The sequence below is a fragment of the Numida meleagris genome, chromosome Z, assembly GCF_002078875.1.
Source record: "Numida meleagris isolate 19003 breed g44 Domestic line chromosome Z, NumMel1.0, whole genome shotgun sequence".
Taxonomy (NCBI): Eukaryota; Metazoa; Chordata; class Aves; order Galliformes; family Numididae; genus Numida; species Numida meleagris.
Window position 1 is genome coordinate 28036712 of NC_034438.1, and position 144179 is coordinate 28180890.

A 144179-nucleotide genomic window follows, 5' to 3' on the forward strand; every position below is an offset into this window, starting at 1 on the left:
GTGATTAATCCAGAAGAAGTACGATTCTAAAAGTTGTATCTATTCTTCAGGATATATTTCATGGTATTTATTTCCTAATATGAGGATTAGAAAGGGATTAAATAAACAGGATGCTGCTATACTCCTAAGAATTAATATCATTTACTAATTTAGAACACTTGCTATCAGAGCAGCAGGTCAAAACATGTTCAGAGAAGAGTCTATAGCAAAGATAATACTTGTAGCAGATGTGCTGACTGGCATCCGTCTGATGGTAGGGAATCTGATGGTAAAGCATTTTGAAGTTGCATGTTTAGAAAACTAAAGTAAAAATATCTTGATATTTTGCTTCCATATATACGTATATATATTTTCCAAGACATACTAATTTTTTTTATGTTCTAAAACATACAGACAGATTTCAGCTGGAATTTGGTATTTGTATGAGAACAAAAAATGTTTATTATCAGCAAAAGTGTTAGGAGAGAATGGACCTTAGCTGTGGGAAGAGGCCATGTACTTTGAAGGGAACTAGGTAATACGCGTGCGGCTTGACTTTTTTTGGGACACCACAGTTCAAAGAAATCCTGCAACAAGAAGCACAGAGAGAGTGATTCGTTAAGCTTCCGTAAATTTAAGATACTTGTAGCTTTACCTTTCCAACTCATGTGCTGGCTTTGGAATGCTGTAGACATGTACTGTAAATTCTCTTCTATCTTTTCCACACCCTTCCCTCAAGAGCTCAGCCTCACTCACTACATCCAACAGCGTACCTGAGGCTCAGACAATCTTCCCTTCTCACTAGATGCTTCTGATCTCTCTTTAATCTGTGAAGAAAACATTTCAACAATTTTGGAAACAAGACTGAAGAATAGACATTGGCTGAAAAATGACCTACAGGAAAAAAAGGTTTTTTTCAGATGAATTCATTACTTTATTAATGAAATTTTATTTCATTATTTTATTCCTCATCGCCAGAAGAGCTTTGATGCCAACATTTGTACTAGTAACTCACTCAGATCTCTTTATCAAGTTCAAAAATCTTCAGTGGTGCTCTGCTGCCAGTAAACCTCTTCATTTCCTAAACTGCACGCTTGTTGCAAAGAGGCTCATTTTGCGTGAAACCTCCAGCATGACAGCATCCTGAGACATGGCCAGGCTGCAAAGGACTGAAGTGCAAGCAAGCAGCTTTGCCCACGTGTCTCCAGGTGGCAGACCCAGGAGATGACACTCACCCTGGCACTATCTTTGGGTTTGCCTGTTCACAGAACCATAGAAAAACCCGCGTGGGAGGGGACACCCAAGGACCGGGTCCAGCTGCTGGCTCCACACAGAACACCCAAAATTCAAACCCTCCGTCTGATGGCATTGTCCAAACATCCCCTAAACTCCGGCACTTCGGTGCCGTGACCACTACCCTGGGAAGCCTACTTCACACCCATCGCCCTCCGGTGAAGAACCTTTCTCCAGTCTCCATACGACCATCCCTTCACACACCCGGCGCGCTTCGCTGCCCTCCTCTCCGTGCCACCATTACATGCGTAGGCGCCATTCGCCACGCATCGGAGGCAGGGGGCCCGCACACTACCGCGCATGCGTACAACGCATTCCCCGCCCCTCCGCGCGCCTTCGTAGGGGAACCTTTACACGGCGTCCCTCGAGTTGTGAGGGCGGAGCCTCCTTCGCCTCTGACGTTATTTCCGTGCGGCCGCATGGCTGCGGCCAATGGGCGCCTCCCCGGCCGGCCCTTTCCCCTCCCCCTTCCTCCGCCGCGGGGCCGCTGTTGCGCTCGGGGCCTTGGCGGTGGGACCGGAGCGGGGGCGGGGAGATGGCGGCGGAGGCCCGAGCGGCGGCCACCACAGCGACACCCAGTGCGGGCGGACGAGGCACCCGCTGGAGGGAGGAGCCGCCGCGACTGCCGCCGGCCCGCGCTCAGCAGTGACCGCTCGCCTCTCTCAGGCCGCGGCCCGCCGGACGCACGCCCCTCCTCCCGCTCTCCGCCTCCGCCGCGGCGCCGATCCCGTTCCCACCGCCTCCGCGCGGCAGCGGCTGCGGCTCGGGCTCGGCCGGGAGCCCTCGGCTGCCCTTCTCCTGGGCGGCGGTGGTGATTATGCGCGGGCGGCCCCGGGCCCTGCGGTGCTCCGAGCCCGTGGTCCCGAGGCCGCCGCGCGGGCGGGGAGCGCTCCCTGCCTAGGCCCAGCGAGCGGGCGGCCGGAAAGCCGCAGCCATGTACTTCCTCAGCGGCTGGCCGAAGCGGCTTCTGTGCCCGCTGGAGCGCCTGGAGCCGCCTCTGCACATCCAGACGGACCCCCGGAGGGCCTTCTTCGCAGTGCTGTCCCCATCGCAGCTCAGCATCTGGTACTGCAGGGTGAGTGTCCCGGCTGCGTCTGGCCCCGCCGCGTGCGATCCGTCTTTCTCCAGCGGGGCCGTGGCGCTCGGGATCGGAGTTCTGAGTTACTTGTGAGTCGCTCCCGTGGGCCGGTGCTGTGCAGCCTGGGTGTTTGCTGCTGGCTGAACAGTGTCAGGAAAACGCGAGATCCATCTGCACAGACTGCACCACGTATTCCCCAAGATGAGACTCGGAACCAACTTTGTTTTCTTCCTTTTTTTTTTTTTTTTTTTTTTTTTTACTTTGGCTGTAGCTGGCTTAACATAGTGACTGCTCATGGCAGTGTTATTGCAAACGTGCTTCCTGTCTTTTGTGTTCGTATGTTCCATGTTTTATATAAAAGAGCATATAAACAGTAAACAAAAAACAACGAAGCACATATTTTTTTATGAAGCAAAACTGCCTGTGACATCTAATTATGTAATCCAGAAGTTCACAAACTTTGTTTGATGATAGTTTAACTGTTTGGTGACCCTGAGAACAAGAATTACAACGGCTTTTGGTTGGAAGTTGCTGCTTTAGCAGTGTCGTTTGAAACAGCGTGTAATTGGTATTAAATGCTTTGCTCTAAGTTAGCTTTGATAAGATTGGTAGCAAAAAATGCTGCATGTCAGTTTGATTTGATGCAGCATTACAAAGCAGCTGTAATATTGACTTTAAATTTTAATGCTGGATTTTTAAAATACTGCCTTAGTAAGATCTCTGCTTGTCTATAAATATCTCTGATTCCAGATAATTTTCAGAGTTGATCTCAGATTACAGAGAAAAGTTAAAATCCAATTTTGGAAAGTTGGTATAGAGCAGTATCAAATGACAGTCATAGCGTTAAGTTTTAAGTTATGCTGAGATTTCATCACTTGTCTCTGTGTTATGCTCTGCCTGTCTATTAATTAGTTCCTGGGTGGGGTGCTGATGCCATATTTTAACTTTCATGTGTGTTGCATCAGGGACTATCAACCCAGTACCTATGCTTTGTGAACATTGTCATGTGCCCTGCCACCCCTTTGATTTGTGGCATGTAGTGTAGATGAAGTACACAGTTTGCTAGCTGTTGCTGGTTGTTAAATCTCTAGCTGTAGTTGTCAACAAAACATAATTGGTGGCCGTTTCTGGAGAAACAGGTAAATGAGGGCAGGCTTGTAGAATGCTTCACAAGATGTGCTGTATTGCCAGAAGGCAGTTTGTTTTACAGTCTGTTCGCAGGGGCTGCGTTCATTGCCTGACAAGTTTGGGCTTGTATTGAAACACTGAACAGTGTGTAGCTGACAGAAGGAAAGAGGGGTAGAGGAATTCACTTGTTGCAGGCAAGGTTGAGCAAACTTAAAGGTCATGAAAAATTTCTCAGTGCATTCGGGTTCAGTATGTAATGGTTTATTTTGACACAGATTTTGCCAGACTTGATCAGTAATTGATTTTAGACTACAGAAAACATTACAATCTCACCACCTGCATGGATGTCCAGTTGTTAGCAAAATTCTGTAAGACAGATTTATGTTGAGCATTTTTATGAGACTACATTGCATTTTTAAGCATATTTATTGCTGGTGGGTTTTTTTGTTTGTTTTTTTTTTTTAAGGGTGAAGTCGTAAGTTAAGCTGTTATGAAATAAACTAAAAGTTTTGGCATTCTAGAAAATGATATCATTAGGCAGAAGTGTCTCCTTTAGAACAAAGCTACTTTTTTGGTGAGGTTGAACTAATTCAGTTTTGTGAAGTGGAAAAGCCTTCAGGCTAATGTCCTTATTAAGACTTAATACCGTCTTATATATATATGAATGGCTTTGTGTGAGAATGAGGTGATGAGGCTGGTGAAAATGTTCTGAGGTTTTCAAGAACAAGGGGTGCTTCTAAATACTTCCAGGCTTGTGAACTAAGATTGAGTGTTGTGTGTTTTTCAAGCGAAGCGGTAGTGTTAGAGCTCCTTTTTATCTACTGTGTATTAGGACCTAACACTAGGGAAAATCTGTCTGAAAGTGTGGATTGGTTTTGGGGTTGGAAACCATATAGATTTTGTAAGGCTAGAAATTGGGTTAAATGACATGGGTAAAAACAGATGGAATTCTCTTGGTGTCTTTTGAGTAAAAAATTCCCAGACTATTTAACTTGTTGTATTGCAGAGTGAGTTTAGATTGTAGACACAAAGACCACTAATCAGTGATGAACTTATTTCATTACATGCTGAGCACACTCCCCCCATATATGTATATTTGTTTATAAACTGTATGAGTGTGCTACTGTACTTATTTGTATGTTATAAAACATACACAAAATAGAAACAAAAGAATGAAAAGATTAAATAAACTTTCCTTTTAATTTTACTTTATTTATTAATGGTATAAAAATGCTTTCTTCTTGTTGCCCAGTTGATTCTCCTGCACGTGCCCTAGTTTGGAGACAGCTAATCTAAGCATTTTTCTTGAATATTTCATATGAAATATATGGCCACAGAACATTCACTGATATTGAAAGCCAGTGAACCTGTTTTCACTGACAGCATTGGAAGCCTTTTTTAAAATTCTGCTAATGTTGGGTACTTGGATGTTTGAAATGTGAAACTTCAGTTCTTGAAAGAAACTTTCTGAAATACTAATAAGAGGTAATTTATTAACCTGGGAACTGAAAGTGTGCTTTCATGAGGCAGCTGTGCATTTTAAAGGGTTGTCATCTTCTTTGAGTAGATTTGTATTTTTGTGGCTACTGTTGGCTTTTCTGGGGCAGTTCAGCTTGCTGAATAAATGGAAACTTGCTTTTCCCTGCACGTGGAGGGATGACAGTAGCATTGTTCTTAGCTCGTTTAGAGTGTTACTACTTTGAGAGCAGTGACTTTTTGCTTTAGATCAGCTTGGTTATCTCAGGAAATAAGAAGTTGAGGCAGTTTAGGGAATTCAGTTATTCTCTAGATATTGAGGGAAGAAGATGTATGCAGCTGTAGGATATGTGACAAAGGCAAGGATTTTTCCGCTGCAGATGTTGAAGAGTAAAACAAGAATAGAGTCTGATGACGTAATTGCACATATAAATATAGTCTGGTGTTTCCTTTCTTTGATCTTAACAGACTGATGGCAATGACAGGAATAAGTACCAGCCTTAAATATTTAATGAAAACCCTTGCACATTGTCATACTGTTTGGTATGACTCTGCCTGTCATTACCAGTCCTGCAAGCTCTCTGGAGTCTATTCATTTTGAGGAAAATATCCTAATTACCTAGATGTTTACCAACTTATGATTTATATCTACCCTTGTTTTTAAGCTTTTCTTTTTGTGATATTCTGATGCTCAATGAGTTCACTGAACTATAATTTCATGGGATACTATGCATGTCAGAATCCTAGATTGCTGAATAATCTGTCTTTATTCTAAATGCCAACTTTCTTAATATTCTTCTAAGACACTCTTCATGTGCTTTTCAGTTTCTAACTGGTTCTGTGTTAGAACTGAGCTTGATACATGCTTTAAGCAAATTGGATGCAACAGGGAACTTGGGCATCACCTCGTAGAGAGGTGATCTCTGTAACTTGGAATTTTGGCACACTATAAAAAGTTATTTGTGACACCAGTGCTTATAGCATATGTGAAAAGTTTTTTTTTAAGTGCCATTGTTACTGTAATCTTTTTTTTATTATTATTACAAGTGACTATTAAAATAATAATTTAAAAAAAACCTAATTATTTTCTCTGTGCTTCCAGGATTAAGCTTTTGGAGTCATGTATTTATCTCAGAACTCTAAGGAGGATAACTTGCTGAGTACAGTAGTATGTCCCTTTTTCCTTGATAGGATTAGATACAATCTATCTAGCATTTTTATATGAAATTTAGTTGGAATATGGACATCGGACATGTTGATAATGACATATGTGGTTACACATTGTGAACAATATGACACAAATGGCATCCGTGCAAACTGGATGTCTTGCTTCTTCTGTTGTGGTTTGTGGTTTTTTGGTTTGTTTTGTTTTTTTCATGTTTTTTCTAGTAATTTGTTTTCTGGGATTCTGACTTCTCACAGATACCTATCAGGGACCAGTTATGAAAAGGCCATTTTTTTTTGCACTTTTGTGAGAGTGACAGCTGTTCTTTTGCTTCCATTATAAGGTTATTTATGACTTACGTAAAAAAAAAAAAAAGATAGAGAAATACCTGTGGGACTGATGAATTTGTCATATGGAATGTAAAGTTCTCATGTTAATATTAGAGGATAAACCAAAAATGCATACTATTAATATCAAATAGATGACCCTTAAAAACATTGCAAAATTACTTACCTGAAGAGAATAACATCTTAGTTGTGAGCTCTGACTTTCCAAGCTGTTGCATGTTTAGTTGCTTGTCAGTGTAAGATCAGATATTAGAGGTTCTGTGAATTTGCTCTTTGTCACGGAGTCCTAATGGTCCATTTAATTCAAATTTAAGCACTTGATAATTCATGGGACTGAGAAATAGCAAAGAATACAGCCTTCCTGGCAATGTTTTTGAGCAGTGGGCTGATTGAAAACTTTAGCCTGGGAGAGGCGGTGACTGCCATCAGCGAGGCAGTTCTGCAGCACTTTGGTTTTTGTTCTTCCACAGTAGACTCTGTGAAGCACAGTACTGGGAGTTGTTCATGTTGTGTTTCTTGGATGGATATGCTGCTGATTTTAAACCTTCCGCTGCTTTTTTTTAAACTGAGCTAAGAATGATATTGTTACAATTAACATTACTTTCAGAAATCCTCCTACCACCACATTATATCTGTTTTACTTACAAAATAGCTTTTCATGGTCTATCTTCACATCCCTTTTTCCCCCTCCATTTAAGCACTTATTACTTAATAAACCTCCAAAGATTCAGCCTTCAAAGTGGAGTTCAAGCCATCTGTCAACATACAGCGCACAGTGTCGCCAGCCTTTCATTCTGTTTCTTTCATTCTGCCACTTAAAATTTAAGCTCATCGGAATAGTAAGTTTGATTTTTGTCTTGTCCCTACATCCTAATACAACATTGAAAAACTTGTCTTTTGAGACAAAACAAACATTTGTGTTACTGAAAGAAATTGCCTCCTAATTCTGAATTAGATAAAATTTATATGTCTAAAGCAGTAAGTTGTTAGAGGAGGAGAATGTAAGAGTTTTGACAATCAACTATGGCCAGAGAGCAAAAAAGATGTGGATCAAAGCTGAACTTGTTGGCTGTGTGTAAAATAGCAAAACAACCAGAACTCTGCAAAGCTTTTAGGCATTTGGGCAGAAGTGATTACATTCTGTGCAACTTCATTGCTATTTTAAAGAGTTTTTTTTAAGTTATTGCCATAGGAAAGTGTTCAGATATAAACTGTTTGACAGTGAGGTTGTTATCCTTTCTTAGGATATGGTGTTACTACTGACATTTAACACAGCTATCATACCTCCTTCATTTTTCTGTGTAAAAATCATGAGTCTGCTGGTGCCTCACAGGAACATCTACAATCCTTTTTTTTGGGTGACTGTAAGTGACAGTATTCCTGTTTTCTTCTTTCTCTTTTTACTCCTGGGTTCAAGCCAGTTCATAGTCAGAGAGCAACTGAAAATGAAGGAACATTAACAGGTTTCAGTATTTCAGTCTACGCATGCAGTTTGGTTTTTAATTCTCAAACTTAGTCCAGTAGTTTTGTGTTGTATTTGCTGGCCTGTTTAACGTGCTGAATGTGATTTACACGTGGTTTGCCACTAACCCTCAGCAGTCAAACCACAGAATCCAAACTAAGGAAAACTTATGTTTTCATTATATTATATTCTGTCAAACAATGACTGTACCTCTCTCCAGTTGGCTAATGTATCATTTTATTCTGAGGCCTTTGAATGCCTCAGTAGAATCAGGCAGTTGCTCCTGTGAGAGCTACTGTTCAAATCTGTACTACTTGTGCTATTTAAAGATGGCTAGTTCAGAGCAGTGCTAGCATCTTGGTTTGGGATTTAGGAGTCTGTTCAGTGTGCATTCACATCACATGGTGGAATGCCTGTGTTTGGAGAAGTGAACCAATAGTTTCTCATGTCTAGCTTGCTGAGAGAATTTTATGTGAGGCTTGTATATCTTGATAGATCTCTTCATTAAAAACTACTTCATATGATCCAGTGTTAGGAGATTGTTTACTCTGCTCCTGGTTATTGCATAAAGAAAGAAAGTTGGAAAGGTGGTATACTCTCTATCAGGTAGGGGTATATATATAAAACTATTGATTTCAAATGACTTTCAGTGAGTGTTTGTTGTGGTGTAGTTTTCTTTTTTTCTTTATCTTGATAAAGACTCCCATCTTTCTCAGTTAAAAGACCAAGGGAGTTCTTACTAAACAATGTTACAACTACTAATACTGAAACCAAAGACAATTTTAAAGCAGGTGGTTGAATTGGATGTCTTTTCCTGTGAAACTGGCTGGCTACAGTAAGGATTTTATAGGTAGTGCAGTTCCTCTATTTCAGTACTGGTCATCCAAAATGTTTGGGGTTTTTTTAAATTAACTTTTTTTTTTCTTAAATGTTAGAAAGTATCCGTTGAGAAGCATAAGAATTTCTGAGTATGAGACCTGTGGAAAGGTTTCTTGTGAGAAGAGAAGCAAAGTAACTGAGTGCTGGATAAAAAAGGAAGGAGATGCGGTATATTTAACAGTGGGAACAAAAAGTTGTACTATATTTCTTATTACAGGAACACTAGAGAATTAATCTTTGGTGGATGATACTACTGTGGGTTTTTTTTATGGTTGTCCTCCCTTTTCCCCTTTTTATCTATTTTGGTATCCTTTGAGCATCCTCCCCCACTGTTCTATTCATAAGCAAGTGTTGGTTTCTGTATTCTGTTTTTGCCTGACCTGATATTCTTTACTGAGAGGCAAAACATACCTTATCAAAATGCTAGACTTTCTTTGCAGTGGATTGAGAAATGGCTTCTCATCAATTCTGGGAAGCTTTTGCTAGCTTTCAGTTGCAACTTGAGTGAAAATATGATTACTAGTTTCACAGGAGATCTTCAGTTCTTCCTTTCTTAAGAACTGAAGGTGTTTATTTTGTAGATAATTCTTTTTGAACAATTGTTTTTATTTGCTAGGTTACTTCCTATGTTTCTCCAATCACAAGTTTCTCCAAAAGCTGTGATTCTGCCATTAGAAGTTTAGTGAAGGTAGATTTTAAGCATTGAAAAGAGGCAGAATCATTGTCTTGATTTATATTTTGTATCTTGTGCTTAAATGGATTTCTTTATGATTTTTAATAGTTGCATGCTAAAGTGTCGAGAAGGAAAAAAACATGGAGTTTTCATGAAGCTGATGTAGGGAATTGGTTATCCCAATAGAAACAAATGCAAAGATTTAGGGAAAATTATGTACAATTGAGTCTGAATACCTGCTGTTTCTATACAGACTATGAGTTAGTTATCTAAAACTAATTAGAGAAAGGAATTACATTAACTAGGCCCTTCTGTTTTTTTTTTTTTAAATATTTATTGAATGATTTGTTCTACTTGGGGCAAGTACTTAAAATTAGGCTGATAGACTTCTTTTTATACAGTGTACTTCTGTGCTGTTATACCTCTTAGGTCATTTTTTTGGTAATAAATGACTTCAGATATAAAGTGGCTGTGTCTATTTTGATTGCACATGCAGAGCAAGCTGCCTTCTAGGTGTGTGAAGCTTGCAGCTGTTCTCACTTTAGTGAGGAGCCTGTAAACCTATGGAGTGAAAGTTCTAATGTTAGGGCTTTTCAAAACTCGTAGTTTTCAGTTTCTGAATGTGGAAATAAATAGCACTGGTGAAATATTTATGGTTTAACCACTGGTTAGGTAGACTTCCTGATTTATTGAATTAGAAATGAATCTGCTTGCTAATAGGAAACTGCTTAAACTCAAAAAGATGAAAAGAACATGTGCTCTTAATGGTAACTCCTTTAGTCTTCATCCGTAAAAACAAAATGTAAATCAATCTAGAAATCAGTTTTGTATGCATTTTACAATTGCTGTGTACGTGGAATATTCTTCCAGATTCTGAGGTATAGTAACAGCTTTCTCACAAATAAACCTTACAAGAACATAACAGTATAAATATGGCCATTATGGTTTGTGAAAGTAGCAGTATAGAAAGAAAATTGTGCATTAATGAGTTTCTAGCACTTTTTTTTTTGCCCGCTGCTAAAATTCTTGACGCATGGGAGTGCTTTAAGAGCAGTGTTAGAATCATCAGAGCAGATGACCACAGTTGTACACAAGGCACTTCTTTTCCCTTTGTATCAAAGACATTTAACTTGCTTTTAAACCAAATGATGAAAGACTATGTAGTTCCCAAGAACAATAAAGAAAATTCCATTATGACTAAATCTATTTACTGTTAGTTTATTTGATCTACTAGTAGCTGAAAAAAAAGAAAAGCCATCTGAACTGAAAAAACTGGTGTAAATAGTTCTTAAGGTTAATATTAGTTTGCTTGTTTTACTTTCCAGTATAAATTCTTAACTTTATTTTTGGAAAATCATTCTATGTAGATGTGACATCTAATTTATAGAACTGTTCACAGATTGCAGAGTCATACTATAAATATGCCAAGGCTGACTGTCTATGTGGTATTAATTAAACTCTTTGTTTAAATGCATACTAATTTCATACTAATTTGTTTGTAGCTCTGCTTTTTTTTTTTTTGGAACTGAAGCAACTGGTTTCAAATGTGGTGGTAGTAAATACTCACCTAATTATGGGGTATTGTGATTTCTGAGTAGCATTAATCATTTTACATTTTTTCTGCTAGTTCTGCCATTTGAGCAAGTAGACTAGAAATAGTCTAAGTTGACATCACCTCTGACTGTTGTGACTGATTATCTTTCCCATCTAGCAGCTGGGGTATTCTTTTTTTTGGTGTAGAGTTTGCTGCTACAAGTCTAAAGAAAAAATCAACATTTAATATGGTTAGAGAATGCATCTATTGTATCGATGAGGGGAAACTTCCTCTAGAAAAAGCTTGGTTTGTTTAATGTAGCTGAAGACTAAGGAAGCATGGTTGTGCTCAAACCGACTTACATTCACATATATCTCTGCCTTCCTTCCCAGTGGGGGACGGTAGCAAACAAGGGAATACCAGTCTAAGCTGAAAGCTATTATTGGTTCAAGAATGAGAAAAGTGAAAACATATCTTAAATATATTCAGGGAGGAAGACTGTTTCTAAGCCTAGGAGCAAGAAGAGGCAGTCTTTCTTCAGGATTTTATGTCAGCTCTAAACTGTTTTCAAGAAAGGGAATGAAGACTTTGTGCCTTTTGTAGCTTTGTCTGAGCTTCAAGACACAGGAAGTCTCCTCGGTCCCCAGGAATAAAGGTACAAATGAGCACTTCCCTTCACATGCAAAATCAGTTCAACAAACTGTAGAGGCAGTTTGCTTAATTTCTGGTGACCTTTCCTTGAAGAGATGTAAAAAAGATTTTCTGGTTATCATCTGTTTAATACAGTGGTCCATCTGTTTAGCAAAAACAATGTGAATAGATTGTACCAACTCTTTTACGTAGAATTTTTCATCCTGACAAATTTGACACTCCTTTTCATTGTAGAAGCCTATTAGAAGTGTTTTTTTTTTCTTTTCTCATTTTAAGCTTCAGTTACCCTTTGTCTAACTTGAAACTAATTCTGTGCTCTGAAATAACTCTTTCTTTTTGGCCAAAGAAATATTTTGTTTGTTTTCATCTGAAATACGGGAAGAAAAGTCTCTAACTCCAGTGCGGTGTTAGAAGGTGGCATTCCTTTATTCCACATGATATGTACCAGACGACTTGACAAACAGGCACATTCTCTCAGAGTTCAGATTCTAGATTTAAACAGTTAAGACATACATCTGCACTACATTGGCATACATATTCATTCTTTTCCAAGAACTCCTTCCTATATGCTGATGTCCCTCCGGGTATGCGCGGTTGCATTTAGGATGGTTGGATGCCCACTTTATCCCCAGTTTTCCACCATCAGCTTAATCACTTAGACTTTTGCCTGACCTTTAGCTGTTTTTCCCCAATTTGGCAAATTTCCATTCTTCGATATGCCATCATGAGCAACTTCTAAAACAACATATGTGGAAATCTGAGAAAAACGTCCTTGTACCTGGAGAAATGGAAAGATAAGTACTCTATTATGACTCCAGTGCTTCTTGTAAAGAGGAATTAGAAGAAAACAAGGCTATTCACACACCAAGCGAAGTTGAAATGGAAAGTTTTAGGATTAGCGCTCATTGATTCCTTTTGCTAAACTAATATATTGGTCCTTGAACTAATATACTGATCCCTATTGCTAAACAAACCAGCCTGTATCATTGCCTTTTATTTGAAAGTGAGATGAAGAGTGGCAATGTGGCAGGAGTTCAATGTAAATTCTTTTTAAAAGCACCATTGTATTGTGCTGTCAAATACTCATTTTTTTTAACTTTCCTTTTTTGAGAGAAACATGTTAAGGAAAGATAATTGTTTACATTCCCGTTTCTTCTAGACAAACTGTGTAATTATTATTGTGTTCTTTTTTTTCCCCTTCAGCCCAGTGTGTTAATGGTGAGCTACAAGGAATTATCAAAAGCAGCTTCTCAGTTTGGATCTTACAAGCAAGCAGAGTGGCGGCCTGATGGTACCATGATAGCTGTTTCAGTAAGTAGAGTTTTCATCTTTTTATTGTGGTTAAATTATTATGAGAAGAGTTTTCTATTACCAGTTTCCTTGTAGAAATCTGGAGTCTGTATATATATTTAATTAATATTTATCTTACGTGAATATATAATGGTACCAAGAGATAATAGAAATTTTCTTTAGTAATCTTAGTGCTTTTTTTTCTCTGAAGAATGAATTGTAGTTCTTTATTAAAATGTTTAGATGTGTTTGCTAGAGGTTGTGCAGCATCTCAGTATTTTTATGATCTGATCACAAAGAATAAAGATGTGAATGAAGAAAATAACTTAAGAGTTAGGCACCATAAGCGTGTTTGGCTTGATGAATAGATTGTATGGATTTTTCAGAAAGGTGAGTCTTAAATGGATGAAAATTTGGATGAAGAGTTGAACTCGTGGTGCATGTGGGAAAAATGTATTTAGTCATGCTTCATAACTAGTGCTGTGCTCACAGCAGTTCAGTGGAGTATTTCAGCTCCAATATTTAGAAATAAATTGGAGGCATAAGACACAGCAAAAGTAAAAGTAGAGGTTTCAGAAGTCAGAATACAGTAACTCTTGCAACTTTTGGCCAGGTCTTATGTTACGAACTGGTCGTAAGTTAGGTGTGTATCTTTTTGTAGCTTTTTAAGTCACGATTGTTGAATTTTCTTGTGAGAGAGTGCAAAAGGTTGAAATCATTAAAATTATCATCAAATATTGGGAATGTGGAATTGGGAAATTGTGTGGTAATTACTGTCTTGTTTGGTAGATTGACTTCATTGCCAAATATAAACCATCCTTTCTACTTAAAATGGTGTCTATAGAATCTTGCAGATTTTAAACCAATCTGGCATTCTGTCATAGTGGAAAACACTAGATGGTTGATGAAATTGTTCCTGCCTCTACTAAACTTCTGAAGATCCCATTTTTGTATGTAGTACTGGGGCATTCTTTTCTTGATAGTGAGCTTACAACGTGTAAATCATTTGAAAGGATCAATTGAAATCAATGCAGTAATATATTACTGCTAGTATTTCTGTTTGTATCAGATGATATTTTCAGGTTGTAAATGATCGTAGTTATCTACAATAACAAAAAGGAGACTTCTGTAAAATTTACCATGAGTAAACTAATAATTCTTCAATTTTGTAACGGAGAATATAATCACAAGTGAACTACTCAAGCATGTTACAATTACATCTTCATACAGGAATTCAGAAGAGATATAGACTGTTATATTGAATTAATTCATATATTTTTTCTGTGATGTTGGGATCCGTTTCCTCAGGAGACCTTATAGTTCAACTAACACTAAGGCTATTTTTGGTTTTTTTTCCATTCAGTTACTATACTTTCAAGTTATTTTTTTGCGTTAAATGCATAGCATTCTATTTTTGTGGTTAATATCAGATTGTATATGCCCATGTCTTAAATTCTCATATTGCAAACTTAGGTTTCACAAAGTAAAATGTAAAATGGTCAAACAGGGAAGGGGAAGTCAATTTGTAGCCTCTGCTGTGACGTAATTGTTGTTTGTACTGAAGGCAAACTTTGATCCAGCATGTAAGGCTGATAGCTTTAATGGTTGGCAGTTAAACGAGCTTAAGCAGTTCTCACACTGTTGCTGTTCTCTAGAAATTCTAAGATTTTTACTACTATTTCTTCTGGTGTTAAACTGTTGGTACATTTCTAAACTAATATCTTGCTTTGGACTATCATATTCACCATCACTGTTCATGTATTGTTCATTTTTAGTAGAGTTTGATCATGCTCTTTTTGTTTCCATGATATTTTGTGGGTTTTTTCTCATATTACTGTATTAATAATTTTTTTCTAGTGTTACTGAGTTTAGATTAGTATGTATGACATGATAACTGATTCTGCCAAATAAATAAATTTGGATCAAGACTTTAATGCAGAGACAGATACTGGCATTTTAGACCTAGTTTGGGCCATCCTCTGATACAAGCTGTTTTTCAGGGTCTATTCCCAGAACAAAAGCAGAACTTTATGAAACACCACAGCATGTGAGAAAACATGTAGTGAAATCACTTGTAAGGCACTGAATGTTTATGCTTTGACTGTCAGGGGTGAGAATGATTAAGGAAGAGATGATAATGATGAAATTTCACTAAATTTCGTTGCAGCATAGTTATTTATAAAGCAATGTAGAAAACTGTCGAATCAATTTGCAACAAGTATCTGGTTGAATCTTCTGCATTCAGCCAGCTATTCATGGAGTTTGAGGTTCTGTCTAGAAATGAACCTGTAACAATAGTAACTTGTGTTTTGAATGGGATTCATCTAGGTCCTTTGTATAGTATCAGTATAAAGATTACTTCACAGTATTGTTTTACTTTTCCTTCCAGTATAAGGTAACTTAGAGGTTAAATATTTAATGATGTAATGGAAAGAACTTGTAAAGATATTAGAAATGAGCATCTTCGGGTTTTTTTTCCTATATAATGATTGAACATATTAGTGCTCATGGAAAATCTTCCAGTTATTTTCGAGCTGTCTCAATAGCATCTTTTTGGTTTGGATAGTTTTTTGAGGGAAGATATTTGCTTTGAATGCAAGAATTGTGCTTTTAATACATATTGGACTTCCTTGAATCTGAAACACAAATTCATTTCAGGAAATACGATTTTTCTGTGAACTGATGAATGAAGCTAACAAGCGTTACTTTTTCCTTTGTTAACAGAAAAGGAAACCAACCTTGCAAAGCAACTTGAAACCATTCATTTCAGTGCTGCTTATCTTTAGTAATAATGCTTTAGGTACATACCCAGCCTACACTGAAATGTTTGTGTGAAAACACTGTAACTGAAGTACATTTGCCAATTTGCCTGAGGGATAAATTTTTGCTTTGAACAAATCATACTTCTTAATTTTGAACAATAAACTTTGCTGATCATTTGCCCATCTTGCACTTTTACAAGCACTGGATCAGCTTCTACTCATGATTGCAACATCTGATTACTAAATTATTTATATTTTTCTTTGAATAGTTTTGTAGTTCTCCAGAATAACAAATATAACTGGGTATTGGATTATAGTAGAATGTTTTTCAGACACTGAAAGATTTAAAAATATATTGTTGTATCTAAAGATGGATGAATGAAGATTTTTCAAAACCTACCTGGACGACTGACACTGAAAGGCAGTGCCTGGCTTCTATGGTGTCTGTATGTGTTGAAGCATCTGGAGGTCTTGCTTTGAAGGCCTGCAACATTTTACTGGATGCTTTCTGCATTAATTTCTGCATTCTCTATGAAAGCACAACTAACTCTCTCCTATTCAAAACTTAAGATCCTGTTGTTAGAGGTTCATTTCTCCTGCTGGGAATTAGGTGACTAAGTTCCACATATCTGTCTATTTTCATGTACTTAGATCTATATGAATCAGACAAATCTCTGTGGGATGCATACATCAACAGCATATTTTCATGTTATCTCTCAAATGAATGATATATATTCAGTGGATTTTGGGAGGTAGTATGGAATTTATGTAGAATGAATTTTGAAGCACTATTTTTTAGTATGTCTGAAACTTGATAGTGTGTATGTGCGCTCCCGCTGTATATGATATGTAGAAATGACAAGAATCTGTATAGGTTTTACTCATGCATCTAGATGGCCAGATATGCATTTTATCAGTATTTCTCTTTCAGACTGCAAATGGATACATCTTATTTTTTGAAATCCCTTCAGCAAGAGACAGGTATCTTTATGAGCCAATGTATCCCAAGTAAGTATTGTAAACCTTCTTTGCATCCTCACGGTGTGGGAAAATGTGACCAGACAAGTCCTAGGCAGATTATATGATCAAACACATTTTTTTCTTGTCTGTGTTTTAAACCTTGATGAGTATATAGACTATCTTTCTTTGGAGTTAGAGTCAGTTCAGAGGAGAAGCTGATCTAATTGGCCTACTGTATAGCGGCAGGATTACTGGCAATTCATGAACTCTCAAAATTCTGAATAGCAGAGTTAATATTATCTAATTTTGTAATTGATGTAAGGCAGCCTTTTGGATTCCTGATCTTTCGCAAACTATAATAGTTACTTAATAGTAGTTCAGTTAAATATATCATGTTTCTTAGGAATTATTAGGATTACATTTTTTATAAATTCGTCTCTTCCCTCCAACTTTACCATAATTGAGATATTTTTGAAACAAATGGGAAAGGAATTTCCTATATCTTGTACACAATATTAACTGTTTTTAGTAAGAATGTATAAATACTTTAGTTGTTATGTGTTATGTTGTCATTATCATCTTGTTTCCCTTGTGAACTGTACAAAAAATTTCCTTTGTTAAATTGTAAAGTGACTGTACGTTGGATGAATTTGTGGTTAACTTCATAGACTTCTAATGTGATTTGGTATGATTTGAAAATATTTAGGAGAGATTAAAACCTTAATGGCGTATTTGTGTTTTTGCATGTTTACGTAGGCAGACTCTTTAGTTGTTGATTGAATCCAATTTGTTCACAGGAATAATAAAATACTATTGATTTATCATTGGGTAGAAATGACTTTATAGGGGGAAGAGGGGGGTGTCTTCTTATTCACATAATTAATTAAAGTTGATGAGTAGGTGTCATGGGTTGAGGGCTTTTTGTCTGTGACAGGGGGCTAGGCCCTCCGCACCTCTGCCCCTTCTCCTGTGGGAAGCTGTTGGACAAGTGAGAAGGATGAATTGCCTGACTGAGATAAGGAGTAAACTATTTTACTAAAAATGGTAAAGGAACTTGATACAATACAATATAAAAGGAATCAAGAGAAATAAATCACACAAACGGGAAAGAGAATATCAGCAGGCCAAGGCCGGGTGCTTCCCACAGCCTCTGCCTAGGGGACAGCCTCTCAGTGGCAGGACATGACAAAGCCCCTGTGTCTGCAAATGGAAACCTCTGAGGAGTATTGGATGAAGATTATGTCACATAAGAGAAAAACATAGGACGTAACTGTTAAATCATGGACATTTAAAACTTTAGTGTTTATGAAGGCTTGTTTTGTGTTTTTTAAACAAATCTCATTTGCAAGTATTTATTGGAAGAAATGACTTGGCAGCTAGTAGAAAATTTCAAATGGAATTAATTTTCACTTCATTGGGTGGATAATTGTGGATGTTACACTATTATAATGCATCATCTTCTTCTGAAATAACCCTTGAAGCTGTGGAATTAAATGGAATTTACTGTTGCAACTTATTTGTCAGTTTTCCAGAAACTTAAAACTAATATGGACAAGTTATATTACAATGTTTGCCTTCTCTGAAACCTGAGTAGATCAAATTTACAAACTGACTTTTCACATCTGACTTACTGTCATCATAAAAAAAGGAGAGGGGGAAAAAAAGTAGAGAAGCCTAACCTGCTAAAAAATCTGTTGAAATAAATAAAGAATTAGTATGTCTACAGCTACACATAATACAGAGTAGATGATAAGTGATGGTATACTCTTCTTCTATTGGGCATATATTTTTAACTGGTAAAATCTGAAACTGTATGGAAATATGTATAAAGTATGCAGTAAGAGTGAAAGAAATTTTGGAACTTTTGATGTGCCATGTTAATAAGGCATTTGAAAATAGCTATCAAGCTATATCAGACTAACCTTCTTATAAAAAATACTGGAAAGTGACTTGTCAACCTAGAAGTGCACGTTTTATGAGAAAGTATTTGTTAGCTGAGTTGTCTGTTGAATGCGGAGGACTTTAGGGTATATTTGTCAAGCCAGAAAAATAATATAATGTGGTTGTTTTTTTTTTTGTGGATGGAAAAGAAAAGGTGCTTGTCCCAACTTTGTTTTTGTTGGGTTGCTCACAATCTCTTAAGGCTAGTGCATGGACTTAATTAAGAAGATCTCACTGAACTTAATGGGATTGCTAGTCTGTCTATATTTAGCTCTCAATTTGAAAACCTACTTAAAATTACTACAGTTCTGGTTATATTAGATCAAAAGACAGGCACCCAGTAGTGTTTGTGTGTAAATCATGTCTGCTGGGATTAACTACAGATTGTTCTATAAGCTTTTATGATGAGTTGAACTTATTTTCCTATGCAGGCGCAATACATTGTCAGTAGGTAGTTTCACTAGTTATGCCTTATAGTTTCTCTTGTGTTGATCAGATATTAAAGAAATAAAAAAGACATATGTATAACTCCCAAAGCAAACCCAAGCCAAAATGAACCAGCAGACAAACTAAACAAAAACTAAAAACTGAAACTAACTTTTTGGGGGGATGTTTTCATTTTCCAAAGATGAAACTGTTTCACTAAAATACTTGTAAATTGTTCAGTCCTGCAGAAATAAAATACCAAATGTGTTCTGTGAACTATGAAGCAATTAAAAAATCACTGTAAGTACTCGTGTATTTCTTGCATTGTGCCTGAAAGGGATCATCTTACTGTTTTCTCCTGCTGTAGCAGTGTGTTCCTGGCTCCATTCTGTATGCTGGCAGTAGTGATTATGGAGCTGTGCCTTAAGGCAAGCTAGGTTGCTGACCCGAAGGGAAAACTAAACCTACCTCTTTTCTTTCTTTACCTCCTTGCGCACCCTCCCCTAGATTCTAGCAGCTTAGCTTGCAGGCCCTCCTACAACTTAACGAAAGGGCTGGTTTTAGGAAGTGGTGACCTTGAGGTAGCCCTGAATGTAAGGAACTGGTTGTTAGAGCTTTCTATTAATTAGAAGGATTGTAAAGTTCAGGAACATGGAGTGACTGGCTGGTGATACTTGTGTGGTGATCCTCTTCAGTTCACTATAAAGCAGTTGCTTGTGATATTTTAAGACTCATGCAAACATTAATTCTGACTTGCCCAATTCTGACTTGTCATAGAATCATAGAATTAGCTAGGTTGGAAAAGACCTACAAGATCATCCACTCCAACCACCTACCTACCACCAATAGCCCCACTAAACCATGTCTCTCAACGCTGTATCTAAATGTTTCTTGAACACCTCTGGGGCGGTGACTCAACCACCTCCCTAGGCAGCCCATTCCAGCGCCTGACCACTCTTTCAGAAAAGTAGTACTTCCTAATGTCCAGCGCAAATCTCCCCTGGCGCAACTTGAGGCCATTCCCCCTCGTCCTGTCACTAGTTACAAGAGAGAAGAGGCTGACCCCCCATTCACTACAACCTCCTTTCAGGTAGTTATAGAGAGCGATGAGGTCTCCCCTGAGCCTCCTCTTCTCCAGACTGAACAATCCCAGCTCCCTCAGCCGCTCCTCATAAGGCCTGTGCTCCAGACCCCTCACCAGCTTTGTCGCTCTCCTCTGAACACGCTCCAAGGCCTCAATGTCTTTCCTGCAGTGAGGGGCCCAAAACGACACAGTACTTGAGGTGCAGCCTCAGCAGGGCTGAGTACAGAGGGACAATGACTTCCCTACTCCTACTGGCAACACTATTTCTGATACAAGCCAGGATGCCATTGGCCTTCTTGGCCACCTGGGCACACTTCTGGCTCATGCTCAGCCAAACATCGACCAATACCCCCAGGTCCGTTTGCTCTACACAGTCTTCCAGCCACTCTGCCCTAAGCCTGTAGCGTTGCCTGGGGTTGTTGTGGCCAAAGTGCAGGACCCAGCACTTGGTCTTGTTGAATCACTTCATCCCATTGGCTTCAGCCCGGAGATCCAGCCTGTCCAGATCTCTCTGTAGGGCCTCTCTACTCCCAGGCAGATCGACACTTCCTGCCAGCTTGGTGTCATCTTCAAGATGTATGTAGTTATTATGTAGTTACTTATCTATGTTATCTGTGAGTGGAAGTGTAGCAAGTTTTGCAGAATGTTAGGAAGATTGAGGGCTGTCCTTGTATTTGAGTAGGGTGGGACAGTGTCTCATCGGCTGCTGGAAACAAAAATGAAAGGAAAGCAGGTCAACTGTGGGACTACACACTCTGCATATCTGAGGTAAAGTTTTTTTCCCCTCTACCATTCTTCTCTTTGGCCACCTGCATGGCATACCAGAAAGTTAACAGGTTTTGTAGAGTATGATCAGTTTTGTTTTGCTTCCAGCTAACAGACACTTTTGCTCCTGAAATGGTCTTTAAAGTCTGGACTTGGTCTTATTCTTAACATTTGAAATAAGGATCTGCTTAGTGCTCATGATCTGACCAAATCTACTTACTGTAAGTAGAATGAGGCCAGTCCTTCACTATCATTTCTTTAGTAACCAGTTCTGACTGAGTCATAAATGGTAAGCATCTTGATAAAAAAGATTAAATAAAAGGACAAGTCTCTTAATACAGTTTCAGCTTGGAAAGAATTCTTAAGCACTGCAGGTAAACATAATGTGGTGACGGTGTGCTGAGAGTACAGACCAGAAACTTACTCAGCTACACTTGAATCCTGGTGCAAGACTTTCTAGTTTAATGAGTAATTGAACATGTGATTATATTTCCTCCCATAAAGATGAAAAAAATAATAAATATTGTGTTGAAGTTCTCCTGTCACCTTAGCTCTCATTTAAATACAATGTGCATGTTTTACTGTCAGTAAATAAAAAATGTCAGAGTCACATAATAAGATACTTTCTTGGCTTTAGGGTTTCTTTTACATTCCTCTGCTTTAGGCAATTGGTAGATGCAATGAAGTTACAGCTGTATAAGGCAGTACTATTTTTGAAACAAATACTTGTTTCAAAACTTTGTTTCAAACCATCATTTAAAGAAACGGACCAACGAAGTTGCTGAAAATAAAACCATCTGTTCTTTCATCTTATATATGAAGTTTTTCCTACTTATGATAGAGCAAGATGATCCTCAAGTGCTTACCTATATTTGAACTGTTAGTAGAACTATTAGAAAAAAAAAGAAGAAAAAGAAAAACAAAAAACCCCAAACAAACAAACAAAAAACCCAGCTGTATAGGAATATGTGGGAAGTGAAGGAAACATTTTAGCCGTTTATACTTTAATACACATTTCAATTTATTGTTTTAAATTCTAGTCTTGTGTTACTTTTTGAGGCTTATTTGGTTTCAAATGTACTGAAGTAGGTATTGTAACGGATTAGACATTTTTCACCTTTACGCACATTTTATATACAAGCTAAAATCAGTTTCAAGTGATAAAATTAATGCTTGCAGTATAATAGCAGCATTCTATTGTGAATTCTGAATATTTTTCCAAAGGAGAAAGGAAGGTTTTTGTATTTTATCTGGAGTCCCTTGATAGCGCTGTTTGTTGTTTTTGTTTGTTATTTTTTGTTTTACTGTTGGTGTGTCTAACTCTAATATTTTAAGAATGTTATGAGATGAAGTTTTTCTGATGAAGAAGTATTTCCAGCTCTGCTGATACTTTGCTGGAGCTTGCTAGTCTGTGGAATAAATGCTTAGTCCTGCTTAATCCATTTGACTAAAAACACATTAAATTAAAAAGAAAAAAGAAAAAGGTAAAGTAGACTACCTCAGGCTATTTTACTTTTCCAGCTCTTAAAAACCTCTCTCCAATTCATAGCATACTTGGAAGAGAATCAGTGTTGGCCATTAGCCCACATTCTGTGATACTTCCCAGAAGTGAACACAAGTACAAAGTCCTGATTTAACTAGTTCAGTCTAATTTTACCACCATATTACTAAAATTAATACAAACAAAATAATGAAATAGTGAAAATAATAGAATGGTAAAATATGATTAATCTCTACATGTGATACACTTAAAATTAGTAGTGCACTTAAGTAAATAGTGTCACATGAGTGACAGTATTTTTTGAGGAATTTACAAAGGAATTTGTACAGATATTGTACAGATTGTTTCACAGGGATGACATGGAATGCCATCACAGTGGAGACTTTACTGAACTGTTAATTATTTCAGTTCAGAATTTCAGCAGAAATAGTAAGACTTGTAACTGAAAAGGCACTGTGTGGTGATTTAATGCTGAGGCTATTTTTGTCTCATATTTCTTCATTTCCTCAAGTGGAGCCTGCATGGGAGTTAAGGGCCATAGATATAGAATCAGGCCTGAATTACATGTTCTAACCAACATGAGCACATTAACAAGCTAATTTTTATATTCCAGTTCATATTACTGGATTAATGCTTGTATATCTGGTTAGAGTATTTGTGTCCTACTCTTTTCGGCATTTTTCAAAACTTTTCCTTCAGCAAGACTGTTTATAGGTGCCATAGATTACTTCATCAGTGGGGATTTTTTTTACCTGATTCAGTGCAGTTAAGATTAGTGTGCAGAAACATTTTGAACTTTAAACTCTGCAGGGGTTACTGATGAGGTATACAGTTAATGAACTTACTAAATAGTTGTTCTTGGGAATTAAGGTTGCACTAAATTTTACGTGTGTGGTTTTTCCTTGTTAAAACAACAAAGTTGTTTTTGGTATTGATTGGACAATGTGTATTTAAGACTAGATTAGTTGTAAAGTTTTATTAAACTTTGTGGCATTTGCTAGCCCAGGAGCAATTAAGAAATCTTTGAAACTGAAATAACTTGTTACACCATTTCACTTTTAAAATTAATAGTTGATTAGTATGTTGGGTAGTTGTCATTTATAGAATTATAGAATGGCTTGGATTGGAAGGGACCTCAAGGATCATCGAGTTCCAACCTCCCTGCCACAGGCAGTGTTGCCAGCCACTAGATCAGCTACTAAGATCAGATTGCCCACGGCCCCATCCAACCTGGCCTTAAACACCTCCAGGGACAGGGCATCCACAGGCTCTCTGGGCAACTTGTTCCAGCGCCTCACCACTCTCTCAGTGAATAATTTCCCCCTGACATCTAATCTAAATCTCCCTTCCTTTAGTTTAAATCCAGTCCCCCTTGTCCTATCGCTGTCTACCCATGTAAAATGTTTCCGTCGTGTTTGTAAACTTTCTTTAAATATTGGAAGGCTGCAGTGAGGTCTCCCCGCAGCCTTCTCTTTTCCAGTTTGAACAAGCCTGGTTCCTTCAGTCTGTCTTCATGGTAGAGATGCTCCAGCCCTTGGATCTTCTTCATGGCCTTCCTTTGGACCCACTCAAGCAGCTCCAGTTCTTTCTTATGCTGAGGGCCTCATGCCTGGAGGCAATATGCCAGATGTGGCCGTACAAGGGCAAGATAGAGTGGAACTATCACTTCCCTTGCTGTGCTGGCCACCCCTCTTCTAATGGAACCCTAGATACCATTGGCTTTCCGGGCTGCAGGCGCACACTGCTGGCTCATGTTAAATTTTTCATCAGCCAGAACCCCCCTAAGTCCTTCTCCACAAGGCTGCTCTCAAGGAGTTCTTCTCCCAGCTTGTGTATATATCTGGGATTACCTCGACACAAGTGCAAAACCTTGCACTTTGCTATGTTGAACCTCCTTAGATCCACGAGGGCTCACCTTTTGAGTTTGTCAGAGTTCTTCTGCATGGCATCTCTTCCTTCTGTTGCATCAGCTGCACTACGGTACTTCTCAAACCACAAAAACTTGTTACTCACTTTGGTAGAAAGGGCTGTATGGAGAATTACTTTTTAGATCCTTCCTCATTCTTCATAGTTATTTCCGTATGCTCTCTTTAAAGCTTTGATTGTCTGGCTTTTTCTGACTGTATGCATATAGATGTGGGTTAAGCCAGACATATTTCATCTGCTGATGTCTGGCTGCAGTATCTGGTGGAGATAAAGCTGTTAGAGGTCAGAAGATTAGTGTTACATGGAAATCAAAGCTCATAGTGCAACTTGTTCTGCTTATTTCAGAACTGATCATAAAAGCATGGTAGACAGTGGCTTGTTATTGAAGAGTCACATTTAAAGGTGATGATGGTGATATTAATTCATCTGCAAACGTTGTTTACTCTAGTTTTTTCAGGACTGCTTATTGCTTTTAATAGCTGAAACATCAGGTTTTTTTTTTTAAATGTACTCCTGAAGGAACCATTTTAGCAGGGACTATTAAGAAGTTCATAGTCCCAAATATGTATAAAAAAATACTTCGTGTGTTTCAGTTATTTGTTCTAAGTATATTTCCTAATGAACCAGTCTAGAGTTTTGGATGTTTTTCACTAGTGTCTCCACTGCTTCCCAAGCAGCTTTGAGTTGTGGGAACTGATGACACTGGTGGGTTGGTTGGTTTTGTTGTTTGTTTTGTTTTGCTTTTTAGTACCTTCTTCCATTTTGTCAGTGTTGGATTTTGTTTTTTCAACATAGTTTTCCTAACAGAATCAAAGTATTACTTTGCACAAGAGCCAGTTCTTCACGCTGCAAGGTCAAATAAATACAACACAGTGTAACTTCATGATAAGAATTTTAGCAGTTCGCTTACTTATATGCTTCTCTTTAATTTGGGGAAAGTCAGATTAGAAATCTACATCAGGAGGTTAATGTGAGAAAAGCTTAGTGAGTAAGTTTTGGAAAAGGGGAAATTATATTTACCATATTTCTATACCCTTATTTTAAAAGTGATTCGTGAGATTTAGTTATTTAGATCTTCAACATCTTATGGAGGCTTTGTTAAACCATATAATGCTAGTTTTCTGTGAATAAGCATCTAGAGTATAATGTAAAATATGGAACAGGGAATGAATGTGGTGATAAGAAAAAATGCATCTTGATCTTCAAGATCTGAAACATCACAAAAAGACTTGTATTCTCCCTTTAAAAAACAAATCACATAGCACTCTTGCACATTCTGTCACTGCATTTGGCAGCAACAGCTATCAGTACAAGCTGGGGAATCTAAGGATAGGGTGCAGCTCTGCTGAAAAGGACTTCGGAGTACTGGTGGATGTCAAGCTGGACATGAGCCAGCAATGCGCTCTCCCAGCCCAGAAAGCCGACCATATCCAGAGCTGCATATAAAGAAGTATGGCCAGCAGGTCAAGGAGGGTGATTCTGCCCCTCTGCACTGATGAGACCTGACCTGGAGTACTGCATCTGGATGTGGAGCCCTCAGTAAAGGAGAGATGTGGACCTGTTGGAGCGCGTCCAGAAGGCGGCCACAAAAATTATCCAAAGGATAGAACACCTTCCCTGTGAGGGCAGGCTGAAAGAGCTGGGACTGTTCAACCTGGAGAAGAAGAGGCTCTGGAGAGACCTGATAGTGGTCTTTTGATGTCTAAAGGGACTCTGTAAGAAAGAAGGGGACAGACTCTTTAGCAAGATCTGTTATGATAGGATAAGGGGAAATGATTTCAAACTGAAGGGAGGAAAATTTAGGTTGGATATAAGGAAGAAGTTTTTTGCAGTAAGATTGGTAAGGCTCTAGAACATGCTAGACAGAGAGGTGGTGGATGTCCCATCCCTGCAGGCATTCAAGGTCAGGCAGTCCAGGGCTTTGTGCAGCTTGATTTAGCTGTAGGTGTTTTTGCTCATTGCAGGGGAGTTGGTCTAGATGACATTTAAGGGTCCCTTCCAACTAAAATGATTCTATATCTGGGTTTTTCTTGGATCACGGATGAAGTGGGAGATTTTTCTCAATTCTAAGTGCTAAGAGACTTATTCAGAAGTTTAGTTATGTTAACAGATGCGGCCAGTATCTTTAAAATAAATGAATTAAGGTCTAGAGAAACATGTTTTGATACTTCAGCTACATACAGGAATTAAGACTGAACTGTGAAAGACGGACTAAAGATTTTCTACTGCTTCACTTGCAGTTCACTTAGTTTTTCACTTACTGTTTCTTCCTTGTTTCAAACACAGGTTCATTAACTTCATGAAGGTGGTTTTGGTTGTTTCCCTACTGAAGTAGAAACAGAAGTGAAATGCTTTTTTTTTTTTTTTTTTTTTTTTTACGTGTAACTATTTGGTTACTGGAATGTGTCCATTCCTCTCAGTTCTTACACAACAGAGAGTTACTTAAAATTTGGATACAACAGTAGCAGATGCTGATGTGGCAACCAGACCAAACATTCTTTCCTGCTTCAGTCAGCAAAGCAAATTCTTTGTTTAAAGGTCAGAGTGGCTTAACTAGTAAGGCTGACTCATGCAGATGTGGATTGCGTGAACAGAGTGTACTGTGTTCTCCATGCACCCATGGTAAGAGTTTACTTTGAACTGATGAATTTGATGTAATCATAGGTAATAATAAAATACTGAAATTTTTGAGTTTCAATCAGGATGATAGTGACTCACTGGAGAAAGATGTATTCTACAGTTTGAAACAAATGTGCTGACATGACCTCATAAAACTGAAATCTGAAATACTCTTACAAACTATTTTTATCAGATGCATTTAAAGAAAAAGAACCTTGCCCTTTTGAAATATTATCTTCCCACAAGAAACATCTTTTCTGCTGTGGTGTTCCCATTCTGGCTTGTATTTTGTCCTCCACAAAATCACTATTTATACTTGGTTATGTACCTGTCAGTTAGAGTTACATGGCGTGTTACAATAACACTTGCATGTTACGCAAACTTTTTCTATCAATTTTTTTGTTTGATTAGAAGATTGAGTTGTGCCACTGATTCTTAATGAGCTATGGTTCTGTCATGTTGCCTGAGTGCAGTCTGTCTGAATGTGTCCACATGGACTGAAAGGCATATATTCAAACAGCTGGTGATTTCTAGTAGTTTTCTGTCCCCTTCTCCAATCCCCAGGATCATACATTGCAGGTAGTGACAGAGATTTGAAGGAACTAAGCTTTTATATTTTTTTTTTATCTTTGAAATACCTGATTCTGGAAGGTGTGAGGATAAATCAGGTGGAACTTCCAAGAAGTGCATAGTGATTAAAGAAAGACCCACAACAATAATGTTATTAACTAGTCAAATTCTTTGTCAGTCCATCTGTGTGCATTAAATTAACTAACCTTACAGAATTATTATTTTTTTCTGTAATTCTTCAGGGCCCCCATAATGTTATTCTTAGAACATGTTAGTATTTCAGTCTGTAAACTTTACCTTGTCAAAGGTTGCTTTTCTCTTACCTCAGCTAGCATACATCTTTAGCTTTGCTTAAGAATAGGTGTAGTATATGTCAAAGAACAGTTTATCTGAATTCAATGTTTTGCTATAAAATGGTAATGAAATTAAAACCAACTGAGATAAAAAAAGTCAGGAAGGAAGTTAAGGTGTTACTGTGATATTGAACTTCTCAAAAACTGCAGCTGCTTTGTCTTCTGCCATGTCTCATGTAGTTGCATTGGCTGCCCTGATGTAGGGTAAAGTATTTTCTTAGCTAAAACCCAAGATGACATAGATTTGTTTCCAACTAATGATGTTAGACTAAACTCTAACTTGTCTACAATGCCTTTGAAATGCATAATTGAGGTTATTTACCTGTGTAATCCTCATTTCGGCACAGGATGATGTCATGTCACTATACTTACATTAAGTCAAGTTTCTTGTTTTTTGATTAACCGAACGTATAGCACATTGAATAAACTAGACAAATAAGGATGTTATATTTAGTTTGAGAATAAATTGTGAAATTTAAAATGAAGAAAGTATACTTTAGAAGCTTTCACTGTCTAGAAGCTGATAAAGTTTAATGGTCTGTTTTAAGGAAGTTCTCAGTCATCTTTTTCCCTTTTATTGGTAGGTCAAAGGTTTATTGATAATTTACTGTAGGAGAATAGTCAGATGAATTACTATAATAAGTGTCTGCCTGTTAAATTGTGAGGAATTAATGATGGAAACATTGATCTGGTAAAAGGAGGGTGAAGAAACCTGAGTATTTACAGTCTATAAACCTGCAATGCTTTTTGACAAAGAATGAATTCACAATTGTAACATTCATTGTCTGCTCATTGTCTTAGTTTGCTTACATACTCCTTGCAGACATATAGGATGATACTACCGATTACAATTTTTGCTCTAAAAGTACGTTCTGCAAGGGTTGTTCTTAAAGTAATACTCCCTATTTTATTATGTTGGTGTCCAAGGTAGTTGTTAGTAGCATGGCAGTAGAGATTGAACCTTCCCAACAGTATTCTGTTACATGTTGTTGCTGTGTGACAGATGGCAGCAGAGGGGCAGTCTGTCAAAATGGTGTCGGACATGGAAATGCAGATGGAGCAAAGGTGTGTCATTGAATTCCTCCTCGTGGAAAAAATGGCACCTGCTGACATTCACTGACACTTGCTTAATGTTTCTGGAGACCAAACAGTCAATGTGAGCACAGTGAGGAGGTAGATGGTGCGTTTCAGCAGTGGCAATAGTGACAGTGGGATGCCTATATTAGTGCGAATTTTTAAAAGTGTGACAGTGCAGGCTCTTGTGCATCACAGGCATTATTGCATAGCAAATGGTGGTGACTCTGTTGAAAACTAGTGCTTGCTAGCTGAGAATTTTCTCTGTCAAATAGTGTTATTGTGCTCTTTGTATCTGTTGTAGTTTCCATGGAAATAAATAGGAGGCATTACTTTCAGAGCAACCTATTTATATATTGTGTTGCTTGTAGACAGGTAGTAGGTGAATGTCTGATATACAGAAGAAAAAATCGGTAAGAATTGTAAAAATAACTCTTACCTCTTTTGACTGGCATCTTGTTTCAATGTTTGGGTTTCTTTCTGTTTTAGAGGAAGCCCACATGTAAAGGGAACCCCACATTATAAAGAAGAACAGTGTGCTCCTTCTTTAAATGTTGAAATGAAGAAAGTGTTGGACCTGCAAGCTTCTATCACAAGGTATGTTCATTAATTGCATTAGAACTTCTATCTTTATAGCAGTTACTTGTTGAAAAGATAAGAGCAAAATGGATAGAAAGCTTTAGAAAGCTTGAGAAGGTGAAAAAGTAAATTGTTGTTTAGGAACTCTTTCTTTCTGTGCTTGCCAATACTGATACTTCGACACTATGTAAAAAAACGTACATGATACATTTATATTCAATACTACATTACTATAAAATGTGTTTGTAAATGGGCTCAAAGTATGGATTAGATATTTCATGGAGACATAGGTACACTAGAGCAGAACTGTAGGCAGAATTTCAGCATTTCCTCCAGTTGTCTGCAGACATTTCATCTGAAAGATGTTGTTTACCTCAAATTTTTGTGGTTTGTCTTTCTCTGTAGATAGACGTAACATAAGTTGGTGAAACTGCATAGCATTGGGATGGGATGGAAAAACAACAAAATGCAAATTGAAAATAGACTTCAGAGGAGGAAATGGATATTGAAATATGTGTAGTTATTGTTGGAAAAAGCTTTCCTAGGAAGCTTCAGGTTGTTATTTACATGCGTAGAGATTAACAATAGTTTTCAGAATTTCAGTGGTTGGGAATTTAGTTTTGGGAATTACTTAGGAGAAGTCCAATATCTGCTGGATTAATGATCTTAATGAGAGCACAGGAAGCATTGTGGATTGTTTACGGCCTTGGTGATGCTGGTAATTTTCTGCTACGGATGAATAATTGTCTGCAGCATTTTACGTTTATTCAAAATTAGTATGAGTGTTATCTACATCTACAGTTGTTCATGTAGCATTTAAACAATTACTCTGATGATACAGACCTGTTAATAATTTCTGATTCCTGGAATATTACAAAGAGATACTATATTTTATAAGCTTGGTATCCTACAGTCTAAAAGGCTTATGCAATTCAATTATAACTTAATTGATATAATTTCCCAACTTACGTATGCAAAAGGCAGTAATGTGATGTTTGTTACGCTATTTGATAATTCTGTGACGTTGATTTGAGTTACAGATTTTAAAGAAAATTACAAATACGTTTGTTAGTTTGCAGTCCACGTTAGAGGATCTACTTGTTGCTACTGCTGATGGATTTCTCCATCTTGTTCACTGGGATGGTATGACCAATGGAAGAAAGGCCATCAACCTGTGCACAGTTCCTTTTTCTGTGGACTTGCAGTCTTCTAGAGGTATATATATGTATTGTGTGGTCTTTTTGGTGATTATTGAAGAGATATTGTCTAATATAAAATACTGCCAGATTTGAAGCAGAGATGAGAAAAATTTGCCTTTTTTAAATGAGGACAAAACAGCCTGTTTAAATTAGCTTTTGCTGTGCAGTAGTAAATAACTGAAATGTTGTTGGTTTGCATTATCACCATGTTGACATATTTTTAAATCAGTGATATTTTCTCAGCAGGTTCATTTTTGGGATTTGAAGATGTTTACATCAGAGATATGGAGTACTGTGCCACACTTGATGGTTTTGCAGTTGTTTTTAATGACGGCAGAGTTGGTTTCATTACACCGATGTCAAGTAGATTCACTGCTGAGGTATATTCCGTTTAGTATTTATAGCACATATTCTACAATAGATATCCTTTCCCTGGTCTCCACCTCCCAGTTAGCTTTCTATTCTAACTTCTGTTCAGCTACAAAGAAATAATTAAAAAGAAAAAAAGAAAAAAGGCTTAAGAGTTAACATAAGAGCAGTACTGTATTTCAAATGCATATTTGAACTAGGTGTTTTAGGGGCAGTACCTGTCTGTGAGAGAAGGTAATTAGTAGCAGGTAGAAATTCTATTTTTGTTTGTCTGTTTCAGAATGTCATCATAGTTCTGAGGTCTTACTACTGTCTGTGACAGACAGCTTGTTTACTAGTTATAAGTGTAGTGATGCAAAGAGGTTTCTCCTGTGGCAAAATATTGTAGCTATTTCTAGCTTTCAGCTGTAATCAAGTCTAACTCTTCTCATAGTGACAAGCATATTTCTGAATTTGTTTGCTGGAAGCTATTCTAAGCTAAGCACTTTCTTACTGTAGCTCAGCCTACAAACCTTACTACATTTCATTGTTCAGTCTCATCTGATCAGCAGATGGACTAGATGATCTCAGAAGGTCCCTTCCAGCTGAGCTATTTTATTCTATTTTAATTACAAAAAGTCCAGAAGAATTTATTTACTTGGGCCCAGACTCCTTCACAGTCTTACAATACTTACAATTTCAGCTGTTGCAGATGAGAATTTTATCCTCCTGTTTTGTATTTTGCTTCCATCCTTGGTTTTTATGTAGTAGCTGGGATATCAAGTAGCAAATCACCTATGTGGTGTGCATAGGTAGCACATGAGTAGAAAGTGGCTATTAAGAAAGGAAGCACCATTTAACTCAAAATTTTATGACTTCCTTTCTTTACAGCAGCTCCACGGTGTTTGGGCACAAGATGTGGTTGATGGAACTTGCGTGGCAGTGAATAACAAATACAGACTAATGGCGTTTGGATGTGCCAAGTAAGTTTTGTAAGAGTGGGTCAGTGGAGAAAAATTATATATTTCCTTGTGTAATACAAGTACTTATTTATTCTTACCAACTTGTGTTGCAGAAGTTTAAGGATGAAAATGGTTGGTCTTCCTAGTATATTATATTGTGTCAAGAAATCAGGAGAGAAGGCCTGCTTGAACTGAAATTGCAGTTGATGCTTTTTTACAGCTTTGGGGAGAAGGAAAGTGTCTAGACTACTAGCAAGGACTGGAAATGTGCTACTGTCCCAGTTAATTTCAAAGCAGGATTATAAAGTCAATTTTAAGCAGTTAATTGTAATAATACTGAATGGAAGTAGCATTTTGTAGCGAACTGACAGATCTGTTTTGATTGGGAAAAATGTTGCCTGGGACAAAATATGGGAATATGGGAATATTTAGAAATAAAACTTAAAAAAAAAAAAAGTAGATGTTTTTATTTACTGCTCTTTCAAGTTCCTTCTATATAACAGTGTTTTAGATGGTGTAGCTTTAAAAAATATATATTGGTTTTTTTTCAGAGTATTTCATAAGACTGCATGTGTGGAGATAGGATCAGGAAAGCCAAGGCACAGGTAGAGCTAAACTTGGCTAGGAATGTAAAAATAACAAGAAGGGGTTCTACAGGTAGATAGGCAAGAGAAGACAAGTCAAGGAGAGTGTTCCCCCTCTGATAAATGAGGTTGGAGAAGTGGCTTCCTCAGACATGGAAAAAGCTGAGGTGCTCAATAAGTTCTTTGCCTCAGTCTTCACTAGTGGTCAGGCTCCCCGTGTCTGCCAGGACCCTGAACCTCGAGGTGTGGGTGAGAGGAGCGGATTTTGCCCCACTGTAACAGTGGAACAAGTTCGAGACCTCCTCATGAAACTGAATGTGTGGAAGTCCATGGGGCCGGATGACATCCATCCTAGGGTTCTGAGAGAGATGGCTGATGTGGTTGCCAAGCCGCTCTCCATCATATTTGAAAAATCATGGCCGTCCAGTGAAGTCCCCGGTGACTGGAGAAAAGGAAACATTACTCCCATTTTTAAGAAAGGGAGAAAGGATGACCCGGAGAACTACAGGCCGGTGAGCCTCACCTCTGTGCCTGGGAAGATCATGGAGCAGATCCTCCTAGAAGACATGTTAAGGCACATACATGACAAGGAGGTGATCCGAGACATCACCAAGGGCAGATCTTGCCTGACCAATCTGGTGGCCTTCTACGATGAAGTGACGGCATCGGTGGATGGGAGGAAGGTGATGGATGTCATCTACCTGGACTTCTCCAAAGCCTTTGACAGGGTCCCTCATCACATCCTTCTCTCTAAATTGGAGAGGTATGGATTTGAAGAATGGACTGTTCTGTGGGTTAAGAACTGGTTGGCTGGTCGCAGCCAAAGGGTTGTGATAAATGGTTCTATGTCAAAGTGCAGGCCGGTCACAAGTGGTGCCCCCCAAGGCTCAGTCCTGGGACTGGTGCTCTTCAATGTCTTTATCAATGACATAGACGATGGAATCAAGTGCACCCTCAGCAAGTCTGCAGATGACACCAAGCTGAGCGGTGCAGTCGATACACTGGAAGGAAGGGAAGCCATCCAGAGGGACCTGGACGGGCTGGACAAGTGGGCCCATGAGAACCTAATGAGGTTCAGCAAGGCCAAGTGCAGGGTGCTGCACTTGGGCCAGGGCAATCCCAGAAATTTATACAACGTGGGGGAAGAAGTACTTGAAAGCAGCCCTGCGGAGAGGGACTTGGGGGTCCTGGTGGATGAGAAGCTGGACATGAGCCGGCAGTGTGCGCTGGCAGCCCAGAAGGCCAACTATGTTCTAGGCTGTATTAAAAGAGGAGTGGTCAGCAGGGAGAGGGAGGTGGTGGTTCCCCTCTACTTGGCTCTTGTGAGGCCCCATCTGGAGTACTGTGTTCAGGCCTGGGGCCCCCAGCACAAGAAGGATATGGAGCTCTTGGAAAGAGTTCAGAGGAGGGCCACCAAGATGATCAGAGGGCTGGAGCACCTCTCCTATGAAGAAATGTTGAGGGAACTGGGCTTGTTTAGTTTGGAGAAGAGAAGGCTCTGGGGAGACCTCATTGTGGCCTTCCAATACTTGAAGGGAGCGTACAAACAGGAGGGGGATAGATTGTTTATGAGGGTAGGTAGCGATAGGACAAGGGGGAATGGTTTTAAACTGAGACAGGGGAGATTTAGGTTAGATATTAGAAGGAAGTTTTTCACTCAGAGGGTGGTGATGCACTGGAACAGGTTGCCCAGAGAGGTTGTGGACACCCTGTCCCTGGAGGAGTTCAAGGCCAGACTGGACGTGGCTCTGGGCAGCCTGGTCTAGTGGTTGGCGACCCTGCACTTAGCAAGGGGGTTGAGACTCGATGATCTTTGAGGTCCTTTTCAACCCAGGCCATTCTATGATTCTATGATTCTATGACTGTGATCATATAGGTCTTCAAATGTCTTATGAAGTAGTATTATTCTAGTAGTAATAACACAGTGTATTTGCCTTTGAAGAACAGTTACTGTAATACATAGATCTTAGTTTGCACTGCTATGCTCCTGATGAAACCCTAGCACCTAGTAAAAATGGAATTTACTCATACAGCTTGTAATGCAGTTGGAAGCCATAGAAATGTGTGGATTATATCTACATGTATGTTTACAGAGAATTAAGAAGTCTTGGTGTGTTAATTATTGTGATACTTTTTTTTTCCTGGTCCTCCATTGCCTTCTTAAAGCACTTTACAAAATATGTTTATAAGCTAAATATACATACAAGTGTAACTTGACATGGTATGTCTGTTCTACATACTGTGCAACAGGTTTGTAAAGATGTTGTTCTGTTGTATCTGGATGAGTTGAGTTAGTGAGAAAACAGTTTTGTATGAAAATTAAGGTATAGCACCTTTCATTAGCATCTTGAAATTGATGAGAAATTCAAATGGATTGTAGTCTAAAGTGTTTGTAATCTCTTCCAGTGGCTCTGTGCAGGTTTACACAATAGATACCACCACTGGAGCCATGCAGTTTTCTCATAAGTTGGAGCTAACACCGAAACAATATCCTGGTGAGCCGATTTTATTGCTAGAATTTTCCAGCTGTTTTTTGGGTACTGAAAAAAAACATATTTTTATCTACTTAAAAACTGTTATTTTCTGTTATCATGGATGGCATTTGTTAGATAGTCTTGTACATGTGTACTGAATTACTCTTGTGCATTTGCTCTTTTTGCTCCTTGCTTTTAATTGACTTTTGGTTGTTTCATATGTGAGTTTTTTTATTTGGAATGAATCTATAGCTTAAAGATCATGCTGCTGTCATGTTGTGCCTGTTGAAGTGTTGCAGGTCTCAGTAGTTCCAATGTGTCATCTCTATATCACTTTTCCATTACTTACTAAGAAAATGAGAGATTATTGTCAAAACTGATAACGAATGTAATAAAAGAGGCAAGAGTTAACTCGAAACAACTGACATGCAGAGTCCTAAGATTACAGAAAATATTTTTTTGAGTAATCCAGCAATCCCCTGCCAGAACTGCAGTGAACAAAAACCCAGTGGAATTTTAAGTGTAGGGTAGGGGGAAGTATTGCAGGCTTATAAGTGAGGAACATAAAAAGGGTTGAGTTGTGTCTTGAACTGAAAATGTGTATGCCTGTAAATTTCAACCAAAAAAGAATAAAAAATAGGTAAATAAGAATTTTACAGTCATGTGATGTGCCAGAGGAAGAAGTTGCAAGAGTTTTTTAGTTTGTTTTTTATTCATGTGGATGAATGCAATGAAGTGCTACGGGAAAATCAATTACTTGTTTCTCTACGTTTTGGTTTCTACTGTTGAGATGAGAGCAGTTGGAGAACATGACATTTTTTCACATGGTATTTTACTGTCTGTTTTTAAACAGATATTTGGAATAAAACGGGGCCTGTTAAGCTAATCAGATGGTCACCTGATAGCTGTGTTGTTATGGTGACCTGGGAATGTGGAGGCTTGTCCTTATGGAGTGTTTTTGGTGCTCAGCTTATTTGTACTTTAGGAGGCGATTTTGCGTGAGTATCTTTCTCTCATTAAATTTTAAAATATTACATTAGAACGCTTTATTTGTCTAATAAAGATAATTGGAAACTAATGCATTATCTTAGTTTTTGATCTTTTTCTTTTATAATTCCTTTGAATGTTACTTAGGAGTTTTGTAGTGGTGTTTTTGCCCATAAAAGCTAATTGCCTTAAAAGTAGGCTTTAGCAGACAAGTATTGCTAAAATTCCCTTGGTGCCAGTATATAATTAGTGGAGATTTGCTAACACTCCAGAAATCACAATTTAGTTTACTATAGACACTTAACAGTCACTTTCCCTTTTAGGCTTTATAGTTGAAGATGAGTGTAAATAGACAATCATGTGACAATACAAAGATAAGGTAATTTCTTATTTTGATTAAGTAATCCCAAACGCAAACTTTTTGTTGTTTTTAAGGTATCAGTCTGATGGTACCAAAAAGGATCCTCTAAAGATCAGTTCTATGGTAAGTATGAATGTAAAAATGCTGTAACACGGGGATGGCTGTTAACTTTTTAAAATGATTTGTGGTAAAACAGCTTTCCAAAAAGTAAACTGGCTTTCTTTAGCATTATTACACTTAATGAGTAAGATGTATATACCATTCTTCCTAAGTGTTCTTCCTGAAGTGTGTATTCAAAGCCTTATTTTTAATGTTGTTTGTAAAAATGAAAGCTTTTGTTGTTTTTCTTCCTTTTTTTAAATTATTATTATTTACATCTAGACCTGGGGTTCAGAAGGGTATCATCTGTGGGTGATTTATGGGAATTCTTCTCAAAACATCAAGTCTGAAAGAGATGCAAAAAATGAAGCTCACCAAAGTGGTATTCTGCAGTTTCATTTCATCAAGAGTGCACTCACTGTTAACCCTTGTATGGTAAGGATTTTTGTTTGTTGAGTTCTTCTTTGTTAAATCGATCATCTTACCATAAAGTCTTTACAATGATTCTTTGAAAATATTGCTATGAAACAATGTAACATAAAACCTACCAGTGTAAAGTGATGTGAAGATTGAAAACTGCCGTAAGGACTGTTTTTTACGCTGTTCAATTTGTTAATACAGGATCAAATGTTTTTCCTTTTTTTTTCTGTACACTGAGCTGAAGGTTAATTTTATTTTATTTTAATATAGAGTAACCAGGAACAAGTCCTTCTGCAAGGAGAAGATCGTTTGTATTTGAACTGTGGGGATGCAACACAGGCTCAGAATCCCAGAAATACTTCAGCATACTCTGAACATAAGCCTACCAGGGAAAGAGTTCCATTTTCAGATGGCAGTTTAGATTCTCAGGGTTTAAGCACTTTACTAGGACACCGGCATTGGCATGTCGTACAGGTACTTCTTACTGGCTGCCCATGTGTTCTATGCTTGCTCAAATTTGCAGCTAATCTCATCACTCTCTGCCATGCCTCTTTTCTCTAGTTTGAAATTCTTGCCATTTTAATTTCTCTTGGTTTTCCCTCAGTACAGCTTCTTAACAAATGATAAAGGAATATTGACCATCTCAACTTTGTGGTTATGAATTTGCAGTCTAATCAATGAGAAAATCAGAATGTCTTTTTGATCATAGGAAAAAGTAGTTTTAATTCTTTTTCTGTGCTTTGAGTGGGAGAATAAGTGTGACATGCAAGAAATCCTTAAGGGATTAGTTCTGTTCTTTACACATTTATGCAGATTCCTTTAAGCATATGCAGCTGATGAATACAGCCTTATGATGCTGGCTGTATTTCAAGTAGTCTTAAATGGCGTCTGTCTGTGTAATTCAAAACTCACAATACAGAGCTTGGAAGGAAGAAATGACTTCACAGGGGTAGTAATGGCAAAGATTCTTTTTTCTCTGTCATAGTGGAAAAATTAAATAACTTCTAATCTGACATTCATTTATCATCTTCCACACTGGAATTTGAGATCTTTTAAAAAATTTTATTTGGAAAAATATGTACCAGTATTTTATTTTTCATGTAGAGCAATAATTGCTATTATTAAGCAGCATGTGACACTAAGAATGTATGTAGGACTCTGAATATGGTTGAATTTTCACTTTGGCTGGCCAGATAGCACGCCTACACTCTGAAACTGAGGTGGGATGGCAAAGTCCTCATTCTGTGTGGGAAGAAAACTAGGACTAGAGCTGGGAATTTTTGTGGAGAGCAACATACCTCTGAGAACCAGCAGTTAGTTCATAATGAAGGCACTTACCTGCCTTGTATTAGACCAAAGGCTGGAGTTTGATCCTAGATCATCTCTTCATCATCTCTTGTGACATGAGGAATCCAGGATTAAGATGTAATTTGACACATCCCAGGGAAGTGGTCTCATAACAAGGCTCTTGAACATGCTGGTTTTCATTTCTGGTTGGATTAGAAATTTAATCTCAACACTGGAAGTCTTTCCTGACTGCTGCATTTATCAAAATTTGTACATTCCTATGAAAGATTCTCATGAAGGAGAAGTGCCTAAGGGGGGGGAGAAGTAGGTTATTAATCTATAATGTTGTAATGTATGTTCTAAATACACTTCTATATTTCTTGTAGTCACAATCTCGCATTTATGATTTGGTAGTGTTGTTGGGAAAAAAGTAATTGTAGTTAAAAAAAGGAATCTCAATATAATGATGTTATAATTAATCACTGCTTTATTGATGCTTGGTATAGTAATTTTTCTTAGTTTGTTTTGATGGTTTTTTTTTCTTTTAGATTCATAGTACTTATCTAGAAAGCAACTGGCCGATAAGGGTGAGTGATTTTTAAGAATGTGTTCTTGCTTCTTTAGAAGTATTGGGTTCTTATAACCATTTTTTCTGATTGGATGAGTTCTGAAAAATGAAACCATTGTTTTAAATTACAGAAAGAAGAATGTGTTGGGTGTTAAACATAGAAAACATAATGATACTTCACAAACTTTGTGACACTTCATTGCTTCATAGTGATGTACCTGAGTTTGTTTTGTTTTCTTTTGACCAGTTTTCAGCTATTGACAAGCTTGGACAGAATGTAGCTGTTGTTGGCAAGTTTGGTTTTGCACATTATTCCTTACTCACCAAAAAATGGAAGCTGTTTGGAAACATTACCCAGGTGAGAGGTTATATAATTTTATTTGGGAATACTTAGGAGGCTGTATTTGTTGGAATGTGATTCTCAGAGACAATTGAAAGTATCTTTTTAAGATTATCAGTCTGTAGACACACTAATTTTTCATATCTTTTTTAAGAAATGCCTGAAACATCTTGTGGTTCTGGTGTAATGGTTCATGCCTGATTATTAACCATTTCAAATATGACTACGTTTGGTCAGACACTGCCGTATGTCTTACGTGAGAGTTTGTGTGCAACCTTGCTTTGGATGTTAAGCTAATAAATTCTGTCCAGAAGAAAGCTAATTTGAGAGAGTTTGAGGATGCCAGTAGACTAGGGAAATGTAAAGCTGTGTTTTGTAGGATGATAATTTGTCCCTCATGTACAGGTCTTCAGTACTTTCATTATTTTCAAACAACAAAAAGTTTGCTTTTATAGACTGTGTTTCCACTATCAGTAATGTTTGTGTAGATCGTGCCTGGCTTTGAGATTACCTGCAGAATGTACGTATATGTATGTGCACGTGTATTTTGTGTATGTATGTAGGTCGCTCCAAAACTAATGTCTCCTTTTTATTTCCATACAAACTACAACAGATACAAAGAACCAGAAACACTATTTGGTGTAGCAGATTCTCAGCTACAAAACACTATTTTTCAACATAGTCTCCACCATTAACTATGCTTTTTTGTCAGCAATGAGCAAGAGCCTGCATACTGTGCTCATAAAAATATGCACCAGCAGAGGTGACCCACTGTCGTTACTGCGGGAACACAGCACACACCACCTCACTGTGCTCACATCCACTGGTTGGTCTCCAGAAATGTTCAGCAAGTGTCAGCGAATGTCAGTGGGTGCCATTTTTTCTACATTTGCTCCATCTTCACTTCCATGTTAGACGCCATTTTGTCAGACTGTCCCTGTACTGCCATCTGTTGCACAGCAACCAAATATAATGACGAATTGGTGGAAAAGTTCAACCTCTACTGCCATCCCACCAGCATCAGCCTCTGATGTCATGGGCCAACATAATAAAATAGGAGACATTACTTTCAGAGTTGCCCTCATATAGGTATATATGCATCTGTCATTTGCTTGCCTTTTTTTTTCCTTTTCAGGAGCAAAATATGATGGTAACAGGTGGCTTGGCTTGGTGGAATGACTTCATTGTTCTTGCATGTTATAATTTAAATGATCACCAGGAAGAGGTGAGGTGTTTTTCTTCAAAGTTAATAAATCTTGCTTAGTATATTAGATCTGTTCCAAAGCAGAAGTATAAATGTGAAAAACTTAATAGGTAGGTGACTTTTGGTCACTTTCAAAAATTCTGAATTAATATGTAAGTAATGCATGGAAGTTAATTGGTATTAAAAACTATTTTCTACTGACTACTATGAACTATACATTGTTCTGAAAACTTATTGACTTTTTTAGTGTTAGCACAAAGCCTGTTTTAAGATTTCAATTTACAGTTTTCAGAGAGACTTTAATGTTTTAAATTAAGAGAGCAGAAAAGCTTCATTTAATTCTTTTTTTCTAAACTAATGAATGAAATTCCTTCCTTAGATTTGTTCAGTGCTTCAGATTTGGTCATATTGTTCTTTAACCAGCTTAGATGCAATAGCATAATGTAAAATGAATATAATTGAATGCTGAAGTACTATCAGTTTGTTAGTAAGCAGTACCTGTACTTAAACTACTGGTTTTCCTTGTAGCTGAGAATCTACCTGCGAACATCTAATCTTGACAATGCATTTGCGCACATCACCAAAGTGCAAGCAAACACGTTACTACTGAGTGTGTTCCGGGACATTGTAATATTGTTCAGAGCAGATTGTTCCATTTGCCTTTACAGTATTGAGAGAAGGCACGAAGGGTGAGTGTTAGTATTTAAATGCTTTTTGCTATAACGTACTTGTAAATCTGTTCTCAATCTGTGTAAATCCTTACAGCAAAATAAAGTTGTTTGAGAACTTGTTGAGTCAGGTTTTTAAACGTAGTGATAGAGGGATAAGTATTATCTGTGTACACAAGTGATAATTTGTGAGTTTTGTCACTTGGCTATATTGAAATACACATATTAGATGTGGAGTTAATGACTGAGGTACATATGTTCCAAGCTACATCTGTACAAATGTGGGGCATATTCTACCTGATAATAACTTGAAAATTGAATGTAAACAGAAGAGGAAGGTACTGAATGACACCCACTTACCTGAGTATTTTCAATACAAACTGTTTCTAACATTAGAAGTAGGAATTTGTGGGGGTAGGGGTGGAGCAGCAAAGAAGGAAAAAAGTTTGGTTTGTGGTGTGGTTGTGGGAAGCTGTTCTGGTGCAAAAGAAGCAGCAATGAAGACAGATATTTTCAGAGAATAAGCTGCTGACCCTGGAGAAGAAAGAGATTCCCATATAGATTTTGAGTATCTGAGTAGGTGATTTTTTCTTCCATATTGTATATTTGATTTCAGTAAGAAGGGAGCTTTTTTAGCAGAAGGTAAGCTGTTGATCCTCTTCAGAGGAAAATATTTTCAATGTAGTTTTTCCACAAAAACCAAATTGGTTTAGGTCAAATCACCTGGTGGGTAACTGGAGTCTTATTCTAAAGTAACTGATGATATCTTCCATCTACTCACACAGTTCTCTGTTACCCAAAATGATCAAGATACAGTAGCTTTGCTTAGTAAGCTTGTTTTATAACATTGTGTAGTGCAAATAGATGAGCCTATGAGATTCATGATTAAAGGGGGCAGGAAAGGAGGGGCATAATTGTTTGCTGAGGTTAAATTGCTTATTTTCATTAGGTTTACTTCAAGATACTAACTTTATGTTAAATACTGCAAAACAATTGCTAAATAGTCATCTTTTATTTCAGTCTTAACCCTACTGCCAGTGTCCAAGTTCTTCAGGAAGTGTCCATGTCTCGATACATACCCCATCCTTTCCTTGTAGTGTCTGTTACATTGACATCTGTGAGGACAGAGACTGGCATCAGCTTGAAGATGCCTCAGCAGGTACAAGGAATTTGTTGCATGGATTTGCTAGCTTAGGTCTCAAAAGTTACCTCACTGATAAACAAATGATAAATCAGTTCTGTATAGTAAAATTACTTGTGTATTTTTTCTAGTGCTTATTATGTAGACTTTGAGAACTGGAAGGGAAAAAAGTAAACTCTTACTACTTTTTCATATCTTTACTTGTCATGTTGTAAAGTTGGGGGCTGAATTTTGGAGGAAAAATTAAACTTAGCCATAATATGTTTCTCTGTTATATTAAATGCTGAAAACCAGAGCTGATAAACAATGGCTAAGGTGAATCTGTGTCTTAGCTGTAGGAAATAATTATGGTCACTGAAAAGCACAGTGTAAAGAAAAACTGGATTTTTGTCATCTGTGATGTAAATAAATAAATAAAGTTTAATTATTTGATTAGCCAGAGTATAAAGTCCTATTGTCTTAGGGCAGTTACCTTAAGATAGTTGCAAGGTTGGGCTGGCTGTGAGGTAGGCTCTAGATATGTGAAAATTTGTCTTTTTCTTCACTTACCAAAGCCACTGACAGGCACTGAAATACTGCCATAGATGTAAAATCTAAAGGTTTTGTTTACTTCATCTTATTCTAATTCAGTGTCACATAATGCAGAACACACAACCTGATACTTCCATGTGTTTTTCAAGAGCATAAGAGGCAGCATGCTTGTCATTTCCTAGTCTGTTTTGCTGTGAGCCTGTGTCCTTACATGTGAAATACCTGACCTCTAGCGTTTCTTAATTTTGAGAAAAAGGTGTTGATACTTTTTAGAGCACTGCTACTATTTTAAATGTAACTTTAGACTGAACATATTCCTTTTCTTTCTAAGAGCTTATAATCTTCAAACTGTCAATCTTGCAACTGCATGCTTTCCTAGTAGACAGATGTTACAGATCCTTGTTTATTCTGGTGTGTCCATGTTACAAAATGATGTTCCACTTTTATACTTACCTCTTGTCTAGTAAGTCCTAAAAACACATAATAGCTCTCGTAGTCAAATGATCAGATTTAAACAACCCAGACTGCCAAACAGAAGCTGTTAAGCCAGTAGTTACAGAACACTATCTACTTATATAAATATTAATCATTGGTAGCGATTGAAAGAAAAACGTTAATGTTAGTGCTGAATGTAATATTATACTGCCCTTCAAACAAAGCAGTAAACCTGATGTAACATGTCAGACTTTTCAGTGTTGTCACTTGTTAGTGACCTTAATTCTTCATGCTTCAAATTTCTTAAAATAATGATGGCTTGCCTGTGTTCTTGGGCTTAGCTGAAAAAAGACCCTCTTATTTTTAGGCAATAACAAACACATGGAATGAATCCAGCAAACAAAACATCCAGTATTTACTCTTTTGCACAAGAACTCTATAAATGAGTTTATTTGTAGGTACTCGGCTCTATTTGAGTTTTCTGATTCCTTCTGCACTGAGATGGACTTTATCAACTCTGAATGGATCAAGTGAATTCATTTGGGCTGAAAGGGAAGTTAAACAGATAAACAACAAATAAGACAGTTCTTTGAAAGTGTGTGCCCAGAGGCATGCCTAAAGGCTAAAATAGGGGAAATAAAAATACAATAAATTAAAACATTCCTTCAAATTGTCTTTATTCCCTTCGGAATGATAAGTTAACATCATATATATATGTATACATATACAATTCTCTGGAGAATTGTAAAGAATTTCTTTCACATGTGTATATGGAAGTTCCCCCGTTCTAGTTTTTGCCTATTGCCCCTTGTTCTATTGCTGCACACCACTGAAAAGAGCCTAGCCCCATATATCGTTATGAATGAGGTATCAAAAACTCTTATAAATACAGTCTTGTGCCTAATGATTGCGAAGAAGCCAACATCTGTATGTGTATATATAAAAAGAATGCACGTATTTGCAATTTTTGTATGGAACATTATTTAAATCAGAGCATTATGCAATTCAGATAAAGATTTATGTAAATGCATCTCCCATCATGTAGGTTCAGGTCAGTTGTGGAGGTGTGTGATCAAAGTGCTGAGTTTACCAGCAGCTGGTGGTTGGTTTTACATAGTTACAGCTATGTAACTAATGTCTTGCAAGTTTACAGGGCATTTTATCTTGTAACTTGTCAGCTCTTGTAAAATAGCTAAGGAAGGCCATGTGTGGAGTTCAGACATGCCCTGTTTATGCCTGTTACTTCAAGCAGGTGAAAGTCCTCCGGGCTGGTTGGATAGGTTTGTTGTTCCTTTTTTTTTTTTTTTTTTTTTTGCCAGATAAGCAAAAGCTGAGGACTCTGTACTGCTCCCCTTTCTGGGCAGAACTTGTCTTAGAGAGTAACTAAAAATGTAGCATCTTATAATTATGGGTAACAGTTGTGAGCTCTTCTTGCAGAGGCAGTGCAGTTAATTTATTGTTTTTATTCTGGGATTATGCTGTGGTTGTGTATGCAAAAATCTTGTGGCTTTTTTTTTTAATGTAATTTCCATAACACTGATTTATCCTCAGGCTTGTGAAGCTGAAAGTATTATGCTAAACTTAGCAGGACAACTCATTATGTTGCAAAGGGATCGATCTGGCCCTCAGATACGCGATAAGGATAGTAACCCTAATCAAAGGAAGCACGTGAGTAAATTTGTATGAAATGTTGTGATGGCTTCGAAGATGACAGTGACTGGAGAAGTTTTGGATGAGAGTGTTTCAGGACTTGAAAAAAATAATAAAGGATAAAGGGCAGATATTTATGAAAGGCAGTGTATACTTTTACAGAATGAATTATTTTCTGGAAATAAGTTACTGCTTTCCTAATTTTTTTCTAAGAATTTGTGAAAGTTGCTTCTTAATTGTGTAAATGTCTAACCAAAACATTTACTACTTGTAATGCAATGAAAGATACAAGTTTTAACATAAAAGGCCTCTGGAAAATGTGGTATGCTTTAATAACAGAAGGTCTCCAATTTATCTAAAACTGTTGTATATATTTTGGAATGTTACCTTTTTTACAGAATATATTTACAAAGTTCCTAAAAGCTGAACCTTCAAGTTCTAGTTTTCTCTGTGGTGATGGAAAACCTTTTCACTGTGTGAAACAAAGACTTCAGGAAAGTTAAATCTGAAAAATTTAATGAAGGATTGTTTGCAGTTCAGTCAAACATAAGTAAATTCTGTCTTCATAGTGATTTTATCGTTTGGAAATTAGGGCTAACCAAAGAAGTACAGAGCAGGTTTTTGTTTTCCTCCCTTATTCTCATCCTTCTGGCTTCCTGATTAATATGAGATTGTTGGAGAAATGAACAAGATGTCTTCTGAGTTGATATAAGCGGTGTTTTCCCAGGTGCTTTGCAGAGAGATAAATTCGTGGCTGAAAGAAGAGCTCCTCTGAAGGTTTAAAAACAAGGAATAGTGAGTTCGATAAATGGTTTTTTTGTTGATTTTTCTTTTTCTTTTTTTAGCTGCCTTTTTGTGCTCCAGTTGTACTAGCCCAGTCTGTTGAAAATGTATGGACTACTTGCAGGATCAACAAACACAAACGCCACTTATTGGAAGCTCTTTGGCTCAGCTGTGGTGGGGCAGGTATGAAAGTCTGGCTTCCCCTCTTTCCCAGAGATCATCGAAAACCGCATTCCTTTCTGTCAAGACGGATCATGCTGCCTTTCCACATCAACATATACCCACTGGCTGTTTTGTTTGAAGATGCCTTGGTTCTTGGTGCTGTTAATGACACTGTGCTCTATGACTGTTTATACACTCAAACCAGTGCTAGAGAACACTTGGAGGTTCTCTTTCCTTTCTCTATTGTTGAGAGAACCTCTCAGATCTACCTCCATCACATTTTACGCCAGCTCTTGGTTAGGAACCTTGGTGAACAAGCCTTGCTTTTGGCTCACTCCTGTGCCACATTACCATACTTTCCTCATGTACTAGAACTGATGCTTCATGAAGTGCTGGAAGAAGAAGCTACCTCGCGGGAACCCATTCCCGACCCTCTGCTTCCCACTGTGGCAAAATTCATTACAGAGTTCCCCCTCTTCCTGCAGACAGTTGTTCATTGTGCTAGGAAGACAGAGTATGCCCTGTGGAATTATCTTTTTGCTGCTGTTGGAAACCCAAAGGACTTATTTGAAGAGTGCTTAATGGCCCAGGACTTGGACACAGCTGCCTCTTATCTTATTATCCTACAGGTAATGGTATGCTGTATATTGCAGCTATATTATGTAAAAAAAAAATCATTCATACCAAAGCTACTTATGATAAAAAAATTTTAAGTTCAGTGATAATGCCCTTTTGGGAAGGGAAGAATATCAGGCAATGTGAGTAGTTAGCTTACTGTTACAAAAAGAAGAATCTTTCTTTTAATCTGTTATTTTTGAATGTGACATGATAAGGTTTGACTTAATAATACCTTTCTTTCTCACAAATGATTTAATTATTCTTCATTATTTGCAGAATATGGAAGTTCCAGCAGTTAGTAGACAACATGCTACTCTCTTATTTAACACTGCCTTAGAGCAGGGAAAGTGGGATCTTTGTCGTCATATGATCAGATTTCTTAAAGCCATTGGTTCTGGAGAGACAGAGACACCTCCAGCTACACCAACAACTCAGGTTTGTGGTGAAAATAGTAAATACTGTGCATCAAACTCTCTATGATCTATCTTGCTGTTATACAGCATGTTTACTCAATTGGTTGTAAGTTTGGGTTTTCTTGGTTTTAGGAACCTAGTTCAAGTAGTGGCTTTGAGTTCTTCAGACATCGCAGCATTAGTTTATCCCAGTCAGCAGAGAATCTCCATAGCAAATTTAATCTGACAAAAACACTGAGTATGCCTTCTGGGTCATCAGGAAAAAGGTAATGTCTTGTCCTTCCGTGCTTTTTTAGGTGACATACTAGCTCTCTTCCCAGTTTAAGCTATAGTATTGTATGCTAGAGGTTAATTTATCATTATCTCCCTCCGTAGCCTTCTGCATTTGTCATTTCTAGACTCTTGTAATGCTTGTGCCTCACTTGCGTTCTCAGATGAAGATGCATTCACACATGTAAATATACATGTGTCTATATATGTGTACTTACATGGAAACAAACTTAAATGGATATTGCTGACTACCAGAAAACTGAATCAACTGGATGCACTTTGAGTAATTTAAATAGCTAGTGAGACCTTGTGTCTCCTATTTGAAAGATCTGTTTTTCTAAAACATACTACGAACCACTCACAGTACTGCAGTGTCATAAAATGCATTGCACAGTGATACTGTGCATATCTGAATCTAGCAGTGTGTTGCTGACCCACAGAGAATTTTATACCTTTGGGTGGATCCCTCTCAAGCTGCTGTACACAGAATTCATATTGACCAGTGTTAATGTTCAGAAGAAACAGAGAGATAGGATTCATTATTATCTTGGATTTGTTTTTTCCTGTATAAGACTTTCAAAACAATCTTAGTACCAACTGAAATCCTTTTACTTAGTAATTTTCCGTACATGACACCATCTGAAGAGTTTCAAAAGGGGGTGCCTTTCAAGATGTGTAGAGATGGAATCAGGAAAGCCACGGCACTGATGAAACTGAGCTTGGCAATTGGGGTGAAAAAGTACAAGAAGGGATTCTACAGGTACAGTGATCAGAAGAGAACGACCAAGGAGGCTGTAACCCCTTTGATAAATGAGAAGGCAGAACACACAAAAACAAACATGGAAAAGCCTGAGGTCCTCCACAAGTCTAGTCTCAGACTTCACCAGCAGTCACACTTCTCACATCTCTCACATCCCTGAACCTCTAGGTGGGGGTCAGAGGAGCAAAATCCCCCACTGTAGGAGCAAAGCGAGTCAGAGACCACCTCATGAAACTGAACATGTACAACTCTATTGGGGCTGGATGACTTGCATCCCAGGGTCCTAAAGCAGCTGACGGATGTAGTTGCAAAGCTGCACTCCATCCTATATGAAAAGTCATGACTGACAGGTGAAATCCTTGGTGACTGAAAAAAGGGAAACATAACTCCCATTTTTAAGAAAGCAAGACCTGGGGAACGACAGGCCAGTGACCCTCATGTCTGTGCCTTGGAAGATAATAAGAGTGGATCCTCTTAGAAGACGTATTAGGGCACATGAGGGATGATCGGGTGATCTGAGACAGCCAGCACAGCTTCACCAAGGGCAGATCGTGCCTGACCAATCAGTCAGCCTTCTGTGATGGAGTGATGGCATCAATAGACAAAGGAAGAGCACCTGAGGTCATCTACCTGGACTTGTGCAAGGCTTTTGACATAGTCCCACATCACATCCTTATCTCTACATTGGAGAGAGGTGGTGTTGAAGGGTGAGCTTTTTGATGGATAAGGATTTGGTTGGATGGTTGCAGTGAGTGAGTTGTGTTAAATGGCTTTCTGTCCAGGTAGAGGCCAGTCATGAGTGGTGTCCCCCAGAGATCCATCTTGGGACTGGTGCTCTTCAACATCTTTATCAATGACATGGATAGTGTGATTGAGTGTGCCTTCAGCAAGTTTGTGGGTGACACTAAGCTGAGTGGAGAAGCTGATACGAGAGAAGGAAGGAATGCCATCCAGAGGGACCTGGACAAGCTTGAAAAATGAACTTAATGAGATTCAACAAGGCCTAGTGCAAGGTGTTGCTCTTGGGTTAGTACAGTCCCAGACATGTATACAGACTGGGAGAACTCCTTGAGAGCTGCCCTGTGGAGAATGACAGACTTGGGGGATTGGGTCCTTGTGGATTAAGTGCTTGACATAAGCAAGCAGTGTGCTCTTACAGGTCAGAAAACCAACCCTGTCCGTGGCTCTTTCAAAAGAAGGGTTGACAGCAGGGCAGGGGAGGTGCATATCTGGATCTAGCAGTGTGTTGCTGAGCCACACACTCTTCGATTTCCCCGTGAGGCCTCACTTGGAGTACTGCATCCAGGCCTGGGGCCCCTAACACAAGAAAGGCATGGAACTGTTGGCGCACGTCCAGATCGTCTGGAAGGGGCTGGAGCCACCTCTCCTATGAGGAAAGGCTGAGGGATCTGGGCCTCATTGTGGCCTTCAAGTACTTAAAGAGGGCTTAAAAAGAGGAGGGAGACCAAATTTTCACATAGATAGTAGGACAAGGGAGAATGGCTTTAAACTAAAAGACAGGAAATTTAGATTAGATGTTAGAAGGAAATTCTTTTTCTGGAGAGTGGTGAGGCACTGGTACAAGCTGCCCGGAGAAGCTGTGGATGCCTCATCCCTGAAGGTAATCAGGGCCAGGCTGGATAGGGCTCTGGGCAGCCTGAGCTGGTAGCTCTGGCAGCCCTGCCCGTGGCAGGAGGTGAAACTGGATGATCTGTAAGTTCCCTTCCAACCTAAGGTGTTCCATGATTCTATTACTAATGCTTGACTTTTCTCTAAAATTGTTTCTCAGAATTCACTTTGCAATGTCATCTGCTTTTTATCTTCATTCATTTATTTATTTATTGCCTTGCTCATGGTTTGATATTCTGTGGATGCTACTGCTGTAATTTCTTCCCATAATTTCATTTTACCTATTGCGGCAATGGGATCTTTTGGAGAATATAAGGCAGGAAGGAATGGTAGAAACTGTTTTTCTTGATATATAGAAAACTACTCCACTTGTACTGTGGCAGTGGCCAACAGTCCACAAACAACTCAGTTCAGCGCTTCATGTGACTGTTGCCTGGTTTGTCCATAGGTGGAGTAAAGACAGTGACTGTGCTGAGAATATGTACATCGACATGATGCTCTGGCGACATGCTCGGCGCCTGCTAGAAGAAATCAAGCTGAAAGACCTTGGTTGTTTTGCTGCACAGTTGGGCTTTGAGCTCATTGGCTGGCTGTGCAAGGAGCGAGCCAGAGCTGCCCGCGTGGAAGACTTCGTTTTTGCTTTGAAAAAACTACACAAGGATTTCCTCTGGCCATTTCCAGTCATGCCAGCTTCATCTATTAATTCACCATTCAAGAATGGAAAGTACAAGACAGGTGCTGTAACATATGGGTTGACTTGGATTAGGTTTCTCTTCCGCAGTCCTACTTCCATTAGCCTGAATATCTCCTTTTTTCAGTTCAGCCAAGCAAACAGGCTGAGGCTTATCACCTGCATAGCCTTCTCACACAGGGTGTATTTTCTGAGGGGATTTTGTTTAGCATAGACCTCATCTCTTCTGTAGTCTGATTTACGCTACTGTTGCTTCTGAGGTTTCTTACTTTCTTGGGTGCACTGGAATGGATATCACTTGTGCAGATAGTAAGCTGGACTGAGATACTGTTTGTTATGTGTAACTGCTACATAAGATTATAAAAAGCAACATTTTTATATAGATTTAGATGAGAATTTAGTTCTTTTATATTTAAAAAACAACGTTCCTCATCTTTAAAATTGTCTGTGCTGTAGAGGACTAGAAGCTTGAAAGCTTGCTGTAAACCTCCTTTGTGTTATTACTCTCTCAGTATGCTGATTTACCTTCTTACAGCAGAGTTGATACTAGCTGCCAAGTATTTCTCTTCCTGGTACCAGCAGCACCATTGTTTAGTTCTGTTGTTGCTAATACTATATGAGCTGATGGTTCCTTTATGCCAGTGCTGATATAAAAAGCTGATCAGAAATTCTTGAAATACCTGTATTTACCATATTCCTTTGATTTTGTTGAGCTCAACAAATTGAATATTGACTTACTTGCAAGTTACAGCTTCCTGAAGTACCTGGAGAGAACTTCACAAATTTTCTTTTTGATCGTTACATGACTTTTTGTTTTTTTTCAGCCATGGGAGAGCAGCTGCTAAAATCTCAGTCAGCAGATACCTTTGTAAATATGGAAATGGATACAGGGGTTTCAAACACACCTCGGAGTCGCAGCTGGCTTGGCACTATTGGCACCTCTCAGAGAGAGATTGAAACAGCTTCATCCCATGGACCACACATGCAAGATGCGTTCCTTTCTCCTTTGCTAAGTAAAGGTTAGTCACACTTCCTTCTGTTTGCTCACTGGAAAAATGCACCTGGAAGTAATGCATCTACATTATAGTATTTGCATGTGATTGTTGTATTGTTGCTTCTCACAGCTGGTGAAATAATGTTGGGCAGTGGGAGAGAGGAGGAAGAGGACTTAGTGAAAAGTTAAGAAAATTAGTCTCATATAGATTCTTTTTTTTTTTCATGACTTCTAGAAAAGTAAAGTAAAAGTTGCGTAACTCTCTCAAAAAAGCAGAATTTAAATGAGAAGAAAAAGATTATTTTTTCATTGCACCATCTTGTACTGCTGTCTGCTACTGATATGAATGAAGACCTTTGAGTTCAGTGGACTTCGATAAGCATTTTGAAGCACTTTGTTTTAAACTGAAATTAAATCAATAATATTTAAATATTGTCAGGTGAATTTGAGTAATAATTTCATAAATAACTAATACAGCGGTGTGCAATTAGTCAATAATTGAGCAATCTCTATAGGAAATAATTCAGTAATTCTGAGTCTTATAAGAGTAAGTAATTGGTTTTTTTGTTTCTGAATATTTTTGATAGGTGATGAGTGCAGCATTGGTTCGGCAACAGACCTGACTGAAACAAGTTCTATGGTGGATGGTGACTGGACCATGGTGGATGAAAACTTCTCCAGTCCAAGTCTAACACAGTCAGAGCTTGAACATCTTTCTCTAGAACTGGCTAGTAAAGGGCCACACAAGTCACAAGTTCAGCTGAGGTAAGTTACATACTCATTGCATTTGAAACTAGAAATGAATAGTACGCAGAGTTACAAGAAACACTGTCTACAGACTCGCATACCAGGATTTTGTCTTTGGAGGGTTAAAAAGTTCAACAAGACCAAGTGCTGAATCCTGCACTTTGGCTGCAACAACCCCAGGCAATGGTACAGGCTTGAGGCAGAGTGGCTGGAAGACTGTGTGGAAGAAATGGATGTGGGAGTGCGGATCAGTGCTTGGTGAAATATGAGCCAGCAGTGTGCCCAGGTAACCAAGATGACCAGCGGCATCCTGGCTTGTATCAGAAACAGCCAGCAGGAGCAGGGAGATGATCATCTCCCTGTACTCAACTCTGGTGAGACTGCAGCTCAAGTACTTGGGTTCCTCACTCAGGAAAGACACTGAGGCCCTGGAGTGTGTCCAGAGAAGGGCCATGAAGCTGGTAAGGGGTCTGGAGCACAAGTCTTATGAGGAGCACCTGAGGAAACAGGTTGTTCCGTCTGGAGAAAAGGAGGCTCAGGGGAGACCTTATCACTCTCTACAACTACCTGAAAGGAGGTTGTGGTGAGCTGGGGGTTGGCCTCTTCTCCCACGTAACTGGTGATGGGGCCAGAGGGAATGGCCTCAAGCTGCACAAGGTGAAGTTCAGGTTGGCTCTTAGGAAAAATTTCCTCTCTGAAAGAGTCACTATCCCTGGAGGTGTTTAAGAAACATTTAGATGTTGTACTAAGGGACATGGTTTAGTGGGGAAATGCTCATGGTAGGTGGATGGTTGGACTAAATGATCTTGGAGGTCTTTTCCAACCTTGGTGATTCTATGAAAAATAATTCAGTAGGATGTTTTTCTCCATATAGGTACTTGCTACATATCTTCATGGAAGCAGGATGTTTAGATTGGTGTATTATCATAGGTCTTATCCTCAGAGAATCTTCAGTAATTAACCAGGTTTTCAGTGTAATGCAGTCCTCTGACATTGATGGAGAAATCTGTCAGAATATCAAGACTGGCCTATATGCTGTTGACAAATGGGCATCTACAGATTGGTAAGTGTTATTTTCCATCTTGATTTCCATTCGATTTGTGGATACTTAGTTACTCAATAGGTTGCCTAAAAAAATAAGTTGGAGTCATCTTAGCCTTAGATAAACAATTACTTAAAAACACTTTTACACAAAATTTATGGGTAGTCACTTGATAGAGTTGGGGTCAACCTTTTTCCTGTTTAAAACAAAATAACTCAGGTTCTTTACAGGAAGGATGCTAGAAGATAATCTTTTATACTAAACATTTCCCAACAAATGCTTCTTATTAGGTGTTTGACAGAAGTAGTATTATTAACTCACTAAAGGTTTTCCATACCATTATTTTTCTAGCCCTGGGTACAAGCCATTTCTAAATGTCATCAAACCACAGATCCAGAAGCTAAGTGAAATAGCAGAAGAGCAAGTACAGCCTGAAGCTTTTCAGCCAGTGAATCCCTCTAAGGTTACAGAACAAGCAAACATCAGAGCTGAGGAGAGCAGGACTTCGTCCAGCCATGGCACTAATCCTCAGAATGATGCTGCCAGCAGCAGTGCTAGCAGACATGAAGAGGACAAGTCTAAGACTGAGGATGAGGATTCATTTCAAGAGGGCAGTTATGACTGCATTGTGTCTTAAGTAGAGAATGAACTACTTCCCAAACATCAGGTGTGAGAGGAAGCAAACCAGCTCTAGACATGCTTCTGTGTTTTGGAGTAGGACTTCTTTTTTATATTTTAATCTTTCAAAGCTAAATTGGGGATAATATAACTAAGAAGCAGTTTCATCTAGTAACTTCAGAAGGTAGATTTTTTTTTTTTTAATGCAATCTTCAGACTGGAGCTTTTGGTTTTGATACTTAATAGTGCTGAGAGACAGTGAACACACACATAGACAGGTTCCACTAATGTTCATCAGGCCCTCTACATCACAAACATATTCTGGAGAAGCTACTATACTGTTTTTTGCTTGAGTTTAAAAAGTAAAGAAGAGGCTAAATCTGAAAGTATTCTCCTTCCCACCTTGCCTGCCTAAGAAATGTCTGATCAATGCAAATTGGTTTGATATCAATATTTTGTATGAAAGGAGTGTAAAATATATTGTATGTTTTTGTGAATACTCTTGTACAAATATTCAAGGTTGTACCATATTTGAAGGTACCCATATGTATTGTGCATGTTTCTAGATTCCTAGTAAAGTTAAAGCAGAGTTGCACTTCTTTCTGGATGAAGCATACTTTACTGACTTAGCAGAGACAGAAGGTGGCTTTTTTTTGTTGTTTTATTGCCACTTACAGATCTTTTACTTGGGTTTAAGGGATTGCTGAAGGTTATTTATTTTATTGTAAATTCTTTTCTGAAAAATGGATTTTTTAAATGTAAATATTCATCATATACTCTAGCTATGAAAAATTAGTTTAAAAGCTCATACTTAAACATTTTTCAAACATTTTATAATATGCATACTTGTAACTAAGACTTATTTAACTTTCATACAAGGTTATGAAAAGCTGGCTGCAGAAGTCTGTTGCTTTGAGGTACTTATTTTTTCTAGCTGCTGTCCGTATGTAATAACTACCTGTAACAGTATTAATTTAGATATTAGCTTCTTTGTACTGTGCAATCTGAACAAAAATGCAACATTGCTCATTTTATACAAAATAAACTAGTTTATTTTTTATAACATCACTTGATTACTGACATGGACCAAACAAGTCATCATAGGGTAGTTGCAGCATCTGTTGCTTTCATAGTGTAGTTACTAAATGCACATCCATTTAAACCCTGAAAATTAACAACCTTCACAATTAAGTTGAAATACATTGTGGTTTTATTGACTTTCCTTTGCAGATAAGATCAAGTGCTTTAAAATGTAAAATTTTAAATGGTTGCTTTACAGTGGCTTTCCTAAGCCAATACAACCAGTACAAGTGCAATAACAGTATTACCTGGAAAGCTGGAGGTTTAGTGAATGGAGCTTGAATCTCCACCTAAGAGTTGAAACTAATATCGAAGTTACAGCAAAGAACTCCAGTTCAAGAGTCCCAGCATTAAGTTTAGTCTGCATTATAGCTACTGGTTATAGATAATGTCCATCATACTTCCTTCCAAATAAGGACCTACGAGCCTGTTGTGATCTGACATCAGAATTCATTGTTCTAAGGGGATATTTAGAAAGCTTTTTTTTAATGGAAAACCTATTTAATCTATAAGTTTTCATGTTAAAACAAATAAAAACTGTGCTTCAAGTTAATATTTTTCTGTGATTCTGTGGTAATGCTGTAGGCCAAGCCCAACCTGATCATCTTCCTGCTGTTCAGGTTTGGATCTGTACAAGTGGACAAACATTAATTGATATACTACGATTCTTGATATTAAATATCTTACTACTGTGCTACTGTTGTTTAGCAGTTAAATCTTTTTAGTTGTGAAATTTTAGAAGTTTGTACTTCTCTAGTAGTAATTATCTCTATGCAAATCATGTGCTAATTTTGTATTTCAATTTCACTACTGTTATACTGTAATTAAAAGACAAATGCATTTAAATTTAACTGAAGTTACTCCTGTGGAAAATCACGCTTCATGCTAATGGTAGTGATCCTTACTAGATTTCCAGCATGTTGTCCTGGAGAAAGTACACTCTTCACAAAAAATGCCTGATGAAAATTGCGGTAATGTGCTGCATCATATCTATACTGAAGAATCATTTTACAGAATAATATCAGGTTTCTAAGTTAAACACTGCTTTGTTAGTGCATCTTTCAAGTAAACCTATTGTTCTGAAAAGAGATGTATTGTATTTTGCAAGACTGTTATAGCAGAGGGGGTTGCAGGAGTGGCTTCTGTGAGTGGGAACAAGGTGCTCCCCCCCTTGTCAAACAGCTACTTCCAGCTAGCTCCAACCCACCCCCCCCCCCCCGGGCAAAGCTGAGCCCATGGCTGATACTGATAGCATCTGTGATAAGATCTCAGAAAGGCTAAAAGCACTGTGCAGCAGCTGTGAGAGATAAAGGAATGAGGAAAAATGGGAGAAACCCAAAATCAGTGCAGAAGGAGGGCAGGAGGTGCTCCAGGCATGGAGCAGAAGTTCCTCGCAGCCCAGGAGTTGCCCATGGTGGAGCAGGTTCTGTGCAGCCCAGTGATGACCGTTTCAGAGCCAGTATCCATGCTGCAGCCTGTGCCAGAGCTGGATAGGCTCTGCTGCTTAATGCTGGATGTGGAGAGCCCATGCTGGGTACAAGCTCCCAAAAGGAGCTCTAGGCTAGGACATGGCAGGTGTGGTGGGGTAGATCACATACTGTGGAGCAGTCTTTTCCTGGAGGACTATCCTGTGAGGAGGAGGACTGCACTGAAGCAGTTTGTGAAGGCCCAAACCCTGTGGGAGGGACCCCACACTGAAAAAAAGGAGAAAACCATGATGAGGAAGGAGCAGCAGAGACTGCCCCAGCCCTGTGTGCACTGCCAGGAGGGAAGGAAGTAGAAAACTTGGGAATGTGCAAGTTGAGCCTGGGAAGAAAGGGGGGGGTGGAAGAATGGTGGTTTTAGTTCTATCCCTTTCTCAGCAACCTACTTTAATTTAAAACTGGCCATAAATTAAATCTGGTTTCCCTAGGTCAAGTCTGTTTCTTGCCTGTGATGGTAGATGATCTCCTTGTCTTCATCACAATCTTGGAGCTATTTCATCATATATTCTCTCCCTGTCCTGTTTGAGGAGAGGGAGTGCAAGCAGGTTGGCAGCCAGACAAGGTTATCCACCACCTGAGGTTCAGTCATATGCAAATGAGAGCTATTACCTCAACCTAAACGGGAGAAAACAGCCGTTTTAGCAGGTTGAGTCTCACCTCGTTTATCCAGGTTACACAGCCATGCCAGCACATGGGCTGCATGCAGCCTGGCCCAGCCCCTCCTGCAGCCACCCCCTGCCCCGCGCTGTAAAGGCGGTGGCTCTGCCCTGCCGAGCGGCCGCACGCCCATTGCTCACAACCGCCAAACATCAGCGTGCGATCGCACCACGTGAGCTGGAACTGGGACGGCGGGGGCCGTTCCCACATTCCCTGCAAATTTTCAAGTGGAATGTATGGAGTTGCAATCAGATATTCAACTCAAAAATTTCGTCGTGGCTCTTTGCCAATCTTCTATAAGCTCTCTCTTACTGGAGGAAAGTATCCCTCGTTTCACAATCACGCCTTGCTTGTTTCGTTGCTTTTTGGCAGTACGTACATGGGTGAACAACTGTTTTCAAGGGTGGAGCACAGGAAGAATAAAATTTCATCAAAAATCTCTGAGGAACACCTCGAGAACTCACTCAGAACTGTAACCACTGCCACTGAACCAGACTGATGCATTTGTTTCATGAAAACAAGGCAATGTATCCCACTAGTTTTTTTTATTTTGTTAAAAATAAAAATTAAATGTTGTTGCTAATACACATTAACTATATTATTATGTATTTTGCAAGGGCTGCTCCAAAAGTAATGCCTCCTGTTTTTTTCTTTTGGCCCACAATGTCAAAGGCAGAGGGTGGTGGTACAGCAGTAGGGGTTGAATTTTCCCACCAATGCTCCGATACGTATTGTTGCCATGTGACTGATGGCAGCAGAGGGGCACTCTGACAAAATGACGTCTGATACCGAAGTGTGGATGAAGCAAAGGTGGGTCGCTGAATTCTGCCATATGGAGAAAATAGCCCCCACTGGCATTCACTCATGCTTGCTGAATGTTTCTGGAGACCAACCAGTGGACATGAGCCCAGTGAGGAGGTGGGCGTGCATTTCAGCAGTGGCAACAGTAACGGGGTCCCCTCTGCTGGTTCAGATTTTGATGAGTGCAGCCTGTGAAGTCTTCATTGCTAGGGAAAATGCATAGCTAATGGTGGTGACTGTTGAAAAATAGTGTTTTGCAGCTGAAAATTGCTCTATCAAGCAGTGTTATTGTGCTCTTTGTTGTAGTTTCTGTGGAAATAAATAGTAGGCATTACTTGCAGAGTAACCTGCAAGTACTCTGCAAGTATGTGGCCCCAGACAGTTCCACTCAGTGGCTCAGGCAAGCCAGCAGCTGTACAAAAAAAGGCTTATGCTTCCTCATAATAAACTGAGGAAAAAAAAGTTGTCTACAGCTATAATGGGATTACTGAAGACAAATGAGAATAGTACACTCGTAAGAACCAGCTCTACGAAGGAAAAGCCCTAAGAAGAAAAAGTGCACAGATACTCTTAACCATCTCATAACTGTTTCCTCCATCCTGCAGCTCAGAGTTAAGACTTCTGGAGCACTCTAGTGCTTAATAAGATGAATTCTAGCTAATAGTGGCAAAAATAATCCCAATGCTTGAACGCTCACTAGGGGAAAAGGGCCACATATGGACCTTCTGCCACTGTGATACTGTGTTTGTATACTATTACCTACACTTTCAGAAGTGAGGTTAAACTGCAGAAAACTCTGAAGATGGCTTGTTTAAACAGGGAATGGCTGCCATTTCCTTTCTCTCATTTATGCCTTGCAGACTGGTCTTGATCACCTGAAGGGGTGGTTGGGCACATAACAAGAATGTAATGCATCAGTGTGAAAAGGCAATCTGAGAATAGGAAGGAAGAACTAAGGTTTTTCTTTACATCAAACAAAGGTATAAAAAGGTGCAAAGCAATGAAACACTTCAAGAAAGGAAACAACAACTTAGCCCCAGCATCACTGAAGCAAACAGATCTGTAGTCAAAGCTAGGCAGCAAACAAAACGGGAAGGCAAAAGTAAAAAGTTCAAGCTACTTTTTAGTCTTCCAGTGTGCACCTACATACCTTCAGCAAACTTTTCTATTTCCAAGCAGCTTTCTCATGCTGTGTAGATCAACTCTTGAAAGATACAACCTGGCATCTTGCTGAATTCCCTATAAACGATTGGAAGTTAGTAAGCCCAAGGAATTTCCCTCTCGGGGAACACTGAGGTTTTATAAAAGCAACAGAAAACTGAAGCCAGATAAAAACTTAGAAAAAAAGTAACTACTGATGCCTTTTTAATGATTCAAATTTCTCTAATAATGACCAAAGGCAGTTTTCTAAGACAGATGCTTAAACTCATGTGTTTGTTTGTGTCTACTGACATTGAAGCTTATTTGTTCCAGAGTTTCAGACCACATTGATAGAATGAGTCCTTTACTGACTAAATACAATAACATTCATGACTAGGTCTTCTGAAGCTGATTTGCTTGAAGAAGTGATGTTCAATACTGTGCTTGAAACATAGATAATAATGACTAGATCTCCATTCGCTGGTCCATAATTCCTGTTCAAATACCAGCTGTATCCCTGACATATTGTCAAGCTGCACCTGTAGCAGCAGAACCATGAAGTGGTGTGGCACAACAAAACCTCTTCTGCAGTGACTGTAAAAGCCTGACTAATTTCTAAGACTAATTTCTCCTCCAAAAATGGATGAATTTTCATAGAAGCATAGAGTGGCTTCAGTTGGAAGAGACCCCAAAGATCATCAAGTTCTAACCCTCTGCCATGGGCAGGGTTGCCTACCTCTAGATCAAGCACTAGAACAGATTGCCCACAGCCCCATCCAACCTGGCTTCAAACACCTCCAGGGATGGGGCATCCACAGCTTCTCTGGGCCAGCCTGTTCCAGCACCTCACCAACCCCTCAGTGAAAGAGTTCCCCTTGACTTCTCATTATGAGAAACACTCAGAATCAAAGATTTCTATTCAAGCAAGATCGTGAGAGCAGCAGTTTATTCACTATTGCAATAATGGGTACACATCCCCCACTAACAAGGGAGAATTTGCGCAACAAGTCAGTGAAATCCATTCATGCCCTGGGTCTGACACAGCTAATATCTCTCCTGGCACTCATTGGTTGAGGGTCTCAGGCTCACAATCTTCCTGACGCTGTTGTTACCATACATTTTCATATAAAGTCTGCTACCAATCTATTGTTTTGGGGTATGTTTTGTACTCTTCCATGGAGATAGGAGGACAATGTTTCCAAAAGTTAGCACATTCGTTCTGTCCTGTGCTAGGCTCTCCCCACCTTACCTTGTGCCTGTGCCAACTCTACCCAGGGCAGAACACCCCAATCTCAACTTGACTTTGTTCAGCAGCTTTCTTTGTGAAAGGCAACTTACCCTATACTACATACAGAAGCACTGGAAATTTCCACTGCAAAAACACAATCTACCTCTCACATCACCTAAACGTCCCTTCCTTTAGTTTAAAACCATTCCCCTTTGTCCTATCACTATCTACCTTATAGAAAGGTCATTTCCCTCTATATAATCTCCCTTCAAGTACTGTAAGGCTGCAATGAGGACTCCCCAGAGCCTGCTCCTCTCCAAGCTGAACAAGCCCAATTCCTTCAGTCTTTCTTCATAGGAGAGGTGCTCCAGCCCTCTGATCATCTTCATGGCCCTCCCCTGGACCCACTCAAACAACTCCAATTCTTTGTTGTGCTGAGGGCCCCAGGCTGGGATGTAGTACTCCAGATGTAACCTCACAAGGGCAGAGTAAAGGGGGGCAATCTCCTCCCTCTCCCTGCTGGCTACCCCTCTTCTGGTGCAGCCCAGGGTACTGCTGGCCTTCCAGGATGCAGGTGCACACTGCTGGCCCATGCTAAGTTTTTCATCCACTAGGATCCCGAAGTCCTGCTCTACAGGGCTGCTCTCAAGTTCTTCTTCTCCTGGTTTGTACACATACCTGTGATTGCCCTGACCGAAGCACAACACCTTGCACTTGGTCTTGTTGAATCTCACTAGATTTACATGGGCCCACTTTTCGAGCTTGTCCAGGTCCCACTGGATGGCTTCCCTTTCTTCTGTTGTATGAACTGCACTACTCACCACCTCCTGGTGTCATCAACAAACGTACTGAGGGTGTACTTGATCCGATCATCTATGTCACTGATGAAGAGCACCAGTCCCAAGATGGACTCCTGCAGGACACCACTCATGACTGGCCTCCTCCTGGACTGGGAGACATTCACCACAACCCTCTGGCTGGGGGTTCCAATTCTTTATCCACAGAATAGTCCACCCTTTGAATCCATCTCTCTCCAACTTAAGAGATAAAGATTTGGTGTGGGAACACAAAGGCCTTGCACAAATTCAGGCAGATGACATCAGGTGCCCATCCTTTGTCTATTGATGCCATCACTCCATCATAGAAGGCCACCAGATTGGTCAGGCACGATCTGCCCTTGGTGAAGCCATGCTGGCTGTTTCAGATCACCTGATCATCTCTCATGTGCCCTAATAATGTTTTCTAGCCTCCGCTCCATGATTTTCCCAGGTACAGACATGAGGTTCACTCATCTGTAGTCCTCCAGGCTTGTAGCAGACTCCAACCACCAGATGCCCTTCATAGGTCTGGTCCCTTATTTTCATTCACAAGCTCTCAACCTGACTGTGGCTGTTTCTCAGAGGCAGCTCTTTGCACTCGAGCTCCTCTGTAACACTGGGCAACTTCCCTGCCCCCTTTCCCTGCCTATATCTTCTGAAAAGCTTGTAGCCCTCAATCATTGTGCTCCAGCCATATGAATCATCCCACCAAGTCTCTGCATTCACAATTAGGTTCTAGTCTAATTGTGCCGTGGCTTCCAGTTCCTCCTGCTTATCACCCAGGTAGCATCCATCGGTGTAGAGGCACTTCAGTCGGGATATCAGCAATGTTACCCTCCTCTGAGGAGCCCTCTTGAGATCCTTTATGACAATTTAGAGGTTTTCCCCACTGTTTCCTAAAATGATGGCATTCCCTGGCCCTTCTTAGTGACACAGAACTCCATCCCCTTCCGCCCTCAATCCTAGCTTAAGCTCTGGTAATCAATCCAGCCAGCTTGCTTCCCAGAACACTCTTGCCCCACCTGCTCAGTTGCATTCCATCTGATCCCCACATGCCCAACATCTCCAAGGCCTTCCAAGATCATAGAACACAAAGCCTTGATCAAGACACCATCCACGCAGCCCATCATTCACCTGACCCATTCCTCTCCTTTTCAGGTCACAGCCACCAACTGGGAGAACAGAGGAGAACACTACTTGTGCCCTGAGCTCTCTAATATCCTTCTAAGGGATGTTAAGTCCCTTTTAACGTTCTGCAGTTTCTTTGTCACAGCCTTCTGAGACCCAACTTGAATGAGTAGGAGTGGATAGTAGTCATCCTGCTCTATCAGATAGAGTAGCCTCTTCTTGGCACCCATGGCAGACAGAAAACCTCTCTGCAGAGATTACCTGGGCGACAAGTGGGGGCCTCAGTGCCTCTCAGCAATGAGTCCCCAGTTACTCAGACTCTATGCCTCTTTGGTGGCACTGGTTCTGATGCAGTTCTTCAGTTGCTTAATATGCTTGTTGTTTCCCAAGTTTTGACTACTATCCACACCCTCTCCTTCTTCCAGCCCCCGAGCCTCGTGTCATGAACTGAGAACATTCTGTGTTCAAAATACAAGTCACACTTATGCAATTTTACATTCATTAATCATATTTTTGTGACAGAATTTAAGGCTATTGATTTCCCAGTGTTTTCCATGCTGCCTATCAGGTTTGAAGTTATATCATCCTGCCAGCTTCTTCCAAACCATTACTGAGCATCAAATCACACTCAGCGCCCAAGGAAAAACAGTACTGAACAACATTACCACGCATGCAAATTCTTCAGTAGCTCTGTCCCATATGCTACAATTAGGTCTGTATAGACTTGTTAGATCTTGTCTACTTGATTAGTGTTTTCCAGCAGGCCTACAATCCAACCTAAATTGAACAGACATTAAAGACAGGTTTTGCTAATACAGAACAACTCCACCTAGTTCAACACTCTGTTCTTTCATGTACGGTGTCTGAAACTCTTCTGTTCATTGCACTTATCCCAACGTTTTTCCTCCAAATGCATACCTTTTCTAGACATGCAATGTAAAGGTACAGTGACATACTCTAGTGCTGCATTAGTCTGCATAATCACAGCACACAAAGCGGAATCACAACACATAAAGGCCTCCTGTGAAAACACCTGCCTGAAGTGATAAATCACTTATTTTCCCTATAGATATATACCAGAATGATGTATGTTAATAAATAATAGATTCTTAAGCCCATCACAATTTAGGGAAGAACTCTAGCACAAAGGCAAAGAAAAGAAGCTTTTAAGAAGTGCAAGTAAAATGAATTTCCAAACAACTAGCTGCTCCCATTAAGAACAAAGACCTTTCTATTCTTAGGCCCTGATGGCCTTAAAATTACCAGCTACTTTGTGTTTATTTCATGGAGTAATACATGCAACAATTTTTACGACAAACAAGAAATCACAGCAGCAGAAAACGAATCTGCTTTTACTGAATGCGGAAGTAGATGCACACTGAAACACTCAGCAGAAGTTTCTACCACGCTTTGCTGCTGTGATCAACAACAGCAAATTTGCTCTGAACTACTAGTTCTGCAAAGTATACGCAACTCTGCTACCAACTCCTTCCCCACATCACATCTTGTTTCAAGGAGAACATTTCTGATCAGGCAAATAGCCAGGGATCTCATTTTAACATTTCTCAGCTCAGATAATTTTTTTTATACTTCTTGACCATGCACATAATCCACATAGCTCTAACTCTAGATGTTCCCAGCATCACTTAGCAGCAGTTCTACTCAAAGCAAAAATACAGCACTGGTACAACAAATGAAGACAATTCAAATCCGCCTTCAACAAGCATACTGAACATATGGTTTTACTGATTAAGTTTCACTTTTATTTATAAAGCCAGAAATTTACAACAAATTAGACATTCCTCATAATTATATAATTTAATAAAGGTTAAATCCTGAGTTTGCAAACGTTATTGCTTCATGGAAGTTCCAGAAATTGCTAACAGGCATTTTTACATTTTTGGCTCTTGGTATGACTTCTTCACATAGCACATTTTTAAAAGCTAGAAATCAGAGGCAAAACAAAAATCAAATCTGGGAGGATGGTAAATATCAGTGCAACTTTTGTTAACTTGCTGTGCATCAACTAGAATGCAACACACAGCAGATGCTGAGATTCAAGACAATTAGAGTTACAAACTAAGGTTTTCTTTCCCAAGTCATTAATAGCACAAGTTTGTTTTTTAAATAACAAATGCATCGTATGCAGACTGTACTTACAAATCGGATACAATCTGATACAAGTGAGTGATGACTAATTCATGTTCATGTAGAGAATCAAACGACTCTGGTTTTAAGATGTTGATGTCCAGTTCAGTATGAATACAGTAATTAAACCTCTGCCCATAGTCCAAGAGTCAGTCAAAAATGCTTGCAAATAGACCTTGCAAGTAATAAAACTGTTTCTTGACGCTTACCTACACAGGTATAGACCAATTTGAAGGAAAAATGCCTGAACTGGGAACTGCTTTCTATCACATCTCACACAAATTAAAGTGTTTTCTTCCACATGCCCTGTAAAACTTCCCAGTTTTTACTTGAAATTATGATGCATGCACAAAATCTGCTTTACTTGCTATTTGGTGATATTCATGAGACAAACAAAAGGTGAATCTGTGTAAATCATAGCATGGTGTTGATGTCACAGAAAAAAGTTTGGGTGTAAAGGAAAAGAAACAAAACCTATACAACAGCAGGTCAATGGCTTCACAATTCAAAGCCTGTCAAAACTGGAAGTTATTCTAAAAATCACAGTCATTTACAAGCCCTATCCTGTAGAAATAAAAACAAGAACAGAGACTCAGAGATATGAGACATTCTTTTAAGGATGATTCTTCTTGGTATTTTTCCTTACTGAAAGCAAACCATATTCAAAGAAACAAACGTATTAGCAAAGTGCAATACTGTCACACTAGTAGAAGTCTCTCCAAAGGAGATATCAAAATTTAGCCAATTCTAATAAATTAGAAGATAACTTGAAATTTAGAGTGGATTAACTATAAGACATCCACTGAAAGAAGTGCTGACTTGGCACTCTTGTATACAAGAGAGAGTGTTACATGCTTGTACACCGATACAAAAAGATCCTAACAGGAACAGAAGCACAAGGTGACAGATCAAACTTACCCACACAAATTCCTGCACTGAAAAGACAGGTGAAAGATAGGAACAATGTTTTTAACAGAAACACATTAAATGGAAATGATAACACGGATTGTCATGGTTTCACTTGGATAAATAAGAAAACCACATTCCAGATTACCAGCTTTTCTGCGTTGTGCAACCTACAAAGGCATCAGCTTTCAGTAACTTCATCCAGTGACAAAAGTAACGTCTAGAACTTTGCTACCCCTTCCCCCCACCACATAAAAAGCATCTCTTAGCTGAATATTTTACTTTAATAGGATGGATAGGACAGGTGCATCATAATAGCCACACAGAATAGAACAGGTCCGTTGGAAGGGATCTACAAAGACCACTGAGTCCAAATGCCTACCCATGTCAGCATTAACCGGAGGTTGAAGTGTATGAGGGCATTGTCCAATTGCCTTTTAAGCACTGACAGACATGGGGCATCAACCACCTCACTAGGAAGCCTGTTCTAGTGTTTGACTGCCTTCACAGTAAAGAAATTTTTCCTGACGTCCAGTCTGAACCTCTATTAAATGCAGGTGGAACTTGCATGAAGTACAGTTATATTTTACGCGATATCAAAATAATTTCATGAGACCCCTTCAGTACAATTGTCATTACATTGTGCTAACTTTACCTCCTCAAATGCAGTTTTCATGTTCAGAAACACACTAGTCAAACTGCCATTTCAGTGGAAGAATCTGCTGAACTGTATTTGCATTGACATGGAATATCACCTTATCCCCAAGACAATTGTAGCCTTTAAATAGCCAAACTGCCAAAGAAACACTATTTGTATCCAACATATTTAAAATTCTTACAAAAGTCTCCAGTATCTTGTTAGGATGCTTGTTATTACAGTATCCTACATCAGAGAGATTACCCTATTAGCATTGCGCTACTATTAAACATTAAAATACAAAAAGGTCATAAGTGCAGGACCAACCAGAAGAAAACGTCCAGTTTGGAAATCTCTCCAGTAAGGCATAAAGTTCAGGTGATTTTTGATCTTCCCCAAAAAAATAGTGCGCTGCTATGGCAAGGGAGACTATTCCATCAGAATGCTTTTCTGAGGCCTGTAAGTGAGAAAGGACAATACGGTATTTATGACTGCTCATAGGTTTTAAGCGTAAAATCAATCCAGATTTACATGGGTATTAGGTCTGTGGAAATGTACCAAACTACAGCCCACAGATCTGTAAGTTAAAGTTCTGTAAGTTAAAGCATTTCATATCTTCAACTGAATCAGTATCATGAGCTCACTTTGAATTGAAATTGCTCTGACATGTTAGAGCACATGCTCTAAACTCATTTGTAGCTATATGTTCTGCCAGCAAATCAAGATAGAACTCCAACACAGTATTTATACTGATCTTTCCACTTTGAACATTTAGCACGACAAGCTTTTTATGCCTAGCTTTGCATTTTCAATCTTGCAAAGCTTGTTACGCTGTAGATTCCTGTTTGCCTTTATCATGTATTCTCATAAGGATTTTTTGGTTAAGTATATACAGCATAATCCAGGAAGGAACAATGGGCTTTTCTGAACTTTCACAGGTTCTAGTAATGTTTCCCCAAAGTTAAACCTATAGTAAACCTCACTGTTAAAGCAGTAATAGTAACTTACAAGTCTTCGAAAAGTTATTCATTGGCAATTTAACAGTGGGCAAGAGGAATCATAAATTGTACCGGAATAGGAATGTTGGAAGCTGTTGCATTGGTACTTTACAGAAGCCTTATTTCCAACCAAAAAACAAAGTATGGAACACAAAATTTTTATGACTCTTCAGGCAGTTAAGTTTACCAAAAAGGACTTCCTATAGCTTTCCCAAATAAGAAAAGTATATGAAAAGGAAACTATTTGCAACAGGAAAAAGAACTGTGAAATAATGAAGACAGAACTTCAAGAACTATGAGGTCAAGATGAGAAAAATCCAAGCTTAAGACCTAAGACTGTGAAAATAAGAAAAAGATTCTCCTTTTGACCATTCAGCAAGTTGGAGGACAAAGCATCAAAATCTGTGTGAGCTGATTTACAATGTAGAGGACCAACTTAAAAGGCAATGAAATCACCAGGTTTCCAATAGCAGCACACTTACTGTCAGCTCTATCCAGAAGTTCCACGGTGTAGCCTGCAGCCCATGGGAGTAAAACACAAAGTAGTCTCCTCCTACGCTAGGAACTGGTGTTCCATCTCCAAGAGACCAGGTGGACAAAGCTGACCCTTTGTGTGGCCGAATATACAGAGACATGTGACTTGGACCTGCAGGGCAGGGAAATGTATCTAGATGTATGAACAGCTGAAAGGGTAGAGAATATCTGCCCCTCTTTCCTTTATTCCAACAACACGTTTTCCTAAATTGTAACTAGTAACCTTTGTATTTCTACTTACACCTTCCAAAAGAAGACAGAGCTAAACTCTGCTCTCTACAGAAGAGTCTTCCAGTATTTCTAAGCAGTAAGGTAAATTAGATGTAAATGGACTTTAAGGAGGGACTTGCTAAAAAAAGATCAAGGCTTACTCAAAATAGACACAGTATCAGTCTCCCAAATAACAACTGAAACATGACAACCACAGCGTATTCTGAAACCGGTGAGCTTTGTGAGACTGGCACAAATTCATTCATTTTAGGAATGGCACTGTAAACTGCAGTACTGGAATTAAACCTGATCTTTTATAAGCATGAAAATAAAAACAAATCACAAATTAGGAGCTTCAGACACTCACCAGATACTTCAAAGCTTAACCTCACAGAATTCCAGGGAGTTAGCTCTTTCGTGAGAACTTTAAAGCGAATGGGGCTTGCCGGAAAAATTTCTGAAGCAGGAAGATACCAGTTTTTCCTGTACAAACAAAAAAATAAAATTTAACTTTATCTCAGTGCAACAGTTAGGAGTACTAAAATATGAAAAGAATAAGTTTTTGTATAATTTAGCCAACTGCGCTGTTAACACATAAAATATTCAAAAGCTATTTAAGCTAGCAGAAAGTAGTTAAAAATTAACAGCTTGCAGAGAGACAAACACTTAAAAGACACAATAAAAACTGATGATGACTATTGTTCTGTTATTTGTTACCTGGACTTGTCTTAATTTACAAACCAATAAAATAAATAAAAATATTTGGATCTCCAAAATCCTTTATTTTTTGGTCACAAGACTTGTAGGGTATAAGAAACAGTTACAGCAGCTACTTTTCGTCTGGTGGAACCACCCACTCTAAGCTTCCTCAGCTGAGTAGAGGTGGGGAAAGAAGGAAGAAACACACATACTGCTTCTTTGAAGTGCCCTTTGGAAGGACCCCTCACTTTCCCCTCCGCTGGTGCTGACATCAGTTTTCCCATACATCAACTCCTAAATTTCCTAAAGCAGACCCAGTGATCTCTGGCACAGTTTGTGGCAGAAGACAAAGCATCCAGACAGAAGTTAAAGCACCTTTCAAGCAGAAGGATAGTTTACTTTCAGGCCAAGACTGGCCTTATATTTTCTTCTCTTACAAAAGTAAGATTGCGTAATCAAGTGGCTTTGCAGTATATGCTCAAATTAAGCAGCATCACACCAACCGGAACATGAAATGCACTGGCAGAATCCAAGGAAGGCCACAAAATGGAGCCCACTCCTCACATGGAGTTCTAATGGTGTCATTGATTTCAGGTACATGGGGAGTTATGTGAGATATTCCATTATAATCAAATCCATTAATCCATATACCAGAGTCACTTTTAACCAGGTTTCCATCTAGATCATGAAATCTTCTGTTCACATGCTGGAATAATAATAAAAAGATACACGGTAAGATGCTGGCAGTTTGTGAAGCTTGCCAGCGTTAGAAGTAATTCCCAAATATCCCCCATGTCAACTCTTAAGGTCTACTGTATTTTCAGTATGCACTGAACACATTTAAATATTTATGAATACAATTACATAGATTATAAAAGTACCATGAAAACATAAATTCAAAAGATAGCTACACCTGTAAATATTTACATTCACTTCTTCAGTGAAGACTGCTTAGTCTTGTATTTTAAAAACTTCTAGGAAAAAAAAACCCACTCTTCTTCTGACAAAAATGAACCAAACACAGGAACTGAACATAAGAAACAGTAGCAGCTCTTTCAAATCCAAGAATAATTGTTACAGCTTAAATCAAGAAACCACTAGAAAAGTTACTTCTTAAGGGTTTAAGCTTTTAAAAATAACAGCAAAAACTACACCAAAAAACCCTCATGCGCACAGCATAAAGGCAATACAATATGCAAGACTCTTCTTACCTGAAGAAAGACTCGCTTAGGCTTCGGATTAGCTGCATCAGAACTGTAAGGAAAGAAGATTCCACTACAAACGAGAATCAGAGTGACTACAAACACAGTAGTTAAAGTTATTAGCGTCGTTTTTGTACTTTTGACAAGGTAAATGAAGTTAATCTAGAGAACAAAAAGACAGCTCAGTTACAAAACTACAAGACTTAGAAATAAAATACACTGTGTAACTCTAAAATCCAATTACGGAACTGCAAGTACATTAGAGAGAGTACTACTTGACTCAAGAAAATTTCTTGCAAATCTCAATATTTAAAAAAGTACATTCTAGAGGTTTCAAGAAAAACTTCTCATTTTTGTAATACATCTGACAAGAAAAACCTAGAAATTATGCAGCAAGTGTCATAAAAAAGAAATTTTTTTTTGAAGTGTAGTATAAGTTTTGTTTAGCTACATACTATACTTCATCTAACATGAATTTCTGTTCAAACTCCAGCATTAAATTACATATTTAATACCCATTTTATTACATCATTATAAAGCAACAGATTTTTGAAATCCCTGTTTCAATTACCTCTTTGTGAAAAACATAAAACAGGATCTCTCACATTTCCTAGAATTTCCTTGTATTAACGTTTGAGATGTTGTACAACAACATTAATTTCAAACAGTAGCTTGGAAAAAAAACATTGATTGTCAAGTCTAGAGAAACCTTAAAGTTTTAAGCAACATTTAAAAATTCTACTTACAAAGTAGGATGACAGAATCATAGTGCTGGCCACAATAAATCCTGCCAACACTACATCTGGTGGAATTTCTGAACCACTTCGTCCCATGATAGGAGTAAACATTTCAAATACAGTCCAACTGAGATACATCATATATAGATAGGGAACAAACATTCCTAGCATGTACATCACAACAAATTTCATTGTGGCGCCTACAGGACATAAAATGCACATTACTAATATATCCAAACACTGCTGCAAGACCAATGTACAAGTCCATACACAACATGAAGTCCTTGACAGGGACTTCACTGTACCCAGCCAATGTCAATATAACTCTGCTAGGAACATTGCAAAACAACTCTCATATTACCAAAAAATATATACAACAGATGTTTTGTTCCAAAGACTGTTTAAATGTTCCATTTTTATAACAACATTTACCATCCGTCAAAGTATTTGATCAGTTAGTAACCCCAAATAATACTGTTCTTTTTAGCCTGAGATATAGGATGCTTTTCAGTATGTTTTTCTAAAAAGATTCTCCACGATTTCAGATTGTCTTTGGCTCAAGAACACTTTGTTGTGTCAAAAACGTCGTATGTACTTTAAAAATTCTCTGTTCCTAAATTGAGTTACTTTGCTTAGATAATACAGACTGGAGGAAAACACCTCAATACTCAATATCAGGGCTAGCGGTTTTGAAATGTAACTTTCCCCACCACAACACTCATACCTTTTTGTCTGAACTCTTTATGGATCATCAGCTTTGTGAGTAAAGGAAATGCTACCCACAACGTACAAATGAATGCTGAACAAAGACCGATGTGAGTAATCACTGCCAATACTACAGACCAAATCATCAGCGAGGCATCAAAAAACACATCTCCCAGGTACTGGTCATTCATGTTCTGTAATAAAAAGGGAATCAATCATCACTGAGCAAAAATATTTCACGCATCAAATGTAATAAGAACACATAAACAAATTCTGATTTCTCGTATGGAATTGTCTTGGACAAAGCAATTTTAAAAGGCATCAGCCCTGACATTTAGACTTATTCATGATGGATTATGATTAGGTTGGCTGGGCTGTGGGGTTTTTTTTGATGGTTTTTTTGTTGGTTTTTTTTTTGTTTTTTTTTTTTGTTTTTTTTGCTAGTAGCAAGAAGGACTGCCTTCCTGGATGGTTTTAAGAAAGCACCTAGTTGAATTTCTGGATGTGAAAAAAAATGGGGGCAGTGAGGAAATATGTCTGGTAACCCAAAAGTTTCTTCTCAAAACAAAAACTTTATTGATTCACAGGTTCCTGAACTGGTTACAGAAAACACATCACTTCATCAGCACTTAGACATTGCCTGTAACAGCCAAATGAGAGATCAGCTTCCAAAATTTTTATGCAGATCTTCCTAGGTACAATATAAGTTATAGAGGCAGAAAAAAAAAATGTGGTGTACTGTAACCTAAAGAAAACTGAGTAACTGCCAAGAAAACTGAGAGATGAATAATATCTAGTCAAGTGATCTGTTCTTCAGACAATCAGCAGGTAAGAACCAGATCCAGCAACTGAAACCAAATAATTAGCTCCTGTCAGTAAGAGCCACTAGAAAACAGTAATGTCCCATCTGTTTCATAACAGGCCAGAATAAACCAAAGAGCAGGAATGCCAAGTTTCATGACAAAATTTCCATTATAATTTAGGCGAAGTGAAGAATAAAAATACAAAAAGATGCATTAAACGTACCAAAATAAGATCACAGTGAGGGAATCTGTCTTACAAGTACATTCATAAGAAAGAGTCTGGTAAGACTCAAAGAGAATAGATGCAGATTCTGTAAGTTTCAAGAATACTTCAAGATACCAAAAAACTCAATTCTCCAGCTGTTCCTTTGATCTCTTATCAACAAAGTGATGGGAGAACAAGAGAGTACTATAGGGAAAGAAATATTTCATTGTCTGCTAAAAGGCTTTTGAATTTTTTTTCCCCCTGAATGAACTGCTAACACCCATTAGTGAGGACAAAGCCCTAAATCAAGGGGCTGTTAACTCTCATTTAACACAACAATAACCCCTATGCTTAAATGAGATTAAACACTACACTCACCACTCTTAAACAATGGCATCGAAGTCAGTCTTACCTTGTAGTAGAACTTCTTGGCTAGTGTGTGCACAAGAATGAGCTTAATTGCAGCTGCAGTGCCATACAGAAACACAGATACATAGAAATGGGTATACCAAGAAAGAGACCGTCCAATGAGAGAGATGAACACCGCCACAATAAGGACAGTTACAAGTGTGGAGATCCAACTTAACATTATTAATCCAAAAGCAGTAAAGAATTTCTTCAGGTTATTAATTGCTACAAAGAAGAAAAAAAATTCACCCAACAGTCATAAATTCTACTGCAGACTATCATCAATATTAAAATCACCCTAACAGTATAATTGTGGTAATGACCACATGATGACTGAATAAGGAGCTCACTCTGAAGATTTCTTAACAGTGTTGCCTAAATCACTGTGCCTATTTATTTCCTTGCAAGACTTTTTGCAGTACTCCTCACTACAGGATTGATTCCAAGAGAAACAGTCTACCTCCTAGGTTACCATATTACTGATGATAAAAGCTTTCCTAGGGAATTGGTGAAGCCAACCACCGGAAAAATCTCAGAAAATATCAGAGCTGCTTTTCTTGTAACTTTTTCTTACTCTGAAAAAATGTTTTCTTGATATTGTTATGTCATTTTTTTTTAATAGATACATTTCCATGCCTCAAATGAAAGTATCTAACTAGAAGGTTTGATTATCTTGGTATCTTTTCCCCTGTTACTTGTTTTGCTGTTTGCTTCTGCCTATGGCCAGCTGTTCAAGAAACATGTTTCTGAAGCCCTACCCATGTTAGGAACAAAGACTTTACATATGTGGTACGCAATGTTGGTTTTCATATTTTTGAAATATTTAAACTAAATCTTCATGAAAAAATAAAAATTATAAAAGCAATTCATTAATGGTAGACATCTACGCCTATCATAGCCCATCATAAACATTCATAGTTGAATAACTTAAACAAAATAATTCCTGCACATCTAGAATTATTTTCTTAAGTTTATCAAATCAGAGAACCATTACAAAATGATTATGATTGAAATAGACGTACGGAAATAATTTATCTCCTGAGTACTTCTTACTCTTCATAGCTGTAGTAGATAAAAACAAACAACAAAAAAACCAAACCACTAGATTTACCTCTGTTTTTGGGCTGCAATACTTTCTTGCCTAAGTAAAGAAAAGCAATTGCTGCTATTATGAAGTTCATGATGGTGCCAACACGAGCAGGATAAGCCAGGACAAATAAACCAAGTACATCAAAGAATACAACATTTCCATGTCTATACTCAAAAGACTTCGCCAGCATATCTGATGTAGCTAGGTATTTTAGGACAGCTAGAATATTGTCACCTATTAAAAAAAGAGCAGATACACAACAGAAATGTATCAGAACTGATGAATTAACACACTGCATTATTTCATTCATCTAAAACTGCACTGAAATATCCATAACAAAATAAGCTAATATACAGCTGATTATTTTGAAGTCCTATTGGAAGGAATAGACTATGTATTTTCATGAGGTGATCTATACAGTATACAGTTGTTCTCAAAGTAAGCCTCAAAAGCTTTGTACACTTAAATACTGTATCAATCAAGGGACTACTCTATCTTTCAGCCTATAAACCCTTCAAGCCTCATATTAAAGCAGCAGACTTCAAGCCTCAGAGGAGTTTAATTTTCTGTTAACCTTCTTCCTCTTTTCCCTGCCCGTAGCAGCTAGCTCTGTGTTTCACTGACTATGAATTACCTGCCTTCCTTCCCCTCGGTGACTGTAAGATAAAAAGACAAGGAGGATATTTGCTTTTGCAGCCTATACGTACCAACCACTTTTTCATCTCACATAATACCTAAGCTCAATGTTAATCGACAATGGGCCTTACTGAGAAAAAAAGGAAAGTCAAATGCTGAATAATCAACTATAAATTAATGGAATCACTCAAACGGCTGGATTATAACTTTAATTAGATGCCAAAATTTCAAATCAACATTGGTTATGGTGATAGTTTATTTTCCCAAGTTGCTCCAACACATTCCCTATGTATTTTAAAGGCATATATTCAGTTTACTATTTTCTCATCAACAAGTAGTTTTTAACACTACAAATTTCGTGAGTTAGTAGTCTTACATCAAAATGAAGAAACAGCTATGTAGTCATACTTGAGCACTCTGTAGCTATTATTTAATTCGTGAAACACCAACCTGCTCTCTGAATGGAATCTGTTAAAATTCTGTCTGATGTGTCATATTTTGTATGATAAATGTAGCCATTTTCAATAAAAGCCAGGTCTATTCCTTCAGAGGGAAAAAAAACATGACAAATTATGTAAATCTAAAAACCTCAAAACAAATATGAAAGCCTCAGAGAACTTTCACAGAAAACACCGCTCTACTTTGTAGCACACTTACTTTCCCCCAAAATGAACAAGTTTGCTTTACATAAGGAAGACTAACCAGCATTCCACCTATTTTTAAAAAGGACACGTTGATGTATTTTAAGATATCTGTTGTTACTAACATATTGATTATGTGACACCTGCAGACAAATCAATACAGACCTCTAATGGAGAAAAGCATGAAAATTCTTAATCATAACAGCATCAGAAAGAAGTATACTTAGTGCTTTCCAAATATTTACTATAAATGCATCAATAGAGATCCACTCTGAAGGCAACACTGTGGAACTAAAAGGAACACTTTCTCAGAATGTCAACTGTATCCTTTTTACTACTGATTAATAAACAACTTTGCAAAAGGCCTGCCTGAAAACTCTTTAAACATCCAAATAATTTGCAATGTAAAGAAGCAAAAATTATCAAAGAGAATTTTTCTACAAGATTCATGATACACTCAGCGCATCTCCCTTCATTCTGAACAGCAGAGCAGCCTACTTGTTATAAACTTAGACAAATGGTTGCATAATGCCCACTGACATGCTTTCTGATAACATACCTGGAACATTACCAAAGTCCCTGTAGATCCGGAAGTCTGTATCTGCTGGGATGATACCACTCTGAAATATTTCCTGTGCCACCACAGAGGCAAAGGGATGCTTGGCTGCAAATACATACGCCTGTACCAACCAAGGATTTTCAGGTCCTAACAGAAGATGAACAGAAAGCTCACAACAAATACCTTTTGAACTTCAGCTAAGATATCTATATTGTAACAAACAACAACAACACACAAAGGAACTGTGTCACCCCACAAAGTATACTAAGTTCATTTATTTAAGTTGAAGGTCTCACACAATTTAGAGAATTAGTCACACATGGGGAAAAACCTTAACCACTTGAGCATTTGACAGCAAGATAGATATGCCATCTCCCAAAGAAAACTCAGTGCTAATGCATAAACCACAGCCTTTAGTAGAATCTCCAACTTATAATCTACCACACGTCAAAATAATTTCCTGAAAAGTCTCTCTGCTAAAGCACTCAATGCAAGTAAACAATTAGGCAGCCACGGTAGCAGCAAGTATGCAGTCCAACTACAACAGAGCTGAAGTTTAACAGAGAAGTTTTGCTGCTTTCTGAGCAGCAGCTAGTGTTCTAATGTGCAAATCTCTCAGTAAAGATTTTGAAAGAGTGGCATGAAGATTAAATAAAGCACATGAAAGTATGAGTACACAAGATACAAGTAATATACAAATCTATTTGTCATCTTACTACCTTGATGTAGAAGAGAAACACAGCTTTAGTACTGTTCTACACAGTTTTCCAGTCTACGAGGGAACTTCTGCCACAGTACTTCAGCCTACGTGTTCTTGAAGATGCAGAGCAACTTATTTACTACAAAGGGTTGAGAAAGAGGCACGGTAGTTCTCCTGCCTTCTAGTTATGAGACACTTTCAATACTCTTTCAAGTCTACAGTGCTTATTACCAAATTACCCCTAGACACAATACACACAATACGTGCTCCTACCTGTTTGAAAAACAAGTTCTTTTCCTCCTACACCTGCTGCCTCCAGGTTAATAAAAGCTCTAACTGACTTGGCCCACTCATGTTGTGTAATGAAGCCGTGACTAGCCTTGACGAGAAACAAAGAAAATACAGGTCAGTTCTCTTCCATACCAGCCTGAGTGTTACTTTCCATGATCATAAATCAAGGTCAACAAGGCATTCAGATCATTCTTAGCACAAACAGAACAGAAAATCAAAGTCTTCTAATTAAATTAATATGAACAACAGCCTTAATTTAAGTATATTTTTCCATTTGACAGAAAAATACATTTTCCTCAGAATGTTCAGACTGGCATTTAAGTAATATTTCAACAGATGAAATGAAAGTGACATCTGCAATCACTCTTTTGTATTTTAATTCACAACTTTGATGTACATTTTATAATTCTGCATATTCTTACCTGCAAAATATTTTCTTCTGCTCCATTAAATAGGAATATGACAGCATGCTGAAGGGGCTCCGACGATTTTGAGAGAGTATAAAGTATTTCAAGCATCACTGAACAGCTAACAGCATCATCACTGGCACCTTAAAATAATTAGCAGAGCAGCTTATAACAAATGCACAAAATTGCAACAAAGAGCTGAGAAGAAAAAGTTTTACATTTTCTCAAACATTTAATCTAGCCAAGGTATGATTATGCCAAGCTTTAGTACATTTTCTGATACAGCTTATACCCTGGCTCTACTTGTCAGGAGCAATAGCAGAAAGAAAACTAACGTTCAAAAGTTGAACAAGTGATGTACAGAATACAAGATCCAATAATACTCTACAGAAGTACTAGACTAACCAGGTGCTAAACAAGCAAAGTGATCATTATCTCTTTTTCTAAGAACAACGCGAATAAACAAGGAAAATTTTTTTCTTTCAGCATACTGCAATTAATAAAAGAAAACCTTCCCATACCAGTCACCATAAGGAATTCCACACTGCCGCAATACAGGTAAGTAACTGGACACATTCTCAAAGTAACATTAAGGACAATATCGCAAAATAAAGCAAACACCAGAATTCCTTTAAAGCACCCTAAAATTGAAAGTATATGTTGCAACGAAGTAGTTTCATGACAGGATGCTTTCTTACACCCTTCTGGTTTCATTATAGAAAAATCCTTTTTCCCATTTTGGCCTCAGTGTTCTGTTCATGATTCTGATCCAATACTATTTTAGACTTACATCCACTACTTCAAACTTCCTCCCACACCCTACCAATCCTTCATCTTGATTAAGCAACCATATTCTAGGCCTTCCTTGCTCCATTCCTCTCACACTGGTACAGCTGTAGCTTCTCTCTAGCCCACTCTGATCAATAAAACTTTGGAACAAAGAGAAAAATGTTGCATCATTCCTGGTGGCTGTATAGAAGATGCTTCCTTACACTGAGATGATGACAGCAGTTTGTTCAGCATTACTTGCCAAAATCTGCATCAGAACAATACTAAGGCAGAGACATTAGCTGCTGAAACTTTTTAGCTCATATATAAAAAGCTGCTTTTCCAGAGCTCGTAACTTGGCAGAATTTAGACATGGCTTCCCCTTCCAGAAAAAGAGTGTTACCTCACTGAAAATTTTAGCTTTACTCCATTATATGGAAGTACTTTAAAATAAGTTAATAAATATAAATACATGTACAAGGAGAATCTTTCCAATACATTGTTCTTTAATCTAATTCTCAAAAATACTTTGTTTTGCAAAATCCGTTCCAACAGATTTGTGACTTAAAACCCTGATAATATTGCTGCCTGAATTTACCAGTAGTCTACTCTTAGCCACACTGAGTTCTTTTGGTCTGATACTGTGTTGAGAACTGGACAAGGAAGCGATAAATCTTGCTGAAAACTAAGCACTTACCGTCTTCATGTGAATCTAGGGAAAACAAAGGTTCAAAACACATGCACATGCTCAGAGGAAAAATATTCCCAAAAACTTTATATACAACAAAACTGTAAGCAAGTTCAAGCAAATTTTAAGGCAAACATCAGTTATACAAAGAAACCCTGCTGGCAGCTACACTTACAGCAATAATTTCAAGGACTTTTACACCTTCAAGTTTATTAATAATCAGATAGGATATATAAACTGAAAATTAGTACCATTAAAACAAAAGAAATAGGTTAAGAGTTTAAAGCTTACACATTTCCTTCACAAGCTTTTTTTCTACACTCTTCTCTAGCTAAAGAGCTGCTAACGCTTTCTAACACTGAAGCTCAAATTGTTTATTGAGGTTTTTTTCTCTACTCCAACAGAGCACTGTGCTACACCATTAGCAAAAATGAAAAGAACTTGCCTTGATTTTCAAGAAATGTGTACAGGCAACTTAAAGAAAACTTTAAATATTTGAATATCAGAACAGTCACTACTGCTTTAAAATATTTGAGTAATACCAATACCTAAAGGAAACGTATCAAAAATTTCATACAGAGCTGATACCTATTCCATCAGCATGCAAATAGGTGCACTGACCATTAATCATGTCAGGAAAGCAACTCTATCAGCATCAACAGCAGATCACATATTATTATATTAATTTGCAGGTATACCACTCATTGAAACATCAAGTCATGCTGATTCTGGTTAAACAAAACACTTTTTTCAGATCAACTTAGTTACAGAACTATAGAAGAACAGAAAACAAAAGGCTCTTGCTTAGGTTATGTGCAACTTTCACAGCAGGAAAATGAACAAGCAGTTCCTCACTGTTGTGATAAAGGGCTGCAGTGTGATTAATGCCAAGCATATAGGTTGATTTCTAGTTCCATTATAAACTTCTGCAAAGTTCTATACAAATCACTAATAATTCACGAGGCCTCATTTGGAGAAATGAGGACAGGTCTCGGGCCCCCAGCACAAGGGTGTGGAGCTGCTGGAGCAGGCCCAAAGGAGGGCCACGAAGATTATCAGAGGGCTGGAGCACATCTCCTATGAAAACAGGCTGAGGGAGATGGGCTTGCTCTTCTGGAGCCTTCTCTTCTCCACACTGACCTCACTGTGGCCTTCCAGTACTTAGCTTATAAACAGGGGGAAGAGCAAATTTTCACATGGGCAGCCTGACCTAGGGCATGGCAACACTGCCCACAGAACAGGAGTTGGAACTGAACATTCTTCAAGGTCTCTTCCAACCTAAGCCATTCTATGATATTGGCATCTCTGTGCAAGACTGGTAAAATACTTCACTGACTGAATAACTGTAAAGAAAGTAACTGATGGATACATAACTCTGTGCAACAAGAAGCAGAAACAGGCATGCCACTTACACATCTAAAAACACTTGCGAAGTATTCTTTAGGTCAAGACAGTCAGACTATAAATGCAATAATAATCACCTCTGCAGTTCCTAAATCACAGATGATGTATAATAATCACAGGTATTAAATCTAATTGCAAATCCATCCTGCCTAAATATGACTGGAGGAGAAAGAGAAGTCCTGCATACTATCTGTTGATAGAAAAGAAGCATAAAGAGTACAGCAAATGTTTAGTTTCTCTAGCTAAGGCTGGACTGTTTCCTCAGTAACAAGGATTATTTGTGTGTGCTAAAGAATAGAAAGTTTACCCCCAAAAATAAAACGTAGTGCAGGCTGTAAAAGAAAAATTCTAAGCAAAACCACTGTTAGTGACTGAAATCTGTAGTATTTTCCAGCTGTAATAACTGGCATACACCTGTGGCTAGGTGTTACAACAAATGTATATTGTGGTTTCTAGTTCCATACCTTACTGGCAACACTAAACCATACATTTGCAAAAGTGATTACAAACATGTTGCAATAATTGTTTAAGATTATTAGATTTATAAAAATGCTAAAGGTCAAGAACTAGGAATCACACAGCGGTGAAAGTAGCAGTGAGAGACATACCAACAAGACAACAGTACCTTAGATCTCTGATCACCGTAGTCATTTGTATGAGAATGTTTGAATGCAGAAAAAAAAAATGGTATAGCATAAGGACACAACACTAAAACTTTGAGATAAAACATGCCAGCTGGCACAGGAAGAAAAACTGGTTAGTGGGAGTGGAAACAGACTTCAGCACAAAACAATCCATTGCAGGAAAGCCAAGTTTAAATCAGTACAGAAGTATGGAAAGAGCTGAATGACAGGTAGAAGCAGCACGAATGACATGCCTAAGGAATGAATTACAAGAAAGGCAGATGTAACAAAACTTCTCAGAAATCCAAATTTGACATCTGTAATTTGCTGCCTCTGCCAAAAAACGAGTTAAATCCTGAAACATGCTGACTAAAATAGGACCAACCTGTCACTCGACACGTAGCAAATTTCACTGAAATCAAACAAGTTAGTTGACATATGCAGTGTTTTAGCACATGGCTATAAGGGTATTAGCTACGAGAAGACAGTGAGCCAAGCACTGTGGCTTATGAAATATAGAGAAACGTAGAAGCAACATGTGGACCTACCTGGGGTATTTGGTACAGAATCAAAGTGACAATTGGATAAGACAGCATCCTCAGCTCCACCTCGAGGTTCCAGCTTCACTGCAACATTGGTTATGTTTGCATAGTAGCTAGTAAAGCCTCCTAAAAAGTCAATGCTGAAGGAGCCTGTGGGTCTCTGTATGTCTACAAATATCTTGTGAGCATCTGTGCTTTCAGTTTCTATTGCCTTAATTTGCTCTAAGAGGTAGTTAACTGTAAAAACTTCATTTTCTGGACTTCCAACTGTTCTGGGCCCGATTGCTGTTATGTTGTCAAGGTATCCTCTGAAAGACAAATTGTACAATCAGCATCAGTACATTCAGTGTTTACATACATCTTATCTTCAGATAAGCTTTAGCATCTTTAAGATTAGCTTTAACACTTTTGTACATTTTTTAAATTCAGAGTTCACAGCATGAAACTCACAACGGTAACTTTACTCAAGACATCCAAGATTATAACAGTAAAAATCATAATAGAACTAGAGAAGCACAGGACGGCTTAGGTTGGAAGGGACCTTAAAGATTATCCAGTTCCAACTCCCTGCCATGGGCAGGGCTTCCATCCACCAACTCAGGCTGCCCAGGGCCCATCCAATTTGTCCTTGAGCACCTCCAGGGATGGGGCATCCACAGCTCTCTAGGCAGCCTGTGCCAGTACCTCATCACCCTCTGAGTGAAGAATTCCTTCCTAACACCTAAGTTATATTTCCCCTCTTTTACTTTAAAGACATTCCCCATTGTTCTATCACTATCTACCTGTGTGAAAAGCTGCTCCCTCCTGTTTCTAAGCTCCCTTCAAGTACTGGAAGGCCACAATGCGGTCTCTGGAAGCCTTCCATCTCCAGGCTACACAAGCCCAGATCCTTCAACCCTTCTTCATAGGAAAAGAGCTGCAGCCCTCACTCAGATCAAATTGGAGCCACCCATGTAAAAAGCACTAATCTCTATCCAGGTCTCCTCACCCTGTCTACCAAGATATTCAACCGACACACTGCTCTTCTGCTACGAACACGCAGCTCTCCACAACACCAACACCAAAACAGCAAGGCGTGCCACCTACTCACTGCAAGCGGCCCACACGAGAGCCGCAGGAGCGAGGGCAGTGCCTCCCGCCATATACCTGGCACGCTGCGCGCTGAACTCGCGCTCCCCGCGTCGGGCGGGCGGGCTGAGCAGCTGCCGGTGCGACACCTGCACCAGCGCCCGCAGCGCCAGCAGGTAGAGCAGCACCAGGGGCGCCCCCCGCGCCTCGCCCAGCAGCCGTCGCCGCGGCCCGCCCCGCTTCTTCCCCTGCAGGTCGCCCTCGCCGTCCTCTCGCCGAGCGGGCGGGGGCCGGCGGTCGCCATCCCGCTCGCTGCCGCCGGGCGCGCGTAGGCGCCTCACCGCCGCCGCCGCGCCGCGCTCCATCGCCGGCGCGCTCACTGCGCCGCGCAGGCACGCGATACGGAAAGGGCTGAGAGTCAAAAGGCAGAAAAGAGAAAGAAAAACGAAAACCTCCCCGGAGTGGGCGTGGGCAGGGGGCGGGAGGAGGCGCCCCTCCCTCCCCGCTTACGTCGGGGAGCTTACTCCCCTCCTCCCGCCCTCACACGGGGCGTCCATTATGTCCGTCGTGCACCGCCATCAGCGATTGGTGCAGCGCAGGGTTCCTGGGCGGAACAGTAGTAGCTAAAGGTGGCAGGCGGGAGGTGTTAAATCGTCGTGTTTGTAACTTAAAAAAAAAAAAAAACAAACACAGCTTCAGTGTGATAGGAGAAAACACTGAGCTTCTGATTCCTTCCCTGCCTCAGTGTTGGTACACTGGAGCTTCCTTTCTTTTTTTTGCATTACCCTTCGGGGCAGAAAGCTGTGAGGGAGTGGTGCGTTGAAATGCAGTGAGCACACTCTTTGCAAACGTCAGGTGCTTTTGTAAATTTCCAGAGTCTGGCTTAGCGTGTTCACCCCTTTGCTGCATTACAGGCTCGTTAAGGAGGATTATTGAGTGTAGCTCTGGGTTGTGTTACTGCACTTCAGACTCAGCAACATGTAGGTTGGTCCAAAAGTAGTCAATCACTCCTATTTATTTCCATGGAAACTGCAACAGGTACAAAGAGCACAATAGCACAGTGTGATAGAGCACATTGTCAGCTACAAAACACTGGTCACCACTGTTCGCTGTGCATTTTTGCCATCAATAAACAAGAGCCTGCATGTCATGTTCTGCACAAGTGGAGATGACCCACTGCCGTCACTGCTGAAACACACCACTCACCACCTCAGCATGCTCACATCCTCTGGTTGGTCTCAGAAACACTCCGCAAGTGCCAATGAATGTCACTGGGCACTATTTTTTTTCCATATGGAGGAGTTCAGTTCCACACCTTTGCTCCATTCGCATGTCCATGTCAGACGTCATTCTGTCAGACTGCCCCTCTGCTGCCACTTGTCATGCAGCAACAAAACGTAATGGAATACTGGTGAGAAGGTTCAGCCTCTACTGCTGTCCTACCAACATCCACCTCAGACATCATGCGACAACAGAACAAATAGGAGGCCTTTCTTTCAGAGAAGCCCTTGTAGTTGTAGGCTGGGAGGTTTCTTTTCTCCTTTGTTCCTTTTTAGTTCCTGTTTCATTTCTTTCATGTACCCATGTTACCTCTGTCTTAATGACTTGGCATTATCAGTACAAACATAGACCCAAGCTCAGTGCTTAACAGTAGATTTTACACTAGAAATAGCTCTACTCTGAAATCTTCAGATGCAAATGTTTTCTTAAGCATACAAGTGTGTAATCAGTCTGGTGCAATGCTTGTAATGCAAATATTCAAGCCTCCCTTTGAAAATGTCATCTTAATAATCCGTAGAATGGTAATAGTTGAAAGAAGCTGTGGTTTTAAAAAGATGTGGCCAGGTATTCAGTGTAGGTCTGCATTTCTCATTTTAAATTCTTAAGTAAGTCCTACACCTGTATGGAGAAATAAACAAGGAATTAAGTATGGATTTTCATCATCTTTTATTTCCATTTCATGTGTAATATCATCAGTGCTAAAGCACTGGGGGCCACCACTCCTGAAACACTCAATTATGCACTTTTACGCAGGGACTGTTCCTCTCCAGCAATAAATACTGCTGAAATTTGACTATGAGTCTCAATTTGACTGTGTCAGAGCAGGCTCTACATTACTGGTCTCTGAGACGATGCACACTGTGAGAAAACAGGAGCTACACATTATTCGTGTACTTTGCTTCTATGCTTACTTGCTGATTAGAACTCAAGTATGTAAAAGACCTTCATCCTTTCTCTAGTAGTCATTTTCCCTTCATTTTTTAGGCAACATTTGGATATTAAGAACCCTCAATTAAGAAGAAGATCTGACTATACCAATTTTGGTGGAAGTCATACTGTATAGGTCAAAACATTTTTTAATGTTCTGTCAATCCAAAATGCAGAAGTAATTTTCTTATTTAGGTCAGAAAGTCTTCTGATACGGAGTACTGACAGCCCTTGTTTGATCTGTTCTGAGCACAGCATTTGGTATGGCAGTGTGCTCTGTGAAATCAGCTGGAAGTATAGTGCATACATGTTTTGACATGAATGACACGTCAAACACCTCAATAAATATAGTGTCCTTTATTGCTCTGTTAGTCTGGAATGACCAATTTAAGATAATTGGATCTAATTTTCAAGCAAATGATTCAGCATATATTCTGTTTGATTTTGTGCGTAGAAGACTGATACTTGACCTAGTTCTTGTAAATCTCACGTCAAAATGGGAAAATCCCCTGTTCACTGGGCAAGACTTGTAAGCTAAGTGTCAACGGTTTACGGGCGTTAGGCCCGATTCCATGACAAAGGGGACGGGGGACCCAAGGGCCCACGTCCCGGGAAAAGGGGAAAGGGGAAAAGGGTAGGGAGATGGCCCTGAGAGCAAAGAACAGCGGCAACAATCTGAGGAGAAACAAACTAATTTACTAAATAAAATATCGGAATGCAAAACAACACACTATAATACAATATAATTACAATTTAAGCTGATAAATCCAATACAGAGAGAGAGAATGTCCCAAAATCAAGGTAGGCCTTACTCTACTACCGACGATAAGACGGCTGGAGAGCGAGGTGCTGCCAAGACGAGAGACGACGGAAAAAGGAACGAGGTCTCGTGATCTGCAAATTTTTATACTGCGAGCTTCTATCTTTTCCCTCCGGCTGGAAAATGGTAACAAAGGAGCAAAGTACCGTGGGGACTGTAGTAGTCCTTCTCTTCTGAGAACTAGGTATGTCCACTACATGATGTTATGATGTGGAATACCAATAACCGAAAATCACAAAACCATGACACTAAGAAACAGATTTCTTTCTCCTTAAAAGCAGAAGAATTAAAAATCCAGCATCTCATCTCATCTACAGGAACTTCGCTTTCTAACTTACTTGCAAAACCAAGCTAGACAGTAGGACAACTTTTTCTTGCCTAAGAAATAAACAAATGGCAGTAGAGCCATCCCACCAATATTCTGTTATATTTTGTAGTCATGTGACAGATGGCAGCAGAGGGGCAGTATGACAGAATGGCATCTGACACAGAAGTGCGGATGGAGAAAAGTTATGTCATTGAATTCCTCCATGTGGAAAAAATGGCACCCACAGATATTCATTTACACTTGCTGAATGTTTCTGGAGACCCGAGAGTGGATGTGAAGCATAGTTAAGCAGTGGGTGGTGTGTTTCAGTAGTGGCAACAGCGACAGTGAGTCACCTCTGCAGGTGCAAATTTTTACAAGCACGATGTTCAGGCTGTTGTTCATCACTGGTGAAAATGCATAGCAATAGTATTTTGTAGCTGAGAATATGCTCCATAAAACAGCATTATTGTGTACTTTGTATCTGTTGTAGTTTCCCAAGAAATAAATAGGAGTTCATTTGCTACCAAGTCTTCAAGTTTTTTGGTCATTACTTCCCAAAGTTTAATTGCCATGCATTAACTACGGTCTGCCTCTGATTATACATGCTGTAATCTTTATAGTATTCATCACGCAAACTTGTGAACATTCAGCACTGGTCTGAATCAACAGCTGATCACATTCTGTACCTATCCTAGTCTTAAAGGCAGAAAGTACACTGTAAGAACTCATTACTACTATCTACCTTAGCAATAGTACAGGGCAGTCCTGTATAACCTGTATTGAATCCTAGTGTTGTAAGATTATCTAGGTTGGAAAAGGCCTTCAAGATCACCCAGTCCAAAGTCAACCCAGCCTACAAAGTCTTATCACTAACACATGTCCCTAAGCACTGCATCCACATGCCTCTTAAATTCCTCCAGGAGAGGCAACTCCACCACTCCCCTCCACAGCTGGTTTCTACACTTGACCATCCTCTCCATGAAAAAATTCCTTCTGATGTCCAGTATAAACCTCCCCTGGTGCAACTTGAAGCAATTTCTTTGCATGTTATTAACTGTCACCTGAGAAAAGAGGCCAACATCCTCCTCACTGCTGCCTCCTTTCAGGTAGCTGTAGGGCGGGATGAGGTCTCCCTTCAGCCTCCTCTTCTCCAGATTAAACAAACCCAGTTCTCTCAGCCACTCCTTATGTGTCTTGTTTTCTTGTCCCTACACCAGCTTCATTGCTCTTCTCTGCACAGAACTGAGGAAATTCTTGTAGTAAGGGGATGAAACATTCAAGGTGTTTTCTCACCAGTGCTGCATACAAGGGAACAATCACTTCCCTATTCCCGCTGGCCACACTGCTTCTGATGCAGACTAGGATGCCGTTGGCCTTCTTGGTCATCTGTGCACACTATTGGCTCACGTTCAACTGTCAGCCAGCACCCCCAGGTCCTTTCTGCCAGGCAGCTTTGCAGTTCCTCTTCCCCAAGCCTGTATGGCTGCATGGTGTTGTTGTGACCCAAGTCACCCACCATTAAGCCTTGTTGGATTTTAGGTGATTGGGCTCAGCCCATCAATCTAAACTTCAACACCATTCACAACTCTTTGAGCTTGGCCATCCAGCCAGTTCTTCACCTTGTGAACTGTACAGCTGTCGAAAGCATGAGCAGCCAGTTTCTTTAGCTGAATACAGTGAGAAACAGTGTCAAATGTTTTACTAAAATCCAGATAAATGACATCCACAACTTTTCCCTCTTCTATTAAGCAGGTCATCTTGTCATAGAAAGAGGTCATGTTAGTAAGGCAAGACTTGCCCTTCATAAACCCATGCTAGCTGCTTTTAATCACTCAGCTGTCCTCTATGTGCTGACAGGCCTTTAATCCCTGGACCATTCTTCCCGATCCTCTTGTAAATTGGAGCCACGTGCACCAGCCTCTAGGGACCTCTCCGCTTAGCTGGGATTGCTGGTTATTTATTGAGCTCAGTTATAACCAGTTTTCTCTTTGAAAACTGGTTCTACACAGGCACACTTCATATTATCAAGAAAGTTTACATTTCTTCTTTTTTGTCTTTATTATCTCACTGTATTGCACAGGTCCACAGTACAGCACCAACACAGGTCTACAGTACAGCACCAAGCCTGTGGATGGCATTGAGTATGACAGTGTAGTTTAAGAAAATAGTATGGGTAATTTAATGAGCTTGTTTCCCTTGATGTCTGTACTCTCACCTGAATCCTTGTAAAATCTTTCCCAAACATCAACCAGAGGACATTTAGAGTCCATTTAGCTAAACACATTCATCTCTTTCCCAAGATGCAACAGCAGCAAATGTTTCATCAGCCCTCCACACATCCCCAAGAATTGGACATTACTACCATCATCCTATAATTAAAGAAGAGTGGTAATATCGTGGTCACACATTCAGGAACTGGAAGTGGAAAAAAAAATCACAGCTTCTAGACTGATAGGGCACAGATAGATTGTTGTTTGCATTGCCACTGTGCTTAGCCATTAAGCTTAAACAGTGCTTTTCACTCTTGCTGAATGATACATATTTTCTGTACTCTCTCCCTTACTCGCTTAGTTTGTAAATGGGAGCTGTAATCATAGCCAATAATTAGAGAAAATTAACTAATTATTGCTTGTCAAAAACCCAAACCACCTTTTTCAGGTAGATGTATCCTCTCATGTCAACTTTTTCGTCACTCACCTCTCTGCGGATAGGACACACTTTCATTCGGTCTCACCATTCTCTTTGTTATTGAAGGGAGGCAAGGGCTTTCTGGAGAATGGTCAGTGAAGAAAAAGAAGGGGCATGGAGGTAGAGTTAGCGCATCTGCTGTGATTCCTTGACGGAAAGCTTCTTTGTTTGATCCAGCCTGGAAATGTTCAGTCAATTTTAAAGTAATGATAGCTGGTTAAGCTAAGTAATCTTCTCTAGGTATTCCTGCTTGAGCAAGGAGGTTGGACCAGATGATCCAGAGGTCCCTTCCAACATCAACCATTCTGTGATTCTGTGAAGCTGATAGTACAATAACCTGAACCTAGTCCAAGTACAAGCAATATTTTCTTCCATTATCTATTAAATATCTCACTTTCTCATGCAGTCTGACAGCTTCTACCAAACTCTAATCACTCCATAGGTAGACTGCAGCCTTTCTGCTTCAATACTCTAACTGCCAGTATCCTATCTACCCCCCTGCCCCTCCCCCCCCCAAAAAAAAACAGACAAAAGAAACCACCCAAGCACAGAAATTACCACCTTCATCTGTCAACTTGGTGACTTTATGCAACTGAATCACCTCCCTGGTCCTCCTTCTTCAATCACATCAAGATTAAGCTCATTTATTTTCCTTCAAGACTTCAAGTTACACCACGCTCATGTTTTTTACCCAATTTGGATTTGCATTCTATGTTAGCTCTTTTTATCAGTCTATTTGTTTCTTCTGTGTATTCTCCTAATTCTTTTGCATGCTAGCATCTTTCCTCAGACAATTCATTGTGTACCAAAGGTAAAGTCATTTTGATTCAGTCATTTTGATAAACATGCTATTTAATTAAGAAATCATGTGGCTTTGCAACATTTTATCTTGGCTTACTATCTGTATAATGCTCTCTGGAAGGTTTTGGTCAGTAAAAAAAGACAATAAGAGCCAGTAATTCCAGATGGCGAGATGGGCAGGATCGCCACCAAAGACTGCTGAATGCAGGAGCCATGTTTCCTTAGCTCTCTGGCCTTCCACCCGAGTACAGCTGACTTCTGGGAGATTTTGCCAGATTAGGTGGGTATTTATAGCAGTCTGGCCTTTCATATTTTTGAAGTTTATTTAAATAGAAACTACACTTTAGAGACCTGTTTACTTCGTCTCTCATATTCTGTAATAATAGCAAAAAGCCAATAGACAGATAGATTATATCTTCCATGAAAGCAGCCCTGTTCCAATAGAGAAATTAGTGAAGACATTTTCTGGTGGTGAAAATGGTGAAACATCTTTGAAGTTGATGGAACTGCAACCAATTATGGCAGCAGAGAACAGAGCCATTAATTCAGTTTCCAGACTAGCAATAAAAAGGCATTTCAAAAAGAACATCTAAGCCAGCCTATGTTTAAACTATTTACAGTTTGTTTTTTTTCAACAGGCCTATTGGTAAAATCCAAGACACCAGCTAACTCCTGAATGATTAAATAATTCTTCGTGACATCACTGGGCAAAGTTTAAGCATAATCTCCTCTGAATCATCATTGTTCTTTGAAGTGCAGATGTTCCAGGCAGTTTCTCATTTCACTTCACACCAAATGCATATTTAATGTAGCAGTCTACCTATGAACATATTTTGTGCTTACTCAAGCACTTGAAGTGGAAACTAGTGCTCTGACTTAGTGAGAGCTGAACTGACAAACTAGATCTAAATAGAAAATAATCTTCTTGCCACCTGGAATAAACAGTTCTCTTCAGCGTATGAACTGAAACCTGAAAGCTCTCTCAGACTGTCATATTCTGAACAGAAAAAAATGTAAGCAGCATTTATAAAAGATAATTTTTTTCTTATTTCTTGGGATGAAATGAGAGAGTCTTAGATTTAATTTTGAAATGTAAAATGTGAAAAAAATTGATGGTTAGGGAGAAGTACCACACAAAGCTCCACACATATTGTAAAGATAACGTATATTGACAGAAAATTGTGAAATAATATTTTAGTCTGATAAGCTGGGCAAAAATCTATTATGATAGTAATATGAAAGAGTAGTTCTGGATAACTCCAATTATGTGCTGTGACTAAAGATGAAATGAAGGTAGCAAGATGGACTACGGAAAGTGAGTGTTCAGTACATTATCAATGGGAACATTCTGGTTTTAAGTCACAATCATGGAAAGCCATGATAATATTCCCTTGCACACAACCTCCTACAATTTCAATGAATAGAACATTTAAAGTAATCATATGGACTGACTGGTTCACCATTTCTGAGATCACAGTTTTGTGTATAGACTTGAAACTCTATGGTTAAAATGTGAAACAGTAGTAGAGTTATGAATAGATCTTCATGAATAACAGACTCAAAATAGCTTGCAAGTCTTTCCTATGCTTTGCTACAAAGAAACTTGTTCTTGTTCCATGTATTCTACCGCATTAAAAAAAAAGTATTGAGATCTTCACCTGATTATCCCGTATACCTTGTTTTCTACAATACAGTATTTTCTAATGAAGTAAACAAAAGCTCAGAGCAACTGGTAAAACAATTCCCCAAGCCCTCAGTAGGCCTGCAGTAGTTATATCAAGAATTGTTTTTTGCTTTCCATTTAGCATTGGCACAGCAAAAGGACTACAAGCTTAAGTCATAAGCTGCGACAAGAAAAATCCAAATTAGATGTTAGAAAAGGTAAAATCACCATGAGAGTGGTAGAACAGTAGCACAGGTCATCCAGAGAGACCATAGAATGTTCATCTCTGCTATAAAGAACAATATACATTTGTACTGTTGTTTGTTTCCATCTGGATTATAGCTCTAAGTGAGATGCAGCTTTGTTTGTCACAGTCCCCACCATATGCATAACAATCTGGACAATATGGCTTCAGCCACCTGTGCACATACAGTTGGTAGATGGTAAATTTTATCACAGTAGGACTCCAAAAGATAATATAGGTCAACAGGGTTAGGAGGGAAAGAATCTTCTTCTCTGCAAAAAACAAGTCCTACCAACCCAGTAAATATATGTATGTTTGTATGTATGTATATGGCCATAAGAATATGTAGTGTAAAGACATCTACAACTCAAGGCGTCTTAGGCTTGCAGACAGAAATGGTGCAGCATTACACATATTGTTCTCCAACACCAGGAGTAAGGAAGGTGAGAGGGGGCATGGGAAGTGTCGTTGCTGACAGGTTACTTTGAAACTTTGTCTTTAAGTCCACAATTCAGTTAATAATCTACATCTGCACCTCCAGAGTCAGCTGCTTTCTTAGACTAGCAAACAGAGTTTCATAGATTCACAAAGTGCATATATCTACTAATAGTCCCACAATTTCCATGTGATTCTCTCCTTTGGATTAAGCAGCCTTATCTGCCAGGTTTACTTTGTAGCCACTTTTCTCTGCCTTCTGCTTTGTGAAGGCGCAGAATGAATTTCTCCAAATTGAAGAACTGCTCCTATAGTGTGTTTTGACCAGACAGATCTGTTCAGCAGTCTGGTCCACTGTGTAAAGGTCCACATGGCAGCAGCAAGGTGAGAACGGGATGGCAGCAAATATACTGTCAGCACTGGACATTTAAACAAATTATGAAACTATATAATTTTTCTTTGCCCCTTTTTTGTCTTCTCCAGCCTTAAAAAACATAATTTCTGCAGGCACCTGGTATGTTTTGTCAGTCCTCAGACTGAAAACTGTTTCTCCTTTCCTATTTTGTATCTCAAATGTCAGCCCCAAAGTTATGGAGCTATTTGTCTCTCATGAAGTACATCAGAGGTTAAAAAACCATAAATCTAAAAAGTTTCATCTGTCTTAAGTACGTAATTCAACTGACCAATTTGTACATTCATCCTCCTTAATTCACACAAACCACAGAGATTACTTGTCAAGTCATAAGACAAACAGAATAATGCATGAACAAAAAGATTATAAAAAGCAACCAACTACTGCAACAAAACTCTGTCTTCACTCCCAGCCCCTATACTATAGTATAGGCATGAGTATAGTGCAAGGCAGATTGTTAGGAAATACAAACATAATCACCATAAAATAGTGGGGAAAGCTGAGATGTAAAAGATTTCTGAAATCCAGCAGAGCAGTACAGTATCTCAGGAACTGAGATCCTTTGAAAAAAAAATTAAAATAAAATAGAAAAATCACACAACAAAGGTAAATATGCCTGAAGAGTGCAGCAAACTGTTCTGATCATGCATGTTGCAGGCTTGGAATCTGTAGTTGATGCAGGCTATATGATGCTTAACTGTAAGCAAGATCTGTCCAAGAGCACAACAGGAGAGAAATGACAAATTAATTTCATATTTGAACAAACACTAGCAGTAACTGCCTCAAAATACTAGGGAGTTTGAGGCTGGCTGATGAATCTGAATTTTTTGGTTGGCTGCACAATTGAGTTCAATAAAAACTTAGGACAGCAGTCCAAGTCTAGTATCAACACAATGTAGATGTATAATAAAGTTTGCCTTTCCACACTGTTCCCTTCACCCCTTCCTGATTTTAATTTCTCTAATCTCTAGTTCATGACAGAACTTGGTTTTTCTGAGTGTAGGTGGAGCCAACTGAATTTTGGGGAGTGGTGATGGGTTCCTTCTAAAGTCAAACAACTTACCTGTCCTGACTGAGACGGACTGGCTCGTTCATCTAGATCGTGCATACAAGGAACGATGTGTAACATGACCCAGAGGTTTGCAGCACCACTCAAGAACTTACATGCATCTACAAGGTAAAAGAAGAACTATTCCCACACAGTGTGGGTTATCTGAATAAGGTAATTTCTTTATGCAGTACTTAATTTTTGTTACTTCAAGCTGGCTGCTAGAGCATTTGGTGACTCTTTTCCATTCTGATATAACAGTAAATTGTGTTATAGATCACATTTATTGAACACACTCTTACCAAGATGATGTTAATGAAGTTAGAAAGGGTAGTTTTATGGAGAGGTCCTCTTGATTTTTTACCTGAAGAGCAGTACCTAGCACAGCTCTTTTGTATTTGGAACTGCGGTGGCACATGTGCATCAGCAGATCAATCTGAGTCTTAGATGAAGAACAGAAGGTATCTGAAATTGACGAACATAATAAGTACCTGTTCCATCATTGTGTACAAAGGCACATATGTAAAGGAAATTTCAGCATAAATTACCATTTATCTCCTTGATTCTTTGCATCTTGCTTTTAATATAATATTTAAAAAAACGATTATTTTAGTCTGTTGTAAACTTATTGAAGATCTGCTGGAGTTTAACCCAGAATGCAGCTCAGCACCACACTGTCTTTCCCTCACTTACCCCTGCCCAATGGGATGGGGAAGAAAGTCAGAAATAAAGAATTAGAACTTGTAGGTTGAGATGAAAATTATTTGCTAAAACAGAAAAGAGAGAAATAATAGTAATGATAACTATAGACATATATAGTTATAAAACAAGTGATGCACAATGCAATTGCTCACCACCTGCCAGCTGATGCCCAGCCAGTTCACATGATGCTACATGGTACGGAATATGCCTTTTGACAGTCTACAGTTTAGGTCTGCTGTCTCAGTTCCGTCTCCTCCCAGCTCCATGTGCATACCAGTTCCTCTGCTGTCTGGACACTATGAGAAGATGAAAATTGAAATGCTGTTGGCTCTGCACAGCACTAAAACATCAGTGTGTTATCAACATTGTTTTTCTCCTAAAGCCAAAACATACTGGACGCTATGAAGAACAGGGCAACATCTAAATCATTTTGGTAGTAGCCATATCTCAGTATCAGCCTTTAGTGGAAATAGTTTAGCCTTTGTTGACATAACTGTTGTTTTTGTTTTCTTTTCTTTCTTTCTTTTTTTTTTTTAAGTCCAAATCCATGATAAAGTACCACATTTGTACCGGAAGACAAAGCCAAAAAAACAAGTAGCAAGTGACATTTCTTCATCTGAGCATGCAAAAATGTAATACTTGCCTTATTAGTGCTCTTCTGTTAAGTGCAGTTCTCTTAGGGAGTCCATGCACTGAAATTGTACAATTATTTGGGGGGGGTTATGGATTGTTTGAAAACAAGAAGACAAGGAGTCATGGCAACAGTAGCATTTTCGTGATTCCACTATCAAGTTGTTCTGTGATATGTATGTTCTGTGACATTAAACCCCTTTGTTATTCTGTAATAAGTAAATTAGACCACAAAACTTGAAATAACTAAATAATGCAAGATTCAGTCTCTGCATTATATGACATCCTAAAATGCAAGCAGTCAGACAATGTTTATATTGTTTATTATTATTATTATTTTATAAATCTTCTGTGTCACTAACATGAATAAAAGCAGAAACAGCTCAGAGAGCTTAAGGAGTATGAATAGACAATTCCTCTGTTCATGCAGTGTGAGTGTCTTTGTAGGCATGTGGCTGCCAATAAATAGGTTACATTTTTGCCAGGGCATCGTTGCTGGCAAATTTCACCATAAGGTTGCTGCTACTAGTGGCAGACCTGTCTGCTCTTCTGACACACACCTCCACAATCACAAAAACAGCTGCAGCTCCCTGCCTCACGGGGCATACATTCCAACAGCCATGAGAAAGCTTGGAGGTTAGAGGCAGTGGGATGCTAGGGAGGGTACTAATTCTTCCACACATGGCTTTACAGTCGTGAGTAATATTCTGTGTGGCCAAGCGCAGCAGATAGAGCATTTTCCCTCCAGGTTTTTCCCTCTTTCTCTTCAAAAGCCTTTTTCAGGGGCAAGGGTAAAAACTTGAAAATATTAAAAACTTACCACTTAACATTGCTTGATAGCTAAAAGTAAAAAGAAATCCAGAGTGTTTTTCTTGCATGCTTCTAGCCAGCTTTCACTTGCAAGTGAAGGACTGGAGAAAGCAGAATACGGTGTTCAGAAACGTGTCCACCCATTGCAACATCTGAGCTTTCTTTTACTCAACTCAGGCACTTCAGCAATTCCCTACATATGTACCTGCACTACTTTCAAATCTGTACGGCACCTGGGAGACAAAAGCTTCATTAATTAATCAAGTGACTAAAATAGTAATTTCATTTTGGAAGCAACTGAAATAGCCATTTCATTTTGGAGTTACATGTAAGACTTTGATCATTAAAACAGACTGGAGACTGAATTCTGGGCAGTGACATAGAAGATATGTTTGTAATAAGAAAAAAAAGTGTTCATTTAAGTCTTACAAGCAGCAGAGCCTGATTTATACTCCTCCTAGGGCAGAGTTAGCCTAATGAAGGTGAAGAGCCTTGGGTGGTGTCAGGAAGTAGTAGGTTTTATTATGCTTATTTTAATTCAGGGTGCTGCCAGGTAAATAGCAGGATTTCTTCTATTTGTCTTGAGGCACAAATCATAATCCTTTTCCCTGGCATGTCCGTGCAGAGTGCAGCAGTATCACGATCACTCTGTGTGAGAGGCTTATTTTGCCTGAATGTTGCAGGGTTTTTTTGTGTTCTCCAGTACCTCAGAACAAGTCATGACCATGACACTTGAGCCTAGCAGTATAAGACGTGGCTACAGCTTGATAAAGTTTCTGTATTTTCTTAGAGTATCTGAGCACTTATACAAGTGTTAACATTTTTAATCTCACAAAATTCATGACCATAGATTGTATTAGCTCTATTTGACGACTGAGAGAATAGTTACAGCAAGATTGAATATCTTGCTGAAGGTCAACCAGAAACTGTGGGAATTAAAACCAGATTCCTTCAAATAGGCCCAAACACAAGACATTCCTTCCTCTCTTGTGTCTGAGTTTTAAGACTTTTCAGGATGTTTCTGAGACCTTCCACAACTGATGAATCTGTCTGGCTATGTTTGTCATGCAAATGCAGCCAGTGCCACATGTTAGCCAGAAGTTTGAGCCAGACGCAAGGCAGCAGGATATTTTTGCTTCTGATCTCTTCAAAGATCTGATAGCTTCTTTACCCCAACCTTTTTGCAGTTATTTAAGTTCTCCTGGACTAGTGGCTGTTGCTTTGTACTGGATGGCTTCTAGTGGTAAGGATTCCCTAAACACTTGCTGCACACAAGGAAGATAAATGTAAGTACTTTATGAACATGTTTAGCTCACATTCTCATTCTTAGAATATAGCTGCTTCTTGTGCAAGCTCTCTCTCTCTCTTTTTTTTTTTTTTTTTTGTCTCTTACATTTAGTATAAATGCTCACTTGTGGTTGTTTTTGTACCCACGAAGAAACAAGAAAAAATTAAGAATGTTTCCATCTCTCAGACAGATCCTACATCTTCTACGCACTGCATGGCTGCTCCAAGTATGTCACAAAATGTTAAAGTGCTCTTTTCAGTTATGTATTTAATAAAATGTACTTGCCTATTAAGATGTTTTCGCAAGTAGACAGATGCCCCATACTTTTACACAAAAGCTTAGCAGTTCTGGAACCATCAATATTTATTAATGCTCAAGTATTACAAAGATCATTCCAAAATTCTTACACATTACTCCTTGTAATTTTACTTACACTATAAAAATATCTGGTTAACGTCCAAATATTAGTTCAAGCCCAAATGAGGTGTTTTTGTATAAGAACATCATAAGCATGAAGTTTCTGACAACTTGCAGCTTAGAGGTTTCCTGAGACAAAGAACTTTTAAAAATATTCCTCCAAAGTTTTCTGCCACATAGATTTATCTGTGGTATCCCGGCAAAATTTTAGTATCCATAACATGCTGTAAAAAGGTGCTCTAATATTTAAAGATGTGCAGTTAATGTTTAGACTTCCACTACCACATCTAGCCCTGGTTCTTTAATGTGCAGCTTCGAGACCAGAATAACATACATTTCCATGTTAGTACAATTTTTTGAGATTGCATACATCTTGTTTATGTAGACAGAAGACTTATTGCCACTGGAATTACTAAGAAATTATGCAATGGCTCTGAATTTGGAGCACAGAGAGTAGTATGAAAAGTCATAAGCATTATTCTAAATAATCTTCATGAGTTTGTGTTAAGGTTTATACATTTACACTCTGTAGTCAGAGTTGCAACATCATGTAGAACTTTAGAACCAAAGAACAACTTGAAAAAAAAATTTTTTTGCAGTATTCCTGGAACTTACATCCGTCACCATAGAATGACAGAATGGTTTGGGTTGGACAGGACCTAAAGATTATCCAGTTGCAACCCCCTGCCATGAGCAGGAATGCTTTCTGCTAGACCACATTGCTCAAAGCACCATTCAGCACAGCCTGTAGTGGTCTTCTGTCCCTTTTTCATTTTGGCATGCTTTTCTTTTTCTACCCTTCACACCTGAATATTTTTTTGTAACATTTTAACTTTCTTCCTTTTACTTTTTACTTGTCTTTATCTCCTAGTTCATCTGTTTTCTGGTTAGTATTTTCAATCAAGTTACTGCAATGCATAATTTATTTTCAGTTGGTAATTACTTGTATAAACCATTTCAAGACTATTTGAATTATTTTATTTAACACTAGGCCTTCTACTAATTTGCAGATCTTTTAAAGATCCTTGCCGCAACTGCTACTACCACAGGAAAAAAAAGTAAAAGATCAAACCACAACTGAGAGAAGATTTGAGAAGCAGAAAAGATGCAGACCAGAGACAGCAATCCACCAGATGGTGGCTATGGATGGGTTGTGGTAGTGTCAGCCTTCATAGTGATGGGCCTCACTGCTGCTGTCCTCAAGACTTTTGGTCTCTTCTTTGTTGAAATCCAGGAGCACTTCAATGAACTTGCAAGCACCATTTCTTGGATCACATCAATAACTATTGCCACCTTTCATTTAGGAGGTAGGTAAAAGTGGTCCTTTAGCACTTTGGTTTTAAGTCCTAACTTCAAAATTAAGACATGCAAGGACAGTGTTTCTTTCTTCTCTCTCTTCAAAAAATTGGCATTTGCTTCCTCTTATAAAAAAGTATCCTTGCCTCAGACATTAAATGGTGTAGTGAGTACTCTTTGCATATACACAGAAATTTGGTTACCTTAGAGAACTGTATGTACCTAGTCTCATAAGTCAGTTTTCCTACAGACTTCGTATCAAACTCAGGGATGATAATAACTTCAGAGCATGTTGGATCAAGTTCTAAACCAGTTTGTGCAAGTTCATGATTTTACAGTGACTACAATTTTTCCAAGTACTTTAAGACCTAGGGACTGTGACCCTGCTTATTAGATAAGCCATCTGCAACCAAAATGTTGACATCACTCCCTCCATTTCTTCTCCTTTTTCACTCCACAATGTTTCCCTCTCCTTCTGCCTAATGCCAGTTCAGGCTCTCCTTCCTCCCCTGAAATTAATTCCAAGTTCTTTATCTAGCAGAAAACTCATGAGGTTAAAAGAAAAAAAAAATCAGTTTACCCATAGAGAGGAAAAGGAAGACAAACCATACAGACAGCAACCAAGGAGTAAGGGAAGAGAGAGAGAACTATATACTAGTCAAATACAGTGAGCTATTGGATCAGGTCAAATACTCCATCTTACCAAAGCAAGAAGGGAAGAAAATAAAATGCACTGCATTTGGCTCTTTGCTTAGTAATCAGAGCCTTTTGTGCCATTGTGAACTGGGCCATCTTTAACTGCAGTGGTGAAGATTTCAAACACGTGCAGGCAAGAACTGCACAGAATTTGTAAAGTCCTGTCCACATATTCTCATATAAATACACAACTGCAATAAGTAAGTATCCTTACGTAATAAATTTTATTACAATTTTGTTTGTGAAGACACATCATTGTATAGATACTGTGTAATTATATACATCCCACTCAGTTCACACCTAGTACTTACAAAGACTGTGAACAACTGATCTTTCTTGGAAAAAATATATTAAGAACAAAAGAGTAATTCAAATTTAGTGTCAAAAGATAAAGAAAATCATACATTGCCAAGTTTTTATTAGTTCCATAAGATGTAACACTTGAAGCTTGATTTGCAGTATTGTTTCATTCTGACAGAAATAATTAATTGAAAAATCAGTAAAAAGCCTGTGTTTTCACCCATTTCTATGAAAATCTAACAATTTGGTTTACAAATTAGACTTATTCCTGACCTAACTGTGATACTACTTATTATTCAGACATATGAACTTAGGGCAGTAAAAAAAAAAAAAAAGCCAATATAGGAGGATAAGATCTCATAGTTTTTTAAAATTATTATTATTTTTTTATATATACCAGCAAAATTGCTGTTGCCTAAACAGGTGTTAGTCTGGCGTACTTCAAAGAAAGCAGTTATAGTTTTCATCAGAAACTACTTCTCATTCTTTGAAAACATTTGAGAGTAATTCTCTTTCAGTGAATAGAGCTTGATGATCAAACGTTCTAAAACTCTTCCATACAGCAGTTTATGAATTATTGCACCACTCAGTAATTTTCCTTCTGCCTTTGCTTCATTTATAGAGACCAGAAGACTTATTGGCGAAGATCACCTCAGCCTCCAGTTCCTTAAGCATCTTTCCTGGCCTGGCTTAGTACTTCCTAACATGTTCCACTGTGAAACCTTCAGTGTAATTTGGCTCAGTATGAAGGATGATCAGTGAATTACTAATTTTTACCATTTGGATATTTTCAACAGCATCTCTGCATCTTGCATAGAAGGAAAGCACGTTTCTATCTGAGGATCTGCATCTGCAACAGGCTGTTTGATTTACCAAGAGCAAGGTTTTTCCCCATCAGATAGGCCTCCTTTAGTGTGCCTCTTCCATTACCTCTCTCCCTAGCACTGTGATTGTTTGCAAGTTTTCTGAGTATTGCACTTTATCCTTTCAGACTCTGCTCCCTTGTTATCTACTCCGTTTCCAGTTCTGTGGCTAGCTCCTTTCTTCCTCCTGCTACCCCAAGTTGAATTTCTGCCTATTTCTTCTCATTCTCTCTACAAAAAAATATTGCCCTGTGTATCAATTCTTCTCCAGCTGCAGATTTTACTTCCATCATTAAGCACTTCCATGGATACCTCTAGTTATCTTCAGACTACTTTTCTCTTCTTTTACTCATCATATATATATATAATTCTCTGGCTGTATACACATTTTCTTGTTTCATCCCTTCCACTACATCTGACAGACTATTACTGAATTCTCTTATCAATTTTACGTGCTTACCAAATGCTTGTACTTTCGATGTAAATGCTGAAAGAATGTTTATAGTTTGTATTTCTTCTATCAGACAGCATGCTCCCTGCAGCTTTTGTGGCTGTTAATACCTCTCTGCCAGGTTTATTTCACTTGTTTTAGTTATCAAAGTCACTTCTTATCTTACTTAACACGGGTGAAAGTACAGTTGCCTGCCCCTACAAGTTATTATAAAACCTCCCTCTCTGACTGCCATCTATTCATTGTCTCCCTACTTATTTCAGTTTGTAAACAAAACACTCATTAACTGAATTTCTTTATATCCTGGAACTCCAGTTTCCAAAATACCGGCGGTTTTTCAGAAGCAGAGTAGGTGCGTCCTACAGGACGACGAATGGTACAAGAGGTTATTGGTGTTACTTGGGTTCCATCTAGTGGCCGTTGTTGTTTCACGAAAACGTATACTCTGCCGACACGAGACACCTTCATAGAATAGGTGGTATTTTGAATAAATTTGGGAGTTTCGTTTTTAAACTTGTGCTGCCATTTCTCTGTCAGCCCAGATTTCTATCTATCCTCCTTTACAGCAGAATACAACAGAACTAGGCCATCTCTCCCTCACACATGCGCGAGAGCCACTGGGCTTGACATGCACAATAAAGCTATTACTTCTGCAGATGCTTTATTTGATTGCTCAGGCATGTCGGTCTGCTCAATTTTCCTAACTTATTTATCTTGCTCCTGTTTTTCTGTTGATCTAGCCCCTGTTGCCAGCTCGCTATGTGTAAAATACACCCATCGGGCGGTTGTGATCACTGGAGGACTTGTTGCATTTTCAGGAATGGCACTGGGTTGTCTTGGGCTCAACATGATCTGGATGTATGCAACAACTGGCTTCCTACAGGGTATGACCTTATGGATTTATGGGTTTCTTGCACAAGCAGCTCAGAGCCCTTTTAAAGGATGCTAATGATAGGAGTTTTTAAATCTGATTTATATTTTGATTTTATAAACATCTAAAACCAGTGACTATACTTAAAGGTTGTTTCCCTTTTTTCCTACTCTAGAAGTAGGAACTTGAAAAGTGTTTTTAATCGGAGGCTGATAGCTCTATGAAGGCCTGAGGAACCTAAAGCATACTGAAGTACATGGACCTGGATAACCCAGACTTTGTACTTTCTGTTATGTGATCCTATATTTTGAGTGCCTTCTCCAGCTTTCAGTTGACTGCAGTACTTCACTCCAAGTAAAAACAGGCCAGAAAGTCGGCAGGAAGCAAAGCTTGCAGGGAACAAAAGAAACCATTTCCAGTTCTACAATGGATACTTGGAAATGTCTGGAATTTGAGTTTTTCGGCAGTCCTTAGTAGATTCTAGAGAGCCATTAAAATTAAAGCAAATTAGAGCAGATTTGAAACCAAGCAGTCTGACAAGACAATGAACAGTACCAGTAGCTGGTATGCTACCATCTTCCTTCACGTTCTCCCTCACTCTCTGATACTGAACACAGCTCAGCTTAACCAGAGATCTGATCTAGGACCATCTTCAAATTTGTTAAAACACCTGTTGTTATTTTTTTCCATGGAGGGAATATAACTGTGTATACATCATACTCCTGTTTGTTTGGTTTGGTTTTTTTTTTTTTTTTGGTTTTTTTTTTGTTTGGTTTTTTTGGACCTTACGACCTATTCTTACAGAACAAGTGCCACAAATAGACTGTAGCACATAATACAAATGAGCTGGTTCTTTCACTAGGAATGAAAATGTTTTTATTATCCCAGTTACTATCTTTGCAAACATAGGAGCACTGACTGTTTTAATTTCCAGCTTAACAGAATACCTCAGCAGTGTCTAACTGGTGGTACGTGTATTGGTGTTTTTCAGGGCTTGGGATTTCCTTTTCATGGACACCAGCCATCAGCATTGTTAGCCATTATTTTTCCAAGAAAAGAGCTCTGGCCAATGCTATTGCCAGTGCTGGAGAATGTGCATTTGCATTTACATTTGGGCCATTTTTCCAGTGGTTAATTGGTCAGTACGGATGGAAAGGTGCCCTCTTGATCATAGGTGGCACCCAGCTCAACATCTGTGTCTGTGGAATACTGATGCGTCCCCTGACAAGCAGCTGCCGTCTTGAGGTGAGCCACTCTGAACCACCACCAGGCAATGGTGCAACTAAGACAGACAAAGAAGAGAAGTCTACCATCACGCACAGAACCTTCAACTGGATGCTTCTGAGGAGACCAGAATTTGTGCTTTATGCCTTGTTTGGCATACTAGCTGCAATGAGTTTTTTCGTTCCTCCGTTATTTTTAGTTCCACTTAGCTACAGCCTAGGAATAGACGAATCATGGACTGCATCTCTCCTGTCCATTTTGGCTATGGTAGATTTTGCAGGCAGACTGCTATGTGGCTGGTATGCCAATCTCCACCTTATGAAAACTATTCATTTACTGACAATGACGATTACATTGATCAGTACTTCCTTGATGCTCTTGCCACTGGCTAACAATTACCTGTCCTTGGCAATATTCACTGGCTTCTATGGATTTTTCTTCGGCACAACCGTCGCTGTTCACATTACAGTGCTAGCAGAAGTTGTGGGCATGTCAGATTTTGACAGTGCTTTAGGGCTTTTCATGCTCATTCGAAGCACTGGAGGATTTCTGGGGCCTCCTCTTGCTGGTAAGTTTATACTTTGCTAAATACAGTTTACAAGAATAATGAGGAATGGTCACCCAAACTGAAATATTTATATCTGGAGCCAGATTTCCTTCTCTATTAGCTCAGGAGTGTCTGGACACACAAGTAAGTAATGAAAACATATATTTGGGACACACAGCAGATACATACTTTCAGAGAAAAAGCAGCTGAGTTTTTGGAATTTGAGAATCATCATATTGCATAAATGTTGCTATTGTTGGGAAGGTTTCTACAGACGATCACATTTAACAGCCTGAACCTTTAGGCTATGTGTACCTCAAGGAAATATTCAGAGATGCCTGCTGTTTTCAGGCAGCATTTGAGCTAACCAGTACAATATATGGGGAATCTGCATAAAAAAACAGTGAGATGAGAAAGCGAGCAATGAGATAGCACATGGGTTTATTTGTTAGCAGCAATACAAGGTTCATCTTGGAAAATGCAAGAGAAACTAGATGATGGCTGTGGGAACTTTACTAAGTGATGTGGTAGAAAAATGGCCAGTGTAACATGTCAAGAGTGAATCTGAGTCTTCATCCAAAGAGCAATGAATAAAATGACAGACCTCACAGACTACTGTGATTTCTGTGGCAATGACACCATATAATAGGATGCAAATGGGTCAAACTGAATACTGTAGTATTTTAATTCAACTTGAAAGTACAGGAACTAGGAAGATTTATGGAGAATTTGAAAGGGAATGGTGTCAGAGTCAGGTAGGGAAGATCTGAATAAAGAACCACTGTAATGAGACTTGCAGATACAGTGCCTGCTCATTAGTACTGGTTATTTGGGTATCAATGTGACCGCTTTGTGTACACGTAGCAAGCTGAAAAGAAGGTACAGAAGTGGAGAGAAACCTTGCTGTTTTCCTAACTCTTCTCTCTTACTTTCAGAGTAATACGTAAAAGATTTTATTTCAAATTTATTTTGCCTAGTAGGACTGATGTTATATTGGAGCAAGGGCCGGAGAATAGGCCAAATGCAGACAAAATTTCCAATGGTCCTGCTACTGGATGAAGGCTGACCAAAGAAGCAGCCTTCACCAGCCCACAGATGAGCCTGTAGTTGTGCACACTGAGCCGTACTCACTACCACGTGCACTGCTGCAGCACTACTACTGTACTTCTGTTTCCTCAGTACAGTGCACGATGTCTCAGGTGTGTTATGTGGATTAAAGCTATATAAAAACCAAGGTCTTTTCTTTCATTGATGTCGATGACTTTTTGAAAAATGATTAATGGGGAAGCCGGTAACGTCATAGGCAACTTGTCAAACTCTGTCGCCACCAGAGGGCCTCTCCTTTCCTCCTCTAAACTCTCACGCTCTACAGCTGTGGTCCAACTTACAGCAACTGTCGAATATGGAGCTCCTAAAATACAAAGCTGCATGATTTATTTATTTTTCTACATTGCTTTTATTGCATGATAAATTTTGAGTTGAAAAGTATTTCAAACTATGTAGCATTTTGTTTTACTAACAATTTGTGTATGCAAGGTAGATGAATAGTGAATTTTGTTTGAAATTTTAGAGTGCTAAAATGGGGCAATGTTTTATGCTTTCATGGTGTAAAAAGATGCAAGACAGGTATGTAGCCAGTGAGCTCCCTTTATGAGAAGATATGTTCACACTGTTGAGCTAATTCACACTGGCCTGTTTTCTATCAGTCACGTTACTGTCTGTTGTTTTTTCTCTATCCAGGTCTGATTGTGGACATGGCTGGAGATTACAGAGCAGGCTTCTACATGGCAGGAGCCACTCTCATCCTAGCAGCTGTATTTTTAGTCATTTTAGATCAATTTCAACAAAGAAGTGAAAGAGGAAACCAGACTAATACTAAATCAGAGAAGTCAGCATTACCTTACACTTCCTTTCATTTCCTGAAACTTCAGAAAAGAAGGTATCAAGACCATGATGTAGTGGTGTGACTACATTGGACATCATGCAACTTAGACTTACAGCAGTGCTTTGTTTTCTTGAAAGTCAATATTAGTAGGATGTTTTTAATGATGGATGTTTTGAGTAGGGGTGTTTAAAACAGAGGAAGAAAGTTGTTAGTTCACAGGCAAACAATACCTATAACCATTGTCACAATGTTATTTCGATGCTGGAACTGCATTTTGACTTCACAAGTCTTCAGCACAGCCCCACAAGGCTGTGATAGGGAAGCTAGGATCTAAACAAAATTACCCTGAAGCATGTACGCAGCAGACAGAAACCTTCCCCTCCAAATACAGACCACAGCCATCACTTTCAAACAGAAAAATATATCAGCTCACAGATGTTTAGCCTGGGGAAGCAGTAGTCAGTTTGATCATTAAATAGACTGGATATAAAATCAAGAGTACATGAATTTAGCTTTGAGATAATGGTTTACACTTACTCTACTGAGCATGCCTGGAATCCAAATAAGCCTCATAAATGTGGAAAATTACATTAGTAATATGATTCAGTAAAGAGAAAGGTAGTCCTAAGTATCAGAAGTAATAAGAAAAATGCACTTATGGAGGACTGACAATTAACAGCAGAATTAACAGCAGAAGACCTAAAATTATGGTGGACTTCAAACCAAGTGAGACTCTCAAATGTAACAGAATATTAAAAATAGTAAACGTGTTTTTGTGCAGTGGTATGATAGATGAGAGAACGATGCTTGCAAGGCTTTAACTGGAAGGGGTACATAAAATGCAAAGGGTGAAATGGAACAAGAATGATAAAGGTTAAAAATAAAATGCCAGAAGAAAAAGTCTGTCCAAGTTAGAAAACAAAATGTTGTATGGAATATGAAAACAGTCTTCAAATCTGTAATAGGTTAAGATAAAGTAGACACAATTAATTCCTTTCCTTGTGTAGACAGTTAAAAATTGATATAATTTACAGCAAGGCAGAGTTATCTCATGTGGAAAAGACTTTCTAATTCTAGACAGCTAATCATAGAAATAGACCATAGGAGACTACAAAAACAGAGAGGTATCAGAGAATAGATGAGACTTGAGAATCTAAATATCCTCAGTTCTACTGCTGAATTGTTTAGTTTTACCTTTCAGTTATCCTAAGGCTCTTTAAGGAAACACTTGATATATGAGATTAAGAAGAATCTGTACGCAAATCACATTTTTTGCAATTTTATTTTATCCAGGAAAGAGATAGAAGAAAAGAGAGGAAGGACTGGATCATATTAAGAAAAAAAAATAGTGAAAGGAAAAAATATAGAGCTTAGAAGATTTCAAGCTCCACAGTATAGCTGCCTTATTTATGAATGTTTTTCTATTCAAACATTTTATCTGTGTAGCCAAGTTTGACATAAATTGCTCATCTAAAATAATTATTTCTCATCCCATGAAAATAAATTCAAAATTTTAACTTAATTTACAGGAAATTAGCTGAGCAACTCATAAACCAACTATCTGCAAGGGCTTGATTACAGAACACACAGTGGAAGGGACACAATTTGCAGCATGAGGTCTTGTAGCAAGGACTAGGAATTTCTGAAAAAATATCATGTCAATTATGTCAACTGTGTCAATTTAAAAATTAGATTTCTGTAGAAAGAATTATTCTTTGGTCACTGCAATGTTCTGATATTCAAAAGAACTCTTCATTTATATATATATATTTTTTCCTTTGAAAGGAAGAGGAATTGTTGGAGAGGAAAAAAAAATGGGGAGACATTTAATACAGGACATTTCCTTCCTATTAAGATTCCCTGTTTTCTATTAAAGTTCTGTATTTTATTTACAGTTCTCGTCACTGATTTCTGTATTTTGGTGCATCCTGACATCTGCCAGTGGCAGTGCAGAAAGGTGGTGGAATCCTGGGCTCTAGGTAGAGCAGCCATCAGATCAAGGGAGGTGATCTTCCCCCCTTGCTCTGAACACGTGCATCCGTTCTGGGGGCACCTAGTACTCAAGGAAACAGACAAGCACAAGTGAGTTCAGCTTGGGGCTACAGGGAGGCTGTGGGACTGTGGTCAGTTCAGGCATGCAAAGGGGCAGCTTTGGGGGCACCCAGCTGCACAGGGTGCAGGCACAGACTCAGATGTGAATGATCCAAATTGTTTATTACAGGTTCTAAAATCCCCTATATACATTCACAAGTATTCTCTTTTAACTTTCCCACCCGCCTTTACATGTCGACAAAACGTTCCACAAACACTCCTTCACCATGCATGCAAGTGCTTATCAAACATGAGTTGTTCCTAGCCACAAGTTCTTTCTCCAGTCAGGGTCGTCATCATGCAAATCACTTCACTTTTCTCTTCTTCTGGAGATGTCCTTGGTTCTCAGCCTTGCCTTCTCATGCTGTTTATCTTGCTTTGCAGTTTCTGCTCTGAATAGTCTTCCTTGTACTCCCACACTCAGCAGCAGCCCCAGAACCATCAACAGGGGACAGAGGAGACACAGATGGACTCTGCACTGGGTGCATGGTGGGAGGGTGAGAAGAACGGAATGAGCTGAGAGTGAGATACTCAAGCTGGAGGCAAAGAGGAGGGTTTTCCCACCAGGACAGCTTGGGCACACAGCCAGGCAGGTTGGCTGCATTCTGGCCTGAGGACCCTCACGCTCCAGCGGCATGAGGCCCTGAGCAGCCCGGCCTGACTGTGGAGGGCCCTGCTCCAGGCAGGGCAGGACTGGAGACCTCCATGCAGGCTCACCAGGCGCAGCAGGGCTCTGAGATACTGTGAAGGGAGAAATGAAGTCTTCCTAGAAAAATGGAATCACAATATCAACAGAATAAAAAAAGCAGTCATTCTTTTCAAAAGGTCAGGCACATTATTTTCAGTTAGACAAGGAGCATTCATTTCATACTTATCATAAAGATTCATCAGAGTGTCCTAGGTTTGCCACAGGCAGCTGGTTGAGAGAAATGGCAAGGCTTGCGTGGGGCTTCCTCCTCCATCGTCTTCTCCTGAAATACTGTATTGAAAAACTTAACATTTGTAGAACCTTTGTATAAATTCCTTTGACTTTACACTCATGAAGTTAGCAATGCCACCCCAGAAAAACAGGATATAGTAAAAGAAGTGAGGTTAGAACCAGGACATGGTGCTTCACCTTCCCATCTGCCCAATTTTTCAATAGCAGCATTGTGTATTTACATACCAGATGGCACCAGTCATCTATGACAAAGTTTTTCTCCCCCATCCCTTTGTAATACTATTAACAATAAATTCTTTCAGAACACAAACTATTCAATCAGTTGACATTTACTCCTCAGCACTGCTTGAGGCAAAGAAGGGGCTGAGATGCACTGGTATTGGTATCACATGGATTTTCTGTATCTGTCAGCTTCAACTCTGAAAGAGCAAACAGTAGTCTTCAGTTAGCAATCCCTCACAGAATTTAATGCTTTTCTTCAGGAAAACACATGGCTCGATAAGGTATTCTGTGACATTTTTAAAGTATTACGCAAGAGCTGGCTTGTTTCTTCAAGAATTTACTGGACTGTGATATTGTACACTTACTATTTTACACACATGAGTATCTACAGAAAGTTTCCCTATGAAACTTTCCCTATGAACCTATTCACCTTTGAAACTCCCACTAGACTAATCTGGAATAAAATAAAAAGAAATAATGAATCATTTAGCTAAATAGGCAAATTTATGCTCATCACTGTTCCTTTTTTTTCTTTTATTTGTGCTTTACTTGTACTTTCCTTTTACTTTCTTCCTTTGCTTTTCTAACTCTTTTCTTTACTTTTCTTACTCTGGGAAAAACAAAACAAAACAAAACAAAAACACAAAAATCAGAATGTATGTAAAAGAATGGCTGAGGTTGGCAGGGACCTCTGAATCCACTTGGTCCAACCCCTGCTCAAGCAAGTACGCTCAGAGCAGGGTGCCCAGGATCATGCCCAGGTGGCGTTTGAAAACCTCCCAGGAGGACACCCCACAGACCCTGGGCAGCTTGTGCCAGCTCCAGCACCTGTGCAGTGCAGTAGTGCTGCCTTGTGTTCAGAGGGAGGCTCCTGCGTTCCACTTAGTGCCCATTGCCTCTTGTCCGGGCACTGGGCATCACTGGGGAGAACTGTCCAAACAAAGTTTGTATTGAGAGAAGGTAAGATTTTTACCACCGTTGGAAAAACCTCTGTAATTTAAAAATAGAAGAAATGGTCTAGCTCTTCCCAGGCCTGAACTCACTAGATATATTGATGTTAAGAATTTTCAGCTAATTTCCTAAAGAAATAGATGTTTATCTCTCACACTATTGCTTCTTTTCTACCCACTTCTGAAAATCAGCCATTTTTCAACCAAATCTAGAGCCAATTTCAGAGCCTCAAATGTAACCAAACGACTTCAAACTTAAAAAGTCTTTTGCAGGATAGAGAGGCCTGAATTAATGATTCACTGAGAGAAATGTCAAACAGAATGTGGGCCTTCATGGCCTTATGTCTTTTTTTCTCTGTCAGTAACTAACGCTTCTGACCCACCACAGAACCAGGAGCTCTGGATTAATTACAGGCTGCCATTTCTTGCCTGATGTTGTGAATGTAATTATTGCAGCTTGTGTGCATGTGAGCACAGACAATGACAATTCACACAAATCCAGAGGGAACCAGGCTTCATTAGTTCTGCAGCCCACAGAACAGTCTCTTTTTGTTGCAGCATTTGCTAACCAATACAGAATCAAACTGTACTTGCTGTAATCCATGATGCATCCATCCATCATGGCATATCAGTGTCCATCTTTGAGTTTTGCTCCAAAAATTGTGGTCTCTACACGGTGTTATTGTGGCACAAAAGATGTGGATAAGCAAAGCTTTAATTAAAGACATGTGAAAAGTTTTTATGTCAGACCTCAGTCATGAAACTATCAGCCCCAAATCAAAACATGCTTTAATTTACTATCAGGCTACCCACTGCAGAAGCTCATGTTGATAGGCACGTAGAGTGGTGCTGAGCCCCTTCTAGCAAGGTATGTAATATCAAGAAGAAATAACAGATTTCTGATGTGCTTATTAGGAGAGAATGATGCAGGCTGCGAGAAGAAAGTTGTCTCCTGGCTTCCTTCATGCTAATTAATGCATTCAGAAGCTGTACTGAAAGGAATTTAAACTCGTGATAGTCATAAGAGAAGAGATCAAAGAAGAAAAAAAAAACAGATCAAGTCAAGGAAAGGAAAGCTGTACATGCCTTTAGTCAACAGACGGAATACAGGTCTGAAGAAGGTAAGGCTTGAGTTTTTTTATTCTACCTAAACTTAAGCTTTTCTATTTGGCTTAAAAACTATGCTTCAGCAGAGACTTAACTGACTCATAGTGCAGTCTGAAAATGCATTGTTTCCTTGGATAGAGTTTTATTTGGCAAGGTCACTGTTTTTCACACTCACCCCAGTATGGGAAGTAGATGGGTTGGATACTATCAAATAGAATCTGTTAAACTGCTTATATGACAGAGACATGATTACTTGCGGGTTCTTCCTTTGTAATGTTGAGACTATTTCTAGTTGGATGATTATTCTCTTAAAATTGAAAATTAGGATTATAACTTCTCTGTGCTTGTCAGCCAATGTAAGTTAGTGTAACCATCTGAAAACCAACAGATCTTTGACAGTTTGTGCTGACTGACCCTTTGAACATTAATAGCAGGTAACAGAAATACAGAAACACGTGCTTATACACATAATATTCTTATTTTTCTTCCAAATATTTTTCCTTGTCCAGACAAATTGTCTTTATGTTTTTTTCTATATTCCTGTGAGATTTTGCTTCAGAAAAAGTCACTAGTTAGCGCCTAAAGAGACCATGTCAAATCACTGCCTGTTACATTTGCGTGGAACAGTTCATGGTTTTGAGTTTTGCATTTTTGAGGTTTTAAATTGGGACAGCTGCAAATGCATATGGATCTGCTTAATTCTGAGAATAACTGGCTGCCCTTCCTCCCTAAAATGCCCCCACTGAAATAAAAAAGCTCATACTATTTATATGCCTTACAGATAACAAATTATTTCTATTCTATTCTAACCTGTGGTTTTTAACAGGGGTAGTCTCTCAAAATGCCCAGAAGAAGCCACCATCAGGATGGAGACTTCTTTAGAGGAAAAGGACGCAACTATTTCACAGCAGAAGAGTAAGCATAAAGCAAAACCTATTTTAGCATGTATGTTGAAAAAAGCTTACACTGAAAAGAAATTTACAGAATAGTACAAAAAAAAATAAAAATCAGGGCTGTATAAAGAATAAGTGTATTTTGGCTCTTCTGTAGTTCTGCGAAATGTTTGTCATGAAATTACCTAGAAGAGTACTCGATGGTTAAGAATAATCAAAACTGCAGAATTCAAGAATCTAGAGCTTGATCTGACACTCACAAGTCATTGTAACTTTTGTAATAACATTACCAGGGTTGCTGAGGCTCACTTAGAACTACATTTTTGAGGCTGTAGCAATGTGATCTTTCAGGGAGATTCATGTCCAGAAAAATCTCCCACCACGACCTCCCTTCAGAACCTCAAAGATATGATGCTTCACTCTAAAGAATGCCCTAAAGAATAGTACCAGTGGAAACCCCAGGTAAATGGAAAATACCTTCAAAAAGCAGATGGAGATATCAATCCAAACAAATGTGACTCTCATTAAGTAATTTCTGAGTGAAACTCCATTAAGTACCACATGGATCCACTTGCATATTCAGTTCAGAGCTCTCAGATCACGAGAAAGAGCGCTCCATGAAACACCGAATCAGAGAAAATGAGAGCAAGTAAATGTGAAAGGTCTCGGATGGGCGACATTCCCCACTCCTCGGTCCTAGTGGAAAAGCCTAGTGGTAGTTCCTTCGGGGAAACTGGGTATCCGGCACACAGCAGTGTGCTGGGATGGATTTATCCTGACTCATATAATCTTTTCTTCTTTTCTTTCTGCCCTCTTTTCTGTCTGAGCATTTCCCAGACTCTTCTATTCCTAAACGTTCAAAGAACAGAAAAATGGGGAGTGAATGCTCTATGCCTTAAACAGAGAGCACATTAGTACAGGAAGAAGAGATTTTTAAGACTAAGAAACTACAATTACTTTGTCATTTTTCTTTCTGATATCGGAAGGAGTGGGAAAGATTTCCTACAGAACAGTGTGCACAACCTATATTCTCTAAAATGACTCAGTGACATCAATACTGTACCTACTGTGTCACTGAACAAGAACTAAAGAATTATAGAGCTGTTTATGAAAAAAATATGAAAGTTTCTTATCAGGTTTTTGAAACTGTGTAGTGTTTTATGAATAATTTAAAATATTATGTCACCAGAATTTATTGAAATGTGATGCAGCTGGGATACGTTTCTCAGCGCTTACTGCCTGGTGAAACTCAACAAATAAACATGAGATGCCTCAGCAGGCGTAGCATCTATTTTATTTCTCGTTCCCTTCTGAAGTCATAATGCTGTTTGCTGAATTTACACATAGGGATACTTCAGAATCTTGGGTTATTGGTAGATTATTATCTTCAAAGTTACAAATAGTCCTCATTTTTTAGAATGTTTTAGATCTGGGCAGAGAATTTAGCTAACAGCTTAATCTACAGAGACTGGCTTAAGTTACTGAAGCTTTTTTTTCTCAGGTATATCCTGCTTCATCTCTACCCCTGGTAAAGGGATAGGGATATTAGCTCCCGATTGAAGCATTCTTGCTCCCAAAAGAACGCACCCAGTTCTACTGTCAATTATTTTATCTTGTGTTCCACACAGAGCCCTGGGAATTGGGATCTTCATTTTGGTGCTGGCCATGTTGCTTATCTTAGGCTGCTGGCTTTACAAAAGGCGTAGTGGCTATAAAAGACTACAGGTAAGCATGGTTGCTCTCTTTCACACATATAATTTTGACAACATACTGCCATTTTTTGTGTCACATTAATGCTGAGAACACTACATCTAACATAAGATGTCATTGTCTCAGACACATAAACAGGTGAAAAGGTGGAATATGAAATGCTGTAGAACTTGCAAGTCGATCAGAGGAAACAGAAGCATAAGGAAGTGGAGCCAATTGCCCAATGTTTCACAACATGCCAATGGAAAAATCCAATCTCTGGGAAGCATCTTTAAATATACTCATATTCTGTGAATTTTCATTTGAATAAAACAACAGTTTAACTGCTCAAAAGATATACATCTAAGAACAGATGCAATTGGATAAGTCTAGGAAGCAAAGAAAAATGGCTGTCACAATTTATTAAAAAAATGTCACGCTCATATAGCTGATACAGAATGCTTTTATAGATAAGTTAAATTAAAATTGATTTACAAAAAAAGCAAGACAAATTTTGAGGCTTAATTTCTAAAAACTTCTAAAAAATTATATTTCCTGCCTTCTTCAAAAATGTTTAAAAAATCAACTTAGATCTGTCCCACAACATTTGGTGTTGGAAGGTTCAAATCTTTCTCTTCAGCACTTTGTTCTCTCTCCTGTGAAATGGAGGCAGTTTTCAACCATGCAAAGTGAAGGTTTTGTGGAAGTATCTTTTCATTTTCCTAACATTTCTAAAAATATGTGACTGTTTTGAATTAAAAACCACAACTCTTATCAGCAAATCCATTTCCTCACAGTTCCTGATAACTGCCCTGCTACCTCCCCAGTGACATATCCGATGCATATGCATCATCACAGAACACACAAAAACAAACTTTCACACAAACCAGAACTCTCTCATCTTTCTGTGTACATCATGGCTCAACTTCTTTCTTAATTCCTTCTGACAGCAGACGTTTTCTGGTTTTGAAAACTTTACATTTGTTAGGCTTTCTGGAAGGGCAGAGAACTGGTACAAATGTCCAAAAAGTAGTGGGAAATGGAAAAGAAAGAAGTTTGAGATTAAGAAAAGAAATGGGTAAAACAAAAGGAGGCGGCCTCCAGGTAGCTGAGAAGGTGTCCATGCAGTAACTGTGGGAAAAAAAAATGCAATCCTAATTTTTTCTGAGAATACAATGTGTGATGCAGGAGAGAGAGCATGTTTCAGGAGAGACAGCAGAAAGTGATGGGTAGATTGCTCCTCTTACTTGCTGCTGTTGTGTCCAGCCCTAATCCCAGATCCTAACATAAATACTAAGTCATACATATACATAGGGTACCCCAGATTCAGGTTTGGTTTTTCTTTGACATTCTCCGTATTTTTTATGATCTCTCACAGAGCAAAGGCATCATTAAGGGCACCATACGAACTGTGGTAGGTGAGGGAATAACACCGGACTGCAAAACAGCTCTGCAAGAGTACAGAAACTTTAATACTGTGGTAAGTGAAAGCTTGAGCTTTTTTTACTTTACTTACAGTAAGACATAGTGAGATGATCTTGGTAAATATTCAGTGGACTGTTTCTTTCTTGGCTTGTGCTCTCTAGGCTGGGTCTTCAGTAACTCTACACTAATTCTTAGAAATGATTTTGCTCATTTGTTACTGTGAAGAGGGTTCTTTTTTAAATCTAATCCTAATACATAAAAAAAACCCCTTTATTCTACCTTTATTCTTAAATTGTACCATCATTATTCATGACATAACATATGAATGCTGGAATATACTGAATAAGAACGCGTCCCTAATGGATATTCCATCATTCTTGTAGACAGGAGATACACTGTGTCCAAGAGCACCACAAAACTTCAGGGTTGTAGCTTCTCTAAACACTATGGAAAGATGAGCATTCAAGTTCATAATTATTAAAAGAAGTCAAAATAGCTTAATTGATAAATACATAGATCAAGCTACAACTGTGTTTAAACAGTCTGAGAACAGGAAAAAGGGTAACTTACAACCAATTGTAAATAAGCTGCCCAAATTGTTAACACTGGAAACAAGGTAACATACATTCATCAAGACTCCAGAAGTTTTAAATGGGGTTGAAATCTCAACAGATAAAATACTTTTTGTTTAATAATCCTATAAGACTAGACAATATCTCTTGGGATGAATCATATTAAAAAAAAATTAAGCTGATGCAAAACCTGAAAACATGCTAGGAAAAACTAAAATAATGTAAAGACACTGTGAATCAGCTCAGCTATATTAAGATATAGTGCCACATCTGATATGAAAGAATATATCTCCTTGCATGTTTCATGTCATTTTCTGGCATGTCAATTGTCTTTTCACATCAATTTTCTTACCACAGGTACCCGATGCTCCGCCAGCCTATGAAAAAATTGCTGCAGAGCAGTCACCACCACCTTATTCACCATGACAGCAAGAAGTCTTAAACTCTGAGCACATTCATTCAATTTCTTCATGCTCCCTTTTGATTTCCTATACATTCTTAACTTTCTCAAAGCTAAAACTGCAATAAAAATTCACGCACTTTCATGAGCAATTGCTGAGAATTACTCTTGCTTAATTAAAAGAATTAGTTCTTGAAACGCTTCAATAAAGCTGACGGTGCTTCTGTTTTATGTTTTTCATTTCTTGTGTCCAGATTAATACATTTTGCTCAGGTTTTGGCTTCTTGCATCCTTCACAGAAGTACCAATGTTAAGAACACAACACTGAGTAACAACTAAATTAAAAAGTGCAGGCAACTGCACATTCATCTTCCACGCTTGCTTATAGTCCCTGTTATTTTGTACTTGTCAGTGCATGTAACAATGATCACATTTCATCTCCTACTGGCGAGAAAGGAGAGAAGTCACAGAAAGCAAAGAACTGTAATGCATGTGAATTAAGGTGTATTCATTCAGCAGATACTTGTTCAAAGGTAATAAGTATCTGTGAATTCTGTGAAAGTTTAAAATTATTTGCTTTTTATAATTATTTGATACATGTATTTAGAAATTTAGAGAAGTACTCAAACTCAAAATGTTGTCTTAAAGTTGTCATTTTCAGCATACTCCTTTAAGGAAAAATATTCTGTGGACTTGCTTAGTGACAGAAAGAATGTACTGGAAAACAGGCCAATGCCAGCTTAGAGCTGGTAAGCACTGGATGTGTAGAATACAGTATGCTCCCTACATTTTTTGCAGAACCGGCAAGCTCCAGGCCAGTGATCTTTAGCAGCTCTATACTCTGCTGCTGTCTACCCTGGGGGCAACTTCCTTTCAAACACAGCACCAGAAAGTCTATGTCTGAGAGAAAGTTTGGATAAACAGAAAGAACTACTTCCCCAACTGCAAAATCATAGTTCTTCAATAGATGTTGTCCCTATATGCTTCGCTCTTGGGCCAATGCAAAAGAAGTTGCAAAAGGTGCTGGGGCAGCAGCTTCCCTAGAGAACATGAAGGATTGGCAAGGCTGCACCATCTCTCAAATTCCCTCATAAAAAAGGAGCTAGATATTTCTGACCCCTGCTTCACCAGAGAAAAAGGGCAGAACACAGAATCCAATTTGATGGCACATTTTTAACATCTAAGATACAAGATACTGTTATTGTCTTCTCCAGTTTCTCCAGTACCTCCAGAAAGTTCTCGGTTGGTGATAGTGCTGCACTCCACTCTTTCTGGGCTCAAAGGGCCCAAGAACTGCAGCAGTGCTTGAGCAGCGGATATGCTTTCACATTTCCAAACTACTTTATTGCTATGGCAGCAATTACGTGCTTGGACCACATGTTTTTTTGTTCCTTCCCTGAGAGGTACATTGCATCAGCAAAGTACAGATCAGAAGGGGACAAAGAGTGATGGCCTAATACAAATAATTTAGTCTTTCACTACTGATTTTGTCAGGTCTTTTCAACTCAGCTCACTCTCATTTCTGGATGGGAGGAACAGACTCCTGTGCAGCACATTGTGTTCACTATGCTCTTTGCTTATACAGAAAATCAGCCTTCCTCCTCCTCGTTCATATCTGAATTATCCTTGTTATCATAATCTTCATTCTTGTAGCTATTTGGGAAAAGAACAGACTCATATTTTCTGGAGAGTATTTTCTAAGAAAAAGGGCTTAATCTTTCAACATTTGTCAGTTTGCCCTTTACCAATTACCTTGTTAGAGGCAATTTATTTCTTTTTCTGTGTGCCACCACTTATGCCCCAAGTAACTCTTCACTAACACTCAGGAAAAAAACAGCTCCCATTTTAGACATAGAACGTCAGCCAGTTTTCAGTCCACCTCACTGTCTTCTCATCCAGCCCCACCTTGTCTATGAGGGTGTTACGCAGGACAGTGTCAAAGGCCTCACTGAAGTCCAGGCTAACATTGCTCAGTGCTAGCTTTACTGTCTGCAGTTATTTGCAGTAGGAATTTTAGGCTTGTTTTTTGTCTGGTAACTGTGCTTAAAAAACTTTTGAATCACTTCAGAATATTTGTCGAAACAGCATAATCATATGGCATGTGTGAATACCTCCTGAACATTAACCTCCTGTAAAGACATCCTTGCAGAGGATAAAGATGCCCCATCTGCACCTTGTAGTATGTTATTCCTACATCAGTATCTCCAGAAACCATTTCCTGAACTGTTCTGGAGTCAACACAGATGCAAGGTTGTGGTTCTTACAACATTGGTACACCCCAGCACATGTGGTCCATGTACTCCGCACATGTTGTATTTGGCCTCACCAACAGGAAAGATCACAACAGTGTTTCATGGTCAAATCCTTGTTTAAAACTTTTTTTTTTTTTTTTCAGGCATTCATATACTTCTCTCATCATTTCTGTAGATGAAAGAACAATTTCAGCTTTTATGCCCACTGTTATTTCTGCTCTGCTTCTCCGGATTACTGCTCATCTTTTTTCCCAGTCCCTGATTCCCTGGCTGCAAACCATCCTGTCACAAGACAGGCTGACCCTGGCTGAGTTCCCACAGCTCTCCTGGAAATCAACTCTCGTCCTTTCCTCCGTCATTCTCTACTGGTCACCACAGTGAGAGAGGATCCTGCTGTCAACAGTTTATGGGCTGGTTTGACCTGGTTCGGTGACTAATGGGGAGGGGGGAGTCACGAACCCACACCTGGGAAAAGGGGAATGGGGGAAAAGGGGACAGGGTAGGGAGAAGGGCCTAAAAACAAAACAGCAGCAACGGTCTGAGGAGGAAAGCTGATTTACTAAAAAAGATATCGGAATGCAAGATAACACAATATAATACAATATAATTGCAACTGAGACTAATAAATCAAATAAAATGAGAGAGAGACTGTCCAAAAACCGAAGGCCTTAACTCTAATGCTGAAGACAAGACAACCAGGGGAGCACACGTGCTGCTGGGATGAGCAGAAAGGGAAAACCTGCGGACAGTTTTACCTTTCCTCTGAATGGAAAACGGAAACAGAACAGCAAGCAGTCCTCTGGGGTATGTAGTTCTTCTTCTCCTCTGAGAACCAGGTACCCAGAACTGTCCACGATCCACAGAACTGGAGTATTAACTCTTTAACTCCCAGTGCACTACATGATGCTATGATGTGGAATACCGATTACAAAAATCATAAAACCACGACACCTGCACATTCAAATAAGCTAAAATCAACAGCAGCAGGGTCTGCAGAGAGAGGAGTGCCAGATTTGCATTGGTTTCAATAATCTCCTTTAAAGGTCATGTCTTTAAAATCATGGTGTTTTTGAGTAGGCATAGTTTTAGGGGAAGTTGGATCTTTTTTGTCAGTGAAGTATATTTGGCTTATAGTTGATATTCCTATGGAAAGATTTGTACAGAATAGGTTCATAGTGCTCCTTTGTCTTTAGAAATGTGAATTCTGTTCCCACATCTCAAGGACAAAGTAAAATGGAAAATGACAGCAATGACAGAAACAGATTACTTCCATGAGGGGAGTAACTGAATTGACCATGTCTCTTCATTCTCACAAAGAGATACAACCAACATGGCAAAAGTCCACATCTGCCACATGGAGAAATGAATACAGAGTGAAGACTTGTTGTCTCCCACTATTAATACTATGAGTATGAAATTAGCAGTTATCAGGTTCAGAAACAAAGAGATTATATACACATTATCTGAAAAACTCTTCATCACAGGATGCTGGGGATGGTAATAACTCACACGCATTCAAGCAGTGTTCTGGAAAGGATTGATCAATTTCATCATGAAAAGCTCGCTGAAGGCTCTTAAACAGATTTTTAAAAATGCACAATACAAAACCCCAAAACAAAATAAAAAAACCAACCACAACCATAACAAGGAACAGCAATAATAAAAAATTTGCAGAGGGAGATGCTGGTTCACAGATTACTGGGTACTAGAAGAGTGTTCAGGAAATGCGTCACCAGCTGTTTGCCTTATTATACTCATTTGAATCACTGCTGTGCACCACTCCAAGGCATATGATGCTAAAAAAGATGGACTTTTATTCTGATCCAGCACTACCACTCTTATTTGGAGTCAATAAAGCCATCTGTTTGAGTAGCTTGGCTAGCCACTGTGTATCAATAAAGAACCAAAGTATATTTGTAAGATTCTAGAATAACCTAGGATGAAAAAGACCGTTAAGGTCATCTAGCCCAGATATCAACCTGACCTATTAAGTCTTACCACTGAACCACACGCCTAAGCACCGCACCCACACACCTCTTAAATACCTCCAGGGATGGCAACTTCACCACTACCCTGGGTAGCCACTTCCAATGCCTTGTCCAATCTAAGCCTCCTCTGGTGCAACTTGAAGCAATTTCTTTGCATATTATTAACTGTCACCTGAGAAAAGAGACCAATATCCTCCTCACTGCTGCCCCCTTTCACGTAGCTGTAGGGAGGGATGAGGTCTCCTCTCACCCTCGTCTTCTCCAGACTAAACAACTGCAGTTCTCTCAGCTACTCATGTGTCTTGTTTTCTTGTCCCTACACCAGCTTCATCACACTTCTCTGCATGCACTCAAGCAACTCAGTATTGTTGTTCTAGTGAGGAGCTCAAAACTGAACATGGTACTCAATGTGTGGTCTCAGCAGTGCCAAGTAGTGATCATTATTTCTGTAGTCCTGCTGGCCACGCTACTTCCAGTGCAGGCCAGGATTCCATTGGCATTCTTGGCCATCTGGGCACATGCTGGTTCATGTTCAGCTGGCTGCTGACCAGCACTCCCAGGTCCCTTTCTGCTGGGCATCTTTCCCCAAGCCCATTACGGCTGCATGGAGTTGTTATGAACCAAGCATTGAACCCAGCACCTAGCCTTGTTGGCTGTTAGGTGATAGGTCTCAGCCCATCCATCCAGGATTGAACTCTATTCACAAGCCAGTTCTTCTCCCAGTGAGCTTTATGCCTGTCTAAGCCATGAGCAGCCAGTTTCTCCAGCAGAATGCTGTGGAAAATAGTGTGAAATGCTTTTCTGAAGTAGACGTAAATGACATCATCAGCCTTTCCGTCTTCTGTCGTGTGTGTCGTCTTGTCACGGAAGGAGGTTACTCAGGCAGGACCTGCCCTTCATAAACCCAAGGCGGCTGCTTCTGATTACTTGATTCTCCTGTATGTGCTGTGTGACAGCTCTTCAGATGATCTGCTTCATAACCTTCTTTGGCATAGAGAGTAGACTGACAGGCCTGTAATTCTCTGCATTCTCCTTCTTATCCTTCTTGTAGACTGGAGTCACATTTGCAAACCTCCAGTCAACTGGGACATCCCCACTCAATTAAGACAGCTAATAAATTGCTGGGAGTGCTCTGGTGAGCACTTCCACTAGCTCCTTCACTGGATAAATCCTGCCTGGCCCCATGGACTTAGGAACATTTAGAATTTGTAGGAGTTCACTTAACAGTTTATTGCAGGATTATAAGTCATCTTCTTGATCCCCATCACCACCTTCCAATCAGGGGGCTGGGTACTCTGAGAACAACTGAACTTGCTAATACAGACTGAGCACGATTCAGAAACATGTTGCAGAAGACACAACTAGCTTCTCCTAACTTGCCTTTGACAAACTCTCTGTCTTGTAGATGGACTTCATGTGCAGCTTACAGAGAGAACTGCCTACATGAATTTTAGCTTTTCTCTCTCACCTCTGCTGTTCTTTTTAAAGAAAACAGCCTCATCATAGCAAACATTCATACTTTAACCAAAATGATACATTTACTTCAAAATCAATGGGGACTACTGCAATTCTGCATTACCACAAAACGTAAGCAAAAACAGCTATAAAGCAATCTTCGTGATCAATACCTTGATGCTGTGGCCTCCCTTCAAACATCATCTTCCTGTAACTTGACCTTCCTAAGTGAGGCACATTTTTTTCCCTTCCTTACCTGGAGAGCACTTGCATTTATAATTCTCATTGAAGTCTTAGGTATATCACATATTCAAATCAGAGTTGATTTGAATGACATTACCACACTTGGCAAGAACAGTACCCCCATGACTATTAACACTGATGAAGTTTAATTGCTTCCAGTGCAGTAGAAGCAGAATCCCTAGAAGAAAATGGAAGCACACATATTCATAGCTAAGTATATATCAAAATACTTAGCTTGAATAGTGAGGCAAAATGAATGTCATTTTCTGCTCACAACAAAGCAAAATTATTGTACAGAACATACATAACAAATTTAATTAAAAATCAAAGATACCACCCAAAATGTTGAAAGTCATTAACAAAGCCAAAATGTTGTTTATAATAACTCAATACCTGTTTGTAATATCTGAAGTGGTTTAACTCTAGTTAACCAGTTACCGAATTACTTTTCACAACAGTATAAAGGGCAGCTGGCACAGAAGAATCTGTGGCTTTATTCTTCAAAGACGGGATCCAAGCTGCGACCAGCAAATGAAGAGGGGAAGGAGAAAACTAGAGAGGATGAGGAAGAAAAGCCTAAACCTTGTCTTTATAGAAATCAGTCCAAGAATACTGCTAAAGGAAGATAGCAGAGTTTTTCCTTCATTTAGAAGTCACTGCTATTAAAAAGATAACTGACATTCACGAGTTCTGAAATCCTCTGCTCTACATTGTTCTTAAAACAAATGAACCATAAAAACAACAAAAATCCAGCATGTACAAAGATACTTGGCCTAAGTTCGGCTCTTCCAAGTAATTAACAGAAAAAATGACTTCAGATTTTAATGCAGCACTTCTAAAACAGGCATCTTCCTCAAAGAAGAGCTGCTAGAAAGGCACCCTTTCTTTATATGCTAGCAGACACATAAAAATCTTAAAAGGTAATAAAAAGCCTCTCAATTTCCACGTGCACTGCAGCAGGCACTTATGGACCTAGCTGATCTGCTGGAAATGACCCAAGGTTTTTATCAGACCAAAGGCTGAACATGAGACACAAAATATTGAATACCATTGATAAAAAAGAAAGGTGTACGCAATACTACCAATGTTCCTTTTAATACCAGGCGATGTTTTAGAATTATACTTTCATAAAGACTTGGACCAATGAAAAATTAAAGAAAAAAGTACATATCTAGAAAGCATGACTGGTGAAAAAACTGCATGGCTTTTTCTGACTAGACAGAAGAACATCAAAGAGTCACCTCGTTACAGTTACCAGATGCATGGAAGAGCAAATACCATAGCAAAAGAAAGACAATAATGAATTTTCAAGATACCTAAAAGCTTTGGTAGTCCTAACATGGTAAAACCTGGTAGTCCTAAACAGGAATCAGTGTGATTTAGAATAGTGTTTGGGAAACCATTTTTAGTCTTACCCTATCATGGAAGATTTCAGAACATTTAACCAGAGGTTATCCATCTCTGTGTCAGGAGGATTCAATAAGATGATCTTCTTTCCAATTCTTTGTATATCATGTGAAATGTAAGCCACACTGAGAAGCAGAAGACACTAAATAATTTCATTTGACTATATTAAAGAGATGCATCTGCATTCTGATGTATATATATGTATTCTGCCATGGTGTAACAGATATACACATTTTTAAACTATACCCAACACAATGCAGTACAGCAACTTGATTTATTATAAGCAGATTCTTTTGCATTGTTGCTAAACAGTACACTGGTCCAAAGTTACTAAAATACTTAAAAAACTATACATTATGTAAACAAAACATAAATAAGACAGCATAGTTCTTTGTACATATAGTTTAGTACAGATTGTTAGGAATTCATGAATATTTACAATTCTATACCATAGATTGCATTTTTACAACGCATAAATATTTTTTACAGAAACAAATCGAAAATAAATTTGACAAATAAAAAGGAGACACACTGTCATAAACACACTGCCAAACAGTCCATATTGTAAGATGGAATATGTGCAAAAAGCTAGATTTTTCAAAACTGTTTAATGAACTCATTGGTCATTTCTGACCTTTTTACTAAACAACTCTCTGACAAACTAAATATATTTTTATTTCTTATCCCCATAGGTAAACTGGAAAGTGTAATCTTAAGTACTTTTGAGAAAATCAACTGTTTCAAACAATGTAAGAAATTATTCAACAGCTGTAACTTCCAGAGTCAAAAGAATGCCCCACAATTTCAAAGTGGCTCATCTGCTCTAAATTCAGGATGCAGCGTTATCAGGTTTATCAAGGCAAGATGACTGAGATATAGGGAAGATGGTGGAAGAAATTCTACTTGTGGACACAACAACAGGAGGCAGTGATGAAGACAGTGAAGAAACTTTTGATGCTGGAGCATTTATAGCATTCAGAATGGCTCCCTCTGGACTGACCAACAGTTTTCTGATAGAAGTGTCCAACTGAAACACTGAAGCATTGCTGGGTGAATGAGAGTTTGAAGGATGAACAGCAGAAACCACAGAGGATGTAGCTGGAACATTAGCAGGAGATTTTATCACTGAAGACACGGACAGTGTTGCAGCAGGTAGTGGAGTACATGAGCTAGCTGGAGAGCTAAGTATCTGTGGTGTTGCATGTACAATGGGTAAAGCATCTGCAGACCCAAAAGAGTTCACAATTTTTGTAGAGTTTTTCAAAAGTCGTTGTGATGTTTGCCAACTTGGTGAATTACTTGGTGCAAGCATGATTTTTGAGGTTATTGGATTAACAATTGGTACACCTTGAGCCTCTTGGCCATGGTTAATATTTAAAGGAGGAGTCTGTTTTGTATTATAAGAGAGAAGAAGGACATGGCTGCCAGCTCCAAGGCCTTGTGGTGGAACAACAAAACAAGTACCATTAATCATTATCTGAGTTCCAGGTGCCAAAGGCATACAAGTGTTAATGACTATTTTCTGTTGAATGCAAGGTTCGTTCAGTTGACCTCCTGTCTTGCTTGTTATAGCTGGTGAAGCTGCACACATCTGAATGGTAGAAGCAACAATGTGAGCAGGACTTTGTTTCTCTAGACTGGGAGGCACCTGCTGGCACTGCAGTGGTGAAAAACTTGGAAAACTAATGACTTTACCTGTATTTACTGAGGCAAGGGTCAACAAACTTTGAGGTTTTTGAGTACCTGCATTACTTGGCCCAGCAGCTGTAACTCCAGATGACTGAAACTGCAGCAGTGTGGGCAGCTGGCTTTTTGGTAGCAGAGGAGGAGCTGAAACTGCTGCCAACTGAGGAACTGTATGTAACACTTTGCATGGGGTGGCTACAGATCCAGACAAGCTGATGACAGGAAACTGCAAGGCAGATGTTAAGTTCTGAGAAGATACCATTGGCTGAGTTGTTGAAATGAGCACAGATGACGCAAGATGTCCTGTTTTCACAGTTGATATACCTACAGTATTTCCAATATTTGCTGTACACAGTCGATTACCCAGAACTGGCCTTAATCTTGAGGGATCATTTACACCACTCAAGACAGTAGGCCGCATCCCAGAAGAAGTCCCACTTGGTGCTACTGAAACAGATTCTGGACATGCATTTGCTGTTGGAACCGAAAAAGAATTTGTAGCTTTTGCTGCAACACACACAGATTCACTAACTGGCACAGCACTTTGACTCACAAAACTTGAACACACGGGAACCAAACTACTAGCACTTGTCAAGGATAAAGCCAAGCCTATGCTTTTTTTGTCTTCTCCCTTTGAAACTGAAGATTGCAATATATTAACTGGTGGAGTCTGCTGTGCATTGCTTTTAGTATTTACAATGGTTTGACCTATATTTAGTCCAATTTTCACATCTTTTACCTGAGCAACAGCTGGTGATGAATTTATTCTTATTGGTGCTCCCATTGTAGATGGGATCAAAACCAACTGTGGCTGCTCTGTGGTGCTAACAAAGGTTTTGCTTATAGAAGAAGGAAGGTTATGTTTCAGAGACTCAGCAACTAGGCTAGCGGCTGAAGGTCCATTGGGAATTTGTGTGTTAATGAAAACTAACTTCTGAGCACTAACACCAGTAGATGCTAGAGACGGTATAACACTGACTCCTGATGCACCACAGGGGGATAAAATAGGTGGATTTGTGACTAAGGTAAGTTTCTGTACTGGAGTACCACCGATAAAATCTCCATTTATTACTGAACAAGACTCCGACTGAATAACAGAATTTGTTTTAGTTTTAGTATCACATTGCCGCTGCACAGAAGAATTTGGAGTTATGACTGTGCTATTTTGTCCAGTGCTAGTCACACTTACAGGACTGTCTGGAGTTGCTGATATTGAGCTGCTAGCTGACGAAATACAGGATGAAGAAGGACAGGACACTTGGCAAGTGCTCTCTACTACCTGACCCAAAGTGCTCCCAGCAGCAGGCTGCTGTAATGTGAATTTGATATTTTTATCCATTCCCTGGTTAAAATCAGCTGGGAAAGACGGAGTGTTAAAAGATGAACCTGTTGAGGGGGCAAATCCAGAAACACAAGATTGTCCAAAATGTGGGAGACTAGATGTGGCTGTTGCTACAGATGGAAGTGTAGAAGATGATAATCCTGTGGTTTTTGGCACCAAAAAAGCCTTAAATTGAGATGCATATGTCAAAACTGAACCAGAAGATATACTAGTAGGTGAAATTTGGCCTGGGTTTGTCTGTACTTTAACAATTCCTGTGTTTCCACCTCGTGTTGTGACCAGAATAGATTGTGATTCTCTAATACACACAGTTTTCAACTCTTGCCTAGCTTCAAAGGATTCAGTTGCCTGCTGTGATGCAAGACAATGAAAGGCAGTAGCAGTGTTTGTAGATGCACTTAATGCTGTTGCTGATATCAAAGACTGACTAGATGTGGAAATACTAGGTGAAGACAAAAGCATGGGGAATGTGGTAGTTGAAACTGCAGGCCTGAGCTTGTCATGTTCAGTTTGGCACACCTTAACTGTTGATGATACAAAATTACTTGTTGTAGCAGGCAATGTTTGTGTACTGTTGGTGGGACAAGTCCCTTGTGATGAGTGGCTAATATTCTTGTTAAAAATTGTACTTGTTGAGTGAGAGGTAATATTTGCAGGTGCTGTTACCAGGACAGGTGTTAAAGATACATTGACATTTGTTATTTCTGGGAAAGTTGCACAACGTAGCTCAGAAGAGTTCTGCTGGAGTAAATTACTGTCCTTGGACATGACTTTTCCTTCTTTCTGCTGAAAAACAAAATTCTTAGGTAAGATAAGAACTTGTTGCATGACTTTTTCTCCAGTTTTAGGGTCAATCACAGGTTGCATTTGAATTTTCACGGTGCTGTTGTGAAGGTCTACTGGTACACAGTGTCCATTTGGCATTTTGTATACCATTTGTAAAGGAGTCTTTGAAGTTGTCTGACACGGCAATGCTGGTTTTATCAGTGATGATTCACCAGGTGATAAAACTGGCTTTTCAGAAGTAGGTACATTTATGCCTGGTGGAGGTGACAGTTGATTTGTTAAGGTCACTTTGTTCCCAATATTCTTGGCAAGCAAGGCCTGGATGGGTTTGGTCCCTTTCAGAAAGCTTGATACTGATGTTGCAGGATTTGTCAAAGAATATGATTCTGGAGATGATCCTTCAAGCTGCTTCAGATCAGTCAAACAACTGTCTGTCTGTAGACTACCTTCTGAACTCTGGACTGCAGCCTCACTAGTGCTCAGCTTAGCTTTCTTTCTTGGTGAAAGCTCATTAGTGTTTTGATCCAGACAACTGCTTTGCTTGGACTGCCGTTTAACAGATTTGAGCAGTGTCTTGTGTATTTCTTTAGAAGTTGATTCTTTTTTCAGAAGTTTGCTTTTCCCAGCAGCTAAATTCATCTTTAATAGTTTCATTTCATCTGCAAGGATATCAAAACAGAATCCACATTTTACAAGTTTGCAATTGGTATCTCTATACAACAAAAATTTATAGTGTTTAGCTAAAGGCAAAATGCTAGTTTAAGTATAGGGATATAGGCAGGGAAAGTGTCTGCTCCTTTAAAGGCATCTGGTCAAGGACCTTTTTCAATGCAAAATGGGGATAACAAGAAAAGGAGGAAGCTGCAAGGAAGAACATACAGAGACACAAACCTGACCAGCACAGGAAAACATGAGGAAAACCAAACTTTGTATTAATTGAAGACGTGAAAATGTGAGAATGTTTCTTCCAGCAAGCTTATCTGGCTGGGGACCTGGTCAATTGGGATTGTAAGGGAAAAAGGGGAAACCAGAAATAAAATATACAGAGACACAGACCAAACAAAACAAAGGGACAATGACAAGAAACAACCTCACTGGCCCCACCGATTAATGGGCACTCAAGAAAGTACAAGTGCCACTTTGAGAGCAATCAGTCTGGACTTTGCTTCTGGTAAGATCAATGACACGAGGCTGGAGTGTGGAAAAAGAGTTGGACAAGCCCACGAAAGGAGCATGCTGGAGAGGGGGCTGACGGGAATAATAAGATGGGGTAGGGGATGTGAGGGTGGGCAGAAAAAATGAATAGAAGAGGTTAGAATGTGTAAAATGTGGCCTATACTCTCATCTGAGTGCTGTGTCTGATCACTGCAGTTTGTCCTGCCTTCTTAGATCTTTTTGTTAAATCATTTCACAGCTATCTCTCTGTGTAATCTCACTCCCCATCCATGCGTGTCTGTGCTGAAAGGACCATTTGACACCTGACAGGGAGACCTATTTGTGAATGAGATCTGATGCTAGCCAGACCATGGCAGTAGGCACCCCTGACTGGGGAACTGGGGCTCCTAGCATAAGTAGCTGGAGGGGCCATAGCATCCTGGACCTAGGGAGGATCCTGCAAAATTTGTGCCCAGAGTACCAGCTACTGGGAACACCAGTGTGAGTGGACTCCAGGCTGACTACTGGAGGCAGACTGTTTGTGTATGCATCCCATGCCTGAAGCGTCAGTTACAGGAGCAAGTGTGGACAGTGGGCTGGGAATGGTGTGCATGTCCTGAAAACCAGCTTCTGAGGAGACTGGTGTGAGGGGCTCCACTCTGCTCCACACATCACAGCCCATGTGCCTGCTGACAGCCACTGTGAAAGAAGGCCCAAGCATCTTCATCTCCCCAAGACAGGGTGTGCATGGGGATAGACACAGATAATTCACTAGCAAACTTAAGGCTGGACCAATCAGTGAGCACAGGGTTGAGGTCCAGCCTAAGGTATCAGGTGGATGGAGGGTCTGTGCTGGTATATCCATGGAAACTAGCAAGTGTAGAGTACCTGCTAAACAAGTGTACATGTGCGCTAAGTGTTTGCAGCAAGTATCAAGCTGAACCAGTCAGTGAGCAGGGGGAAAATGTGAGGTGACTAAGGGGGCACAGGATTCAGGCAGATGGACAGATGAGGCTATGCCAGCACTGGGGGAATCTGCAAATGTGTATTTGTTAACCTAGAGCATATCACATATGTGCCTCCATCAGTAAGCATCTACTCTACCAGCTGAAAAAGAGAGCGTTTGCAGATGTCTGCTTACGTTTTATATGAGTCTCTAACAAGGTTGCATCTTGTCTGTGGCAGTCTGCATGACCAGCTGTGTCACTGTTGTGTGCATACGCATCCCTCTCCCTGGGATACATGCTCAACTTTGCCACTGGTTGAACTTGCAAGCAGGACAGTAGTAGTTGCATCCCTCAGCCTGATCAGAGACCATGGGTACCTGGGTGAACTGAACGGGGCTTCAGTGGTCCAACAAAAGTGACTCCTGGGCTGGAGTTGCTGGAGGAGGCAGATGTGCTCCTAACAACCCTTAAAAAAAAGCATTAGTCATGACAACTATGAAGAGCAGTCTCTGACGTGATGACTGTTAATCAGCTTCACGACTTCTAGTTTTCTTTAAAAAAGTTATTTCCAATTCAGTCTTATATAGATTTTACATAATAAGGTTTTGGAAGTGGGAGAGCTGCAGGGCTGGCCCCATAGAGAAGAGATCAAGAGCTGCCCTTGTGCCAAACACAGCTGGGCCCAGCTGGCTTCAAAATGGACCTACTGCAGGCCACAAGTAAGCCCATTAGCAAAGCTCTGGGAAAACAAATTTCAGTGGAGTGGGAGAAAAAGGAGTCAGAAAAGTAAGTGCGAGAAACAACTGATCCTGCAGACGCTAAGGTCAGAGAAGAAAAAGGCAGAGAACACGATCCAGGTATGGGGCAGATATTTTCCTGAAATCTGTGGACAGAACCACACTAGATCAGACCGTCACATGCAGTCCAGGGAAGATCCCACACCGCAGCAAGATCACATGGCCTGAAGGAAGTAGCAACCCACGGAGTGCTAACATTGGAGGAGGCTCCTCACATGTACTGGGACCCGTGGAGAAGAAGACTGATGTTGGAGCATCCCTATTCTGAAAGACGGTAACCTGTGGACTCATACTAGAACAGTTCTTGAAGAACCTCTTATCTCTAAGTTGGAATGATATGGATTTGAAAGATGGAGTATTCAGTGGATAAGAAATTGGATGGTCGCAGTCAGAGGGTTGTGGTCAACAGTTCTACGTCCAGGTTGGTGACAATGGGTGTACCCCAGATGTCTGTCTTGAGACCAGTGCTCTTCTGTATCAATGACATAGACAGTGGAATTGAGTGCACCCTCAGTTAAGTTTGCTGTGAGACTAAGCTATGTGGTGCAGCTGATACAACAGAAGGAAGGGATGCTATTTAGAGTGACCTGGACAAACCTGAAAAGTGAACCTAATGAGGTTCAACAAGGCCAAGTGCAAGGTGTTGCTGCACCCAGGTTAGAGCAATCCCAGACATGACTGAAGACTGGGAAAAGAACTCCTTAACAACAGCCCTGCAGAGAAGAACTTGGAAGTTGTGGTGGATGAAAAGCTTGACATGAGCCAGCAGTGTTCACCTGCAGCCTAGAAGGCTGCATTAAAAGAGGGGTAGTCAGTAGGGCGAAGGAGGTGACTGTCCCCCTCTGTTCTGCTCTTGTGAGGTCCCACTTGGAGTATCGCATCCAAGTGTGAGGCCCACAGCTGTTGGAACAGGTCCAGAGTGCAGCCATGAAGATGATCAAAAGGTTGAAGCACCTCTCTTATGAAGAAAGGTTGAGGGAGCTGGGCTTGTTCACCCTGGAGAAGAGAACGCTCTGGGAAGAATTCACTGCAGCCTTCCAGTACTTAAAGGGTGCTTATAAAATAGGAGGTTGACCAACTTTTTACACAGTCTGATCATGACAGGACAAGGTGGAATGATTTTAAACTAAAAGAGGAGAGATTTAGGTTAGATGTTAGGAATAAACTTTTTTACTGAGAGGGTGGTGAGGCACCGGTACCAGGTTAACCAGAGAAGCTGTGGATGTCCATCTCTGGAGGTTTTCAAGGCCAGGTTGGACAGGACTCTAGGTAATTTGATCTAGTGGGTGGCAATCCTCGCCAAGGTAGTGGGGTTGGAATTGGATGAGCTTTTAAGTCCCTTCAAACCCAGGCCAATCCACACCTTTATGAACTGCAGCCCATGGGAACAGCCCATGTTGGAGCTGAATAAAGGTGGAGCAAGGAGCATGAGACACAAACTGCTATGAACTGACTGTAGCCTCCATTCTCCATCAACACTGTGCCACTCAGTGCATGGAAGGAGTATTTGGGAATGAAATAAAGCTGAGTTAGGGGTGGGTATGGTCAGCGTTTTGTCTTTGTTTCTGACCATCCTACCGTAACTGAAAAGCAATTAAATTAATTTTCCACATGTTTAGTCTATTCTTGTCTTTATTTTGATACATAAGATCTCCCATCTTATTTTCTACCCTGTCTGACTAAGGACAGGGAGTGAGAGAGTGGCTGGGTGGGCACAGGGCTGCTGGCCAAGGTCATCCCACCATAAAGGTAAATTCCGAACAGGTACATTACATGATCATTATATGATCATATAAATAGTTAAGCATTAAAATGGTAGAAGCTCCCATGAATCAGAATTTTCATCTTGGTCATATCTGTACCCTTCTTTTTTAAACCTGCCAGACTTAAATCAAAATATATTTCAATATCATCACAATGGTAGCTAAGGAAAAAAAATATGATGCAAGTTCAGATGGAAAAATTCAGCTCCTTAGTCAACTTCATTCAGCTCCTGGATCAAGTTCAGGCTACCAAATTCCAGTAAATGCTTACCATTGTCTAGGTGATCTTTTCTGGGAATTTCCACATACTCTGTAGACTCTGAAGGTTTACTGCTTACTAATGCAAAACAATCTTTGCCAGCATCAACCTCACTTTCATCATTACTCCACAATTCTCTGGTAAATTTATCATGGTCTGGATGTCTTTTAAATTCATCGTAGTCCTTCTTCAATCTAGACCTTGAAAGTAACAAAACTAACTTTACCAAAAAACATTACTCTCTTATAAAATTCTCTTATTTGCATTTGCTGCCACAGAAGAAGAAATTTTCAGGGTAGCTCTGCAAGTCTCTAAAACCCAGAAAATGTGAAGTGACATTAATATCCCTTCTGTTGCCAAAATTGAATTATATGCCATTAAATCCTTTAACAATAAACAAAAAGACTGAGTCAAATATAACCATCACTGTTAAACAGTATTTATTTTCTTTTTCTTAATTCAATTTGCGCTGTGACAAGAACTTGAATATTAAACGTAACAAGTCTACTCTTGCCTCTGAAAACAGCTCCAACTAGACAAATTAGGTAAATCTTGTTTTCTTGAATGCATCATGCTTTTGGCTCAGCTTTGGGACCAAAATGTAACTTGCTCCTTTAAGACAACCTTTTATTTTCTGGGTCAACTGAACAGCTGCTACTGTCATTTTCACAAGCTCACACTCCACTACGAACGTACGTATGATGGAATTACATAGCTGCTTTACTCACTTGAACACTCTTCAGAAACACATCCACTTTATAGCACACTTATCTTGATACTCCTAAACTGCTGCGTATTTCCATTGTCCCTTCTTCTACTCCATTGTTTAGATGAATCTAGGGATATTTTAGTGTACAAATACAGTGAACTGCATGATTCAGCTGGTGGTAACCAACACAATATCCAGCAGGATTAATCAGCAAAAGAATAAAGAGATGACAGCAATTAGTATTCTGTGTGGAAGAAAATCTAGACTCCAGTTCGTACTTAAACTCAGTCTTCGTGATATTAAAATCTTAGTTTTACCCATTCTGATGGGTTAAAATTGCAATTCTTTGCATTGAGTGCAGCAATGTCTAGCTGCTCCGTAAGGCGTGGGGGCTGGGGAGAAGAGCTGAACAGAGTATTACAGCTGGTAGGGCAGAAAACTCACAAGTCAGGACACCATCCCACTGTGCCTAAGTGAGGGTAGAGCATAGCCCTGGAGATGGTAGTTGGCTTCAATCAAGAGCTCAAATCAACAGGTAATTTCCTGGTGATGAGCCAGGTCTGACATAAAGCTGGGAAGTCAATTCACTGCTTTTGGTCAGGATTGGATCCAGTGATGGCTGCCAGGGTTAGACCCAGTCCAGTGATTGCTGAGCAGGCCCACAGTGATGATGCAGGTCTGAGGTCCGGCTGAAGTCAGGCCCAATCTGCAAGACGCATGGCCAAGCAGGGGCACTGTTGTAGTTGATCTGGAAACTAGCATTCCTATAGTAGAGGTTGAAGGCTGCAGAATGACTTGAAATTGGAGTTTTGGGCCCATGAGCATGTGATATGGCTGGAGACCAAGGAGAATTTGGTCAGGGCCAGCAAGATGTATTAGTATATCTTAGCTTTCACACTCTCACTAATAAGACAACCTTGAAGATTACATAAGATGTAGTGACAGTGAGATACTTCATCAACTCTGTCATTAGGACTCCAAACTTTAAGTCTAGGTGCAGAAGTACACTAGGGAACAACAGAATGATCCCAGTTAACAACTACTGTATTAAAATTTTTAAATGGATTTCAGTCATAAACAGTACTCCTACTAAGTAAAGACTAAAAAGAGGAGGAGGTAAAACTCCAAACTCTTAATCCATATGGAGGTCTCGCAGTGATGGAAGGAGTTCTACCCAGCCCTCAACAACCCAGAAGGCCAACACTGTCACGTGATTAGCAGACGTTAACAGGATGACACACTGCAACTGCAGCTAGAGTAATGGCGCTCCTGCTTATATTAGCATAAGCAACTTCTATTCAGTCGAGTTTTCCCTTTCAGGATACCTTTTTTCACCACTTGTCATTGGTGCTACTCAGCTGCCTAGTAGATGCATAATGAAACAAGACACTGAACTAGGCTTCCCCCATCCGTCTCTCTCTCCACCTCTCAATTTGTAAAGATTGTTTTTCAGTTCAAGCTTATCAAAAGCATGCTGTCTGTCCAAACAGTTCTGTCACAGAAATGACTACGCTAACTGAAGAAATTTGGGTTTCAGCCTAAACCACATCTGAGAACGATAAGTTCATTTCAGAAACTACTCTTGACATGAAATGCATGCTTCCTTAGCTACCAGCACATATGAATGCTCGACTTCAGCCATCCAGATCATGTATAAAAGTGACTCAGACCTAATCATAAACAGTACTTCTATGAGTACAACTTACAAATGACAGCTCCACTTCTACATTATGTGGCCACTCACCTGAGCACCACAGTTAATAAACAAATACCATTCCACAATAGAATTTACATGAAAGATAATTTACACAAGGGATAAAATAAGAGAGAGAGAGAGCCCATACTCTAGAAAATGGAATTCTTTTAATAGTACACCTGCCACATTTCTGAAGGAGTCTGAATTGCTACACACAAGCAGAAAAGAACAGCTAAGAAAAATGAATAGAAACTTGAAAAGAATAGAAAAGAGCAGAACTTGCACTTTGGCCTATTATATGAAGTAAAATGTTCAGCAACACCCTAAATTTCCAAATAAGGGGCTTCATTCATGTATGATGCCCATAAATTGAGCTACTACGACTAACTACTAACTCTTACTGTCTCTGTATTGCTTTTTTTTTTAATGTAATACCTTTTACATTTTCAGAATTAGTTCTGCGCCATGTAACTGTAAGTTGCTTCCTTCACATTTAACATATTAGCAGCAGCCTTTCCCTACTGTTTGATACATGCTTCTAATCATGATTATTCTTTCAATGTCTATGTGGTAAAACAGACACGTGATTATAGCAACAGCTATACAGCTAACAGACAACAGCGGCACTACACTTCAAGACAAAATGACAATATAAAATCAGTATGAAATCTCTCCATGGTTTAGAATTTAGATGCTATACCTCAATTAATCTTAACTGCTACTAACACTTTTCCTTACTTGTCTGATATTTCTCAGATACATCTTATTCCAGATGCATTCTAAATTTACAGCTCTACGAAGATGTTTTTATAATTGCATTGAACTGCTTTGCACAGAATTCATCAGCAGCTCATTTAGGTAGCTTAAGACAGTATGTAGTCAGATGCAAAGTGCCATAGTAAGCCCTGGTTCATTTATCTATCAAATAAACAGCAATACAAGCCCTATTTGATGGTGTTTTAACTATCAAGTTAGGCATGACTAAGGATTATAAATCATTTTAGAAAAAAAATATTTGGAGTTAACCTTAACTTTACTTAGAGACGCTAGGTCTGGAATATAAAAAAAACCTTTAAACTAAAACACTGACAATGCCTCCCCCCTATTTTTTCTTCACTTAGTTTCTTTGAGAGGCCGACTAATATTGATTATTTTAAAAAAGGTGAATTTTGTGCTGTTTTGTTTTTGTTTTATTACACGCACTATTGTTAAAAAAAGAGTAGCAGATTACCTGTTCCTCTGAAACGCTTTCATTAGCTTTGGTTCCCATGGTAACAGTTCATTAAGCAGTCGTATCAACGTACCATGCAATTCCTTTACTGCTTGCTTTCGGTGGTACCATCTTCCCTGCAAACATAAATATCATCGATTTATCATTGCCTTAAATCTGAATCTTGTTACTGTGCATCAGTCCTACAATAATACTGGTATACGTTAATACAGCATAGAAAGAAAATAACTGGAAAAAAACATTATTAAGTTTCACAACATTTTTCTGTCCTTAGTGTATGTAAGACAAAAGAGTATTTCTATACTTTCTGTATTACAGAGAGATAATGTTCTCATTAAAAAAGTAGTATTGTAAAGATGTACGATTTTTTACAGATAATATTAAAATTGAAGCAGAATCCTACAAACACACTATGCATTTAAAATTACTTACGTTGGTAACTAACATATATAGTAGTCCACTCCAGCTGGGGAAGCCAACCATATAATTACACTTCTAATAGTTAAATTTATACAGAAAAGCTTACAATAATTTCATTTAACGTAAATGATACCATTTATATTTTTACTTGCAAAAATAATTTACAACAGTTCCCAGGGAAAAAACAGTCTTCACATTATATTTTTGTATTTTATTCAAAATTTTAGATAAATGTATTTTTTAATAGAAAAGTTTTGCAAATTGGTCATAATAACAGACTACGAGGCAGTTTCCTAGTGTTAAAGAGTTAAGTTTTGGACTTGAATGTGTAAAACTGTTTCCTGTCCAAACTGAAATAAGTACTCTTATGATCTTCCATGAAAACTTCATGTTTGATAAGTCTGGAAAGGCTGAATGAGGATAAAAGATATTCGGGGAAAAATCCGTTTTGCAAGATGCATGAGAAGCAGCTGAGGCCCCTGGCTTTGTTCAGCCCAGAGCAGAGGAGGCTGAGGGGAGGCCTCATGGCGGCTGCAGCTTCTCATGAGGGGAGAGGAGGGGCAGCGCTGAGCTCCACTCTCTGGTGACAGTGACAGAACCCAAGGAAATGGCATGGAGCTGGGAGGGGAGGGTTCGGTGGGGGTTAGAAAAGGTTCCCCATGCAAGAATGGTGGGTATGAATCAAGCTGCCCAGGGCAGTCACCACAGCCTCATGCTACTGGAGTTCAAGAAGCATCTGGACAGCAGGAAATACAGTCTCATTTTAGGTAGTCCTGTGTGCAGCCAGGAGTTGACTTGATGACTCTTGTGGGATCCTTCCAACCCAAGCCATTCTGCAAGGGCTGTTCCAAAAGTAATGCCTCCTGTTTTACTCTGCTGGCCCACCACATCAGAGGCAGATGGTGGTATGGCAGCAGAGGTTGAATAATACCACCAACATTCTGTTACATTTTGTTGATGTGCAACTGATGGCAGCAGAGGGACAGTCTGACAAAATGGTGTCTGCCATGGAAGTGCGTATGAAGCAGAGGTTGGAATTGAATTCCTCCATGTGGAAAAAATTCCACCCACTGACATTCATTGACATTTGCTGAACATTTATGGAAATTGAACAGGAGAAGTGAGCGCATGAGGTGGTGGATGGTCCATTTCAGCAGTGGTGACAGTAACGTTAAAGACAAGCCACGTTCCAGATGGCCATGCAGATTTTTCAAAGTGTGGCATGTTGGCTCTTGTTTATCACTGGTTAAAATGCTTTGCTAATGGTGGTGACTCTGTTTTGAGAGTTTTGTAGCTGAGCATTTTCTCTATCAAATAGAGTTATTGTGCTCTTTATATCTGCTTTAGTTTCCATGGAAATAAAAGGAGGCATTACTTCCAGAGTGACCTACGTATGATTCTATCACCTACAAGGTCCCTTCCAGCTCGGGAATTTTTCTATTTTATGATTCTGTGATATTCTGTGATTCTATTTTCTGTTGTAACTCACTTAAACAGGGAAAATGCAATACTGAGAAGAGAACACAGTATTAATAATAGTGCCAAACACCTCTCTAAACAGTACATATCCTTTCCTAAGAATTTTTTCCAAGAATTCTGTAACTTATTATACAAACAACTGAAAAAAAGCATATTTTGCCACCAAAATTTCAGTGCTGGATATGGGGAGAGTAGGCTTCCGGTTGGTTAAAGAATTAGTTGAGCAGGTCCCCTGTATATATGCTTCTAAAGGTATTGGTGCTCATCAGCACTGGTTGCTTTATAACAGCCATCTTCTAAGAGGGCAGGAGTTAATTCCAAAGCTTCAGAAGTCAAGTCAGTAAGGTAAAAGCCTGGCTTGTCTCAGCAGGGATTTTCTTCTCAAGCTCTGGTGGGAAAGGAAAATGTACGGACATTGGAAGTAAGGTCAGGTGAAATGGGTGAACTACAGACATGCTGTAGTTTTTCCATACTGTTTGCCACTGTATGGAAAAAATCAATGCAGCCAAAGATCAATGAGAGCTAAAGTTGGCTGGTACTATAAAACAAAACAAAAAGAGTTTTTAAAGCAGGTACACAAAAAAGGAGGACCAGAAATAACATCAGTCTATTACATGATGAGGATGGTCACCTCATAAATAAGGACACAGTCAAAGCAGGGATACTTAATGCATTCTCCACCTCTTTAGCGCTGATTATGGGCTCTGAGGTGGAGGATGATGACTGCAGTAACGCTAAACTCCCAGCCAACCCTGAACGTGTGTGGGATTTGCTTCTCCAACTGTATGCATATAAGTCTCTGAGGACCAATGCAATTTATCCCAGGGTCCTCAAACGTCACCGCAGGATCACAATCGATTGTCAATGGTCTTGGTAATCTGGAGAAGTCCCAGTATACTAGAAGCTGGCAAAAGTCACAGTTTTCAAGTAGAATTAGAAAGAAGACCCTGGCAACTGCAGGTTTGTCACTCTCACTTCTGTGCCTTGTAAAATTATGGAGAACATTATTCTGAGAGTTTTTGAAAAACACCTGAAAGACAATGCAGTCATTGGTCATAGCCAACACAGGTTCATGAAGGGGAAAGCTCAGTTTAAGTAACTTAATCTCCTTTCATGATAAGGTTACCCACATAGCAGACTAAGGGAAGATAGCTAGTGTAATCTTTTTTGATTTAAGCAAAACTTTTGATACTGTTTCTTCATTATCCTACTGGATAAAATGTCCAGCATACAGCTAGACAAATATATAATGCACTGGGTGAGCAATGGGCTGATAGGTCAGGCTCAAAGGGTTAAACAGGACTTCATTATGATGATGGCCAGTCACTAGTAGGGTTCCACAGGACTCCATTTTAGGGCTAGTTCTCTTCAACATTTTTATAAATGACCTGGATGCAGGAGTTGAATATATACTACTTAAGTCTACAGATGACGCTAAATTAGGAGCTGTTGAATCCCTTGAGAGTACAGGTTAGAGAGATGGGCAGACACCAACTGTGTGAAATTTAACAGGAGCAAGTGGTAGATTCTGCATTTGGGATGGGACAATCCTGAGTATATGCAAAGGCTGGGATACAAGAGGCTGGAAAGCAGCCCCACAGGAAGGGATCTGAGGATTTTAGCCAAAGGCAAGATGAACATGAGTCGGTGTGCCCTTGAAGCCAAAAGGACCAACTGTATCCCAGGATGCATTTGGCTCATCACTGCTAGCTGGTCAAGGCAAGTGAATGTAATACTACACTCTGCACTGCTGCAGCCTCAACTTGAGAACTACATGCAGTTTCTGGTGCCACAATATGAGGCCATAAAACTAGTGAAGGGCAATAGGGACAGTGGAATATCTAAACGAGAAGACATATAAGGAGCAGCTGAGGTCCCGAGTTTGGTTCAGTCAATAAGAGAATGAGGGAGGCCTCATGGCAGTCTACTCCTGAGGGGAGTGGAGGGACAGGCACTGACCTCTGCTCTCTGGTAAGAGTGACAGGACCTGAGGGAATGGTGTGGAGCTGCATCAGGGAAGGGTCAGGTTGGGTATTAAGAAAAGTTTATTCACCGTTAGGGTGGTCAGGAGTGGCTCAGTGCAGAGATCATGACACCAAGCTTTCAGGACTTCAAGAAGTGTCAGGACAACGCTCTCAGAAATATTGTTTCAATTTTGGGTAGTCCGGTGTGGAATCAGAAATTGGGCTCGATGATCCCTTCCAAATTGGGATATTCTATGATTCTGTGACATTCAAGCAGCTATAAAAAGGGATGTGGTATACTTCAGTTCTGCCACTCTACAGATTTTGTGATTTTTACATAAATGAGGATTTTCTCTCTTGACTTGTCTGAGAAAATATTAAGACAGTAAATAGATTACGGTTCAGCATGAAGAAGAAGTAACACTAAGGAACCTATTTCTTTGATACCTATCTTTAGCTTTTGATAGAACTCTTATCCGTAACAGTTTCCTGCAGTCCAACTTACAAAGAAACCTTTGGCAGGAAAGACAGCATAAATCTCAATTGGACTGCCTTCCAGCAGTCTGCAATAATGATGTTTCTATGGACTGTGGAATAATTCCTTTCTATCAATTTCAGCTGATTTCTCTGAAGTACAGCAAGATCAATCAGGCTGACTGCTTATTTGAAGATCAGGTGTCTTATTTATTTTTATGGATAACAATTTACATGTTATAGAACAAAATGAACAGCTATTCATTCATTTTCCAATTAAAATTAAAAAATCTAAAGGTTTTAAGTAGGAAATTACGCCACATTACAACATAACACTTAGTGCTGAGTCCACAGACAAGCTAGGAAACTGTGTTCTAATTTCTTCAGTTTCTGGCCAGTCACACTTGCACATACAACTCACTGCAGCATAAAACCTGCCACTGAGCACTGGAACAGAAAACAGCTCTTGTGCATACTGCAGCTTACAAAAGACATTTGTTATCACTTCTTAATAACAGCAGTCAATAGAATTAATTGCTAATGTATGAGAGAATTATGTGCACAGATTTATCTTCCCTGTGATATATATAAAACATTTTACAGGCAGTTTCAAAAGGGTTTAATTTATGTACTATGCAGTTTTAGTGGGTCTTGTCAAAGCAAAATATGAATGATGCCACTACTGTCAGGGTACAGAAATGCTGCACATGCATTTGATAAAGCAAAGAATGGTATGGGTTAAAACATAGTATAAAATAAAAACAGGTATACTAAAAATGACTATAGTGTTCACAGGAAATAGTTAATTTCTGAGAAGCTAATTTATTTTTAAATAAGATCTCGATTTAAGTAGAAAAACAGAGTATTTATGAGTCTGATAAATACTAGCTGAATCATTGAGTAAACTTTGAAATGATTACAGTATCATGCATTGAATAGCCTAACACAAGTATAATGCTGAGTCAAGAACAAACCTCAGAATGTTACTGCCCTCATTATCACTTCCAGAAAAGCTTGTTACTACAGGCCACTTTTCTCCTCACTTCAAAAATAAAAATAAAAAGACAGAAACACAACAATACGGATAGGCTTTTACTGAAAATTATAGTGAATGTTAAATATAATCTCTAGGAAATTTCAGATGTGCTTCCAAATCATTTTTATGCAATTATGTACCAACACAATAAAAAAGTTTTAAGTTAATTATTTTCCTATATCTTAACTACTCACTTTTCTTACTGTGGTTTAGTAGTTTGTAATAAATCTGTGACATATGCACACAAATTAGAACACCCTTTCCTCAGAAGTAGTGAGGGCAGTGCTCAGAATAAAACTGCAGGGAGTTCCCTGAGGGCAGGGGGTACCATTACTCAGGGACTGGCCGGGCTTTGGTCAGTTGGTGGCAAGCAGTTGCACTGTGCATCACTTTTTGTGTAGCCCTTTCTGCCCTCTTTCTTTCCTACAAAACTGTCCTTATTTCAACCCACACATTTTACTTTCCTGTCTACCCCTATTCTCTCCCCTACTCCACTTGTGCGGAGGGAGTGAGCAAAGGGGTGTGTGGTGCTTTGCTTCCTACTGGGTTAAACCACAACACATAGCCCTTTGTTTTCCCAGATAAAAAGCCAATCAATGACTGACAAAGCTATAACTTAACTCCCTACTTCAGCAATACATATCAGCCAACTCTCTTTCTACAGAACATAAACCTTCCTTTACAAATATGTATGTTGCAAACTCTTCTCAGTTACACTAAATGGTATAAATGCAGAAAATCATCAACAAACTGAAGCTTCGGAGGCTTAGGTTGAATTTCAGAAAACGCACTTCCATCAGAAACCTACAGTGCTAGAACAGCTTGCCCCAAAAAAGCTGCTGAGTGTCCATTCCATTTTGTTTTCAGATTTCATCTCATCAGGCCTTGGCTGGCCTACTGCATCAATTGTGCCTCAGGGCACAAAAGGTGCTTAGCAGCACAGAATAGCAAAAACCTTTCTATTCAAAGATACAAAAATGTAGTTGCATATGAAATTCCACAATGAGTGGTGTAGTGGAACACCAGATTTCATACAACTGAATAGCTATTAAAGCTTCATAGTTCAGTTCTGTCATAAACGATGAGCATGTAGAGATAATGCTCCACCTTACAGTGTATATGAAATCCAGTAGGGTTTTATTAGTAGACACGAAATACAAACACTCAATCACATCAACTCAAGATAGTCTTAGCTGGAAAAAGGTCTTGGTCAATGAAGAGCTTGCATTTAACGTGTGAAGAAACTGTTCCCCTTCAGTGTACTGGAACTAATTCTAAGTTTCATTAAGCTTTTACAGCCTACATTCCAGACCAATTATTTAAGCAGAAATATCCAGTAGCTAAGTTGGAAGTGTGCAAAATTATGCTCCTATGTGGCTTGTAATTCACATTCCCAATCGCACAGCTTCTATACAGTAATCTGAACTGCTAATTACTATTTTCTTCTCAAACAGTGATGAGCAAAACACTGATTTACATTTCCTTTTGGAAATACAACATATGGCATTAAGAACAAAACAGTGGAGATTAAAAGGCCTAGACAGAAGACAAGTACAAAATGTAACTCCTACCTGTGTTAAGCTACAACTAAAATTTTAAAATACAAATAGAAAAAAAAAATTAAGAAATGTGCTGAATGTTTCCACGTATGCAAATAGAGACATTCAACACATTCTGAACTGAAAACTTACCTTTTAAAATTAGGTTTCTGACATCCAGAGCAGCCAGGGAATGCTGACTCCACTCTCCATGATGTCCCAACATACACTATTCTGGCACACTCATCATGGAACCCCAAAGCAGATTGGAGCCAGGATGCTGATATATGGGGTAAGGACTGAACTTTATAGGGGAGGTTTTGTTTTTGTTTTGTTTTGTTTTTTAAATAAACACACACACACACAACCACAATATTATGCAGTTTTATAAGATTTTCTTTAGTCTTCACTTTATATCCTGGGGATATAAAATTAAGAAAATTAGAAATCTTATAAAACCATGCAATATTGTTGAAAAGGGGTGGTGGTGGAGGGAGAAAACTTACCTTACCCTTAATAGGCCTGCTCCATTCTGCAGCGGGGTTCTGTGGTATATGTGACATCACCAGTCTAGCGTTTTCTAGTGATGTCACATGGAGAGGGAGTTGATCTGCAGCTGCTTTGGACATCAGATACCTAAAGAAAAGAGATTAGTAACTTTTTTCAATTCAGAGATTGGTTGATACTGAATACTCTTCTTAATCAATTTACGGACCAAGTTCTAGTATTTCAGAACTTCAGTGACAACTTTGATGAAAAAAAAAAGGAATACACGAGATCACTCACACTATGCAAACACATCTGTAATAGAACACATCTTCATTCTGAAAAAACTTAAGAGTTACTTTGTTAAACTTCCTGCAAGTCAAGGACTTGTATTTACCCCTGGCAAGTCCTGAGCATTTTATCTACCAACAGCTAGCCTTTGGCATTATTAGGAGACTAGGACAGAACACAGTCAGGAAGAGTGGCTGGCAGCAAAGCATAAAACAAAATCATTCATGACACTTCTTTATCAACTATATCTTTGAGCATTTACCTATAACCAATGAACAGACTGGTGAACATCTTATGTCAGCAATCAAACTTTTTGTTGTTTGTTGTTTTGTAAGACTTCAGCTTGCACTTCCATTACAGGAATCCAATCAAACGAAGTATACCCTGAAATGGTATCCCAGACTCTCTTGTCAAATATTGCAAATAAATGAGGTGAAAATAAACAAACAATACTCCAAGAAAAATAATAATTCTTGCTAATTGGCATGTTCTCATCTCATGATGTATTTCATTACTATGTCCCCGTTTATTTGCGGGGGAGTTGGAATAGATGATCTTTAAGGGTCCAACTCAAACAACTCTGTGAAATAACTACTTAGACAGACATTTAGTCATTTGGGCAAAATTACTGCTAGATTATCATTGCATTGATCATCTCTCAGACTTAAAGTTTATTACCAGCCTGATTTTACTGCCTTTTCCAAACTAACTCAGAACACTGAAGTTATGCACCACTGAACTGTCACATTTCACTCTTAATTATGAAAGCTTATATATACTTACACTTTCATAATGCATCAAGAAACTGTATGCATGCAATATCTTAGAACCTGTTTACAAAAAAGCCACTTTTTTCTTTAAGCTACTAATTATTAATTACTTATTATTTGTTTCATCTTTCTTAACTGTAGATAAACAAACATTTCACTATTCCTCAACTGACCATCTTAAAGTCAGCTGTTTTGTTATAACAACCTGTGTGTGCTGACAGGAATGCCTTACCTGATTTTTCAAAATAATATTCTGTTTGACCAAAATCCAAATCACTATGGAATGTTCTGAATACACAGCAGTATCTCTATGATGAAAATGTTCCACATTAAGTGTATGACTACTTATTCATATGTTTGATGCAGAATTCACATCTACACATGGAATAGTAAAATATATGTGATAGAAGTGGCCTAGGTGAAGCATCTTAGCAAACATTTATTGGAGGAATAGTCTATAGGAAAATCATGCAAAGTTAAGAGAAAACAGTTGTGAAAAAAATTCACCTAGTATAGGCAGCACAGAAGAGGTACTGAAGGAGCTAAGAAAAACTAAAGACTAAGACAAAAAGCTCGTGGAAAGCTAGTGAGATATACAGCAGATAGAAATAGCAGAGAAGTAATTCTGTGGAAAAGCTTTAAAAATCTGAAGCCTAAAATTGGTTATATTCCTTCAAAATATGCAACTAATTAGCCAACTGGATTTTCAAAACGTCTACATCTCAATTTCTCCTCAGAAATGTGCAAAACTGCATGAATGTAAAAGTGAATTGAAAAACCTTATTTCAGACTCCAAATTCAACATTTTGGACTCCTGTGAGTGCCTTTAAAGAGGCAGACAAGCCAGAAAGAAGTAATAAGAAACTATTATGGAAGTGATTAAAATACAAGTCAAGTTTTTAGGACAAAGGATGAAAAACGAGAAGACATTAGATCCACTACAATATAAGAACATAACAATACAGAACATAGGCTGAAATTAAAATAGCATGTTTCAGGTGCAAGACTACAAGCAGGTCTATTAAAATTCTGTTATTTCCATAAAGATTTACAACAAAGATCTCTTAATCTAAAGTTTAAACTAAAAGCAAACATAGATTTCTCACACTATATTATTTGTTTGCATGTACATTAATATAAATACAGTCATATAATGCAAACAAGTAAAACAGAAAGCTCCTTACATCCAAAATTTTCAAGTACAGTATATAACTAGGTTGTTCCAAAAATAATGCTTCCTATTTATTTCTGTGGAAGCTACAACAGAGCACAATAATATTATTTGATAGAGCAAATTCTCAGCTACAAAATACTGTATTTCAACGCAATCACCACCAGTTGCTATGCATCTTTGCCAGTGATGAACAAGAGCCTGCATGGCATGCTTGTAAAAATCTGCACCAATGTCACCTAGTATTGCTGTCACCACTGCTGAAATGCATCACCCACTGCCTCACTGTGCTCACATCCACTGTTTGATCTCCATAAACATTCAGCAAGTGTCTATGAATGTCAATGGGTGCCATTTTTTCTGCATGGAGGAATTCAATTCCACACTTTTGCTTCATAAGCGTGTCCATGTCGGACACCATTTTGTCAGAGTGTCCCTCTGCTGCCAACAGTCACCCAGCAACAAAATGTAATGGAACACTGCACGGAAGG

The 144179-nt window shown here is 39.0% G+C and overlaps 5 protein-coding genes across 25 annotated transcripts in view; 3 read left to right on the forward strand and 2 right to left on the reverse strand.

The window, feature by feature from the left end:
- RIC1 (RIC1 homolog, RAB6A GEF complex partner 1) lies at nucleotides 1967-55431 on the forward strand. 4 transcript variants are annotated; one of them, XM_021379270.1, is made up of 27 exons: nucleotides 1967-2091; nucleotides 2146-2347; nucleotides 12869-12976; nucleotides 16649-16725; nucleotides 29426-29533; nucleotides 30588-30730; nucleotides 30958-31094; nucleotides 31954-32045; nucleotides 35015-35103; nucleotides 35936-36080; nucleotides 36505-36553; nucleotides 36812-36964; nucleotides 37220-37423; nucleotides 38785-38823; nucleotides 39052-39162; nucleotides 40280-40369; nucleotides 40877-41037; nucleotides 42037-42175; nucleotides 44675-44791; nucleotides 45619-46347; nucleotides 46613-46771; nucleotides 46882-47015; nucleotides 49857-50143; nucleotides 50924-51118; nucleotides 51681-51858; nucleotides 52715-52903; nucleotides 53234-55431. In XM_021379270.1, the coding sequence occupies exons 2-27, from the start codon at nucleotides 2207-2209 to the stop codon at nucleotides 53517-53519; spliced, it is 4260 nt and encodes a 1419-aa protein (XP_021234945.1). In that variant the 5' UTR covers nucleotides 1967-2091; nucleotides 2146-2206; the 3' UTR covers nucleotides 53520-55431. The 4 variants fall into 4 exon arrangements, with proteins under 4 accessions (XP_021234945.1, XP_021234947.1, XP_021234946.1 ...); XM_021379272.1 differs by lacking the exon at nucleotides 1967-2091 and having other exon boundaries at nucleotides 2187-2347; nucleotides 31957-32045; XM_021379271.1 differs by lacking the exon at nucleotides 1967-2091 and having other exon boundaries at nucleotides 2187-2347; nucleotides 30961-31094.
- Nucleotides 63552-81831, reverse strand: ERMP1 (endoplasmic reticulum metallopeptidase 1). Its single transcript, XM_021379274.1, has 15 exons — nucleotides 81524-81831; nucleotides 80384-80685; nucleotides 76368-76495; nucleotides 75928-76033; nucleotides 74955-75101; nucleotides 74205-74297; nucleotides 73140-73352; nucleotides 72033-72253; nucleotides 70632-70806; nucleotides 69917-70107; nucleotides 69180-69332; nucleotides 68472-68674; nucleotides 67637-67752; nucleotides 67008-67171; nucleotides 63552-65984 (listed from the first exon to the last, which is right to left on the reverse strand). Exons 1-15 carry the CDS (start codon nucleotides 81808-81810, stop codon nucleotides 65820-65822), a joined length of 2664 nt encoding a protein of 887 aa, XP_021234949.1. The 5' UTR covers nucleotides 81811-81831; the 3' UTR covers nucleotides 63552-65819.
- LOC110389768 (monocarboxylate transporter 13-like) lies at nucleotides 97027-104136 on the forward strand. The gene is made up of 4 exons (XM_021380669.1): nucleotides 97027-97228; nucleotides 100019-100411; nucleotides 101390-102190; nucleotides 103910-104136. The coding sequence occupies exons 1-4, from the start codon at nucleotides 97027-97029 to the stop codon at nucleotides 104134-104136; spliced, it is 1623 nt and encodes a 540-aa protein (XP_021236344.1).
- On the forward strand, nucleotides 105283-121796 carry MLANA (melan-A). The gene is made up of 4 exons (XM_021379298.1): nucleotides 105283-110279; nucleotides 111886-111982; nucleotides 113325-113426; nucleotides 114301-121796. The coding sequence occupies exons 1-4, from the start codon at nucleotides 110206-110208 to the stop codon at nucleotides 114367-114369; spliced, it is 342 nt and encodes a 113-aa protein (XP_021234973.1). The 5' UTR covers nucleotides 105283-110205; the 3' UTR covers nucleotides 114370-121796.
- The window catches only part of KIAA2026 (KIAA2026 ortholog), a 61340-nt gene continuing 39109 nt past the window's right edge, over nucleotides 121949-144179 (reverse strand). For 2 of the 18 annotated variants that reach the window (XM_021379277.1, XM_021379276.1), the window contains 3 exons: nucleotides 134060-134175; nucleotides 130436-130623; nucleotides 121949-126161 (listed from right to left, as the gene is read on the reverse strand). In XM_021379277.1, coding sequence (XP_021234952.1) covers nucleotides 122518-126161; nucleotides 130436-130623; nucleotides 134060-134175 — 3948 coding nt within the window. In that variant the 3' untranslated portion in view covers nucleotides 121949-122517. Of the gene's footprint in view, nucleotides 126162-127798; nucleotides 128071-130435; nucleotides 130624-131151; nucleotides 131260-134059; nucleotides 134176-141123; nucleotides 141389-141476; nucleotides 141607-141629; nucleotides 143977-144179 lie in introns of those variants that run through there. The other 16 variants (XM_021379279.1, XM_021379278.1, XM_021379280.1 and 13 more) reach the window with 16 other exon arrangements.

Bases quoted from the DNA above. Each gene is read 5' to 3' on its own strand.
- RIC1 (XM_021379270.1), top strand. From the start codon at position 2,207: ATGTACTTCCTCAGCGGCTGGCCGAAGCGGCTTCTGTGCCCGCTGGAG. The intron at 32,046-35,014 runs GTAAGTTTTGTA...AATCTCTTCCAG, and splicing joins ATGGCGTTTGGATGTGCCAA to TGGCTCTGTGCAGGTTTACA. The intron at 39,163-40,279 runs GTGAGAGGTTAT...TTTCCTTTTCAG, and splicing joins TGTTTGGAAACATTACCCAG to GAGCAAAATATGATGGTAAC.
- MLANA (XM_021379298.1), top strand. From the start codon at position 110,206: ATGCCCAGAAGAAGCCACCATCAGGATGGAGACTTCTTTAGAGGAAAA. The intron at 110,280-111,885 runs GTAAGCATAAAG...TGTTCCACACAG, and splicing joins AACTATTTCACAGCAGAAGA to AGCCCTGGGAATTGGGATCT. The intron at 111,983-113,324 runs GTAAGCATGGTT...GATCTCTCACAG, and splicing joins GTGGCTATAAAAGACTACAG to AGCAAAGGCATCATTAAGGG.
- LOC110389768 (XM_021380669.1), top strand. From the start codon at position 97,027: ATGCAGACCAGAGACAGCAATCCACCAGATGGTGGCTATGGATGGGTT. The intron at 97,229-100,018 runs GTAGGTAAAAGT...TATTTTGAATAA, and splicing joins TGCCACCTTTCATTTAGGAG to ATTTGGGAGTTTCGTTTTTA. The intron at 102,191-103,909 runs GTAAGTTTATAC...TTCTCTATCCAG, and splicing joins TCTGGGGCCTCCTCTTGCTG to GTCTGATTGTGGACATGGCT.
- ERMP1 (XM_021379274.1), bottom strand. From the start codon at position 81,810: ATGGAGCGCGGCGCGGCGGCGGCGGTGAGGCGCCTACGCGCGCCCGGC. The intron at 76,034-76,367 runs GTAAGAATATGC...TTTCTCGTCAAG, and splicing joins CAGAAGAAAATATTTTGCAG to GCTAGTCACGGCTTCATTAC. The intron at 73,353-74,204 runs GTTGGTGTTTCA...TTTTTTTAATAG, and splicing joins AGATTCCATTCAGAGAGCAG to GTGACAATATTCTAGCTGTC.